Here is a 117,692-nt window from a genome sequence, read left to right as displayed (position 1 = left end):
GAGATAGACCAAATCTAACTCAAGACTTGGTCTAACTGTAGACTTTACCATTTACACACACTCTATTGCCTCTTTGGGTGTGTCAATTTCAAAAATGGAGTCGCCCATTTAGGTAACCCCATTTGAAATTTACACTCCCTGTGTCCATAGGTGTATGGAGTTTAATTGGAATAGCTTATTTTCAACTCACAGTGTATCTGGAAGTGGTTGTACATCAGGTAGCAAGAATTGCTCAAGCAAAATCGAGAACTAAATGGTATGCATACATGTATAATACCTGTAAACAAAAAATGCTTGGCAAACAAAAAGCTTTTTGAATTTGTTTCCTTTGGTAAGGAAGTAGTCATTATAATATTTATGGCAGGGGGGGATGGAGGAATGTCAAATATTTAAAAAAATATTTCATGTCCCTCTTCATGATTTAAAAAATTTCAGGTCCCCCTGATTACCAAATAATTTTTTTTTTGATATTTCCCCCTATTTTGTGGATATAAATTTTGCATGCCCCTCTGATATTCCCGAGTTTCCCCCCGACGTAAATAAGGACCACGGTTTTTTTCTTTTTAATGGTGAAATGTGTTGCAAATCAAGCACAGTCTGCTCAAGCAATCAGTGATATGTGGGGCCAGCCAGCCTTTTTCAATATTGTTATTTTGGTGGCACAAAGAAGCCTTGATTCTGTTCAGCATGTGGGTTAGTTGTAAACTGCTGCATTTAATTCCATTTTATGTACGTATTATGAATGTATGTATGATGTATTTTTAGCATTTTTCCTATTTGCATTACATATTGTAGAATTATATGATTCTCTTACGAAATCTCTCATATATTATGGACATTGTACATTTTCGGTGTTTGTTTCATTAAAAGTCTATTAAAAGTAAAAGATTGTGGCGTCTATGAAGTAATTCCTTTTTGTGTTTTGTGGAGAGTTGCCTATAAATGCCAAGAACCCAAAACAATCATACCAAGGTGCTTCACAATTTCTCTGTGTTATAAAATTTAAAATCTGTGTTACAAATTTGACTATTTCAATCAGTGATTTTCATTTTTCTGCTATAAACACGATAAAGCACTGAAAAGATAAAAACAAACATGTTTTAAAAGCTTAATTTGTCTTCCCTTTCCTGTAGTATGGCCAGAATCTTGCATCATTCGCTACTTGCACGGTTCCGCCATTATCACTATGTGCGGGGAGAGCCTCGAACTGGCAGGATACATGAAAGGAAGAATTATGTAACCTTACACAGAATGTTATATGACTAGTTCAATTCCCATTCATGTATGCTGCCAGTTCGAGGTTCTCCCCGCACATAGTGCATAATGGCGGAACCGTGCAAGTAGCGAATAGGCCTAGTAATGCCAGAATGGATTGTTTAATGGTTGGTTACTGCTAAATAATCAGTTTTTTGTTTTATTTTGCAAATCAACACAAAAGTTAGACATTTTACAGTTTTTCGCTATTTTGTGGCATTTTTAAATTTCCGTGAGCAAACCCCAAATTCTGTGAATCTGTTTTTCCGTATCATGGAGAAATCATGGCTTTACTTCATTTGTCCCCAGGTCATCCATGATTGACTAAATTTCAATGTCGTCATTTACCACATAGACACGAAACATTCCAAAATGTGTATGGGCTATGTAGCTTGAAGCACAAGTTTGTCCATCCTGTCAAGTTTGTTTCGATCTGAGCATACACATAAAGCCCTAACAGACCTGGCTCATTGCACACAGGTGAATTGGGTTGTGCTTCTGATCCCTGTTGGTATTTTCGTCTCAGGCTGGAATAGCTAATAAAAGATACGCAAACATTCCAAATGAAATCACGACAGACTTTTTTTCCAAAATACTTAATTTCACATTTAATGTGGCATAATTACATCTTCTTTATGTTTATGTATTACAAACAATTATCAACATTTAGTGTAACAGTTATTTGGTACCCAATATGAGGTGGTTTGTTTCCTGATCAGTCTCTAAGAACTATTTTGATTGGTTACAAAGAGAGCTATACCATGCACTGGGCCAATCAGAGATATGGTAAGTAGGGCTGAAGGGATTATTCAAAGATCTAAAAACTATATTTTGATTGGTTACTGAGTAATCATGTAATTAACCAATAAGATGCACTGTGAGAAAAGGACCTATAGTCCTTTTACCAAATCAGAATATTAAACATTAAATAAATGCTACCATTCTGCCAGTGCTGCTTTCATCCAGATATAACCAAAACAACTGAATTTTATATTTCACTGCTGTCTTAATCTGAGATGAATATAACTAAAGAGATACAACGCAATGCACAGCCCTATTTTTATCGTGTATCAATCGTATTCCAAGGTCTTCCACTGTAGCTTCAACACGGATCTGTCTCTTGACACTGTTGCCCTACTTCATGAAAAGGTAGTTAAATTTAACATGTTTTGATCATTTGATTTGTGTTTAGAAAATATCAATTATGTAACTTGTACTGCAGCTGATGACACGGCCGGCGAATACTGTAAACAAATACTGTAAACAACCCGGAAGTGAGCCAATGTAATTGATTTGAGCGTGCGCAGTAAGCAGGCAAGGGTAGAGCTAGCACAACCTGCATAACAATATATGTGGGAGACCTGGTTCGCTGCACAAGGTATGAATGAATGGGGCTTCATATCTCTTTAGTTATATTCGTCTCAGGTTTGAATATATGGTAAAAGTGGTAATTTTCGTGTCCGTAATGTGTCTGCTTTGTGAATTTGTAACTACTTTGCCCGATTTTAAATTTGTGATTTTTTGAATTTTCTTACATAGACCTGTACATAAATAACATTATGTGACCATCCACCAAGAATGGGCTGTAATGCCATTAGAGATATTACCCAACATTATGAACCACTAAAAAACAACAGAAAATAAATGTTCATTTTCCAACTCTTTTCTACCTTGCAAACAAGCACCATACAGTGTATACGACCATCCATCCATGTTGAACCCAGTGTAAAGTCGCAATTGTGAGTATCTCAGATTATTAATAAATTGAAATCTCCATAAAACAAAATAAAACGCAAATCATTTTTACTTTTGGAATTCCATATTTTCTATTGATTACTGTAATGCTTATTGGTCCACATATCTCTGAATATGGCAATGGCAACCTGACACTGGATTCGTGGTGGATGGTCACATATATTAAACTGTTATTCAGATTTCCTTTTACAAATTAAGCGGCCAGCGCGTATTATTTTGCACATGGTCCAATGCACACGCTTGACGTCGCGCATGTATACGCAATGGTTAATTTGTTAAAGGGAATCTGAATAATACTTTAATGTGAAGCTTATTTTGAGAAAAATTTGCTTGTCCAATATCTCAAAATGTGAAAATGCAGAATTTACAGTCCATTTTTGGTAGACGGTCACATATTTGCAGTTTTTATTTTTGCAGCAGGAGCGTTGAGCATGAAAGTTTTTCAAAACATTCCCACTTTTATAGTACAGTGCTACAAAATCCCTTTCTAGCGACTACCTCAATTTTTTTACTTTATGTCACAAAGAGGGCTATTCCAGTTGAAATCCATACATGTTCTATGGAAGACATGATCTTAACCCTAACCCTACCCGAGGTTTTTTGGCTATCGGAAGGGAAAGAAGGAACGAAAAAGGAGAGAAGATGAAGAAGAAAGTCACTTGGCACCCCCGGGAATTCGAACCTCGGACCCCTCGCATGCCACGCAGAAGATCCCCAGCATGTAGCTACACAGGTGACGTTGGCCCGCCAACGATTCCCTGGGTATATATGACTTGGTCTGATTAAGCGCCATCAAGTCCCGTGGAATCCGTGCACGCAGAGCGGTTTTAATAGTGAGCTTTAGTGAGTCCTAGTTCTGTTAGGGTTAATCTTAACAGAGAGTGTGAATTTCAAATGGGGTTACCTGAATGGGTGACTCCATTTAAAACCTATACCCCCTGTGACGGCATGTCTTCCATAGGTGGTGTATGGATTTCAAATAGAATAGCCCGTAGCATTCTCATTGTGGAATTTTATCCCTATATCATTACATACACACACAAATGTGAAGACAATTTAACAGTGATTTTGAATCGAGCTGAAACTTCCTTACACTGTCTTATATTGAATAAATATTTTCATTATGTTTTTGTTAAATTGCCAGATACATGGCAGTACTAAAAAAGTTGAGGTGTTTTGTTCGGAAAGCACAAAAGGCTTATTGTAAAAACAAAACTTCATATTTTACTACATTATTATACTTTGAAACAAGACTTGTTTTTGAAACAGCATAAAAGTACACTTCAATGTTGGGCAAGAAAACCTGCTAATTGTGGCCCTTGAACATGTTTAAAACAAAACTGCCAAGAGTTCACATAGGAGGTTTTGCTCTAAACATGTTCAGGGGCCAATGACACAGGAGGTTTTTCCTATCCAATGACAACTTTTTGATTTTCAAGATTATATACATAATACATGTATTGAACTGCATTAGGCTATTCCTGTTTAAATCCATACACCCCCTATGGAAGACATGACCTTAATATCCCACACAGGGGGTGTAGATTTCAAATGGAGTCACCCATTCAGGTAACCCCATTTGAAATTTACACTCCCTGTAAGGAACATTACGGCCATGTCTTCCATAGAAAAGTATAGATATCAACTGAATAGCCCATTTATCTACAGTATCAAAACATAATAATCCACATTCCCATAACTCATTTCATTTTGAAGAATAGTAAGAAAATTCATAAAAAAGCATGTGACCAGAGAAGATTTCTTACCTTTCCCAGAATTCTTTGCAACATGACAACATATTGCATCACCTCATTACATCAAATGACACTTCTATTACTTTGTACAGGTTCCCTTTGTTTTCATGTTGAAAATAGACTGGCTAAACATGGGTCGATACTAGTCAAGAAATTAACATATTTTGCAAGATCTAGATGTGCTCTGTTCATTGAGGTATGTTTTGTCACTGTCAACCCATGTTGCACTAGACAGCAAATCAGTACAGACAATTGAAATGGAAGAAATGCATTGTGGGCAGTGTAAGATGTTCTCTGTTTGAAGACACCTGTATAGTCAGTGGTATGTGAATGGGGACATATAATATGCTGTAATTCTGTCCCATTCACAAAGGTATCTTCAAACAAAGAACAGCACCTCAACAATTGGAAAATCTCGAAACTCCCAACTTGCAACTTATGCTCACTTCATGGGAGGTCACATACGATTCATGTGACATGCCAAAATGATTTTTCTCCAACCATCATAAATGCTTAATAAGCAGGGTTTCCATAAAACACAGTCATGCAAAAATTGTTACAACTCAAAATAGGCCATTCCAGTTGACATCCATACAACCCTATGGAAAACATCATCTCTAACACACACAGGGGTTTATTTTTCAAATGAGGTTACCTGAATAGGCGACTTCATTTGAAATCTACACCCCTTGTGTGGGAGATTAAGGTCATGTCTTCCATAGGGGATGTATTGATTTCAACTGGAATAGGCCTATCTTTGAAGAGATCTCATATGTAGACCAGCATTTCTTCCTTTTTTTACAAAACATATGAAACACTATATTGCTGCCACTTCTAAAATGTAATAGATACCCAATATACCCAAGTCTTTCCCCCTAGATACTATTAGTTATTATAGGCAAAATATCTAATTCACGATCATGAAAGCCAACTTGGGTATGCACAGGTATTTGCATCGAGCGCACTATGCAAAGCCTGGCGCTTATGGCACAAACACCGCTTTTGAGAAGTGACCAATCACCTGGTCGTTGCTAGGTAAGGTCAAGGTTCGGTCATGTAGATCACGCAATCGTGTTATTCTATGAAAAGTAGATTTTGTAAACTGACGTAGATGGTATATCCTCTCATGATCAAGAATTAATTATTTTGCTTATAGGTGAAGTGGAGGTATGGTACGGGAAATTATTGTGTGCGATGTTAACCCAGTACGACACTGAGCACACGATAATTTCCCTTACCATATTGATATTCAACCTAATAACGAATTTATCATACTACCAAGTCATTCTAAATATTGAAATAATTATGTTTTTAATTGTTGCAAAATAGGAAAAATAAAAAATTAGATGAATGTTCCGTGTATTACGTGCATTTTACATGCCCGGTTTACACAAATTGCCTTTATACTCGTACCTTGCTGTGCGCATTACGCTCTCATCGACTAGGTATAAAGCGTAAATACGCACTGACTGACTAGATAAGAAAATATAATCGGTTAGCTGTGTTCTTTGATGTTTCCCTTAGTGGTATGATAAAACTTCATACTAGAGCATATGTGACACGATCAAGGGAAATGAGTCGGATGTCGCTAATATTGATTTTGAGATATTGGCAGAGAAAGTGTTCAAATTCTTTTGTTTTATATTGTTTTCAGCGATTGATAAATTGACGTAACTTCACAAAGAAAAGTTGTATCAACATGGGGTTTTCAGTTTCTGAAAGCTCTAAATGTCCTCTTTAGAAACCGGTGTAAAACTCATTTTCGACCAGGGCCCGACATGTGACCCATTCCCCTTGATCATGTCACATATTTTCCTTAAATACAAAAGTCCCTACCCCATAAATGTAACATAGTATGAAGGTCCCCAAATGTTTGGAAAACACACATAACAAAAACATTTGAGTACATCTTGTTTTTAATATATATCCAAAGCATTTTTACTAACATTAATATATTAACCTTAGGTTCCTTCATTACATCACTTTCTGTAATACTTCATCAAAATACAGCCACAAGTTCTGAGCTCCCCCTTAAGATTTTTTAGATAAATCCAACAGTCTTTTTACCAAATTAACAGTTGTTTTACATCTGGTCCAATTGACAAAACCACACATTGTTGCGTTCGGTCAAAATAATGTAAGAAAAGATTAAGTTTTGAAAGTTGCACTTTGGTCCGTTCAACAACAATGACCTTTTCACATGTTGTTACCAAATGACATTCTGCATGCTTTGTGAGAGTTAATTGGACCAAAGTAGAGCAAAATAGGCTACCAACAACTTTAATAATTTTTATACTTTTGTAACAAGCTGTTCCAGTTATTCAAAAAAGTTTTACGAGGGATCTTAGAACTAATGGACCCTTTAAGTCGCAGCTGGGCATCGACTTGAGTGGGATGAACTGTCAACTCTTAGTTGTGTATATGTGACGTGTCATGTCAAAAGGAGACACTTTTGGGCAGGATTGTAAATGGAGAAACAGCCAAAAATCTACCTGGGGTGATTTTCTTCACAATTTGGGTTTGTTGCAAATTTGTGATGTTATTGATGTTTGGAATATTGTCTGATAGTTTCAGACCGGAATATAACTGGCATCTTGTATTTTTTGAGACATTTTTCAAGGTAATTCCTACTCTCAACATTGTCAATAATATTTGCAAAGGCCGGTATCGCAATTTCCAATTTTATAATACCATAACTTACAAACTCATATCTTCGCTTAGGAATGTCCGATTTCATTGGGGAAAACGGTGTTGTGGAGCAAAATATCTCTTTAATTAAGATATGTAAAAACCTCAAAATTGATAACCTGCCCAAAAGTGTCTCCTTTTGACATGACACGGCACATATGTATATATAAATCATGTCACAATCATTATCATAAGGCCAAGTAAGGTTTTTTAGTAAAATAAGCTATGCCAAACACATGATTTTTATTTCTTTTCCTTAGTTTGCAACTAAATTGAACCCCCCAAAACCCTGTATAAAATACCAATTTTTGCCATTCTTCATATGCTGCAAAAATGGAACCCATGAATTTGACTTATTTTTGTAGCCTGAATTTTATGACATGTAACATGAAGCAAAAGGGGCACTCATGATACCCCTTTCTTGTATCATCAATATCATCGGGCATGCTGTTTGTCTGTCAACACGGCGCCCTCAATAATTTCATTACTGACCATAAACTCATTGACCTTTGACCCCATAAAATGGAGGATTTGCGAACTGTCCAACAAATTACTATGCTTCACTAGTAAACATGGAGAACACAAATTGGGCCATTCCAGTTCAAATCCATACACACCCTATGGAAGACATGTTCCACAGAGGGAGTGTAGATTTCAAATGAAGCCACCCATTCAGGTAATCCCATTCACACTTCCATAGGGGATGTAATAGATTTCAACTGGAATAATTCATTTTGTCACTTGAAACTTGCAAGTACCACAACTGGCAATGCTACGGGACATCCATTTTAGCACTAAAAGGCTAGTTTTTTTTGTCCTGGTAAAGTCATTCTGGGGGCCGTTCAGAGAGATACGAGTCACAACTACTAGGTCCTCTATATGGCTCAATATTTTGTGTAAACTGCATTTGCTGTAGACCCACAGTGACAGAATGTCGAGCGTTAGAAAAAAAGCTCCACATAAGAGAGGAAAAATCTGAACGGAGAACAGAAAACACAGCGTTTGTGCACACACAAAATGTCAGACTACACACTGACCCTATCACCCAAATGGGCTATTCCAGTTGAAATCTACATACCCCCTATGACAGACATGACCTTAATCTTCCACACAGGGAGTATAAATTATAATTGGGGTCACCCCATTCAGATATTGGTAACCCCATTTGAAATTCACACTTCCTGTTTGTAAGATTAGTCATGTGTTCCATACAGGGCATATGGATTTCAACTAGAATAGCCCAATGACCCATCTCTGATGCCCAACTTTGACCGATGTACACACATATCACAAGTGTCCTAACGTTAAATACTGCCTAGCTTCCAATTAGCTTATCTCAACTTAGCGTTATCTTCCAGTCTTCACCCATGTTGACACCAGGCTTACGTATAACAAGTGACTGTGATTGAGGTGTGTAGGTGAAGTCTAATTTCTGGTAGTCAATCACTGGAAAAAAAATCAGAGACAAGGAAAATGTGAACTTTGACCCGCAGTTAGCTTGACCTTTGATATTTTGTTAATACTGAGCATATAGATAATGAAAATGCTCAGAATGCACAGAACTAATTCAAACACTATAGAAATTAGCATATGTCACAGGCATTAATAATAAATGATGGGTGGACAGGTGGCTAGCTAACACCATGCCCAACATTATCCGAGATTATAGCCATAGCAATACTTACATGTACCAGATAATTCCACTGCATTTGGTTTGGTTTTGAGGCCTACAATTACCACTCTTTCTAGCCACGATCTAGTTGTAAATTTAACATTGTAATCAATTGTTCTGTAAATAAAATGAAAGAAAAGAAAACATTTATCAGTTTTCTCAAAAATAGTCCCGTGATCAGATTAATTTTTTCCCTTAGGCTTAAAAAAATTGTTTGATTGGCATAACCCGACCTAGCCTAAAATTAGGCCAGACCCTAGACCATTTATTCAGGTGAACCAGGACTCACTTTTTCCCAAAACTGAGTCCAGCAGCAAAGGTGTTAAATTTCACCCTTGATTGGAGAGAGCATGGTTAGGGTACTTAGATCTTTGCTTCACTTCCTGGCAATGGCGACTGGCGACTTAATGGGTATCAAATGGAAGGGTTTGTAGACAGCCATTTGTTAATGATGACCTACTTTATATTTAAAGGCCCAAATTGGAAATGCTTGTTTTCCAGGAAAACAACAGACAGCAGGCCAGACCATGGCCAGATGGTAACATGAGTAGGTTTATTCACCTTGAAAGCATGGATAGTCTTGTAAATAGGGGCTAACTTTCCCCTGGGCCATCAAATGTGCCATGAACTAGTAGGACAACAATCTACTGGTCAGTTCATACTCTCATTTCCACATTTGTTGTTTCATTATGTGCCTTTAACTTTAGCATGTATAAGCTAAACCACACCCATATTGTTTATGAATATTACAATGGAATTTGAAACTACGATACAATGTATTTTGCACTTTCACAGTTATTGAGTGAACTCAGTTTGCTCTGAAAGAGCTCCTTTATTTGGCACTATACAATGGACTTTTCCAGTTGAAATCCATAAACCCCTGATAAAAGACATGACCTTTTGTCCTTATTCTTCCACACAAGGAGTGTGTATTTCAAATGGGGTTACTTAAATGGGTGACTCCATTTTGAAATTTACCTCCTGTGTGTGTGGGGGGGGGGGGGGGCTGGGGGAGGTTAATCCTTCCACAGGGGGTGTATGTATTTCAACTTGAATAGCCCAACAGGGCACCAATACTTACCTTGATTGTAGTACATTATTTAGGAAGTTGAAATTACGATATAGCATATTGCCTGCTTGATAGTCAAAGCTGTGGCCGTCATCTATAAATAGATTACCACGAGCTAAGCCCTGAAATACATAGAGCATGTAACGGAAATATGTCAATAACATGCCGGACAATGGTATTAGTGATAGAAAAGAACAAACAAGATTGACACTGTATAGTATACTTATAATTGATGTACATAATATTTTTATGCATATGAGCTTATACTTGTACTGAATGCAAATCTATTAAAACTATCAATTTGTAAGTATAAAAGGCCTTGTAGAATCCTCTGCCTGGCAGCCCAGGACAACCAAACTCCCTAGTTGCGCTACGCAAACCAATCAAGCACTGCACAGAATTTGATTGAGAGGGGCATCAGATGCAAAAATATCTCAAAGGCTGAGAATAAAATCATTTACTTGATTTTTGTTGTTGTGAGAGGTCTTCTTTTCCTTGATCTTTATCTTCAGATCCATTTCTTTCTTCTCTTGAAAACAATAGGCCAACATGTTTACATAGACTTTTTTCTTTTTAGCCTGACTTAAGATAGGTCCCATTAGGATCCAAGCATGCCTCCACACAAAGACGGAGCACATATTTAGATGATCAAACACGGTACCCTACCTGATTATCTAGAGCCACTGTTAGCGTGTACGGATCATCTAGTGTTAATGATGAGCTACGACGTACACGCTCTTTGCGTGGTATTATTGTTCCACCTCTTTGATACACTGGAATCTGGAAATAATTAATTTATCAATAAAATTATCAACAAACCAAGACCAATGTCGCTCATGATCACTTAATTGTACTATCTCTGGCATTTGCATGAAAAAATCATAGATATTAGACCCAAAACATGGGTTATTTCAGTTGAAATTCATGCAACCCTTATGGAAGACATGCCCTTAATCTCCCATGCAGGGAGTCTGAATTTCAAATGGGGTTACCTGGATGAGTGACTCCATTTGAAATCTACACCCCTGTGTGGGAGATTAAGTTCATGTCTCCCATAATGGGTGTATGAATATCCCAATCCTTCCTCAGAATTGCTGCGCATATTAAATGCTATGTTCAAATATTGGTTTGTCACACTTGCTCACCAAAATAGCACAGCTCCAGCATTTTTTTGTCAAAAGCTCGAAATCGAACAACAATTTGCGTCTTTAAGTTTGAGCGTTACAAAGGTTCATTTATTAATAAATCTAAATCAACCAATCAATTAATATATATATCAAGTGTATTAAAACCTGATCTTTACAAGCAATGAAACAATTTATCTGGTACCCCCACCCCACACATAGTGACATAACTTACTTGATCTAGTGCTGCAGTGGCTGTATGAGATGATGGCCCTTTCAATTTGTTATATGTGGCTAAATCATACCAAACCTGAAAAAAATCAAATGGGTAATATATAATAAAAGTTTCAAGGCATTACCCCAACCCCACCCAATCTGACACCCTGGATGCTTCCACTGGGATGAGACAGGGCCAGGTAACACAGGAAAAGTAAGGAGAGAGAGAGGGAGGTGCTTTTTGTTGTTGTTGCTAAATTGACATTGGTACAGCAGTTTTTACATAAAATTGACATTGCAGGCAGTTTGCAGCATCTTTGAGGAAAATGATGAAGCCCTTTATTATGATTATGCGAGGTTAGACTAAGACCTAAGAGTGCCACTACCACTTGAAAGTGATTCATGCGGACTAATTAACATTAATTTACAAAATTAAAAGACTTAAAGGGGGATCCAGTTGACCAGGCAAACTTTCAAGGACACCCCAATTAAGTAGGCTTAAAATATTATCAAGTCAATGTTCACCTCTATACCACCAACTTTGTACAGCTCCCAACTTAATGTGTTTTCCAGATATTTGTAGCGGCCTTTAAATGTAATATGAAAATGGAAATATAAAAATCCTAGAAACTGATCCCAGAAAGAGAGGAGGGAGTCGGACATGAAACAAATTATTTTTTATGTGGCCTTATGGTTATAACATGAGTTGTACTACTTGAAAATTTCAGAAGCAGAATGTGATTTTCAAACTTTTAGAGATAAAGTCACCAACATGTGCTTTATAATTAATGGTAGCTTTTAATTCATACCCTACTTTGAAAATGTCATATTTCACCAACATCTCAAATTGAGAAACAAAATGGGAATATTGCTTTTTGCCATTCTCAACCGTTGCCCAAGTCAAAACCAGTGAAAACTATAATATAATTAAATCCAAGAATGGTAATGATATAAGTTAACTTACATCTTCTCCTGGTAGGTATGTGGTCTGGTGTGTGGTCCCTGCAGTTGTCACAGGTTTAACTAATAATGCATCACCTGGACAAAAGAAATAGTTTGGTAAGATAGTACTTATGAGTAGTAGGCCTGATATTGTTTGCTTGTTACTTCTACTCTGACTATAGATGAATCAAATGAGCAAAATGATGGTCAGAGTTCAGTCGGTCATTACTGGGTCCCGTCTGCACCAAACTGATGTTGTTACTGCCCCATGGGGTGGATTAAATCAGCTTAAAAATCGATGTTGAATTGTATTGTTGTAAACTTTCATCATTCTTTTGTCTAGGTGTAACACGGGAGATGGAATGCAATTTAATATCCACACCAAGGCCACATCTTTTCACATAGGTGGATAGACCTAAGGGGGGGGACCCAGCTATGGCTGCCATTGAGGTGTAGGAATGTGTGAAATTAGAATCATCTATAGTATCACTGTTGCCCAATCCATAGTGATTAACAAAGCAAGGTATAAAGTAGTAACTCCATGCTAGACAAGGAAGCAGTACTCCAGCGGACATTCAACCATCTCATTGAGTGGATGCATTGACCAGCTCTTTGTTCGATATTGTCAAATCCAAATTATGAATTTTTTTTCCAATGCAGACAGGTAGCCCAATTGGGTGACTTTTGAAGTTTTTCCCCACAACTTTTGAAAATTTCCTATATCCCACAGAAGCCAATGGTTAAGAAAAAATTAGCAACTTTTCAACATTAGTTCCTGCGACTTCCGATAGTTTGCTGTCCCTTACAAAGCAATGGTTAAGAGAAAAATTGAGTGACTTTTCGATTATTTGACCCATGATTCGAGCTGAAATATTTGGGCAACCCTGCTGGCAGATTGACATAGACTTACCAATCATATATTGATCCTCCATATCAAAAGTTTTCTCATCGGATGGAAACTCTACCCACATTGGCCTATCAGAAAAAGAACACATTGTAATGATTCAGTATCAAAACCAGAAACAAAATCAATATTACCAACATCCGATTCATTTTCCTTTATCACATAACATATGCTGTTACAGGGGCGCCGGTATATTGGATTAGAACCCACAAACACACCGGAAGTGAGTAATACATTGTGATTTTGGTCCCGATTTTAAAGCTTTTTGCACTCAACGTGTAACACAAAGAATGCAAGCAACCACATACTTTGAATTCAATTAGCAGGGCACATGGAGAAATAATTTGCAGTGGCACTTTTTTTGCTCTCCATGAGTGAAACATGGCGGACTTGGTACCTTTTGGGTCAAATCTCTTGTGATATTCACACATTCGTATTTCTACATCATCGCTGGGCAGGAAAACATCCTGTGTCATTGGCCCCTGAACATGTTTAACCCTAACAGAACTAGGACTCACTAAAGCTCACTATTAAAACCACTCTGCGTGCATGCATTCCACGGAACTTGATGACGCAATCAGACCAAGTCATATATACCCAGGGAATCGTTGGCCGGGCCAACGTCACCTGTGTAGCTACATGCTGGGGTCTTCTGCGTGGCATCACGAGGGGTCCCAGGTTCGAATCCCGGGGTGCCAAGTGACTTTCTTCTTCATCTTCTCTCCTTTTTCGTTCCTTCTTTCCCTTCCGATAGCCAAAAAACCACGGGTAGGGTTAGGGTTAAAGCAAAACGTCCTATATAACAAGTTGGCAGTTTTGTTTTAAACATGTTCAGGGCCAAGAGCACATAGGAGGTTTTTCCTGCCCAACGGCAATTGTTGATAACTCACCGCATGACTGGTATTCCAGTTTTATGAGCCCTGTAGAATAGTGTATACCAATAGGGCAATAATGCATAACGTTCTCGGATCACTTTACGGATGGCCGCCATGTTGTTTGCAGGTAGTAACCATGGTTCCCTGCGTTTACTGTCCAGGTGGGCGTGTGCACGGAAGAATGGTTGGTATGCTCCAGCCTGAACACAACAAATCACATCATTTCATTATAATAAGATATTTTCATGCTGGTGTAGACACTTTAGTTTAAGAAACATCAGTGGTGTATCCATGTTTTTGGAATGGGGGCAGGGAGTTTGAATTTGTGGGGACAACAGTTCTCTATTCCCCTGTTTGCTCAAACTTTTTCCAACAGAAATAATTCTTGCCAAATTGTTGACCCCTAAATTGTTTTGGCCAAAAAAAAATTGAGGGCATCCTTCTCAGCAAATGTTACAATATTATTATAAGTATAACACCCCAAAATAGGAAATTGGCCATATTCAAACATTAAAAACAGCAGAAATAGGCATCATTTGGATCAGTGTATAGTCTGTATATCGTTCTTGAGTCAGTAATTAAAATATTGTTTCTATTGTATCTCTACTCCAAATGTAACAATGAGAAGATCAGAGATATGATGATGTTAGTGTTGCTCAGAACAATAAAATACAAGGAAGTTGAATATCTCAAAATCAATATTCCTGACATCTGACTCATTTTGCTTGGTCAAATCACATATTGTATAACCGGCTCAATGATGTAAGGAAACAGATCAAGCCTGTCACCTGTCTGTATAATGTGTAGTCACAATTTGAATTTTTATAATTATTTGAGCTGCCATTGCACTATGCAAAGATTACTTGATAAGAAAATGAACTACCGTATTCATTCCAATAAGCGCCCCACGGCCCGGCAATTCTTATATCGCCTTGATAAGAGTTCGAAGCCCTGTCATCAACAGAGGGCGGTAATCCCACGGTAAAGAATGTCCCAATGTCGTATGAACCGCACTAATGAGCTGGTCAGTAACCATAGAAAAAGCTTGTTTCCGGCAAAAATTGACAAGTAACTATCATAAATTTCTAGATACAGTTACTAGAAGGTCGTGCGATGAAATACAACCATTTGTTAATCATTTCTTAATTGAGGGAGCAATAATTATTCCTCATGAATAATAATGTCATGTTGATGACATCATAATTACTCAAATTTGGTTGATTTTGGCATTTTGAAACATTTAAAGCTCAAAAGACACATAAAATCAATCAGGAATATTTTCTTCATTTCACATGAGTCTCCATGCCGAAATTCTAGCATCAGAGTAATCTCCTTTTCAAGATACAGCTTTTATAAGTGTCATATGTCACCTCTATATAATTCGTAAATTTGTATTATGCACACAAATAGTGATGCCCATTTGTGCTGTATTTATGATAGTTTTTCATATCCGATTTTAACGATAAAACACATTCCCTACAGAGAAAACAAAAGAGCAAAACATACAACAGTTTGTAACATTCTCTATGAACTTGAACATCTATGTTTGGATTGTGATGTAATTAACGAGTGTAATGAGATTTTCTCTTTCTGAATCTGACTGGTAAAATATTATTTTTCATCACAATTTAAAGCATCAAATACATACATTTCTGGGTCAAAAGACATATAAAACATTTAGAAATATTGAAATATGGTGTATAAATAACGCTAATAAAATCATTTGAGTTGATCAAGTAATCGCCTTTTATGATTTTCAAGGCAATATGCATAAATGATGATTCTGCATGTACATAATATTTCACTTCAGTAAGCTCATCTTTTGACCAACGTTCATTATTGATCAATGTTTCTATTGTAAGCAGTAACATCAAAGAACCACAGGTGTATGAGCTTGTGCATTGAATTGGATTACATATGGGTTTTTCAGGTTATTGATCGCTGAATGGAAGCGAACATGATACATATTACGTAGTATTCCATGCCTGTCTTGGAGTTGAACCCTAGCGACCAGAACTATGAACACTTTGAAGTGTTAGCACTTTGCAGGGCCGTGGCCCAGGGCGCTTAACGAAGTCATTTTGGGTGGGCGCTTATTTTTTACCTGGTTTACCTAATTTTTTCGTAAGTGACATTTATTACAGACAAATTTACGTACGTTTAAAAGGGTCCCGAGACGTTCTAGTAGCCTTTCTGATGCAGAAAATGTATTGCAAGTTCACACAGGACTTGTAGTCCTCCAGCTATTTCACTGTATCGATGTCTATTTGTCACTTCAACATTAATGGTACCCTTTAGCAAATTGAAAATACCCTGGGTGGGCGCTTATTGGGGTGTGAGCGCTTATTGGAATGAATTGAAAATAGTCTAATGTATCGTCTATCTTTTATTGTCCTAATGTTGTGAGTTAATCCCCTACTTGTGCAACCCTGCATGGAGTTTCCTAAGTGGTCCTTGATATACCATTTTTCACCCTGATTTGGAAGTGACGTCAATGCGTTGAAACAGTTGTTTCACTCATGCATCTATGCGACGTATTTAAGCGCCGTATATCAGCGAATGCTAACGATTTGAGGTTGTGCCCAATGAAATGCACACTGACATAACTGCCACATCAGGGTGAAAAATAGTGTAGCAAGCAAACAAACCTACCTGATACCATCTGGTCAAAAGTTCAGAATCTGGATTACGGAAGAAACCACCTACATCAGCTGCAAGAAATACAAACAAATATTGGCATGTTCAGAACCTAATCTTTAGATTTTGAAACATGCATAAGTGCCGGTTCCCACAAAATTGATACATTACTCTGCTGTTGCTCTGTTTAATTCCTGGACACGACATGGTAAATTTAAAAGCAAAGAAGGGGAAGAAAGAATGTTACATAACTAATAAATGGTATTCCAGCTTAACTATAGATAACAACATAGGGATGCTGGCTTCTAGGAAGGTGTGCATAGGGGAGTAGTTGGGAAGTGGTGGAAAAAATGTTATAGACAACTTACCACCGATAAATGGTATTCCAGCTAAACTAATTGATAACAACATCGGGATGCTGGCTTTTAGATGGCTCCATTCTGCCATATTGTCACCAGTCCAAATAGCACCTGTTTAGAAATAATATAATGATATTAACAAAATATACTGTGAATAATGAAAATGACAAGGACAACATCAACTCTGCTGTGATGCTGGTACTTGTTTATTCAGAGGATAATGTTCAGATCCAGATATCTCAAGAGCATTATGTGGCGAGTCATATTGACTACTTCATTGATAGTGTTATTGATAAAAACCAGTAAGTGGCATATCATTGAAAGCATGGGTTTTGAATTTTTTACAATTGAAAATAATATGCAAATAAGCTCAAGAATAATTAATGAGGACACCAAAAATCACTACGAAATATTTTGATTGACATTTTTGGTGCATTTATTTTGCATTTTGATGTTGTTTTAAATAAAGTATGTAATGTGTTCCAACATGAAATAAAAAAAGAAAGAAAAAAGAACACTCGCTAACTCACCATATCGTTGTGATCCAGCAAAGAATGCTCTTGACAACACAAATGGTCTCTCTTTGCCATCTGATCTTTTGATCTGCCCATCAGCAGTGGCTTTATGCTGTCAATCAAACAAACATGCAAGCAAATACATAAGTTGAGATAACTCAGAGTGTTGAAATGTGGTATTGGTCGATCCATCATACATCGATGTGACACATTTTTGAAAATAAAGGTACTAGCATTATTGACTTGCACAGTGCCTAAGCTTACTGATGCTGAAATCCCTAAGTTGCTTGCATACTTGTTGCAAAGTTATGATCTTTTTATTATTTGGATTTTCTCACATTTATATTTGTTGTTGCTCCTTATTTTTGCCTATATCTCAATTTCATTATGGCCGACTTTGGTCTGGTTAGATCAGATTAGGTCACATATATTACCACACTCGTACACTTCTCTATGGCTGCTGTATACCAGGGTTCGGTTTTTGCCGGCTAAAACCTGTTTTTGCCTGGTTTAAACTGGCAAAAACTCACATATAGTCACTCAAAGAAAGCTCATAAACATTTAATGAATCATTCAACATAATTTTTTGTCTCATCAAGTCCTTAAAATGAAAAAGTTTTGAATCTGATATATGTCACATTTCAGTTAAATGCACTTGAGCAATGAAAACACATACCTTTAATTTCTTAAAGGGACCATTGAAAGAAAAACATATTTGGTATCAAAATAAAGCTAATAACATATAGAATCCATTTCTAAAATGATAAACGCAATTTTCCTTTATTTTACCCCCCAAATCAGCAAATAAAGACAAAGCGCCCAATGTCGCGTCGCTCCGCCCAATTCATATGTGCAGCGACACGTGGCAACCCCTGTGACGTCAAAGTGGTTATCCTTTCCGCTGCATGGCAACACTGCATAGTCCAGACTTGGTCCTAAACCAACGCATGAACGTGTTTACAGCAATGAACTTTTCTGTGCCTTTAGGCCTAACATGTATATTAAAAAGGATATTATAATATAAATTACAAAGCTACAATGACTTCTATCATAGGCCTATATATAAATTCTAGCTAGGCCTACAAAATTGGCCAACAACGGGGAAACATAAGTAAGTTAGGCTTAGGCCTTCATATTGACAAAGTCAAAGCTGTCAGTGCTAGCTGCTCGGCTTTTGCAAGAGACTCAGAGTATCATTTGTTTTTACTGAGGCAACTCTTTACTTATTTCCTCTGAAATATCTGGTGAGGATAGGAAAGAGAAGGCAATGATGTTTCGGGTTAATGACATGCGACTTAATTTCTTCAGGCCTATAGCCTACCTCCCGGCTTGCGGCCTATAGGTTAACCGCCGGGCCTAAAACGCATAAGCCGATCCTGACTCAAGTTTGGAAGCTGAATTGCGAGTGATTAAAGTGTGCTGGTTTGTTTCAAAAGCGGTCGCTCCGTGTTGAGACACACCGTGGAAATATTTCCATGGACAAACTTATCATGCTTATGGGGCGTGACCAGGTTCAAAACAAAAGTCAAGCTCGGGAGAGCGAGTTGGCGCTTGTTCTCGCCTTTGCACCACACTGAGGTCCCGGCTCAACTTCAAGCCCGGTGCGCGCCAAAAGACCCATGTGAACTTGGTTTATCCCGATCCCGGATCCATGCTCGCAGATTTTCTCCGGGATCTCCAGTTTCCTCCTGCTTCACAAAAATCGGTGATAATTAGTTGTTTGGTTATCAAAAACTTCCTTCACCCAATGAAATTTGGGGAGCTGAAAAGATAATTGGTGGATGTTACAATCCAAGTGCGGCTAGATTTGCGACATGTTCGGCAGCATCCAGCCTAGACGATGCGATCTGATTGTGGCAGTACCATGGCAGCGAAATTACAGCGCTTTGAACCCTCCGAGATCTGGAAGAAGGCGCTATTATATAAAAGCCGAAATTTATTTATATTTATTTTTTTTTTTTTTTTAATTCGAAGGTAAAGAACCACGAGAGGAACATATAAAGGCTACTCCAAACAACCATATGAACAATATTAACTGTCAGCCTTTAGTTTGCGCTTTTGAACTGCTTATAGGGCCTAGGCCTAATCCAATTTCAACTCCCACTGAAACTTGAATGTGCAAAGTCCGAGCGTTTTATCAAAGGTAGGCCTACAGTTACAAAGTTTATGTTGATTGGGTAAATCTTGTAAAATACAGCGCGCCTGGCTGGATATTTCGTTTTTAGAAATGACTGACATCAATTTCGCATAGCCTAGGCCTACCACGGGCCTTACCATCCATGGATTAAAATAAGTGTAGGCCTATAATAGTTCCCATTTGATGTTTGTAGCATATAGGCTTTTTTTGAAGGCCTATGTATGTTTGTAGGCGCTCCTCGTAATTTATTTCAAGAACAGCTTGCATGTTATGTTCTTCATCTGCGGTTCAGCTACTGCCCCAGTGCCAACGGCTCAAATAATATTGGCAAGTGTCCCGTATAACACATGGCATAAATTTGCAAAATAAAAGGGCCTAGGTCTACTTTGGCATGTTTGGGGTATGAAAATAAGCGCTTTTGAAAGTTAACTTATGGAAGAAAAGGCTTTTTTTAAACTAATTGTCATCTCTTGAATATTTTAAGGTATAGGTCCTATACGGAAAAAATACATATAGGCCTATAATAATAATACCCATGGGAGGTGTTCGCGCCGGCACATCCTCAGCAATTGATGGGTTGCGGCAAATCTTGGCGATATTCTCTTCGTCATAGGCCTAGTCCTATATCATAGGCCTAGGCCTACTCATAATTAGTTCTATGGTTTTATACATGCCATGTAGGGCCTACATAAAGTCATTGGAATCATATCTTGGTCATGTTGACCGGTGGTTGAATTCATGAATAAGTAAAATAGAAAGCTACATGCTTGATGATGAAAAAAATGACAATTGATCGTCCCCGCCTGCCCGCTTCCTTTCGCATGGCATTACCATTGAAGGAGTCTGAAATGTTTAATGCTATTTTCTTTATTATAAGGGAAAACTTTTTTTCAATGTTTCAGAAGTTAATAATATTGTCAATTGTTTAGATTTCCTTCTGTCTAATAAGCATTTCAATTTAGAGGCTTTGTTTTAATCATCCTCTCAGAGAACCATCAAATAGCAAGAGCCTCGATCCTATCATCCTCCTCTACAAGTTACACAACTAACAATGTCCAGGAATAATACATAGGCCTAAATCCATTTGCATTGTAAAAAAATAATAAATGATAAATAAAAAGGCCCTCCACTTCCTCTTTTTGATAACATGTGGACAATCAACTGGTTTACTTGACTTTTAAATAATTATATAAGTGGTTGTATTATCATGATTATTGCATCTGATATTTAGATCGCGATCGCTGTTGTCAAATTATCCCGGCAAAAATGTCAGCGCAACTCTAAACGCGTAACCACAATGATGTCATCCGGAAAGCGCCTAATTTTCTACTTTTGATAATGACGCCGATGTAGCGCCGGAAGGGGTAAATCGAGTACGTTGTTTTTATTGTATTTTTATTTCTAAAATGGTTAGTTCTTCAATTGTTTTAGATATTGATTCTATATTTTATGGGCTTTATTTTGATACCAAATAATATTTTCTTTCAATGGTCCCTTTAAAATGTTACTTATAATTACAAAATCTGGCCTTGTTACACTCAGGAAATGATTTTTGGAACGTAATAATTTGTTTTGAGATTAAAAAACTAAACTATAAATCACTAATTTAGTTTTTGCCATTTTTGCCGGCAAAAACTGGCATGGCAAAAATTGTTTTTGCCAAGCGGTTAAAACCGCATTTTTTCCACCTGCGGCAAAAACCTGCGAACCCTGCTGTATACTATTCATGTACATGGACATGCAAAGATTTTTTTTGTCCCAAACTTCTACAAAACTGAGAAACAGGTTGATATAGTCGTCTAAGCACTAGTCTCTCATCATTTTTTATGTTAAGGCATTAACAGCCGATATCTATTGCTAGGTATAGTCGATTTGGCTTCAAGACAGTAGTGCTGTCTGCTTGCAATACACATGTGATCAAAGGAGATGTATCTGTAGAACGTAGTCACTTAGCGTCGCATTCTGTGCTACAGATGCACTGCCTTTGATCTTGTGTGTATCACATACAAATGCTTCTGTCTCAATGAAGCCAAATACACTATAGTGCTGACGGATTGTTGCCAAGCTCTGTATATTGAGGGTCAGTTTAATTTCCAGTCTATGGCTGTTCTGTTTTTCTCCAGGTTCCCTGGTTTCCCTTTTGATAACTAATAGAATCGGAATTCGTCCTATATTCCTGACCAGTCTTATCTGGTTCCCCTTTGTTGTGTTATAGCTTCATTCAGGGTTCCTGCACCTGTAAGTTGAGGCCTTTTAAAATTCAAGGACTTTCAAGGTTCAAAAGTATGATTTTGACTTACCACAACACAAAAATCATGATGCGGCTCTCCATGCGGCACATATTAACGAAATTGACAGCTCCTTTCCACTCCCCAAATTTTATCAAAATTATACTTTGGGTAAAATTCCAATTTTCAAGGACTTTCAAGGACCTTGTGCAAATTTCTCGGACTTTCAAGGCCATGAAAAGGTGTTTTCAAATTCAAGGACTTTCAAGGACCATGGGAACCCTGTTCATTAGCTGCTTTACAGCAGTGCCTTTAGATCCATTTTGCAACAATCAGATACATGTTCTAAAATCCCAATTTGTATTTTAATAAACCCAATCCTTACCACATATAATCCAAAGATATTATGCACATCCCTGTGTTCCCATCCTCCTCCATGTATAGCATCTTTATGCATAGTAACCTCAGGTCCATTGAATACAGATGGCTCATTCATATCATTCCAGGTGAACAGGTCCATAGTGGTTCCTTCGTATTCGCTGGGTGACAGCATGTTGCCCCACCATTCACGTACCTCAGAACGGGTAAAGTCCAGATAGCTAGATGAGCCTGAATTAAGTGTCAAGTGTTGATATAGTGGAGTATATTAGATAGGGTTAGGTTTTGGGTAAGGATTTGACATTCCACTCATATCATTCCTCGTGAATAGGTGGTTGTTCCATGGTGGTTCCTTCATAATCGCTGGGCATATTGCTCCACAAATCAAGCACCTCGGTCCAGGGGAGCTTGGTGGGTACAATGTTCTCTAAAAAGCAGCATGCTTTCAAATTAAGGTCTGTGGACATAGACTAAAACCAAGGCACACAAACACAGAAGATATTCCAACCAAGGACCTTTAACTTGGACCTATCCAAACAAGGACATAAATATTACACCTGTAACAAACCTAGACCTACTTGAAGCTTTACAATCCAATTGAGACCTGGCCCATATTTTTTCATCATAAAGTAGTTATAGTCTTTGCCCTGTTGGTAAAGCTAATAACCACTGCCATGCTTATAAAGTGTGTATCTACAATGGTCACCACCTATAATACACTCCTCTCCCTACACAAACTCCCTCCCACACCCACACCCACACACCCACAATAACTTACCAGGCCAACACCAGCCTTCATATTCATTGCTATCTTTATTCTTCACAAAGTAATCATTATCTTTGCCCTGTTGGTAAAGCTTATAACCGCTATCACGCTTGGTGTGTGGATCCACAATGGTCACCATCTGAAGGGAATAGTAGATAACATAATAACTTGAATTAATACACTCCTCAAGTAGCAAATCAGATAAGATGTTAGAAAATACGCCAAGTGTCTTGAAAGTTCTTGAAGAGATGCGTCAGGTTTGTCGAATATCATATTTTGGAGTTTTTGTTTTACAAAAATACAAATTTTTGACACTGATCGGACAGAGTTGTATGCCTTGGTCATCATACTTCCTCAGCCAACTACGACATACAAAACTGTCAGGTCAGTGTCCAGAATTTGTTTTTGTTTAATGAATATTCTAAAATATGTATCAAAATTGCACTCCACATACTACATGTATGCCCTATGATTTGAACACATGTAATAGTACTAAACTCTATTTATTTAGGAAAATCTCATTTCAAAACTACATGTTGGGCACGCAGTACATGACAGAAGCAGATAGAGTGGCCTACCTTTCTTCCTTTAGCTGCAATATGGTCCAGCATTTCTATTGAGTTAGGAAACTTGTTTTTATCCCATGTCATGTACCTAAAAAGATTAAAAAGAAACCAAAGAAAATTTTGCATAAATTTTATCAGAGCAACACTAAATAAGTCCTATTTCCCCAACATTTTAACAGAACAGGGAGTATTAACTCTTTTAACCATACTATGGCCAATTAAAATGACACCCTATTAACATATGAGCTGGTCTCCACTATACTGAGAGCAGGTCACTTATATTATCCCTTGAGAAAGAAAAGTTTTGTCTTTTTGAAACGTCAGGTTTTTAACTTTGTTTATATGTCTTATGATGTTACTCCCCATTGGATGTTGTGTCATATTTTCCCTGTTTAACACCCTGACACGAAGAATTGGTAAACACTTTAAGGAAACCTGTAGTATGTGTATTTTAGATAGCAAAAACAATTATCCTTACCGTTTACCATCAGTGTGTTCAATATCCAGCCAAATCACATCATAGGGAATATCATGCTCATCAAAGTTCATATCCACACTAAAAAAATAAATAACACAACAAATATTATTTAAATCCGCTGGTAGGTTTCAATAAAACATTTCTCCTACTCAATCTTACCTGTTTTTGAATACTTTAAGAAAGTGATAAATGCAGGACACCATGAGACGCATCAAAATGCATATTTTCTTTATGTGAAACTTCTGTTAAACTAGCCTTAATGTATGATTTCCATCTAATTGTAATTTTTTTATTCTTTATTCAAAATGTTGAAATGATATTAGTAATAACTGCCGGGAAGGGTTGCTGTCCATTTTGAGTTAAAATAACAAGGTAAAATGAAAGAAACCCTATTGGTTATTTTGGCCATGTAACATGCAGTTCTATGGGAGGACATATTATCATAATTTTTTAAATTATGATAATATAATCATAATCTTTGCTCTGTTGACCTACAAAGACAACAAATTTGGCCGATTCCATTTAGGTGCAAGTTGGGACATGTGTAAACATTACAAATATGCAAAAAAAATCAGGTATGAAACAAATTAACCAATTTCATATGATAAGATCGTACATTATGGCTTTAAATGGTCACAAACTTTTTTGTTCGAAATTTCAAGTATTTATTATTCATAACATATATATCATATTGAAAAATTTAAAAACACATGACCTTAATTTCCCACACAGGGAGTGTGAATTTCAAATGGGGTTAACTGAATGAGCGACTTCATTTGAAATCTACACCCCATGGGGAGATTAAAGTTATGTCTCCAATACAGGGTATATGGATTTCAACTGGAATAGCCCAATTTAGAATACCTTAAATTTTCAAAATGTATTCATGACAAATATGTGCCCTTAAATTAAATTCATATCAAGATGAGCAATTTTTCAAATTTCGAAGGGATCCTCGTCTTTAAGACATGACCTTAATCTCCCATACATAGGGTGTAAATTTCAAATGGATTCACCCATTCAGGTAAGGCCATGTCTTCTATATAGTGAGTGCATGAATTTCAACTGGAATAGCCCAATTATTACAGATGCTACTTGTACTTACTTTTTGACATCTTGTTCATCATTATAATTCCATCTGCACTGATGATATGCGATTCCAAAGAGCTAAATGAAATAAACACAAAGATAATTAAGTCATACATCAACAAAGCTTCTGGCAATAGTTTGTTCACATTGTGTGTGAACTTCACTATCAGTGAGTCACTAACTCAGAAAATCTAACAAATCATCGAAAACCAGCTTTGTGCATGTTTGTAAAAAGTATAGGTATGCTAACATATCCCACAAGTGATAAGATTGAACACGACCTTGCTAATAAAGTGAAAAGATCACATTTTAGTCAATGATAGAGGAGTCTGTTCTAGACACTTGTAGCTTAACGCAACTGAATGGAGCTTGATATTTATCAAAACTGCCGTTTTCTTCCTGATAGGGTAAGTTCATACATAGGACTATATGTTTTGGTGATTAGTTTTAACTAAAACTTACCGGTGGCAAAGATGGGTTGCCAGTCAATGATGCATACTGGCTAAATACTTCATCAGAAGATGGGCCAAGTAGAAAGAACACATCAATAATTCCACTCTCTGAGAACCAATGGGTGTCCACTTGAGGTACCTCAGAGTCGCCCTTGACAAACTCTAGTACACGACCAAACATGGACTGTAATAGATGAAAGAAACCAATAGTGCTTAGTTACTGATGTTGTATGGATGTTGTGTAAAACAAGGTGGGTCCTCGGAAGGGGTATATTAATTTGATAATTCCCTATATTTTGGTATGGGAAAAAATAAGCACTTATGGAAGTTATGGAAGAGAAAGCCCTTGTACTCATTGAAACACATGTCAGTTATGGGAGTATAAACATCGTGTGAAAGTTAAGGTATAGAAAAAGTAAGCCCTTGTCTAAAAATATATATCCCTGGCGCTCGGACCAAAAGCCCATAGAAAATGATGAGGCCCTGTATTTTTCACACCTAGGGGCCCAAATGGCCCTTGAAAATGTTGGCTTATTCTTAGTCCAAGGGCTCTTGGAAATATTCTTCATTCCTAACACTGAGTATGGGGCAGGTGGTGCTCACTCAAAAGCTGCCATACACCATTTTTAGTGTATGTATTTTTTGTTGAATCACATAAATACTTCAATAGTTTTTGCAACCAGAGTACAATGTGGAGTCATTTTAATATTTGACCTTCTTAGAAGTTTTCATGATCTTTTCCCACTAAAAGTTAATACATACAAAATATTTTTTTTTATAACACACTTCTTACAGAGCGATCAGAGCGCACACAAAAAAAGAAACAAAAATAAAACAAAAAATATCAACATTCTGGATACAAATGACACTTAAGCATTTTTTTGAAAGAGTGAAGTGATGAAGCCTCCCTGATGTTACGTGGGAGGCTGTTCCACAATGAAGGTGCCGCAACACAAAACGATTTGTCACCGATGCATTTTTTACCAACACGAGTTCTTAGTAATGTGGTGTCTTTGGAAGATCTTGTCCTACAACCAGTTGAAGGTATTTCTCTATGAGAGCTATAGCTTCATTCTGGTGCAGAAATGTTACCAAAAGTAGTAGGAAAATGCATCGAAATGGCACACTTATTCTAGAAATGAGTGACTTCATGAACATCTCTATGTCTTATATATCCAACATGTTGAATTTGAGCATGCAAAAGATCTTAAAACACACTCAATATGAAAAAACTTGAGAGAGCAAAGTGAGAGCGACCTGACACAGGCGCTGCACTCATGAAGTATATTATAGTCAAGTAATTTCATGGATTTGAAAACTAAAATGACTTAAAATGTATCAGAAAAGTAATATGGCAGGCTTTTACCAGTGCATGTGTCAGCTTATAAACAAACAATTTTTTTCTTCAATTTTCACATTTCCCTACCTTGTCTGCTGTGTTAGAGCTGATATCAATCCAGGTTTCTGCAGCATTCAGCCAAAATAAACCAATAGTTTGAGCCGTACTGAAAGGAGACAGATAGTAATCTATTATACATGACCAACAACTGGGATATTCCCAGTTGGGATTTTGAAATGGGTGCTACATGAATGGTGACTCCATTTGACATCTAACCCCCCTGTGTGGGACATCTAACCCCCCTGTGTGGGACATCTAACCCCCCTGTGTGGGAGATTAAAGTCCTGTCTCCCATAGGCAGTGTAAGGATTTCAACTGGAATAGCCTTTTTTCCTAAACTACAAAATAAAAAACAACAACAAAAGCATGAAAGTGAGACTTGCAGTTTCAACATAAAATGGCACAGAAACACCCAGTGGAAATTTAACTACACTGATTATGAAATGCTTTCATCCAAATATGTAGCTGCATTTTTTTACACCATTGTGTTGTTAAGAACTCATTCAAAGAATTCAATTCAAATGCATATGTGCCCATCCACCACAAACTGGTCGTAAAGTCGGCATTTTCCATTTTGAGATACAATCAAAAACATTATTGGATTTCTATGTAAAGTACATTAGGAATTTGACCTTTGATGCACCATAACTTCACTTCCAAATGTCCGATGAAGCTGGTTGAGGTGTCATTTTAAAGCTAAAAGTGCATTCTTTCCCAATCTGCAAATGATCTAGATCCGACTTTACTACCACTTCGTGGTGGATGGTCACATATGAGATGCATGTTGAGGCCAAAAAAGTTATTAAGTTGTCCAAGAGTAAACCATGGAAGACAGGGTCGGTCGGTCGGAATTATTATTTATTTTTTACTTCTGAACAGGTAACTGCTAATGAAACTCGGCCAGCATTGCTCAAAATTGAGGGCGCTCATATTGGGCAAATCACATTATGGCTTTAACTGTGGTATTTAGCAAACATATTAGACATTTGAAAGTAATATTTCAAATATTTAGTTTCATGTGAACAACAGATAAAAATGCTGTTTGAGTTGAACATGATTATTAGGTGGTCAAACTCATCAGATTCAAACTTACTTGTGTGCAATCATGTAAGGTACTGAGCCGTATAATGCCATAGGGTTATCTAGCTCATACTCAAAGACATCCAGGTTGTATAGTCTGTATGGGTCTGTGTTTCTGTAATGGTGAAGAAAAAAACAAACATCAAAATTGAGAAACATGACTTGTCAAGGAAACATTCAGGGCCTAAATAAAGCCCTGGAGCAGTTAAGGGTATGTAGCAGGCATGAGAATAAACTATACTAAAAAAACTTGAACATTGTAAAAAAACCCTGAAAGGAAGCGTAAAAATGGCCAAAAAGATATAAAAACAAGTTAAAAATAAATAAAACAGCGTAAATTTGGTTAACAAAAAAAAAAGAACTATGGACAGGTCATGGAAATGAACCAGTCACATGCGTTCCGATCAAACTGCGCAATCGCAACATCCATTCGGTATATAAAACAAATATTGACTGCTTTATATTTGGGACATGGTTAAAATTATACGTCCGCGGTGATCTCCAAGCCATGCTATGTGCGCCACTGGGTCATGGTTTTGTGATCACCGCAGGCCTATAATCTTAACCATGCCCCTCATAGCAGTCAATATTTGTATACTATGAACTAAGGATCAATGACTTCCTGGTCACTTCCAGGCTTTGTGATTCTTCTACTGCATATCGTGGCAATTACTGATCGTGTGTGGACCATGGTAAGCTTAGTTGCATATATAAAAGCTTGGAAATTTCAGCATTGTATGGCCAATTTGATACAAATGACATTTTTTTTATGTATTTGATATACCAGTATCTAGAATACTATGGGGAGGACCTGTTACGTATGTATATGTACTTACACCGTGGTTTTCAAAGCCATTGTGTCTGCATGCTCTGGTATGCCATAAACATACTGATAACCAGGGAAGGAAAAGTCCATGCCAATTGATGTAGGACCTCTAAAAAAACAGAAGTTATTTCATTGTATAAATGATGACAGTTACCTTCTTTCAAGGGAATTAAAAGTTGACACCATTGTTAGTGTAAAACATTCATCAAGCAAAATAGAGCGAAAAAGCTGGCAAATGAGGACACATACTTGACATTTCACTTTTAAATAAAAAGGGAACTCTCTGCAAACTTCCGCAATTGCATGCATAATGCATTTGCGATGCATAATGCATTTGCGAGGTACATCTACATATATGTGAGATATAAAGTCCGCAGTTGCTGGGTAAAATTTCATATTTACACACGTATCAACAAGATTAGATTCCCGCATGTTTGTGTGTCGCGCATGGAGGACAAATATTCTATTCCTTTTGCACTGGCGCCTTCTTGTGATCATCAAGTAAAAAGAAAAAGCGATGCCTGCATCATGCGATGCTAAGCAGCTTGTTCGGTAAATGGTGCTAATATGATGACGACATGATTGAATAAGCCAATATCAGTACGAAGGGTCTTTGTAGAATACTGTAGTATACCATTGGATTATATTTTGCCATGCGTCAGGTTTAACTTTTGCTTTTAAATGATATTATGAATCTGGACCCTACGTGAAGTTTCTAACCATTTGGTTTTGAATTATAGTGGAACTTGAAGGTTTCTTCCCACATTCCTGGAAGATCTTCATCTTCCTTCATCTTTCTATTTACTCACCATCCTACTCGCCATCCTATGTATGTGGGAGTGGGGTGCTAGGAAGGGGATGTTTGTACACAAGTGTTTCTTACCATTTGGTTTAGAATCATGGTGAGACTTGAAGGTCTCTTCCCACATTCCTGGAAGATCCTCATCATCATCTTCCTTCACTTCATCCACTGGCTCCCCATCCTGAAATAAAAAACACACCAGATGATAGCATAAATATGCCAAGAGAAAAACCATAGACTCTCTGGACAATAAACCTGCAATCTTGTACAAAATTTGTTAGGACACTTGTGGTTTTAAGCCACATTCAATTCAGCACTCAACTTGAAGAGGACCAGGGAATGTGTGAATAACACAATAGTACATCAGACACACCAAATTGCATTCTAAATATGACGAATGTCCTTCTGATATCAAATAATTTTGATTGTTTGAAATGTGTGATATCATACAAATTTTAAGACAAATTATTAAATGCAATAACATCACAGTGCTTACCTGCTGTTCACCATTCTCATCCTTATCTTCTAACTTTTGAGCCCTGCAGATAGACAAAATATACAACAAAAATATATTTAGTTTCTGGACAGGATCTTTCTGTTAAGAGGGTGCTAATATATCAGGATGTAATTGTATATTGAGCAAGAATATTGATCCTAAAAAATAAACACATCTTAGTTATCTACATTGTACTATGCCAAGCCCACATGCCTTTGAGAAATGCAGTAATGATAATCCGTTTTTTTTCTGAAGCTCCAAAAAGTGAACATATGAAGATGTAATGCACAAAATATATGTCATAGCTGCCTTGTGATATTACTATTATTATTGAAAACATTATTGTACCTTATTTACTCTATTAGTCATCATCATCATCATCAGTCGGCTGCGGAGCAGGCGACTACAAGCTTTCTCCAACTAATGTGATCTTGGGCAAGCGAAACAATTTTGTTTGGCTGCAGTATCCCTTCAGTATCTCCCAGGAGGTGCTGGACATACTGTAAGTACAGTGTGCGCGGCCGTCCCGGTTTCCTCTTCCCATGTGGTGGGATATAAAGCGCATATTCTTTCACAGGCTCTCCATCTTCAAGACGCAGTATATGGCCGAGAAATTTGAGTTGATGAATCTTGACTCTGGCAACCAGTGGAGTGGTGTTGGTCAGGTTGTAGATGGTTTTATTTGGAATCCGATCCACACGTTTGATGTTTAACATGATTCTGTAGCAAGATGTTGCAAATGCATTGATCTTGTTTTCCATGTCCTTGGTAATTACCCATGACTCGCACCCGTACAGAAAGACAGTAACACACATTGTCTGAAGCGGCTTGATTTTTGTTCCGATTGGCAGGGATGGGCTTCTCCAAACGCGTTTCAGTTTCCAGAAAGCTGCCCAGGCTAGTGCCTTTCTTCTTTTAGGTCTCCAACACTAGAGCCCATCTTGGAACCCAAATACTTGAAGTCTGTGACATGGTTGATGGTACTACCATAGACTTCAAGTGCTGGTTGGGCATTACAGTTTGCAGTCATATATTCTGTCTTAGGTGCGCTGATGACAAGGCCTAGATCTGCTGCTGCAGTTGCAGTCCTAGCAAGCTGTGTCACTGGGCCCTCTAGTAACTCACTCTAATAAATACCCCACCATTTTTAAAACAAAATGTTTAAAAACTACTGAAATTTCAATGCTATCTTGTGTAACTAAGCTTACAATGGTCCATACACAATCGGTAATTGCCTAAAATGACATCGCAAAACCGGGAAGAACCAGAAGCCAATGATCCTAAGTTCACAGTTCGTCCTTTTGGCGTGTGGGGCAACCTTGATCATCAAGGAGGTTCCCCCAGGGCAAGGCCTTTCCATTGCACTTCGGTTGGGCTGACCCTGCGATTCCCCCAAACATGGGGAACTCGGGCATATAATTTATGGTAGTGGGGGACTGCGTACCTGACAAATTTTCGGGAAATATCATTGTAAAAAAGACCTGTAATATTAATAAACGCCCCTCTTTTAAAAATGATCATTTAATAGAGTAAATACGGTTCTTATTAAATGGATGCGAGCTTTTGATATCATATTCACTATGATAGTACCTACATTGTTTTGTACAATCTGATAGTGAATACAGAAGTATATCAGTTCATAAACAATAAACAACACAGTCTGTGGGTAAATTCATATTAATCTTGTAAATGATGCAGGTTACTTTTAGAAAATAACTTACATACACAATGACATCACACCTGTTTAAAAAAGTTCCATGTAACCCAATCTGATCCAATCAGACCAAAGTCAGCAATAATGAGATGAGATATGTGATGCGATCATGCAAAATGAGTCTGAGCTGATGTCGATCAAAATCAAAATTCAGATTTCAATCTCATTATACAAGAAATTTCAGAGCTTTATTTTGCTCAAACCCCCATCATAATTAGACTTATGGTTCCAAAAATATGACAATTTTAGTGTTGTTCAGAACAATAAAAATACAAAGGAAGTTGAATACTATTATTGATTATATCTCAAAATTAATATTTCCGACATCCGACTCATTTTGCTTGATCACATCACATATATGCAACAATAAGGAGCAAAAAACAATAAAAAACAGAGGAAAATTGAAATATTCTTAACTTTACAACCAAGTATGTCAGGGGCTTTGGGATTACAACATCAGTAAGCTTAGGTACTGAGCAAGTTAGTAATGGTAATAACTCAATTATCAAAATTCCCAACTTTGGTCTGAGTGGATCAGATCGTATCACATTTAGGAACTATACAATGTATATTAGTATGAATTGGTGGTTATGAATAATGCAACAACAAATGAATAATGCATGAGGGGTTTGAGAAGATGTTGGGTAATTATCACGAAGATCCTTTCACCAGCTGAAATTATGCAGAATAATATTTAGCTTGATTGCAATATAAGGTTTTAATTTTGGGTACTTAAAGTTTGTTCTGCTTATATTTAAGGCCCAGAAAAAATAACTCGTAACACCGTGTATTGGTATAGAATGGCATGTATCCAGCTGGGCGCAGTGCTTACGCTAGCTGTGTGTTGCGTAATACATGACTGACACACAAGAATGTAAATTTACGTGAGCAAGATTTGGGACTTTATTGACGCATGCAGTAACAGAAGCTGAATACATTTTGCCTTTAATATAAGCCAAACAAACTTTAATAGCATACAAATACATGCAAATGCTTGTCATTAAATGGGCTGTAAAATAGCTAGCAGTGCTTAAAGTTCTACCGTAAGGATTCACCTAATGGTGCACAAGTTTAGGCTTATTTTCCTTGGGGAAAATTTCATGTGCAAATAGAGAGCTCCTTCCTCTAATATCCAAATAAGAATTAAGGTTCTGTGTCCTTATTTACTGGTGGGAATTTTACGAGTGGGCACTTTTAGGTTGAGCCTAAAATTCCACATATGTCAAGGGAGCACATAGCGCCACCAGGCAAATCTTTACGGTATTACTTTTCGCTGAAAGTATCTTAATATTCGTATGTGCATTTCATGTTTTTTACTTCAATCTGAGTTTTGACCTCAAGTAGCTTCACATTACCAGATGAAATTTTCACTCTACTTATACTGTGTTTGATTACAATTAGAGAGTATGTAATACCCCATGATTGAACAGTACAACAAAGTTGTGGTAGAAAAACACAAAACAATACAATTTTTGGCTCTTGCATTTTCTTCAAGAAAATGACTTCCTGTCATATTTTCATAGCAAATAATTTCTGGATCAACATCAAGCAAGAAAATAAACTCATAAAAAAAAATCAAACTGCTTGAACAAAAAATAACAAAAACCCGAAATTGGTCTCAGAGGGGAAAAAATGGTCTAAAATTAAACAAAAGTTTGAAAACTATATAACAACTTAAATTCATCTAAACCTGAAAAATTAACTATTCCAGTTGAAATCCATATACTCCCCATGGAAGACATGACCTTAATCTCCCACACAGGGGTGCATATTTTCAAAATGGAGTCACCCATTCAGGTAGCCCAATTTAGAATTCACAATTAAGGTCATGTGTTCCTTAGGGGGGTGTAGGAAAAGGCAAATCTCATGCCTGCAATATACTCAAAACCATATTTGAGACTCCCAACAAAAACAACATCCAACTTCTCATACTAATTTAACCTAAAAATAGATTTTGTCCAATCTTGAGTGAGTAGCTTCCAAAAATAGTAAACAAAGACTTTCAAAAGTGCTCAGAACAAAATAATAAAATCAAATAATACAACAAAACAAAATAAAAAACAAGAATTTTTAACTAGTTTTTTCTTTCAAGTTGTAAATTTAAATATGATAAATTTCTTACTTTATATTTGGCCGATATGGATAGACATCAGCACACATTGAATCTCGAGACTCGAGTTTGGACGCATCGTATAGTCCTACCGCGGACATTGCCCAACATGTTAATTGTTTAGGCCAACTAGCTACAGAAGGCACCCTAACAAAGAACATAAAGAAAACAGAAAAGTGCACATAAGAATTCCTGCTTACGTAATGGCCTACGAAACGTATGTAGCAAGTAGCAGTAAATTTAGATGGGAGGTGAAAAACTACACACATGCAGCTGATTGCAGCACTTGAACTCACACATTAACCCCAATCAGTACCGTGCCTCAATGAAGGAATGGAATTATAGGAGTATGCACTTTCTGCATTAGCATTGGCCTATGAAATATGCAATTAGCTTGCATGGCCTTGGAATGAAGCACACTTCAAGAAGGGGATGCAATGGAAACACTTACAAATGTAGCTATAATAAATTGACATACAGCATTTTCTATCACGGTATTTTTCCGGCTGAGAAGCAAACATGAGGAGTTTTTCTATTGTGATAAAATATCAGGGTCTACTCGGCAGTACTTACTTCAATTGCATAATAAGAGAAAGATTACCTGTGAGTCTATAGCCATGCAACGTACATTCACCTGGATGTGCACTGATGCACAACCTTGCCAGCTTCTATTGGCGATAACCGGCTTTTTCCTCAAGCATTATTATACTACTTTTGAAGAATGCCACAGAAATACCAGTATGAAAATCAGCCTGGCAAATGCTGGAGGCCAGTTCTTTTACTGGCCTTTTTTTAATATGCTGTAAACCGGAATATCCTGGCTTGTTTACTCAAATAGAAAAAAACAAACCGCATCAGAAATGAAAGCAACAGCTTCCATAGCTGGGCAAGCGGCAGGTCTAGCCTAGATTCATGCAAACTTAATGTTCATAAAACCACATCTTTTTTGACATTACAGTCTACCGTGTGATAGACGACAAACGTCTACCATGTGATAGACGACAAACAGAAACCAATGAAAGCTGATTAGTTGACACCCAACATTTTCCCATTTGAAAAAGGTATGTGAAAAGGTTAGAAGTTAAATGTAGATGTTAGGCACAGGTCATGCTATGTATTTTCTTCAAGAAGATTATGGAAAGTCATATTAATCAGATGTGAATGAAACAATATAATATGAAGCAATGTTATAACCACAGACAAGGTCTTAGCCAGCCATGCGTCCACACGTCTTTAAGACGGCTTAATCTAAATTTAGACAGGTGGATTTAATGGATTTTACAGATGTGATAGCTCTAAAACAGATGATTTTAAGGTTATATGAACTTGAGACTAATTCAGAGTGACATGTAAAGTCCAAATCAGGACATATTTGACCCTAGACTTCTCCGTAGTCCACTTGCCAATTGTGCACTACTCTGGCTATTACATTTAAGCTTAAAACTCTGATTTAATTAATGAGTGCACAATTGATAGATTTTCACAACTGATCTTTTCAGTCACCGTCGCCTCTGTTTGTTAGCTTCCCAAGTGGACTACTGACTTTGCCTTGAGAGTTAGGCCAATTTCTGGCCTAACTAAAATTGGTGATGATGTAATGCATCTTTAAAAATGAATCTGGCTTGTGATTGGTCGCCCAGACCTCGTTATTGTTTAAATCCTCCCGACGCGTACTGGTACCATTATAACTATACATGGTACACAACTATCTAGGGAATGTGGCGCTTTTGTGCTGGTGGATGAACGTATGCATCTAGCGCGTATTGTACCACCATGCTTAGTCTTGTGGTTAGATTTTATTGATAAACAAGTATGATTGACAGTGTGTTAGTCGCGGGGTAAGGTTCTGCTTAAAAGTGAAAGTCCATAGTCGATAATAAACTGGCAGATTCTAAAATTAGAATTGTTCAGTATTGAAGTGTCATTATAATCACAGTTATAATTATGCCATTATGATATGTTGCATTCAATAATATAAGCCTACATAGGGCCTATACTTTACTGTCACAAATATAATTATCTAGGCTATAGCCTAAACTTTTTCATAACCATTTTATACTAGTATTTTGATGTAGGCCTACTAAATATCAGTATAATTTTGAGTTCAACTGAATGCGTTCATCATGATTAATAATATTTTTATTTATCAAAAATCGACTATGGCATAGTCTAATTTGACCCTAGTGACCCTTCCATGGGTATAGACAAGTTGTTTTATATTTGAGGATCAAATTTTGTTGTCTGCTTGGACGGGTGGTTTCTGATTTCTGGCTAAGACTCTGACCACAGACTAATTTTCAAATTCCTCCTGGTTTCTATGAAGCCATGGTTTTCTGTAATATAACCATGAGGATTAATTGCTTTACCCTTGTGTATAAAATATTATTATTTATATCAGACTTCCGTGTGATAAAATAAATCCGCATATTGCATGTCTTTGAAGTATGCACAGATGTGTGCACGGGTATGTTTGCTGATCGGCATCACACTCGTATTGAGTTCGGACAAATCACTCAAATTTAACTGATTTTTATTACTTTTAAAAGTCAGTCTGATATAAGTACCGTATTGGTCCGAGTATAGTCCCACGTTCGAGTATAGTCCCACCCCCCATTTTCGAAAAATTCCAGAAATTGTAAAAAAAAAAAAAAAATTTTATTTTTTTATTTTTTTGGTTTTTTAATTTAACTTCAACAAAAAATAAAAGATAAAAATATTTATGATTAAAAAAAAAAAAAAAAAAAAAAAAAAAATTTCAAGATGTTTTGTATTTTTAATACCAAAATTGATATTTTGTATTCATGTCATACTCTATTAATGATATCAAGATGCATTCAAATTCAATGCATTTTGATATCATTAATAGAGTATGACATGAATACAAAATATCAATTTTCATATTAAAAATACAAAACATCTTGAATTTTTTTTTTTTTTTTTTTTTTTTTTTTTTTTTTTTTTTATTTTTTTTTTTTTTAGGTCAACCATGAATGATCCTAGCATTTTTTTTTTTTTTGAAATTGAGTATAATCCCACCCCCAATTGTGAAAAAATTTCACCAAAAAAACGGGTGGGACTATACTCGGACCAATACGGTAATAAAATTGAAATGGCTTATTTTTTTCTGATAAAAGAACTTGTTAGAAAAACATTCTTGTGTCACACTCAAAGCCATTCAACATTAGCAGGCTGTATCAAGATGACTGGCACTCAACAATTTTGATATTTGTTAAAAAAACCGGTTTCTACTGACTAAACAGAATCCATATAAATGACAAAACTTTATAGCTTCTATGAGCTCCCATAACCATAATCTACCACTTATTGGGCTGTTAAAATTGAAGTTCATAAACCCCCAATGGAACACATGACCTCAATCTCACACACGGGGGGTGTAATTTCAAATGGATTCACACATTCAGGTAACCCCATTTGAAATTCACACTCCCTGTGTGGAGGACTAAGGTCATGTCTTCCATAGGTGGTATATGGATTTCAACTGGAATAGCCCAAATGGTTATGGGTAATGTGTGTCATTAATAGATAAAGAGGCACTTTTTGGTTTGTCCTCTTCCTACCACCACCTAGGTGTACATGTGTACCAGCTTTATTCAACGCCGGCAAGGTAACAAACTCACTGTGGAGGAGGCATAGTGATCACCCCACAGCAACATTTCATGGAGGAGTCTGGCCCAATGGCTTCAAAAGTGAGACAGGTGCTCCAACTTGTCCCCTTCACCAATTTTACCTACCAGTTCTTCGCTCTGACATGCTCAAAGTTCATCAATCCACGAGAGTTGACGCTGGTCACGACGTTGCCTTTCATAATGACGTCGACTCGGAATGGTTGGGATGACAATGCAATGGAGATATCTTTGGTCAGAGTAGCTTCCATGTTGTTGGTGTCTTGTTTGGTTACTGTCCAACTGATGGGGAAAAGAGCGAATATTCAATTAGGCTAAAAAAAACAACAGTCTGTTTCCTGTGGCCTGGAAACGTATGTCAAATTAATTTTTTATTTCATTTTTGGACTCAAAAAATACTTACACCGATTTTGCATCTGTACCCTTCATAATAAGAGAGAATAAGGGTGGTGCATGCCACTAAGATATAAACAACCTGCAACTGTGATTGCTTATGCTTAGTATAATCCGGACATTAGTGTTAATGATGTGACGTTCAGTTTTGCTGCATCTGTTTGAGTTTAAACCACCAAAATGTCTTATATTTTGGGCTAAAAATCCAAATTTTGGGCCTTTTTTGCAGCCAGTCCTGCCACTGGCTTCAAATCTACACTCCAAACATCTGTAAATATGTGCATTACTAACCTTTGTTTAGTTGGCTCAGCTATGAGTACATCAGGCACTTCATATCTAGGCTGGGCTGGGTTGATCTCATTAATCTTCATCCTGACCATGTTACCTAGCAACCCATGTAACTCCAACTGAAGCAGCACAGAGGTTTTGGTATTCATTACATCTACTTTCATAACACCACCTGAGACTTGAAATGTTTCCAGCATCGCTACAAAGGGTGATGATCCTTCTTCTAAAGCGCGGTTGCGTCTAAGTGGAAAGAAAATTTAAATTAACTTAATTGATTAAAATGTGCCTGTAGTAGAATGATTTAAAACTCATTACACCCATGGGCCACGTCTACAACTTGATGCATACACTGTGCATTTTGCCAAATCCATTTAGTGTACATTTTAAAGTAGTATCCGCATGATTTCATGCATATCGTGCATATGACCTTGTGCAAAAGAATGCTGGTTGGATGGTTATTAACACACTTAATTTGGACTTGGCAAAAAGATTGTACATTAATATACTACATACATTGTACCTGTGCTATTAGTGTAGGCTGTGATCCATATCATGATTACCAAGAACTTAATTTGCAGATCTCATCTACACAGGTTGCAGCATTTCTTTGTCCTTTGAGTCTTTCTTGAATTCACAAATTGTGTTTGGTGAAGAGATTATCTTTATCTACATTTTGTTCATTTGCTTGCTTATTTTTTGTATAAATATAATTATTGTATTTCTGTATTTTGAATCATGGTATTATAATTTTCTTGTAGTTGATGATACCATTATACTTATTTGTAATACTAGTATATTATGTATGCTATTTTTTGTAAATATTGTGTATCGTAATATATTTTGTTGCTATAACATGTATACAATGAGGGCCTGCTTGAAAAGCAGTGCTTGTCACTGAAGCAGTATTACCCTCAATAAAGAAAGAATAAATAAATAAATAAATAAATTAGATTTACATATACATATGCGATCAAGCAAATCAGTCGAAACTTGGAAATATTGATTTTGAGATATAGCCAAACAAAGGAAATATTTCCTTTTGTTTCCTGCTGTTTTGGAAACTCTTTGATTGCTTATATCTTTGGAACTGGTTGTTCAATTTCAATGGGGTTTTCTGCAAAATCCAGATTTGAAAATGCTTTTTACTATCCTATAAGAAACTGAAAATTTAATATTTCTGAGTTCCGACTGATTTTGCTTTCAGATCTGCAAAGCTCTGGATCCTAGCTCTGGAGATAATGCTGCTGTTGCAACAAATTTCCACCAGGAATGTAGCTGTACCACTTTGCATGCTGACACTGATATTCAAAAGTATCTCATTTTGGAAAATGGATCTCATATTTGTAATCGTCTCAAATTGAATAGATTTGAGAAGCAATTTGAGATCCAATATGAGATCCAATTTGAGTGACAAATTGAGATATAATCCACCCAATTAGGGTTTATTGGGTGCTAAGTTGCTAACTATTATAGTTGATGAAGTATGGTACTGTATGGAACCATAGATGGAACCAGTGTCTAGACTTCTCATGGTCAAGTATGGGTTTAATTGCTGTTCATGGTATACACAAGGTGACCATATGGTAAAGTTGATCTAAAAATGTTTTTCTTGTTCCTTTCCAAAGCAAAACAAAATCAAGAGAATGTTTTTCAAATTTAAACATCAGAATATCTCACAAACTTAAAATCTGAATACAATGTACTTGGAAAATTGCAAACTCAATCAGTAACAAGGTTTCAGGTTGTTTGCTACAAAAAATTAAAAAGAACAATTAACAGCTGTAAGTAATGTGGAAATAATTCATGCAGTGAAAACTGAAGCAAAACCCTTATACAGTATTTAAAGTGGGATTCATACATTTGAAGTATGTATCAATAATAAGATGTTTCATAGTAAATTGACCTTGTCTTCTTTGCAGAGAAACCTGATCTGCAAGTACAAAATTCCCAATACTATTTCAGCTATTAAATTGGAGTAATTAGGCCTTGCTCTGTCAAAAATACAATTTTGATGATCCCCAACTTCTTTGACCATGAAATGACAAACATTTGGTAGCACCAATGTATTAAGCACCAATTGGGTGATTATGGATCTCATATTGGTACTCAAATTCATTCTCAAATTGGGTCTCAATTCTATCCAATTTGAGATGATTTTCAAAATGAGATCCATTTTCCAAAATGAGATAGTTCTGCACAACAGTGTGATGTGGCAGTGAGTGACATCAGCACATTGACACACCTGGCTGCATGTGTATGCCGACACACTGAGCAAACGCTTGAGATTTGAAGCTACACCCAATGAAACATGCACTAATGTAACTGCCACATTAGGGTGAAAAATTGTATTTGTATATATCAATCAAACCTACTTGCAGAAGCTGCTTTGGTCACAGGTTTTGAAGTTACCCTTGTCAACTGCTTCCACGGTGGACAGAAATACTATGACGTGAAGCACGACCAGAAATAGCACCACAGACTTCATTCTGGACCTGAGTGAAATGACAGAACATACAATTGCATTAATCATTTTTGGGATATTGTTTAAAACATACAATTGCATTAATCATTTTTGGGATATTGTTTAAAAATAATGCTGCAACAATGATGACGATCATGCCCATGATGATGGGGGTGTAACACATAACACATTTTTTAAATTTAAGGTGGTACTACACCCCTTGATAAATTTGTGACTATATGCCCTACATGTGGGTTATTCCATTAATGTGGGGGCCAATGGGTAAATCATACAATTCTATATAGTTTATTATATAACACCTAAGTAGATCCTTGTCATTTGATTGGTTGATTGTTGGTCACATGTCATTCAATAAATAAACTATTTTACGGCCTACGTCACTACCGTGGAATTTGGTTATATCGCTACCGTGCATTTTCGTTATATGCACCGTGCATTTTTGTTATATTCCGTGACGTTCTATTGCACGGCTAGATTACATGGTGTGTTTTTTCCAGTCCGATCTGCGAACAGTATGCATAGCATAGGCCCTACCGTGTTACGGGATATTTAAAACAACAAACTTAATTTGCGGCAATTCTGGATGAATATTTTTGAAGAAATATAATCCACATCTACAAGGAAAGCCGCGAATATCCATATTCCGATTTTTTTTTCTTTTTGGGGAAAGAAAAGTAGAAAACAAGAAAAGTGAAAAGGTAAGCTTACAATACGCATTGGATAGGCCCGGTGGCTAGGTAAGCTTAAATTCTATTTTACTGCGTAACAAACGCCTGGTAAAAATAATAATAGACCCTTAAAATAATACTTTTGAATGGCTTTATTTTTGGGTGATACAAGAATGTATTGCTAAAAAAAAAAGCCATATTTGTCTACGATTCGTACAATATTTTAACTCCTGCAAAGCCATTACAATCAACAAATCAAATAACAAAGATCTATTTAGATGTTTTTAAAACAAATAATGAATGTTTTTTCATTCGTGCAATGGAAAGAATATTTTCATTCGTTGAAAAATGGAATGTTCCATTCAACTCAGCTTCGCTTCGCTGAATGGAACATTCCATTTTTCAACTCATGAAATTATTCTTTCTTTTGTACTCATAAACATTCATTATTTGTATAATGAGGATCATCCATGTTCATATAGGCTATATTTTACTTTTTATGTTTTGATTATTTCATCATCATTAGACAAAAAAAAAAAAAATTGTTGTGTTGCCCTCCCAAGCCTAAAATCTGGTAGTACAGCTGGCGGATTTTTTTTTTTTTTTTTTTTACCAACTCAACCATTTGATACCTACTATTTCACAGTAACATGAGTGAAGAGAGGCATACAGGCCATGCTTAATATTGGCTGTATTTTCTACCCAATGTTGAATATTTTATTGAAGTAAATATTAATATTAAGACCCTTCACAATTAATTCTTAGTTTACTATTTAAAGATTTTAAAAAGGCATGAGGTAACTTAATTATTAGTTATTTATTACTTATTATTTTCTTCATTTTGAAACAAGTGGTCACAGCCCAATATCAACATCTTGCATGGTACCATTTTGGCACTGCAGATCATATTGCAATTATGGTTGATTTTATACATTGATAATAATATACATGTGTTATTTGTTTGTTCAGGATTCATGATCAAAGTAAGAAAGTAGCAAATTAATGTAAGAAAAATGTCATTTAACAGAGAAAATGACAGATAAAAATCAAATAATTAAATATTTTGCAATTCTCAATTTTTGATGCGGGCAGGAAATATAGGAAACTCAAAATCAATTGTGAAGGGCCTAACATCCATGTTGTTGGGATTCAATGAGTAAGTCCTACTATCCAATTAAAGTGCTGGCTTGGGGCACAATCTTTTAAGTGAACGTCAGGGATCCGGGAATAGGATTGGGGGTACATGTATGATATGATATAAAAAACATTTGTTAAAAAAAAATTATTAAAAAAAAAATTAATTTTTTTTTTTTGAAATTAAAAAAAAAAAAAAAAAAAAAAAAAAAAAAAACCGGGCCAGATTTTCGCGATTTTGACCCGGCCGCGAGGGCAACACAACATTTTTTTTTTTTGGGGGGCCTTATTATGCACTAAATAAACAAATAAAATTGCACATCGTGAGAATGCAATGTTATTGACTTTGGCATAAAATGAGCAAAAATGACGACATTTACGCAGTTTTTTTGCGACATTAAAACCTAGCATCAACAATTAGATGTCCTTTACAATTTAAATGATTAAACTTACTCATTTGTAAACTTAAATGCAACTTCAGATGTCAAAAAAAAAAAGAAAACTTAAATTTAAAGAATAATTTAATATTTTCACCATGTGAGAGGTTTGGAAAAAATGAGTTCCCTGTGTAAAACTATGGTGTCCCCGAAAAGTGTTTACACACCCGGGAACCACATTGTTGACCATAGCATCCATACTAAGGATTACATCATGTCAATTTTAATTAGCATTTAATTAAGCAATTAATTAGTTACATCTTTTGTTACAGTTGATCTACAATGAGGTAGATCTACAGTCCAGGATGATATGCAATTTGTAGTCCACAATTTTCACAATTTTGTGTACAATCCTATGGGGCTCACCCGCCCCGGCCCCTCCATTGACACATATTGAAGTACACATATAACTCTCAAAGTTGTCCAATTGACTTGCATGAACACTACGATACCTTTTTTATTTTGTTTTTCTGGTGGGTTATGCCGCTCTTCTGATCACATCATCACAATACATATGTAAGGCTATGGAACTTCTCAAACTTCTTCATTAAAAAGTTATATCGTAACTGAGATTTTAGAAAATAAAAAGACAAATTTAAGAATCTTAAAAAAAGGACGCGGGAGGGACTCTAAACATGTTTCTTTTTTTTTCCTCAGCCTTATTCTTAATCTTGCCTTTACTAGTCCGAATGATCAGTCCCATGCCATGGACAAAATGGCCACGAATGGGACACTTAGAATTGTAATCAATGGAAGAAATCACAAAACATGTCATTTATAAAATAAATACCGTACCTCTCACATGCTCAGTGAAACAATTCAAAAAGTTTAATTTCTTGGGAATTGAAATAAACTCCTGGCCAAAAATTTAATTACCGGTACTAAAGGAAAAGTGAAAATAAACGAGTCCTGAATTAAATTTGATGATTGTTATTTTTGTCATTGTTTGTCGTGTACATGTAGTAACAAACTACATGTAACATAACATTTGATTTCTATCATGTGCAGTGAAGTTTGGGCCTGACAAGAATACGGTACCGTAATTAGATTATAACGCGGATGTCAGACCGACAGAATAGCATGAATAGGGATTTCGCCAGGGTGTCCCCTTTGACAGACACGAGAAATGGGGATGTGCACTGGATGAACAACCCCAACCGAGAGAATTTGAGCTGGCTGGCTTCCATTCACTCGGTCGGACATCCGGGAACATTGTCCCCTTCGTCCCCTTTGCACAAGCGCGCGCATAGCAACCAGCTCGAGAAAGGGGAACTGCACATGCGCATACTGGTTTTACAAGGCTATTTCCCCTTTGTGACGTCAGTCCGACCAAGAGAATACCTCATCACTTAGTCCTAGTAAGTCTAGGATAGGCATGTCCACATTGCTTATTATAGAGGGCGACATTCAATCCAAAAAGTTGCGACCACAGTAGCTCACAGTCAATGGCTTCACTGTGTAATCCCCATAGGGAAATACAAAAATTTGCAATTTGGACACCAGAAACTTGGAGACGTAGTCTAAAAAGTGCTGGTACTTATCCTTCATACAGAAGTCATCATGCAGCACTGATATATTCAAAAGTATCTCATTTTGGAAAATGGATCTCATATTTGTAATCGTCTCAAATTGAATAGATTTGAGAAGCAATTTGAGATCCAATATGAGATCCAATTTGAGTGACAAATTGAGATATAATCCACCCACTTAGGTTTTATTGGGTGCTAAGTTACTAACTATTATAGTTGGTGAAGTATGGTACTGTATGGAACCAGTGTCTAGCCTTCTCATGGTCAAGTATGGGTTTAATTGCTGTTCATGGTCTTTTGAGTATACACAAGGTGACCAGGGGTCGCGCTAACCTGCGTTTCTGCGCGTACAGCGCATATTTTGAAGTTTGAGCGCATATATTCATTTTTGCATACCAGTTCAGGGGTTTTCATGCGCGCAGAAAAATGAAAACATGTGAAAGAAAATAAAAGCTTCGATCTCCAATATTTACGGCCCGTCCAGAAATTATGTAACATAAAATGCAATGTAACATAAATGTTCAAGTGAAGTCGCCGTAGCATTGTAACATAAATTAAAAATAGAAATAAAATACACACCGCCGGCATATTTACACAGATTGCGATATTGTCTAGAATCACTGCTGATGAGTTATTGCAGTACTGAATGATGACACGTACGTGAGTTGGTAATTTCTAATTCTAGGGATCGGAAAGAAATGCTTGGCAGGTGGTGTGTAGAGATATGTCATCGGTGAAATACGACGCAATGATATCGGCCGTAGAAGAAAAAAAAAAAAAAAATTTGCCCTTGAATTATGTTTTATAGTCAAAATACTCCAGGAATTCAGTAAATATCATGATATTTGACCTAAACTTGAACTCATTTGCAATGAAATGTCATTTTTTATTGAGTAAAGCATAGCTTCCATGTGCTTGCAATGGTGTTGAATTCTGCACTTTGCCGACATGGCGAAGTTGAACTGCGTTTTATGGAATTCGGCGAACTTTTATGGCATAAAGCAACACTTTTATTAAAGTACACTGCTTGGGAACTTTCTTAAAAGTGCGATAGTTGGTTAATAGCGAGAATCGCGGCATGAAAAGCGTATGATTGTGTTTTTTTTGCTGGGCCTTGCTTAACTATGGTACAGGTAACACATCATTTTTCATTGTAACCAAAATCACAAAATCTGATACTGATATATTAAAACGGTACATTCAATACTTGACAGATTAGAGAACCCCTCATTTTAGGATTTGAGCGCATATTTTTAACACTTTCAGGGGGTTCAGGGGTTCTGAGAACCCCTGGTTTTAAAACCTAGTGCTACACCTGAAGGTGACCATATGGTAAAGTTGATCTAAAAATGTTTTTCTTGTTCCTTTCCAAAACAAAAAATCAAGAGAATGTTTTCAAATTATTTAAAGCATCAGATTATCTCACAAACTTAAAATCTGAATACTCATAAATTTGCCCCGGAAAAATGCAAACTCAATCACTAACAAAGGACTTATAAATTCCAGGAGGATAGTTGGTTTCAGGTTGTTTGCTACAAAAAATGAAAAGAACAACAACTAATGTGGAAATAGCAAAACCCTGATATTTAAATTGGGATACATAAATTTGAAGTATGTATCAACAATAAGATGTTTCATGGTATAATTGACCTTGTCTTCTTGGCAGAGAAATCTGATCTGCAAGCATAAAATTATTCCCCAGCTATTAAATTGGAGTAATTAGGCCTTGCTCTGTCAAAAAATACAATTTTGGTGATCCCCAACTTCTTTGACCATGAAATGACAAACATTTGGTAGCACCAATGTATTAAGCACCAATTGGGTGATTATGGATCTCATATTGGTACTCAAATTCATTCTCAAATTGGGTCTCAATTCTATCCAATTTGAGATGATTTTCAAAATGAGATCCATTTTCCAAAATGAGATAGTTGTGCATAACAGTGCAGTGAAAGTTAGATTTCATAAAATAAATTCGCCTTTGTGTAAAATGGATCATCGTTGTAAAAATGATGCATTACATGCTCTTTTGTACAGTATTAAATAAAGTCATTCAATGATGGCCGCAGAAAAGTGCAGTTTTTTAAAAACATACATTTGCCCATAAGGCCCTTCGCACTTGATTATTAGTTTCCTGTTAAAGATTTTGAAAAAGGGACGAGGTGACTTTTAATTATTGATTATTAATTATCTTTTATTTTCTTATTTAGTTTGTGCTGCACATAGGCAATGTAATGCCAATTCGGCACAAAGTATGAACTTTGACCTCTATTGAATTAGTGCGCCCACATGATCCCACTTTTTTTTACTTGTTATACATTAAGCCCCTTTATCCAATCATCCAAAAAGTAAGATGGGATCTTGTTGGCGCACATTTTTATTGCGGGTCAAACTTCCACTTTCGTGCTGCACATAGGCAAATATGCATCACTTTGGCACAAAGCGTGACCGTTGACCGCTTGTAGATTAGTGCGCCCACATGATCCCAATTAGCTGTAGCTTGTTTTTTGTCTACTGGTCGCCAAAGAAGCTAGACGATGAAAAATAAAATTGGGATCTTGTTGGCGCATCTTTTTGTGATGCAGTAAAAAGCCCACATTGTGCAGCGAGTGGGAAAAAGAGGTCAAATTGAACTCCAAATGAGGCTAAGTCCATTTTCAAAAAATCAGAAATATATGAAGATCAAGAGATCCCAAGCTAATTTTTTCAGTTCTTGCAGAGAATTACCTCTTCTTTGATGAAATCCTATTCGGAGAGTCGGGTGACGTTGGCGCGCAATAATACAGGCGTGCAAAAATGTGCGAAAATAGGAAATTTTGACCTTTGACCTCTGTTAACTCTGTGCGCCAACGAAATCCCCAAAAATTTTTGCTGAAAAATGAAACTTGTCATGGAGGTCTTTAATTTCAAACTTGTTCGGACTTGGGATCTTGATGGCGCAGCCCGTTATGAGGCTTTGAAGTTTGCACGAGGGCGCTTTTCATCAAATCATTGGATTTGCTGATTTTGTTGCCCATCAAGATCCCAATTTTTTTTCTTGGTTTTTGTAATGTAACCATTTGGTACTTAAAAAAAATGCAAAATGCAGGTTGGGATGATGATGGCGCACGATGTTAGGCGCGTGAAAGTCGATTCCGAGTTTATCGTCCCCCGTCCGCGTCACTTTTTGGAGACCAAAAATACCCGCGTCAAATTTTCAAAAATGCCAAAATAATTCATTATTTTCAAAGTATCAGTGTTTTTAGCAGTTTTAGCAATTGGAAACATATATTTTTGTTTGTAAAACATATAAATTCATAACTTGGAAGCAGACCCAGGCTCTTTTCTATTTTTTCTAGTCCCTACCTTTCGTGAAAATTTCTTTGTCGCATTTATTTCCATTTTGCTTTAAATCAACACACATTTTAGGTCAATAATGAAATCTGATGAAATAATGAAAAATGAAAAATGAAAAAGTCACCTCACCAACCTGGAAAAAAAAAGTGACGATAAACTCAGAATTGACTTTCATTGGCCTTATGCACCTCCAAAGTTTACCATAAACAAGTAAGGCTCAGAGAGGCTGAAATTTCAAGAATTTTTTCAAGCTGAACGAGGGCGCTGTGCACGCTCATATTTTACATGTGAGTTGTTGGTGCTAATATGTACCAAAATTATTTTTAGAGAAAATTCTATTTTTTTTTGTATCACAACCCCCCCTGATTTGGGTACATAAGGGAGACTGGCTCTTAATATGTTATAGATATTGTAAAACTGCAACATCTCATACCATTTTTACCTCAAAAATGTTTATCGTTTTGGCGTAATTGCCTAATACATAACTAATTAGCCCATAGGCCGCAATGTAAATCAAAATTTTCAAATGCATTTTTCTCAAATTGGACCTTATTCACATAAAATACCCCACAATGTCTGAAGTTGGATTTTGTCCAATGTTCCAGAATATGTTCACAACATAGTGATGCATCAGTCTCACCCTTCAAATTTTTTTTAATGTAATCGCGTTGACGATATACAGGGTGCGTCAAAAAAGTTGATATTTTTTAATTAAATTTTAATTAATCATTCATATTTTCCCAACACTACTTCCTACCATTTTCATAATGCAAAAATTAGTTTCCTTGTGCAATTTCCTTTCAGAAAATACACACATTTATCATGAATACAGTGAATATTAAAGGAGATATGGACCTTTGCAGTTTTTGCACGTGATTGGTTGCATTGACTTCTGTGCATTTAGAGGCAATCCGTGGTACAAAATGTAATGAGAAACTGATATGGAATATGAAATTGATCAATTTTGAAGTCAATCTGGTTTCTTTGATGAGTAATTGGCTCTAAAATGAGACATTGAAAAGCTCAATATGACAAGGAGTTATGAAGATACAATAATTTATTCAAACCAACACTATGGAAATCTTACATTTTCCTATGCTATTATTAATACATATTCCTCACCCATCTGCTCCTCACCCACCTGCGCTGCTCCTCCACCCCATCAATTTTCAATTCCAGCTGATGCCATTTATTTAGTTTGACTCACTTTTCAGTACTAGTTTACACAGTTTTAGCCCTGTTCTTTAGCTTTAAAATGAGACCCAAAGTAGCTCAATAGGACAAGGGGTTGGTTCAAAATGACATTTGTGACCCATCACATCGAAACAGACCACTTCACGGCTAGCTTCATTGGCAGATAACAATGAAAGAAGATGGAAAAATATAAAGAAACTAAAAAAAAAAATTCTGAGTTTGTTTTGCCTCATAAAACATTTTTACTGTATCTGATTTCAACAAGTAAGGTGTCAATTTCAAGGTAAAAAGCAGCAGTTTATCGTAGTGTTTAAATTTTCATTTTCATTTCTGCCACAAGGTGGTCTGTTTCGATGTGATGGGTCACATTTTTCATTCGCCTACATTCGAAAAATTGTAACACCTCCACCTTTTTTGGGGTACCAACTTGTGACATGCGACCATATCAGATAATACCCAATGTAAAAGTAAATGTCGTCACGTTCTCAGTTACTGGGACTACCTCATCACTGTGATCATGATGACTAAACAACATGAACAATGAATGAGAATTTTTTTTAAGCTTACTCATATCATATTCCGTCATAATGAATGATGCTCGTTATGCTGCGCCAATAAGCTTATAGAAGGTACAGCAAGTAACCTGATCAATCAATCATCATGCTAATAATATTTGAACTTGATCACATCAATCTTAATTAATTTACTACTTTGTTAAAAGAAACAATGGGACACTTACACTGTAGTACACGTTGACTTCGTGAAAGCTGCCATATTACTTATTGGAGAATGTGATAATCTAGAAACAATCAAACCTGTTTACTATCCCAAAAATGAGCTATTTTCTCATTCAATAGAGTTTTCAAACTTTTTAATTGACTAAAATAATAGAAATTTATAAATTAAAAAGATAATTAATATGATTGATAAATAAAGGTAGCAGCAAAAGTAAATCGAGCTTTAGTCTTTTAATTTAAACTTTGATCATATTAAAAACACCACAAAATCGATTCATCAAAAATCAATCAATTATCGCCATATTTCTAGTCCATTTTGTCATAGAAACGTGATGCTATAAAATCTCAGTGCATGAGTGGTATACAAATTGAACAGAAAGGATCATCAGACAGAGATGATGTGAAGAGCAAGTTGAAGCAAAAGTGAGCATTTGGACTGAGTCATGTTTTGTGGTGGATCAGATGCTGTCCTTGTGCACAGTGAGTAATTTAATATGCAGTAAGCTTAAATTGTTAATTAAAAGGGGGGGTAACCCTATTGGTTTTGGATATGGATTGTCTTTAAAATTACATATAATATCAAATATTGTCCCCTTTATGCAGCTTTGTGAAAAAAAAACGAGAGTATTTTCTACGTAAATGTGAATAAATAGCAAAATTTGCACCCCAATACTTGGTATGCGTGAATTGCATTCGGGTCTGCCATGTGCCGTAATTCCCATTCGTGATGTGCCATGCGTGCGTGGCGTGGTTGCACTGACACAAGCTCCACTGTACTATGTACACATTCAATACTACTACGGTGACATTTCCCCACAACCAGTCTTTTCGTGTTCGTCTGTATCGTTCATGATGATTTTTGTATGGCATAATATATTAGGTATGATCATCAAATTTTCAAGTATGATATTTCACATTGAAATTGTTTTGTTTAGAAAGGTGATTATTTAACTTAAAAAAGAGGGGTCAACCTGTCTGTAGGACAAAAATCAGCGAAGTTATGGGCAAATGTATTTTTCCAAGTTCTGTGACCATCATTGACGGTACCTTACAATGAATTACTGTACAAACAAGCAAGTACATGCAACATCTGTCAGTACGGCGATCCATTTTACAGAAAAGCGATTTTATTTGAAAAAAATTACTAACACTGTATGATAACTTCTGTATCAAGGTATACCAATTGACACTTTTTATCTTTCTACGTAAGGTTTCTGGCGTCTAAATTTCACATTTTTGTTTTTTCCTATGGGGATTACACAGTTAAGCCATTTCTGTGGTCACAAACTTTGTAGGAGTTGAATGAGGCCCTCTGTAATAAGCAATGTGGGCATACCTAGCATAATGGCAATAACTAGGTAACCTAGGCAAACCTTAGTTAACACATTTACTAGTCAGCTGAATTCGCGAGACCGGGCCCCAACACAATGCATATTTACATAGAAATTTGAATTTTTTCGAGAATAGGTGGGTGAAGGAAACCTACATAAATATGTTTTCTATACTTCACTTGACCCAAATATATGATTTTTTATGGTGATAATCAAGTCGCATATGGAATTTTAGAGGATTTTGATAGCAGTTCCATTAAAAAAAGCTGCCATCGCCATGAGACTAAGATCTAGAAACACCCCGAAATGCCGTTTTGGGGAATTTTGCTAGCTGAAACTTTTTTTTTTTTTTTTTTTTTTTATATGATGTAACTTTGCTACGGAAGGTGCTATGAAAAAAAGGTTTTCAGTTTTAGCTTAGTTTACTCAAGGGCTTTAATTTGATATATAAAACGATGCAATTTGATGGCAAATTTGAATTCACCTAGCATACCTACAATAACAAAGCAAAACAGAAATGCCCGACGACAATGCTGGAAATGCCCGTAGGGGCCTACTATTAACCATGGAGCTATTATAAGATGGAGAGGAAATAGATTACGTAACGCATTGAAACCTTGTGCCGATTTGAAATCTGACAAGCTATTCATCGAAAGGTACCTTTTGTTTGGGACAAAGGGCTTCCACCATTAAATCGGTAAGCTGACCCGACAGTGTATTAACGCTTTACCTAGGAGGCTACTGTCAATAAGTGATCAAATGCAAGTCGCGTGACAGCGCTTAACGGAATGAAAAGTACCTATTGTTATACATAAACCCAAGGGTGTGATTGAGTAGCCGTAAGCACAAAAGGCACACATTAGCCGAGCTGCATAGTTCGTTGTCACCCCACTGACATTAGGTGCTTCATTTAAATTAATTGAATGCGCCTGCTGAATGATTACACATCATGGCTGCCATGTCTATAATGGTATTAAATAGCTACGTCCCGGGAGCTACGATACATGTAACATATAATAAGTATACCGGTATAGGCCTATATAAAAGTTGTTTTACAAATTGAGATTTTATTTTATTTTATTTTAAGAAGGATAATGTCATAATCAGTGGCGTACTGAAGGGGGGCAGCTCTTCTGTGAGAGGTCTTGGGAGGGGATGAGGTTGAAGGAGGGGATATGGGTGTTTATATAAATATGGAGGCCAGAGTGTGACATTGGGACCAAATTTTCAAATTGGGTTCATGAGAATTTTGTTTTCATTATTTTACACCCTGAGACCCATATTTCACAAAAAAATAATCCGCTTTAATGAAACATAATCCCTATTTGGACAGCAACACAATAAAGTGAGACATAAGACACAAATTAACACCTGTACAATGACACCAAATTGTTTATTTGTCTTGGAGCTGTAACAAATGTATAGTTGAGGTATGATAATGATTTGCTGGTTTTTAACAAATGTTATCGACATCTTTACTTTGGAAAAAAAAAGATCCTTAATCCTTTGACAATACTTGTGAAAAATGAGAACTTAATGTCCCAATATTTTGTCAAATTACGACCGATTCGGGCAATTATGTTTCAAAATTACTGTAATGTATACCAAAGTATTATCCTTGCTTTGAAAAGAAGTTTAAAAATCAAGGATGCATTCATTAGTGATTGGCAAGATTCAAAAATACTACTACAATGTCATAAATATATCCAATGCTCAATGTTAAAAACATTAACACCTGTAACGCTGACACTGGTGTCACTGTTACAGAGTGACATCATGAACTACAAAAGCTATCTATCTACACTACCTATTATAATAGCAAGTCCGAACTAAGTAATATTATGTGAGAAATGTGTAACTAAACAATATTATATTAGTTAACATGCTCAATAATGTAAAATACAAACAAAGTGGCCAGAACTTCTACCTGGGGATGATATAAGTTTCCAAATATTTATTCTAGTTTCCAAATATTTATTCTACAGATCGATGTACATTGCACTATTTAACTTTGATTAAATTTCAGAATAGTTGAATACTTCAAAGATTTATTTTCCTCATTAATAAATGTAGTTATTTTGCTCAGTTTGACTATGGTTCCTCTCAGCAAGCCAAGCTATGACATCTTGTGTTATCTTTAATCACACCTGTAACGCTGACACCAAAGTAGTACCGCTGACATTAAAGTACAATGTAGTACCACAGAATGCAAGGAAATGCGTAACCACATCAGGGAATTATTTTCACAAGACTATTTTCTGACTGAGCAACATTATACATAATTTTAACTATTGTATGGTTACTTATCATTTCGCATGTAACACTGACACCAAGCCTTAAATTTAGTGAGGGTTGGCTTGATGCGTCAAAGTTGAAAGACATTTAGAGAAGTTAAAATGTTACAGCATCATGTTACTCAAGATATTATTCAAAGTAGAACTGAATCATTCAGGTGGTTAATAAACTTAATTTTGCTGTTTTCTGCAAGTGACATATCTTGTAGCTTCTTATTTACATTGTAATGTTGATGTAGAAACTTAAATAAAAACAACAGTTTGCTTTATTATACTAATAAAACACCACATTTGGGTTAGGCCTATCTATAATAACTTGTATGAAATATTTCAACACTTGTTTCAAAATAATCATTAACATGGAAAGATAAAATCCACCTAAAACTATACTTATACCTTCTGCAGGTATTGTAATTTTGGCTTCAAAGAAGAAAAAACCCAAATTTTGCCCAACCGACCCTACTTGAAGTTGAAAGGTCCGCCCGCCCATAAAAGTAAAACAGGGTGTTTTTTTTCGTTGCATTTATCATATTTGTCTAATTAATTAAATAGCTATCAATGTAGCACAATATTGTGCAGTTGTTTACTACCAAAAGTGCAACTTTCCACCATGGTGAACACTGAACAGGTATGCAAAGAAAACTAATGGATTTGGAAAGTTGAATTGTCATGAAGCTAAAGGGGGGGACAAAATGTTAGAAGTTCAAATTGGATTAAAAGAAAAGCAAATATTCTTATTTGAACATAAACATGATAAGTAATAAATATAATAAATAAATAATATCAATAATTATCAATGCTTTGTAAAAAAAAGTGCAGTTTCTATGCACGCAAAACAATTTACCCATCCTATCGCCATGTTTTGACAACAAACACACCCCTCTGCTATCAAATGGTCGAGGTTACGGCGTGATAAATAAACTCTGTATTTGTTGAAACTTGGGCATTTGGCCAACAGTAAGACAGAAATACATTACCCATTTCATTCAATATTAATAAAAATAGAACGAGAAAGCATTGATACACAAATACAAATATTTATCTCTACAAAACCACTGTAAAATAGCTCATATCGAACACGCCGTAACTATGAGATTTGTGTTATGCCAATTTCAGTTACGGATGAAGTTTTCTGTTACCAACTAGTCCGTATTCGGCGATGATCTTTCGTACTAAAATGGTGTTTCACAGAAATATTCTGCGAGTCGAATCGCATGAGTTATTCGATCATTATAAAAACAATTATGGAGGGAAATTTCCAAGATTTTTGTCAAGGATAGCCGAGAAAAATTCAGAATAGCCACACCGTAACACTGACACCAAGTCCGTGTGTTGGAATGTGACATCTTTCTGCGATTTTTCTCGAGTAATTCTTACTTCCAATGCACTACAACGTTTTGTTTAAAGTCTTGGAACTAATTAAATTCAAATTTATCACTAGAAACGTCACAAAACAATAAACACACGTTAAATGTTGTACACCCCCGTAACACAAACACACCCGTAACGCTTTTCGACCACGAAGGCAATAAGCGCGTGAAAAAAAAAATTGTCTCCACGTGGGTATTTTTGCACACGGTCGTCAGAGGTCATCATCCGGGCCTGTGTATCATGTGACTTTCATTCATAAAGACACAATGTTTACATTTCTACATCGCAAGAAAATCTCACTCCGTAACGAAAGTGAGTGACACCAAAGTTATTAAAATCTCAATTTATCATTGAATATTTATTTGATTTGGATTACAGGCACATTCCATATGTTTTTTAAGTTAAGGTACTGTCATATTTGTTTCAAAACTCAACTTTCACAATACAGAAAGCTTACGTTTTAAACTGGTGACCGATTGAAAAACTCTTTCACACCCGTAACATTGCTGACACGAAATGTTACGGAGTGGTGTGAAAATCGGCAAAAACAAAAACACAAACTCGGCAACATTTGATAAAATCTTGTTGACAATCATAAAAAATGGACCTCTGTTCATGTTTCCATAGCAAACAAGGTAAGGTTTTAATTATTATATGGGGGAAATGTGGAATTTAAAAATGTCTCTTTTCATGTAACAATGTTTTAAAAAAAAAAATGATGAATCCATTACTTTTCGCCAGTAAAATTCTAATAAATAAAAAAAAAGTAAAAAAAAAAAAGTCTTGATTTATTGTATAAATATATATTAGTTAAATGCAATGAAAAAAAATTAGCAGGCTTTTACATTTTTTCTACAATCTTGAGAAATGCAAAACAAGGCCCATGTTTTACTACTGGCCTCCATATTTATATAAACACCCATATGAAGAATGAGAGGGGACTGGAGGAAGAGAGAAAGAGGAAGAAATAAAGAGAAATAAATAAATAGACGTAAATAAATAAAAAGGTAAGGAAAATGATAGGAATGAGAGGGGACAAAACGTAAGAGGGGATGGAGAAGGGAAGGGAGATAAGAAGAGGGAGTGATACTTTAGCAAGTACAGAGAAAGGAAAAGAAATGAATGACAAATAAATGTAGGCCTTATAATAATTATTATAGAAACTAAACACAGCCCCCTACCCCACACACCCCCACACACACACACACCCGGCCTAACACTAACAGCACTATAGGCAGCCATTCGATGATGCCAATGCCTTTTATGCGTTACGTATTTAAAACGCCCAGTCAGATGTATTTTACACCTGCCAAGCACAAGTCACCCAATTTCGAAAATTGGACGTTGAATGTACACTCTCATGAATATTGATTGGCAACATTTTCCAATATGTCAGCGCTCAAATCGGACACAATAGAACAATAGACCATTCAGTGCGTTGCTATTAACAGTGAACGGAAAATTTAGATGTTTAAAAACTCTTTTTCATACCGATTCAGAAAAAAAAAAGAAACCAAATGTATTTCCCTTTGCAATATGTACATTTCAAATGAATGTAAATAATTTTGGGTTTAAAAAATGGAGCAGAAAAAAAAACTATCACTACCGGATTTGAACCGGGACCTCTGGTTCAAAACACGATGCTCTAACCAACTGCTCCACGCTGGCAGCTTCTAATTTCGTAAGGAAGTTTTTAAAATTAAAATACCTTTATAGTAAAGTCTCTTCAGCAGTTATTGCGGTTCGCTCTTTTCATACAATGTGAATGATGCGAAACCAAACTAGCTGTTGAGGAATGAGGAGACTATAATTATCTACGATATGCCTGTCCATAATTCAAGAAATTGGTAGCCAGGAAGGAAGCTAATTTTGTGTGAATTCTCCGATTTCTCCGAAATACATCGACTTGGAGCGTCAAATTTCAGGATAGTAATGAGAAAATAGTATCTATTATGTGATACCAAAACCTCAAAAACAATGACAAAAATGGGGGGGATGATGTTGTCGATCGGGTTACGGACCTTTAAGTGCATGCAGTGCATGATCATTTAGTAACAACAATTCATACGGTACCTAGAATATTTTCTGAATTTGAATTTTATCCTTATATAAAAATCATCATATAGATCCCTGTACTACATGATCATGATGGTATTCATCATGATGATGACTGATAAGTAAAAATAAACTAGGAGTACTAAGTAAAGTATGGTATGCAATAAATTACTGTTACACATTTTCTGCGCACCATGATAATGTCAAAAGGAATTAACACACTATACATGCACACATTGCACACAAATGCATGAGCGTTGTGTCTTAATACACGCCGCATGATACGCTAAACACAAAGTGTGTGTACCTGTAATGTATACTATAAAAAATTCCTTAAAGGCTTAATTACGATTTCCTTCAAATTTTAAATTTGTCATTATCTATAATAAATTACTGAGTTTGGCGAATTGGTAAGGCTAAAAACTTCTACGTTTTACATTATTTCGGAAAACAGATTTTTGCGTTGCGTAGAGTAAAGTTGTCCGCACCCCAATAAAACGTCCAATTTTGTTTTTGTTTACGTTAAGGGTGTCAAATTATGTTAATTAGTTTCAAAGGCAGGGCAAAGGCAGTGGCAGCGCACCTGCATGCTACAACTTTTCACACCAACACAACTAATGTTGACATAGCCTGAATTAGGCCTTCTATCCTGTCATCGGTGTGAGGATATTATGCCTGTAGTCTCAACTATTACATGACACAGTAGAAGCAACTAGTATTACATGACACAGTAGAAACTCAATTAACATCTATTGTTTATTCAACTAATTGATCAACATTTGCATGTATTCTGTGTTTTTATGGAGAACCTATAGTTAAAGTGAAACTTTTGAAGGACAAATTAATCAGGTTACCATGAATAGTCCTACTCTGCTCTGTGGTAGTGCTATGTTTAATGTTATCAGCATAATGTATGATCAGGTATGATCATAACTTTATATGAAATAGAGTGTAAGGAAATGTGAATAAAATTGTTTCAGCTGCACAGTGGTGTAGCCAGGACTTTTCAGAGAGAGAGAGAGGGGGGGGGGCCGAGGCAAATTTCATGGGGGGGGGCGGGGATTGGCACAAATGGGCTAAAGAGTACGACAAATTTATCCAAAATGGGCTAACAAATGAAAAGTACAACAAATGCATAGAAATCTAAAATATCAGATCAGCCAGCAGGCCACAGGGGCCAAGAGGGATGTGAATAAAATTGTGTTCATCTGCTCAGTGATGTAGCCAGGACTTTTGCAGGAGGCGGGGGCAGCAAGGTACATTTCAAGGTGGGGGACAAACTTGGATGAAAATTATAAAAAATGAGCTAAAAGGTACAACAAATTTGTCCAAAATGGGCTGAAAAGTACTGTAGAAACAAATGCATAAAAATCTTAAATATCAGAGCGACCAGCATCCCACAGGGCAAGACATGATATAATTGCAATTTCAAGCCATTGATTTATATGGAAAAGATACTAAATATTATACTTCTAAAGTTCTAAATGATCATCTCCTCTCATACCATTAATCACATTAAATAAAACATTTACATGTACACAAAATGTACAAAATTTACCAACCGCAAAAGACCCTGACCGCGAAAGACGGGTGACTACTAGTATACTCAAAATGCTGAAATAAAACTAGTAATAATGATCGGGAATGGTTTCTGTCCATTTTGAGCTGCAATAACGAGGTAACGTGAGAGAAACACTGCTTGTTATTTTGGCCGTTTTATGCTGGTTTCATACTACCCTGCCGCTTGCCGCTGAGCGGGGTGGCGCACACGCATTGCAGACAAACGGACACAATAAAGGCTTGTCATTGGCATTGGCAGGAAAGTATGCTGGGGGCTTAACATGCAGTTCTGGGCAGACATAAAGTCTTAATTTCTTGAATTTAATATGACTTTATGTCGAACTTTGCTCTGTTTACCTACAAACACAACAAATTTGGCTTATTCCATTTAGGTGCAAGTTGGGACATGTGTAAACATTACAAATATGCAAAAAAAATCAGGTTTGAAAAAAATTAACCAAATTCATATTATAAGATCGTATAGTACATTATGACTTTAATTCGTGTATATCGTGGAACATACTCTGACTTTGCATGGCTGTGCGTAGTAAGCTGTTGTACGCAGATAACCTCGCAATGGACGCGTAGAGTAGCGCTGTACGCTCATGTATTAGCATGATTAGTCGCTGAGTATCAAGTATAGTTGAATGTTCCACGATGTACACAAATTTAATAATTTTCCTATTTGTATGAAAGGTGAATTCAAATTTGCCATCAAACCACATAATTTTTTATCAAATTAAAGCCCTTGAGTAAAGAAAGCCAAAACTGAAACCATTTTGTCATGTAGCAAAGTTACATCTTGTCAAAAAGGTTGACTTTGACAATAGTCTCATGATAGCATCAAGGAATTTTCAATGGGGGGGCTCCACACAAAGTCAGACGCCGCTCTGCAAAAATTAGAGGGGGCGCGTGCCCCCCTCTAAATCCGCCCCTGGAACTGCTACCAAAATCCCTCTAAAATTCCATGTCAATTATCTCATCACAAAAATAAATCATATAAAGTATAGACAACATATTTATGTAGGTTTCCTTGAAAAATCTGTTCTTTTAATTTTCTATGTATTATGAAATATGTATTGGCCCATTCCATGTGAACTCCAGGGATGTGCACCGCAGCACCTCTTCAATTTTTTTCCTTTTCTGTGTGGTGGTAGATATTGATGAGAAAGTAAAATCCTGAAAATTTGAGCTTCATACTCCATTTCGTTTTCCCGTGGCATCAATTTGAAATTTAGGGGGTCAGCGTAAAAAATGTGTCGCAACGCGAGACGACATTTGGAGGTCCATAAATGTATAAAGGGAACCCTTTAAAACTTTGAAAAGTTTGATATGCTTAATGAGTTGGATAAAGGTAATGCAATCATGTTGGTTCTTTTAGACCTCTCCTCTGCATTTGATACAATTGACCATAATATCCTTGTCCAGCGAATGCAGAGGGAGTTTGGTATTACAGGGTTTGCTCAAGATTGGCTTGAAAGCTACCTTAAAGATCGTTGTAGCAAAGTATGTGTCCTTGGTGAGTATTCTAATAAATGTCCAATGCAATATGGTGTTCCACAGGGTCGGTTGCAGGTCCACCGATTTTCACGGCATATGCTCAGCCAGTTTCTGAAATCATCAGGCTCCATCAGGTTATGTTTCATATCTACGCTGATGATACTCAGCTTTATGTTAGTTTTAATCCAAAATCACAGGAGGAAATAGCGGCTGCACAACTTAGGCTCACTAAATGCATCGCTGAGTTACGATCGTGGATGCTTGAAAACAAGTTAAAGCTGAACGACTCGAAAACCGAGCTTTTCTTGATTTCCTCTCCAAGATGTGCAGCTGCTATATCCCACCTTGAATTGAAAATCGGTGGATCTGTAATCTCACCCTCTGCCTCAATTAAAAACTTAGGTGTCATTTTTGATCGTAGTCTTACCATGGATGAGCAAGTCAGCGCCCTGTGTCGTAGTATTAATTTCCACCTGCGTAATCTTACAAGAATACGCCGTTATATTGACCAAACAACTTGTGCACATGCAGTAAGATCTTTGATCCTTTCTCGGCTGGATTATGGCAACTCTCTGTTAGGTGGCCTTTCAAACCGTGGCATGCAACGTCTCCAAAAGCTTCAAAATCGCTGCGCGGCGCGTCTCATTTTCCGAGTTAACAAGCGCACTAGTGCTGCGCCTCTGTTGCGAGAGTTGCATTGGTTGCCTGTCCAGCAGAGAATCGATTTCAAGATTTTGGTGCATGTGTACAATTGTTTTCACGGTTCATCGCCAAAATATTTGCAGAACCTTCTTCACAAGTACAGTTGTAACCGTGGTGGGCTTAGGTCCATGCAAGATGTCACTCGTCTGGCAATCCCCAAAACTAAAAGATCTTATGGGGATAAATCTTTTTCTGTTCAAGGACCTAGGTTATGGAACAATTTGCCTTCCAATTTGCGCGAGGCTCCAAATGTGCAATCCTTTAAGAAACTTTTAAAAACCCACCTGTTTCCAAAATATTAGGCCTTTTTTATGTATTTTCATAGACCTGTTTGCAGGTATTCACTCCCGATGTGTACAAGTTGTACTTTTTAACATTGCTGTTTGATAATAATATGTTTTTTATAATGACATATGTCCCTATTTGGGTTCAAGTGTATTTTTAATTATTTTAATTATGGTTCAGATTGCTGCGCATATCTGTTTTATTCAAATTTTTGATGTAATTAGGAGTATATTTTACCACGTTGTGATATATTGTTGTTCTTAATGCCATGCTGTGTATTTTTGATGTATTTTTTATTTTTCTTTGTACAGCGCATTGGTCCATGGGAAATGCGCTTTATAAGTTCTTTGAATAATAATAATAAAGTATGTATCCTGGGGTACTTTTTGGTGTAGAATTCAAATCTGCTATCAGAAAACTTGTAACTCCTTTACTTTAAAAGATATAGGGCCCTCAAAATGCAACTTCGTCCAACCAGGACCAACTTTGGGGGTCAGAACTCCAAAAGTAAAAAATAATTTTAGCGTCAATTTTTTTTGCCAGTCAGAGCCCTTTGGTAGGACATTACTCTTATCCAATATTGAGCATATTAGAATACATTTAGCTGAGATATTACCCATGCAAAACCACTTATTTTTACATTTTGACCCCCCTGAAAACCAATGTCAGACAATTTGCCCCACCATCAACTTCAGGTATGTTGAAGATATGTTCTTGGACAACATTTCTGAGATATTGGCTTAGAAATCTTGATGTTCAACACATCAGTTAGGTTTGCCTACTCCATAGAGTTGTACACATTTTGATTTTGCATGTATAATGATTTAATGTACAACTCTTGGAGGGGTCAAAATGTAAAAAAGTGGTTTTGCAAAAAAGTGGGTTTGCATAATATCTCAGCTAAATGTAGGGTGGTCACATGAAAATTTCAAACCCACCCCTGGAATTACTTTTTCTGTCAGGATTGTTCCTTCTACAAAATGATTTAAAAAACCTTTTGAATCAACTCAATCGGACAATCCGTTGCGAAGATACAGCCTTTTAAAGATTCACAAAATTGGCCATTTTACCCCATTTTTAGGAAAATCCTGATTTTGTCATAAATTTGCATATTCATGAAGCGATAATTGTGGGAATAAAGCCAAAGAAGGCATGAGATGTATTGTTTTTGTTTATTTAATGTTCATTTATGGACAATTCCATGCCAAAAGTGCCTTTTGTAACGTCCGTAACAAAATTTTGGAGCATTATTGCTCAAAACAGGAGCATTTATTTCAAATTTGCTAATCATGCTTCCATAGATTGATGTCAGACCTACTTCAAGATAGTAAAGAAAAAAATCTGAGGAAGCACCTTGACAGTTTTTTTTCATTACGAAAAACGTTACGGACGTTACATTTGAGATAAAATGTAACGTCCGTAACACTTAATCAACAGTGTAGGACGATACAGGAGTATTAATTTCAAACTTGCTTTTCATGTTTACATAGAATAGAGTCAAGGCTTGCTCAATATAGTTAACAGAAAAAAATAAATCACAGAACTGAATGGAGATTTAAGGATATGTACCATCTGTCAAAAAGGCAGGCACTTTCGCGTAACGTCCGTAACGCTCGTTTCTAATTTCTGTAGCTAATTAACTAAGAAAGCCAAAACAAAATTGCTTCATTATATTGAACATTAGAGTGTATACTAATAGCATACTAAGAGATAAAGTGTTATCCTAACAGCAAACATGTGTGCTATTCACTTAAAAGTTGCAAGTTGCATGTATCTGTAACGTCCGTAACGGTGGAATTGGCCTTATGCAAATATTAAAAATCCAGGGTCATAATTGCTATATTTGCTTCTTTACAACATTTTTAAAATGGCTGAAATCACAAAAATAACTCTTTTGCCAGGACTTTTTAAGGTAAATATGTGTGATTTTCACCATTGAGGGCGCTATTATGTGCCAATTATGACCTTCAAAGGCCTGTATTCCTAAACTACACAACCAAATTGTCTGATTTTTGCACAGGATTTTGCTCTGAGGGTCTAGATTGTAAAACTGAATATAGCATAATTGTACATCTTTGGGAAAATAGTTTTATTTGATGACAAACATTTATTTTGTGCGTAACTTTTTTATGCGTGCCCGTACAAAAATGCTATATTCACCTTCATGACGGGCAGAAAATTGTCTATCTAATTAGGTAGTCGGGTTTGCACAGAAGTTACTAGGAGACAAATTATATGGAATTCAAAATGCCCAAAAGTTTTCCAACTGCTGCAGAATCTGTTACAATTTCCACCATACATTTGTGTATGTAGGCAGGGGTACACACAATAGCTAGCATTGTGGCCACCCTACTAAATGTATTCTAATATGCTCAATATTGGATAAGAGTAATGTCCTACCAAAGGGCTCTGACTTGCAAAAAAATGGACAAAAATATTATTTTTACTTTTGGAGTTCTGACCCCCCAAAGTTGGTCCTGGTTGGACGAAGTTGCATTTTGAGGGCCCTATATCTTTTAAAGTAAAGAAGTTACAAGTTTTCTGATAGCAGATTTGAATTCTACACCAAAAAGTACCCCAGGATACATACTTTTCAAAGTTTTAAAGGGTTCCCTATATACATTTATGGACCTCCAAACATCGTCTTTCGCGTTGCGACACATTTTTACGCTGACCCCCTAAATTTCAAATTGATGCCACGGGAAAGCGAAATGGAGTATGAAGCTCAAATTTTCAGGATTTTACTTTCTCATCAATATCTACCACCACACAGAAAAAGAAAAAAAAAATTGAAGAGGTGCTGCGGTGCACATCCCTGGAGTTGACATGGAATGGGCCTATTGTGTTTGGGCCCCAGTTTGGGCCAATTTGGCTGACTAGCAAATGTGTTAACTGAGGTTTGCCTTTCATACCTATACAATGTCATTGTGTACTTTGTACTTCGTACTGCAGTACAAAGTGGACAAACTGAACCATAAGCCCCGGGACCATAGCATAGTATCATGACTATGAGTCTATGTCATGATGTAGGTACAAAAGGTGAATTCAAATTTGTTATATCAAACCACATCATTTTGTACAGTAGTAAAGAAAGCCAAAACTGAAAACCATTTTGTTATAGCGCTTTCCGTAGCAAAAACCCTTACCAAACACAACTGCCTAATAGACAGTTAATAGGCAGTTCATAGGCAGTTGAAGACAAATGACTGCCTAATCAAACTATCAACAAGAAGTTGCTGGAAAATTAGGCAGTTGAAGGCCTGTGACTTAGGCAGTCAAAGAGCTTGACAGATATGAATGTCTATAATAGGCAGTCACTGTATGAAGCTCTAATACTTTGATTTTTTTATCTAATCAAAATGAAGCTCTAATACTTATGATTTTTTCATCATCAAAATGAAGCTCTAAATGAAGCTCTAATAGGCAGTCAGACCTAATAGACAGTCAGAAGCTAATTTGCATAAGTCATGACCCGGTCACATGATCACCAACTGCCATTTCAAATTTGCTGTTGGATTCAACAAGCTGTTCTCTAGATGGTGGTGTTTTATGGTCTCTTCACACAAATCATTCATTCTTTATGGGGAATTTTATACTACAGATGACTATACACCTGTTGATGCACAGGTAAATTAAAGGTTTGCAGGGTTGCATTGCAAGCTAGCAGTATAAAAGTTGTAAGCTTATCAACTGCAAGTACATATAATGTGTGCACAGGCTGCTGAATTTTGCAGTATGCACTTGCATGTATCCAAAATTAGTTTTCTGTGATAACCTTGCTTTCTAGCAACTGCAAATTGGATTCATATCATTGGCAATAACTGATACATCTAAAAGGTTGGGGATCGGAGGTAAAGTGGTACAATATGCCGCAAAGTATAGCATGTGGTGTACTGATGGGCCCGGGTTGGCACCTAGGAATCGGGCTAGGAATCTGAAACTTTAATTATTAAACAAAATTGTCCAGGCCTTGGATTTTAGTTTTGCATTTTACTTTGTGTTATCATATCATTATATGGTGTACAATTTATGCTTGGGACTCAAAATCATTTAGTGTTTAATCAGGAACAGGGCTGTCAACTCTCACACCTATACTCGTAGCGCAGTCTAAACGAGGATCGAAAAGCATAGTGTGTGAAGTGTATTAAACTGTGCACACTTTACATACAAAACGAGCAGTTTTGAGGCTTCATTGAAAGAAATTATGGCATGATTGTCAGCTGAGGGCATGCTACAATCAAACATTCCCCAATAATTAATAACCAAAATGGAAAGTAAGTACTTCGATTCATGAAAACAAGTTTCCACAGCAAATCGGGAGACGTCCAGCGATCTTCCTGTATTTATTTGAGGCAGTTGACGACTGCAAGGACTGTCTTTTTGGAATTGCAGGAGAACGTTTTAGGTCTGATGGAGCCTTCAAGGAGAGCTGTTTTATAGTGCATTTACAATAGAATGTAAGGAGAAAATGGTAAACTAAGGAGAGCTAAAATCACTCTCCTATATCGGATTTAAGGAGAGCAGCTAGAGTGATTGCTCTCACTCTCCTCAAAAGGCATGTCCCTGCATGCAACTGCTTGGATTAGAGCTTCATCTGAGGCAGTCAACTGCCTAATTTAGAGCTTCATTTGACTGCCTAAATTAGAGCTTCATTAGAGACTGTCGACTGCCTAAATTAGAGCTTCATTTTAGGCAGTCAACTGCCTAAATTAGTGCTTCTTTTGAGGTCGACGACTGCCTAAATTAGAGCTTCATTTGAGGTGAACTGCCTAAATTAGAGCTGAAGGTGAAGGTCTCTGAACTGCCTATAGTGCTTCATTTTGCCCATTTTACATGTCTAGGTACTGCCTATGTGCTTTCAGGTCTATATAGAGCTTCATATATCAACAGCTTCAAGTGACTGCCTGTATTAACTGCTTAACAGACTGCCTAATAACTGCCTAATGAAGGCTTTCATTTCGGTAAGGGAAGTTACATCTTGTCAAAGATTGTTAAAAATGTTGTTCAGCAAACATTTATTGCATCAACTGCAAAACAAAACTGCATGGTCTCATGATAGAGCAGCTTTTCTATCTGGAACTGCTTTGAAAATGTCTCTAAAATTTCATGTGCGATTCTCTCATCACAAAAATAAAATATATGGGTCGAGTGAAGTATAGACAACATTATGTAGGCTTTCCTTGACCTATCTTTCCTATAATTTTTATGTAAAATTTATATTGTGTTTGGGCCAATTTGGGGGCCAATTTGGCTAACTATCAAATATGTGTTAAAACTAACTTGCCTTTTGTACCTGTAATATGGCATGCGATCGCCGATCATTCACCATCATTACCCAAACCACGGAAGTATGGTACCAGGTACTAAAAAATCTGCTTTACACCCACCCTCTAGGATTTCGCTCTGTTTTGGCTCAAATGTACCTTTTTTGTATCCCTTAGCCAGGTGATGTCACAAGAACAAAATTCAAATTGCATGTCGTTTGCGAATGGCAGCTGTCAAAGTTTTTGGCGACCATGAGCAAAAGTGGAGATTTTAATTGGTCCAAATGACAAAGTGCTCTCTTTGAGGGACAATTTCTTCTGAATTGAACCATGCATATTTAGAACTCCATGTTAAACAACCAAAATAATAAGTGGGTTTCTTTTAGTGCTGTGGTCGACATGCCTTATGTCGACATTAATGTCGACGTCGGCACGTATCCCAACATGTCGACATCAAAAAAAAATTATTAAAAAAAAAAAAAAAATTTTAATTTTCAAAAAATATTTTTGGCCAGAAAAGCAAGTTATAGCCCCAAAATTACTTGTTATTCAAGGTTGGAAACCAGAGAAATACTGCTACTAAAAAAAAAAAATGCCAAATTTTTTTTACAAAGTTGGATAAATTTGTATATTTTGATTACCTTTGCTTCTATTGAACAGTCAGGGACACATTGAATTAGTATGCATTGCTAGCTGTTCAATAGAAGCAAAAGTAATTACAATATACAACTGTATCCAACTTTGTAAAAAAAAATTGGCATTTTTTTTTTTATTAGCAGCATTTCTCTGGTTTCCAACCTTGAATAACAAGTCATTTTGGGCCTATAACTTGTTTTTCTGGCCAAAAATATTTTTTGAAAATTAAAAAAAAAATATTTTTTTATTTTTTTTTTAAAGAATTTTTTTTTATTTTGACATACTGTCGACGTCGGTATACTAATTATATCGACATGTCGACATTAAAAAACGGTGCCGACCACAGCACTAGTTTCTTTCACTTCACCTCGTTAGTAAAATGGACAGAACCCCTTCCTGAAGGCCCATTCAGTGATTTGTGCACAAAGTATAGGCCATGTTGGTAAAAAGTGGGTGTGTAAAACACTCCCTACACGGCTGGCTGCCTAAGCCTTGGCCCATTCAGTGATTTGCTCATCCGAACAATCGTAAAAATCATCAAAATTCAGATTTTGGTACCTTTGTCATATCATAGATGTGCTAACATAGCCTGCTATAGTGGTTCAGCCGAAAGCCATGTATGTAGGACAAAATAAGGCATTTGTAATCTTTAATTTAAAGTCAGTATATAAATTAGCTTCATGTATTTGAATGGGGGCTTCAACTTCATCAATACTGCTGTTTCCTTTGTTTCTTGCCAAATTTTTCATTTCAAAAATACCAAATGACAATTTAAATGACTTATACTTTGAACACTTTCAAGCAATTTATAAATAATCTTAATTTTTTCCCCACATTTGCGCCGGGATCACTGAATCGGTCTATTTATGATTATAATATTTTGGCTAAAGAATAATCAAAATTCAAAGAGAAATCGTAGTAAAGTATGTATTTCTGCTAACTCAAAATTCTATTTGATTTCTTTACACAGATACATCAGGGTCTTTGAGAGAGGGTAGCCTACAACGATATGGTAAGCTATGTACAGACCATCTGCACCATAAGCTCAAAAATCAATCACTTTTGTGGCGAAGCAAAACTCATATGAGTTGGTTTATTTTTAAATAATGTGAAATGATTTTTTTTAAAATCAGCTAATGAATGAAGTTTTCATTTATTATTTCACAATTCAAAGCTGTAAATTAATATTGGTAATCATCTACTTAAGATCTTTGAAGTTCTTTATGATTTTTGAATTTACCTTTAAGTGCCATATTCTTATTTGTTTTTATACCTGTTAGGATATTAGTTATTTGAAATCACCTTGATTTACTTCTATTTGCACATAATTTATTTATAATATTATCATTAATATTTCTAAATGGAGGACTTACAACATCTGACCACTTTCCAGGAGAACTAGTTTCCTCTTCAAGATACCTTTTTTCCAGTTTTTAAAACGGGATCATAATATACACATGCCTCAACTAAGTACTTTCTTCCTGGGTCACCTTCTCAGTTTCAAAGAGTGGAAAAGAGACTATACACGTGTGGAAGCCAGTTTTGTCACAGAGAAATGTTGTTTGATAATGATATAGAGATTATTAGACCCAAAGAGTCCCATGGAGGACATATTGCACCATGCGCCTGGTAAGCTTCCATTTACAGTGCATGCTTGTTTAGAGGAAGCATGGTTGACCAGGCCAACTCTGTGGCCAACAGTTGTTTTTGTGCAGTAACTATTACCAGTAATCATTAAATGTTTATACTAGGATTTGGGTAAGTGACCTTGTCCTTACATATCACAATGTTCTTTTACACTGGTCTGGACTGTGACATGGATTAGTAGTTGAGCTTGTTGTACACTTTATGAATAAGTCCAGATGTGTTGTTGCCTCTTAAGTTTGATGTGTATGCGCAAATCTTTGTAACACTCAAACTTATGATACAAATTATCATTCGATGTTGGGGTCTTTCCAATAAACATCGGACAAAATGAACCAACATGGTAGATTTACCTTAGCAATTGTGAGACGGTATTCTTTGCTTTATTTTCATTTTAGGTGGATTCTTTGGTGGATGGAAGAAAGCATACTTCAAAGTGTACAAGGATGGCCAGCTCACCTGGTCAAAGTTTTCCAGCACCAAACCAGAAGGACACTTCAACGTGAAAAATGACTGTGATATGCTGCGTGTGGGCAGACAGTGTACAAAGGGTGCACCTAAGTTACCACCTGGTGCCCGGCTGGATAACATGTTTTGTTTGGAGGTGAAAGGAAAATCACATTACATTGTGGCATCAAGTCAGCAGGAACTTATGTAAGAATTGGGTTTGTTTGTTTGTTTATCATCTAGACTGAGATCAGTGAGGTAGAACCAAATACCGTCTCCACCATGTTTGCATGGCGCTCATGAACGGCAAATACTGTACCTCTGGATAATTTTGCTATGCGCATTGTAAATGTCAAATAAAAGTGTGTTATTGCTTGTATTCTGTGTATACCGCATTGTGCCCAAATGTGTGATAGGCACGGAGTGTGCAAACCTTTTGTAGCATTCAAGCTTAAATACACAAATTATTCATTGTACAACTTCAGACTCTTGCTGAAAATGACGGAGGTACACTATTTGCCCTCCATGAGCGATAAATCCAAATGGCGTATTGACCAAAGCGTTACACACAGGCTAATTTTAGTTTGTACTCTTTAGGTATAATATCTTTGACTGAAATTGGAAATGTGTTTTAGGGACCTATGGAACGAATTAACCCCTGAGAACTACTGGCTTTCTTACTGTGTTTCTGATTGGTTAATTCAATGTAAGATGGTATATTGATCCAGGGGTAGAAATAAGGGACCATTTCCTGATAGCCATCCGGGCTATCAAGCCATTTTTTCTGATAGCCCTGAAGGAAATTCAATAGCCCTGAAAAAAGACATTGTTTTTGCACAATTCAAACCAATTGTTTGTTCAAATATTCAGTTATTAGTGAGTAACCCTTACCCCCCATAATCAGGGGTAGCACTAGGTTTTCTCAGAACCCTGAACCCCTGAAAGTTAAAAATATGCGATCAAATCCTAAAATGAAGGGTTCTTAATCTCGAATCTGTCAAGTATTGAATGTACCGTTTGAATTAATTGGTATCAGATTTTGTGATTTTGGTTACAATGATGTGTTACCGGTATAGATTCATGGTATAAATAGTTAAAGCCCGGCAAAAAATGTGATCTCGCTTCTCACGCCACGATTCTCGCCTGTAACCAACTATCTCGCTTTTTAAGAAAGTTCCCAAGCAGTTTACTTGCTATAAAAGTGTTCTTTATGCCATAAAAGTTCGCGAATTCCACAAAATGCAGTAAACTTGACAAAGTGCAGAATTCAACACCATTGGCACCACATGGAACCCATGCATTTCTCAATAAAAATGACATTTCATTGCAAATGAGTTCAAGTTTAGGCCAAATATTATGATATTTATTGAATTACTGGAGTATGATGACTATAAAACATAATTCAAGGGCAACTTTTTGTCATTTTTTTCTTCTACGGCCGATCATTGTGTCGTATTTCACCGATGTCATATCTCTACACACCACCCACAAAGCATTTCTTTCCGATCCCTAGAATTAGAAAATTTTCCAACTCATGTACGTGTCATCATTCAGCACTGCAATAACTTAGCAGCAGTGGTTCTAGACAATATCGCAATCTGTGTAATTATGCGGTGGAGTGTATTTTATTTCTATTTTTAAATTATGTTACAATGCTACGGTGACTTCACTTCAACAAATGTTGTTACATTGCATTTTATGTTACATAATTTTTGGACAGGCCGTAAATATTGGAGATCGAAGCTTTTATTTTTCTTTCACATGTTTTCATTTTTCTGCGCATGAAAACCCCTGTAGCCCGACGGGCTACATGGAGATAAAACCCAATAGCCCGACAGAAAACCTAATAGCCATGGCTATCGGGCTATCGCTTATTTCGACCCCTGTTGATCTGAGTGACCCAATAAAAATACAGCTTATAAATATTTAAGCTCAATCTCATCTTTAGCCCTAATATTCTTACCATGTTGCCGATTGGCTCAATGAATTATAATATTCTTCTTGTAGTCAATCAGCAGGTAGTATTCATGGGGTTTTAAATGAAATACAATACTTTTTTTTTATCTTTGCAAATGAAATACAATACTTAGTATTTGGTTATGTGATATAGTAATTATATTATACAAACTTAAAATGAAAGATGAATTGTTCAATTTCACCAACCTCTTAACAAGTAAGATGAACTATTGATGTCATTTTGTCCTTACAGGCAATGGCTACAAGCATTAGGTCAAGCTAAGGGACTCCCACCGCCACCACAAGGTGGTCCTAACCCACAGCAACAAGCAGGTGTACAACCAGGGGCACCTCCACCACAGGGTGGTTACCCTCCAGGCCAACCACCCCCTCCTGGATTTCAACCTGGTGTTACACAAGGTATGTGGCCATTACATTATTGTTGCACAACTTAAATTAGGCTGTTTCAGTATATGACTAGTTTACCATTTTTTGTCTTTGGGAGGCAGAGTGACACATTGAGGCAGCTGTTTCACACACGGATCTATGTGGCATCTTAATATGTGCTTGTGTAAGTTTGATTTGAGTGAACGCTCACGATTTGAAGCTGCATGCGTGTACATGTAATGATATGGTCACTGTTGCTTCTAAATAATCCTTGCTGTGAGGGTGCAATGTTGGATGTTTAGGATGTGCGCTTCTTAGCCCTTCAAGAAGCCCCTATAATTTACAAACATCATATGTGACACTATCTGGTCCACGGAGGCCAAAGGAAGCATTTTTAACTATTATTTTTACCTTATATACAAACATTAGGCTATCATAATTCATATACTGAAAACACCAAAGATCGAACATACTTGGTTATAAAGTTACAAAGTTTGGTGATGTCTATTTTCTTAATGCATTTTATTGTTTTTTGCTCCATATTTTTGCCTTTATCTCCATTTTAATTTTGCCACCTTTGGTCTCCATGGACCAGATCATGTCACATATGGGTAATTTTGTGTGCAACAATTAGAGAATAAAAGTATTGTTTTGTGACCCAGCCATGTCTCTAGCATTATATTTGCATGGAACAGCTCAGCATGCTGCCTTGTTGTTATCTTCCATGTTATATCAGGTGATAAGAGACATGGCTGAGTTTGGTATCAAATTAAAGCTTATCACGTGTAGAATATTATTCTTTTAACAGAATATATTGGTGACCATCTACTTTTTTTGCTATTTGGCAGCAAAGAAAAAAGGTGCAAATTTAACCCTAAAATATCACTCAATTTTTGAAACCGGACGTTGTTCAAATTCGCGCCAAAACTTCACCTCTGAAACAAAATATTGGGATTTTTTCTCATATTCTTTCATGCAGACACTTGTCGGAAGCAAATGAGCTGAAAACAAGCGAATTTTGACAATATCTATAGAAAATAGAGCCGCAACAAGCTGAAATAAGCGGTGGACTATTTTAACCGAATTTCACTGGTACATAAATCGTGGAGTGATTTGGTGGTGCGCCCTCTCACCTGCAAAATCATGGTTGCATGTAATTTGCAGCCATTCACTCTTTATGGCCCTTTTTTCATCAAGTTCAACCAGTCACTCCTGTGCAAAATGGCGAATCCATTGAGTCCTTCACATGCACCATGCTGATATTGTGCATTGCACAGTGCAAACAATACATGCATCCGCTCAGTTCAGTACGCACCCAGGTGTTTAAGAATAACATTATGTTGTATCAAATGAAAGGGAAGTATGATGCCTATTGCCTATCATTATATTACTAGGCGGTTACCCGTATGTGGCGGTTCTCGGCTGTCGTGATTACATGGCTGATGGTGACTGTACTCACCAACTTTTATGCCCATAGGACAGTTTTTACTAATTTGACCTCAGATGACCCCTTGTGACCTCGAAATGATCTTCCAAAATTTGGCTCTAAATGTTGACTGTACCCACCACGTTTCATGCCCATAGGGCAGATCTCGTAATTTGACTTTGGATGACCTCAAAATGACCGTCCAAAAATTTGATTCTAAAAGTTGACTGTACCCACCAAGTTTCATGCCCATATGACATTTTTTACTAATTTGACCTCAGATGACCCCTGGGTGACCCCGGATGACCCCAAAATGACCGTCCAAAAATTTGACTCTAAAAGTTGACTGGACCCAACAAGTTTCATGCCCATACGACAGTTTTTTACTAATTTTATCTCAGATGACCCCTGGATAACCTCGGGTGATCTTGGCCCACTAACCGAAACAAACTTGTTCTGTCTGAGGTCCAGATGCACCCACCCACCAAGTTTTTTAAGAACGTGGGACCCCTAGTTTCCGAGAAAATAGGCGCAAAACAGTTTTTACTAATTTGACCTCAGATGACCCCTGGCTGACCTTGACCTACTAACCAATACAAACTTGTTCCATCTTATGTCAAGGGGGCGCAGCACTAATTCAGCGCCCCATAGGATAACGTGTGATTTCGGCCTACTTCAGCGCCATTTCTGGCGTCCCTGCAATACTTGGCAAAATAAATTTGGTATCAAATTAAAGCTCTGTTTCTCTAGATTCCAAAACTTTTGTCGGCATATATCGATGACCATTGACTTTTTTTCGCTATTTTGCGGTGCAAAAAAAGAGGAAAAAATATACTAAACTCACCACTCACATTTCAAAATCGGGTTTTCTCTTAATCCGCCACAGAGAATTGCTTTTGAGATCAATTGTCCAGTTTTTTTCTGCATGTTATCATTATAAAGACACTTGTCGAATTCATATGAGCCGATATTGAGTGATTTAAAGTGAACATGTCGGTAGATATGGTCGCTACAATCTCATATCCACTATGGACTATATTAGCGAATTTCGTTGTTACATAAAATGCGGAGTGATTTAGTGTTGCGCCCTCTTATAAGGTGTTAAAAGTTTTCAAAATCCACATTTATTACTCATTAAGTAAACTAGAGAAAATTTGAAGCTCAACACCGAAGATTTCATGTCTCTGCGACATTCCGTTCAAGAGAAATGATGTTTTAAAGATCAGTGCCGAAATGCCGAAAATCAAATATTTCGACTTTTCCTCCAATATGCGAAAGTTTATACAGAACTCACAAAATTAGTGACAGACGACAATTTGAGCACGTCTTTGAACCAAGATTAATTTCTTTTCTAGATTATCAGTGTTGCCATTTTCTTTTGGAAATCATTTATTACTGAGTCTCAAGTATAAATACCCCCCGTTCCAGTAGTAACAATTGCGATATTTTTGAGTAGGCCTACTGAATATTCAGCAAAACGGCTTCATGCAGATTAACAATGTCTATTAACCTTAAAATCCATTTATGAGCCTTTTTGAGGATTTTTTTTTTTTTTCTTGACTTTGAAGGCGCCTACTCGGCCAATAAAGTGTTTTTTCCAATAATTTTTCATGAGGATGACTTTTTGTATTCTTTGTTTATCATCATGATGGAAATAGAACACATTTTGTGAAGCGTGTTTCTTATTTTGCGCGAAGAATGTAAAAGGAACACGTTCATAATGACGGCCGTTACAAGGGGGCGCAGCACTAATTCAGCGCCCCATAGGATAACGTGTGATTTCGCCTACTTCAAGCGCCATTTCTGGCGTCCCTGCAATACTTGGCAAAATAAATTTGGTATCAAATTAAAGCTCTGTTTCTCTAGATTCCAAAACTTTTGTCGGCATATATCGATGACCATTGACTTTTTTTTTTTTTTTTTCTTGCAAAAAAAGAGGAAAAAATATACTAAACTCACCACTCACATTTCAAAATCGGGTTTTCTCTTAATCCGCCACAGAGAATTGCTTTTGAGATCAATTGTCCAGTTTTTTTCTGCATGTTATCATTAAAGACACTTGTCGAATTCATATGAGCCGATATTGAGTGATTTAAAGTGAACATGTCGGTAGATATGGTCGCTACAATCTCATATCCACTATGGACTATATTAGCCGAATTTCGTTGTTACATAAAATGCGGAGTGATTTAGTGTTGCGCCCTCTCAAGATGCACCTACCCACTAAGTTGCATGCCCATATGACAATTTTTACTAATTTAACCCCTAGATGACCTCTGGTGACCTTGACCCACTAACCAATACAAACTTGTTCTGTCCCGGGTCAAGACGCATGCACCCGTCAAGTTTGAGGAACGTGCGACCTCCAGTCTCAGAGAAAAACAGTTTTTACTAATTTGACCCCTGGATGACCTTGGGTGACCTTGACCCACTAACCAATACAAACTTGTTCTGTATGGGGTCAAGGTGCACCCACCCACCAAGTTTGAAGAATGTGTGACCCCTAGTCTCAGAGAAAATAGGCGGACAGACAGACAGACAGAGTCACAGACAGACAGTGTCACAGACTACCAGTATTATTATATAGATTATTATCTTTTTAAAGTAAAATTGAATAACATTGAGTGTGAATAGAATATCTGGGATTTTCACCAAATTCTTTTTACAACCTTGCTTCACTTGTAAATACAAAAATCATTATTGGGTCTAAATTTAAACATTCACTAGAAGGTTGAAATTATATAAAACTATATTTATAAGAATATAAGCATCTATAAGGCAATAGAAACAAATTGGTTCAATCTTTTGATCGACCATCGATGCTTGGTCAATCCTTATTATTTAGTAAATCAATTAATTGTGATAACATGTCAATCTTTTACTGTATCGATATTGAAAATTATGAATTTAGCATTAATTCTGATTAATTAGTTGTTATTTCATAAATAACAAGCATCGACGGTCGATCCAAAGATCGCACAAATTTGATTCTGGTGCCTAATGCTTATAATCTACTCTGGGGTAATCTCGCCAAAGTCCTGACCCTGCTAATGACATTTGTTTCCATTTTTTCCTAACCAATTATAGGAGTACCTCCACCACCGTATCAAGCCCATCAACCTAACCAGGGGTACCCACAACAGCAAGCAGCATCAAGGGGTTACCCTGTACAACAAGGGGGTGCAAGACCCCAACCCAGACAACAAGGGAACACCCGTCAACAAGGAGGGCAAACTGTCATAGTGAACCAACAAGGGGGAGGGGGATATGGAAATGATGGCTTCGCAACTGGCATGCTGACAGGTTATGCACTAAGTGGTGGTGGGTATGGAGGGTGGGGGTATGGGGGTTATGGGTGGGGAGGGGTTGGGGCCATCACCACCACGGAGGCATGCATGTGCATGAAACTCATACTCACTTTCATGACCATGATCATTATGAGAATCAGGGTGATGGGGGTGGGGCGGATGGGGGTGGGGCGGATGGGGGTGGGGCAGATCAGGGAGGAGAATATGACCAAGGAGGAGGTTATGAGGATGATGCGGGTGGGGGTTATGACCAAGGGGGTTATGATCAAGGGGGCTATGATGATGGTGGTGGGGGATTTGATGATGGAGGGGGGTATGATGATGGTGGATTTGGTGGTGATGATTTTGGAGGAGATGATTTTGGAGGAGATTTTGGTGGTGATGATTTTGGAGGTGACTTTTAAAGTACACATGGAATTTGATTTTTTATTAGTTTTTGATTATTTATACACACTTTTAATGTCTGGCAAGGTTCAAAAAATTTCGATACAGTATTGTATTTATTGATGAAGGAAATTAATATGTTACATTGATACTAAATAATTGTTACTGGAATGACTTATGTTGTTATTTTTGTGTGGACTTTATTTTCGCAAATGAAAATGGAAACACAAAGATAACAACACACAAAAATATGTTACAGAGTAACATTAAATTTCATGTAATTTCTGCAAAATTACAACAGTTCTCCAAATTGTGAAAAATGCTGTACAAAAATAACAGTGTATACAATACAGTAGTTTACATATAGGCTGAATATTTGTAGTTTGACTTCAACCTGCTGCACACCTTTCATTTAATTATAATTTGGTAAATTGATTAATTATTGATTGTGTAGGGTAAGCCACTTTTGATGCTAATTAAGTGCACATATTTTGTGCTCATTAAATTTTGAGCTTAAATTTTCACCAATTTTAAAGTTACCTTTAAATTTCAATACATTGTGCACAAATATTTTTAATTACATTTGTTAGATGTGGCAGGATACATGTACAAATTTGTTATATGATTTTTTCCCTAAAAGTATATACATATCAAAAAAAGTAACTACCCCACTTTATTATGAGGCAATAACTCAAAATATATGCATCAATTTAAGAAACTGAAATAACAAAGACAACCTCAGTTTAGTTCTGTACAATTAGATACCTTATTTGTCTGGATAGCGCACAATGCTCAATATTTAAAGCCATGATGACTCCTTGAATGATAAAAGATGCATTTTCAAAAGCTGCACTAAAACGCTTCTCAAGTCAGTGTACCATTACATTCTCTACATGACTGGTCAAGGATGACCCGCGTCTTTGACCAGATGATCAGGCACTCTATGGGTTTAGGTGCAACTTTTGAATGAAATCTTTTTCATTCAAAGTGTCACCATGGCAACAAATTATGGGATTTTAAGATAAACAAGGCCTCAAAATTTGCAGAGCAAAACTGGGTTCTTTTTGTTATTTCAGTTTAAACATTGGATGCATAGATTTTGAGTTGTTATCTCATAATGATAGGGGTAATTACTCTATAAAATTTGCAGGCTGTAAATACTCAATAACACAACAAATGTCTACTTGGGCAAGTGAATAGACGTGTTTAATGAAGTATAACTTAATTTAGTAAATAATTTTGTACACACATTTTGCACTCATTCAAATTTTCACCAATGGCTTACCAATGGCTTTCAAGTTTAAATATATAATGCAAAACTATTCTTAATTGCAATTAAATTTGTGCCCAGATAGAATACACATTTTTTGTACATCCATATCAAAGGGATGCACTTGTCAGCTGGTACATGTGTCTCATTTCACATAATAGCCAGTAGCAAATACCAGACTCATCTCAAGTGGAGGTTACTTCAAATCATCCCCAAGTCACATGGTTAAGGAATGCTCTCTGTATTCCTAAACCATGTGACTTGAGGATGATTTGAAGTGACCTCCACTTGATGAGCTTGGTATTCCTAGCTATTATGTGAAATGAGGCACATATAGCAGCCGACAAGTGCATTTTTTTGATATGGATGAACACATTTGTTAAATTAAAAACAAGGATATTTTTAATTTGAATATTTCAAGCTGTGAATCATCAGTATCACAAAAATTTCTGTTGAATATATGGATATGTGTTTAATCAAGTATGAATTTTGTACTACATAATTTGTGTAAACAAGCACAATGTACATATCATATATTACTGCTAATTTAGACTGTGTGTATATTTTGTTGAATTTATCTATACTATAGTGCAATTTTATAATTTGACAACTTTGTGTAGTTTTTATGTTATATTTAAGAAATAGCATACATATAGAAGTTTATTTTTTCATCAGTGTGAAGCTACCTTGTGTGAAATTGTGCTATTCGGTTTGCAATCCATATACACAACCCAGCATGGGCAGTATCAGTATATGTCTGTTTTTGTGCAAGAGCTCTTCATTTATATTTTGAAAAAAAAGCAAACAAACAACTCTTCCGTATTCTCTCTAATAAATGCCACCCCCCCATTTTAAACCAAACTGTTAAAAAAAAAAAGCCAAAATGTCCATGCTATATGATCCACACACAATCGGTAATTGCTGAAAGTGATATCGCGAATAAGTGCACTGGAAGTCATTGATCCTCAGTTATTAGTTCAGTAGTATACTATACAGCCCTTTTTAAATCCCCCGGGTTTAAACAAAAGAGAAGAGAATTTGGAGAAAAAGAGAAGAGAAATGCATGTTTGCATGTAATTTTAACGAAATTAATCCCATATTGACCATTTCAGCTTTAAAAAAAATAAATAATTAGGCGCGCTTTGCTCGAATTTGTTCAATTTAAGACTCTCTATGTTATATTTACACATTTCATGATCCTTTTTTAGCTCACCAAGAAATTTGTGCCCCCCCTCGGTTGCTAAAGTTCTATATACCCACCTGTAGTTCGTCTATTTGGCCTGATTATTAAGCTCCTAACTTCCAGTGGCGTAGATTTCTTTTTGACATTGGGGGGGATGGTGTTGAAAAAAATTCTTGAAGAATAGTGAATGCAGCACCTTTTGGCGACAGAATAAGATGATGTTACAAATGCGCACGAAAAATTTGCTATTTTGAAGCTAAACTGATTAAATATGGTGCAAAAGTTGAATAAATGCGCGCGAAGCGCGCAAAAATTTGCACTTTTGGGGCTAAAATGGGCAAATGTGAGATAAATTTGGTCAGAAACCTATATTCAGGCGTCAACATGGGGGGATGATTGTATGGAGCATCCCCCCCTGGCAAAATATTGGGGGGGATAAATCCCCCCCATCCCCCCCGGATCTACGCCTATGCTAACTTCCCTATGAATTATCGCTGTTGAAAAGACCTCTAATAAAAACAAAATTTTATGCCCGTGAAGTCATTAATTTTTGAGAATATGATCAATTTGCTTTACGAAATTAAACTATCAGTTGTTAGATATTATCCCTGATTGTAAATTACAAAGGTTTAAACAATTTTAATATAATAATTTCAGTACTCTGAAACCTGTGCAATCAGTTTACATTAGTTTGTGTGTGATTTTGTTAAACTTTATTGTCAGGGATATATAGTGATAACAAAAGTTCTTGTTGATAGTACTCAGAGTACAGGTTGATAGTACTCAGTGGCTTATAGACAAGTTGACATGTGTTTACATTTGGTACAACCTTTGTTCATTTCAGATTTATAAAAATAAAAGAAATGGTAGTTTTTTATTAACCCTTCATAAACATTGCTGTCACCTTATACAACAGCAAGCAGACACCTTACAGATGTCAATTTACATATACACCAGGCAAAAAAAGAAACCTGTCAGTTATAGTCATTCTTGCTGTTAATTTACAACAACCTGATAATTTTGGATTATTCTGAAATATACGTTTTGTTAATTAGACTTTGCTTTCTCATTTGACACTCTGTTCGAGAAAATCATACAAGAATTGACCAAGATATATATGCGCCTCCAAACCCCAAAATCGAAAGTTGCAATTTCAACGATTTTCAATGGGAATGTATCGTTGTATTGCACACAAGCACCATGGGCCAATCAATAAAGCACGCAATGTAACAGGCACAATTGAATCATTAAACTTGCAACTTTTGATTTTGGGGTTTGATGGTTTGGAGGTGCATCTTAGTCAATTCTTGCTCGATTTTCACGAACAGGGTGTCAAATGAGAATGATAAAGCAAAGTCCAATTAACAAAATGTATATTTCAGAATAATCCAAAATTACTAGGTTGTACAGCAAGGATGACTATAACTGATGAGTTTCTTTTTGTGCCTGGTGTATATCAAGAATATGGCATTTTGTATTAATTAATATAGGGTGTTTTTGAAAGCTTGGTACCGGAGCTAGTTTGGGTTCCTTTGCTTACTTGCAAAAATAGATATATCCAAATTGAAACTGGGGAGAAACACAAAGTATATTACCAATAGTTTTACCAATAGTATTCTTTTTAAATCATTGAATGTTGCTTTAAAACATTAGCAATTTTTACCAACATTTATCTACGGATGATAATAACCGGTACACATATACTATGTGCATGTGTGACATTAATTATATAATGTTTGTGCAAGTGGCACATATTGGTTTTTTGTACTTTAATAGGTTATTCTAACACAATATACATATACTGGTACTGTAATAATATTATTTTACATATTTATACTGTGTCTCTGAAAGAGCTGTGTTGGAAAATGTCGTCTTTCAATTTATTAGAACTGAATAATTTGTTATTAATTAGTAAGAAAACACTATCACACATATTTTATCAAGCATTGAATCATTCAAATGAGGGCTTTAAAACCTACATTTCAAGAACAGCGTGGTCAATTTTCAAAATTCATAGTAAATGGAAGCTGTCTTTGTATGCAAATGCATAAAGTATTCATTCAAGTACCAGTTTATGAATAAAGTGATGCTAATTTCCAACTGAATACAGTTGCTTCAGAGACACCTTGTATGATTTAAGTGTGTGCAATGTTGTATGTGTGAAGTAAACTGTCCTCAACTTTCACCTTGAGAAATTAAGAATAAATATTTTAACTTGAAACTAAATATTAAGGTATTGTTGTAGTTTGTTGGATTTGAGACTTCAATGCTCCAATCATAGATACCTCCAGACAGGCAGGCAGGGAGGGGGGGTAAGGCATACAAATGTGTTGATACACTAGGGCTGTCAACAAGGCTGTTCCAAATTCCTACAATTTTCTATGTTCAACATAGTACAAAAATATTAACATTACCTCTTGCTTGGTGGTACATGAAGATCTTCCTAACTTTACATTACGTCTTGGTGGTACATGAAGATCTGCCTAACTTTACATTACGTCTTGGTGGTACATGAAGGTCTGCCTAACTTTACATTACCTCTTCACTTGGTGGTACATGAAGATCTGCCTAACTTTACATTACCTCTTGCTTGATGGTACATGAAGATCTGCCTAACTTAACATTACCTCTTGCTTGTTGGTACATGAAGATCTGCCTAACTTTACATTACCTCTTGCTTGGTGGTACGTGACGGTCTTACTAACTTCACATTACCTCTCCGCTTGGTGGTACGTGAGATCTGCCTAACTTTACATTACCCCTTGCTTGATGGTACGTGAAATCTGCCTAACTTTATATTACCTCTTGCTTGATGGTATATGAAGATCTGCCTAACTTAACATGACCTCTTGCTTGGTGGTACATGAAGATCTGCCTAACTTTATATTACCTCTTCACTTGGTGGTACATGAAGACCTGCCTAACGTTACATTACGTCTTGATGGTACATGAAGATTTGCCTAACTTTACATTACCTCTTGCTTGGTGGTACATGAAGATCTGCCTATCTGCCTAACTTTACATTACCTCTTGCTTGGTGGTACATGAAGATCTGATTAACTTTACATTACCTCTTGCTTAATGGTACATGAAGATCTGCCTAACTTTACATTACCTCTTGCTTGATGGTACATGAAGATCTGTCTAACTTAACATTACCTCTTGCTTGGTGGTACATGAAGATCTGCCTAATTTTACATTACCTCTTGCTTGGTGGTATATGAAGATCTGCCTAACTTTACATTACCTCTTGCTTGGTGGTACATGAAGATATGTCTAACTTTACATTACATCTTGCTTGGTGGTATATGAAGATCTGCCTATCTGCCTAACTTTACATTACCTCTTGCTTGGTGGTACATGAAGATCTGTCTAACTTTACATTACATCTTGCTTGGTGGTACATGAATATCTGCCTATCTGCCTAACTTTACATTACCTCTTGCTTGATGGTACATGAAGATCTGCCTAACTTTACATTACCTCTTGCTTGGTGGTACATGAAGATCTGCCTAACTTTACATTACCTCTTCCTTGGTGGTACATGAAGATCTGCCTATCTGCCTAACTTTACATTACCTCTTGCTTGATGGTACATGAAGATCGTCCTAACTTTACATTACGTCTTGCTTGGTGGTACATGAAGATCTGCCTAACTTTACATTACATCTTGCTTGGTGGTATATGAAGATCTGCCTAAATTTACATTACATCTTGCTGGATGGTACATGAAGATCTGCCTAACTTTACATTACCTCTTCCTTGGTGGTACATGAAGATCTGCCTATCTGCCTAACTTTACATTACCTCTTGCTTGATGGTACATGAAGATCTGCCTAACTTTACATTACCTCTTGTTTGATGGTACACGAAGATCTGCCTAAATTTACATTACATCTTGCTGGATGGTACGTGAGATCTGCCTAACCTAACATTACCTCTTGCTTGGTGGTATATGAAGATCTGCCTAACTTTCCATTACCTCTTGCTTGATGGTACATGAAGATCTGCTTAAATTTACATTACATCTTGCTGGATGGTACGTGCGATCTGCCTAACTTAACATTTCCTCTTGCTTGGTGGTATATGAAGATCTGCCTAACTTTACATTACCTCTTGCTTGGTGGTACATGAAGATCTGCCTATCTGCCTAACTTTACATTACCTCTTGCTTGGTGGTACATGAAGATCTGTCTAACTTTACATTACATCTTGCTTGGTGGTACATGAATATCTGCCTATCTGCCTAACTTTACATTACCTCTTGCTTGATGGTACATGAAGATCTGCCTAACTTTACATTACCTCTTGCTTGGTGGTACATGAAGATCTGCCTAACTTTACATTACCTCTTCCTTGGTGGTACATGAAGATCTGCCTATCTGCCTAACTTTACATTACCTCTTGCTTGATGGTACATGAAGATCTGCCTAACTTTACATTACCTCTTGCTTGGTGGTACATGAAGATCTGCCTAACTTTACATTACCTCTTGCTTGGTGGTACATGAAGATCTGCCTTACTTTACATTACCTCTTGCTTGGTGGTACATGAAGATCTGCCTATCTGCCTAACTTTACATTACCTCTTGCTTGATGGTACATGAAGATCTGCCTAAATTTACATTACATCTTGCTTGATGGTACGTGAGATCTGCCTAACTTAACATTACCTCTTGCTTGGTGGTACATGAAGATCTGCCTAACTTAACATTACCTCTTGCTTGGTGGTACATGAAGATTTGCCTAACTTTACATTACCTCTTGCTTGGTGGTACATGAAGATCTGCCTTACTTTACATTACCTCTTGCTTGGTGGTACATGAAGATCTGCCTATCTGCCTAACTTTACATTACCTCTTGCTTGATGGTACATGAAGATCTGATTAACTTTCCATTACCTCTTGCTTGATGATACATGAAGATCTGCCTAAATTTACATTACATCTTGCTTGATGGTACGTGAGATCTGCCTAACTTAACATTACCTCTTGCTTGGTGGTACATGAAGATCTGCCTAACTTAACATTACCTCTTGCTTGGTGGTACATGAAGATCTGCCTAACTTTACATTACCTCTTGCTTGGTGGTACATGAAGATCTGCCTAACTTAACATTACCTCTTGCTTGATGGTACATGAAGATCTGCCTAAATTTACATTACATCTTGCTGGATGGTACGTGAGATCTGCCTAACCTAACATTACCTCTTGCTTGGTGGTATATGAAGATCTGCCTAACTTTCCATTACCTCTTGCTTGATGGTACATGAAGATCTGCTTAAATTTACATTACATCTTGCTGGATGGTACGTGCGATCTGCCTAACTTAACATTTCCTCTTGCTTGGTGGTATATGAAGATCTGCCTAACTTTACATTACCTCTTGCTTGGTGGTACATGAAGATCTGCCTATCTGCCTAACTTTACATTACCTCTTGCTTGGTGGTACATGAAGATCTGTCTAACTTTACATTACATCTTGCTTGGTGGTACATGAATATCTGCCTATCTGCCTAACTTTACATTACCTCTTGCTTGATGGTACATGAAGATCTGCCTAACTTTACATTACCTCTTGCTTGGTGGTACATGAAGATCTGCCTAACTTTACATTACCTCTTCCTTGGTGGTACATGAAGATCTGCCTATCTGCCTAACTTTACATTACCTCTTGCTTGATGGTACATGAAGATCTGCCTAACTTTACATTACCTCTTGCTTGGTGGTACATGAAGATCTGCCTAACTTTACATTACCTCTTGCTTGGTGGTACATGAAGATCGACCTTACTTTACATTACCTCTTGCTTGGTGGTACATGAAGATCTGCCTATCTGCCTAACTTTACATTACCTCTTGCTTGATGGTACATGAAGATCTGCCTAAATTTACATTACATCTTGCTTGATGGTACGTGAGATCTGCCTAACTTAACATTACCTCTTGCTTGGTGGTACATGAAGATCTGCCTAACTTAACATTACCTCTTGCTTGGTGGTACATGAAGATTTGCCTAACTTTACATTACCTCTTGCTTGGTGGTACATGAAGATCTGCCTTACTTTACATTACCTCTTGCTTGGTGGTACATGAAGATCTGCCTATCTGCCTAACTTTACATTACCTCTTGCTTGATGGTACATGAAGATCTGATTAACTTTCCATTACCTCTTGCTTGATGATACATGAAGATCTGCCTAAATTTACATTACATCTTGCTTGATGGTACGTGAGATCTGCCTAACTTAACATTACCTCTTGCTTGGTGGTACATGAAGATCTGCCTAACTTAACATTACCTCTTGCTTGGTGGTACATGAAGATCTGCCTAACTTTACATTACCTCTTGCTTGGTGGTACATGAAGATCTGCCTAACTTAACATTACCTCTTGCTTGATGGTACATGAAGATCTGCCTAAATTTACATTACATCTTGCTGGATGGTACGTGAGATCTGCCTAACCTAACATTACCTCTTGCTTGGTGGTATATGAAGATCTGCCTAACTTTCCATTACCTCTTGCTTGATGGTACATGAAGATCTGCTTAAATTTACATTACATCTTGCTGGATGGTACGTGCGATCTGCCTAACTTAACATTTCCTCTTGCTTGGTGGTATATGAAGATCTGCCTAACTTTACATTACCTCTTGCTTGGTGGTACATGAAGATCTGCCTATCTGCCTAACTTTACATTACATCTTGCTGGATGGTACATGAAGATCTGCCTAACTTTACATTACCTCTTGCTTGGTGGTACATGAAGATCGTCCTAACTTTACATTACGTCTTGCTTGGTGGTACATGAAGATCTGCCTAACTTTACATTACATCTTGCTTGGTGGTATATGAAGATCTGCCTAAATTTACATTACATCTTGCTGGATGGTACATGAAGATCTGCCTAACTTTACCTTACCTCTTCCTTGGTGGTACATGAAGATCGTCCTAACTTTACATTACCTCTTGTTTGATGGTACACGAAGATCTGCCTAACTTTACATTACCTCTTGCTTGATGGTACATGAAGATCTGCCTAACTTAACATTACCTCTTGCTTGGTGGTATATGAAGATCTGCCTAACTTTACATTACATCTTGCTGGATGGTACATGAAGATCTGTCTAACTTAACATTTGGTTGGTGGTATATGAAGATCTGCCTAACTTTACATTACCTCTTGCTTGGTGGTATATGAAGATCTGCCTAACTTAACATTACCTCTTGCTTGATGGTACATGAAGATCTGTCTAACTTAACATTTGGTTGGTGGTACATGAAGATCTGCCTAACTTTACATTACCTCTTGCTTGGTGGTATATGAAGATCTACCTAACTTTACATTACCTCTTGCTTGATGGTACATGAAGATCTGTCTAACTTAACATTTGGTTGGTGGTACATGATGATCTGCCTAACTTTACATTACATCTTGCTGGATGGTACATGAAGATCTGCCTAACTTTACATTACCTCTTGCTTGGTGGTACATGAAGATCTGCCTATCTGCCTAACTTTACATTACCTCTTGCTTGATGGTACATGAAAATCTGCCTAACTTAACATTACCTCTTGCTTGGTGGTACATGAAGATCTGCCTAAATTTACATTACTTCTTGCTTGATCGTACATGAAGATCTGCCTAACTTAACATTACCTCTTGCTTGGTGGTATATGAAGATCTGCCTAACTTTACATTACCTCTTGCTTGGTGGTACATGAAGATCTGCCTAAATTTACATTACTTCTTGCTTGATCGTACATGAAGATCTGCCTAACTTAACATTACCTCTTGCTTGGTGGTATATGAAGATCTGCCTAACTTTACATTACCTCTTGCTTGGTGGTACATGAAGATCTGCCTAAATTTACATTACTTCTTGCTTGATCGTACATGAAGATCTGCCTAACTTAACATTACCTCTTGCTTGGTGGTATATGAAGATCTGCCTAACTTTACATTACCTCTTGCTTGATGGTACATGAAGATCTGCCTAACTTTACATTACCTCTTGCTTGATGGTACATGAAGATCTGCCTAACTTTACATTACGTCTTGATGGTACACGAAGATCTGCCTAACTTTACATTACCTCTTGCTTGATGGTACATGAAGATCTGCCTAACTTTACGTTACCTCTTGCTTGATGGTACATGAAGATCGTCCTAACTTTACATTACGTCTTGATGGTACACGAAGATCTGCCTAACGTTACATTACCTCTTGCTTGATGGTACATGAAGATCTGCTTAACTTTACATTACCTCTTGCTTGATGGTACATGAAGATCTGCCTAACTTTACATTACCTCTTGCTTGGTGGTACATGAAGATTTGCCTAACTTTATTTATTATTATTATTATTATTAACAAATACTTCTACGGCGCTCTACAGCGATCACAGCGCCTTACAATAATACAAAATTACAAACAAACCAAGAAGCAAAAATCAAAAAGAAGCACATAACAAACAAATCCCTAAACTTTAGGGAATAAATGGGTTTTCAGATGGCGTTTGAAGATTTGGACGGACGCCGTCTCTCTGATGCCAACAGGAAGCTGGTTCCAAAGACAGGGGCCAACCACGTAAAATGCTTTGTCACCAGCCGTACGCCTGGTAACATCAGAGGAAGAACGGAGTCGACGCCTACAGTCACCATTGCCATCTGAAACATTGTACAAAACAAGATCATTGGTAAGATAGCTAGGAGCTAGATCATGAAGACATTTATAGATATATAACAGAATCTTGTACTTAATTCTGTCCTTAACCGGAAGCCAGTGAAGAGTACACATAAGCTGTGACGAACTTTGGTCCCGTCCACAAGCAAATACCAACCGCGCAGCCTTATTCTGCAGGCGCTGAATACGTTTGAGGTCGACTTCCTTGGCGCCAAAAAGTAACGAATTGGCATAGTCTATTCGGGACAGGACCAAAGATCGTACAGCGTGATGACAGGCTTCTTGTGTAATAAACCTTCTTATTCTCCATAAATTACGAATATGATAATTTACGCTCTTACACAGACCACTGATCTGGTCGGACATATTCATGGCGGAATCAAATCAAATATGACGCCTAGATTTTTGTGTCAGTTCCTGCAGAACTGACACCTTTAGTACAGGTTTGACGATCACGTGACAAATCGAATCTGTGACGTCAATATTAATATCGATATCAATTTAAGGCTGTTCTAGTTAAATTACATACCCATTGGAATTTTGGCTGTTCCATTTAATTTACATACTCAACATTTCCCTGTGCACTTAGTCCATAAATTGATCCTGATTTGCATTGTCGTATAGAGTTATATTTTTGTACACAACAGGGATGTTACTATTGTTTTAACTAAATGAAGCATACTGTTGCTTTTATCTTTCTTTGTCCTTTATTAATTATAAATTCGGTGATTCAATTAATATAATTCTTTGTTTCAGCGACCCTGGGGTAAACAGACAAACAAAAACATAGGTCAAAATCCTTCAATTTCTGTGAAAATTGAACAAAAAGTACCCAAATCCCTTCATTTTATATCTCCCTGTGTTATAGACAAATTTTATACGTCACATTTAAAATCATTTAAAATGACTTATAAATTGCCTCATGCTATAATGGGGTCTTATACATTTGTATTGTGTGAACTTTGTTTTTAAATGCCTTTGGCTTCCAGGTTAGTTTCTCGGAGCTGGCGGGTGAGGTGTGTCTGGGTGTAACTTGGTAGGGTGGTGGTAAGTGGCTGCCCTAAGACTTGATGCAATTTTTTGGGCGCAAATTAGGTAGCTAATTTGCATATTAAACTTAAAATTGGGTTTTTTTTGGTTCTTTTGCCATTTCGAAGAACTGGTGAGGCGTATAGGGATGTAACTTGATGAGGTTGTGGTAAGCGGCAGTTTCTCGGAGCTGGTGAGGTGTATCGGGGTATAACTTGGTAGGGTGGTGGTAAGTGGCTGCCCTAAGACTTGATGCAATTTTGGGCGCAAATTAGGTAGCTAATTTGCATATTCAACTTAAAAATTGTTTTTGGGTGGTTATTTTTGCCATTTCGAAGAACTGGTGAGGCGTATAGGGATGTAACTTGATAAGGTTGTGGTAAGCGGCAGTCGTAAGATCCGATGCAATTTTTGTCGCAAGATATGCAAATTAGTAATCACATTTGCCTACTTTTTTATTTGTCGAATTGCTTTTGGCCATTTTTCGGAACTATATAGAAATGTAATTTGGTGGGGTGATGGTTAAGAGCAGTCTTAAGATCAGATGCTATTTTTGTCACAAAATATGCATATCAGCCACCTCATTTCCCTTTTTTTCTATTTAAAAAAAACGCTTTTTGCCATTTTTCGGAACTGGTAGGGGGTATATAGATGTAACTTGGTATGGTGGTGGTAAGGGGCTGTCTTTTGATCCCTTTTTATTTTTGTCGGAAAATTTGCAAGTTAGCTACCTCATTTGCATATTTTTTTTATTTTTAAAACGTTTTTAGCTAGAATAGAAGGCTCACGCTGCGCCAAAACGCGTATGTAAGTGTATAATTATTTAATGATAAATGAACTACCACTAGATGTTCCTGTCAGTGCTGCAGTGCAAAACTTCTCATGCAATTCCATCTTTAACATTACATTCAAATAATAATTACATTGTAAATTGGAACTGACACCAATTTTTTTCAGGAATTCTTGTTTACAGAGGAGGTAGTTTGAATGGTTATGTTACCGAGCTCCATTTGAATAACTGGCAATGTACTCAATATTCTTGGTGTGGCGATTACCATAAACTCACTTTTGGCTTGATTAAGTTGCAGCTTGTTTTGATACATCCAGGCGTAAATCTCCAGGAACCTTAGGGTCAAACTCACAAAATAATTGTGTATCATCAGCATACGAGTGAAATTTGACATTATGCTCCCTAATTATGTCACCAACAGGATGTACATACATGATAAAACACTGTGGTCCTACAATGGAGCCCTGTGGAACAGAATAATTGAAAACATGCTGATCTGACATAACACTGTTATTCATCACTCTTGCTCTACGATCTTCAAGGTACGATTTGAACCAATCTAAGGCAGGCCCGGTGATACCAAAACGACCTTCGAATCTATTTAACAAAATTGCATGGTCGATAGTGTCGAAGGCCGCCGACATGTCAAGCAATACAAGTAGAATAGCCTTGTTGGCATCCATTGACTGAAGGATGTCACTTCTAACATGGAGAAGAGCGGTCTCAGTGGAGTGATGAGCTTTATAAGCAGATTGGAAAGTCTCTCCAAGTTTGTTATGGCCAACATACTCAATTACTTGACACGACGCGGCCTTCTCAATAACTTTGGCAATACACTTGATGTTTGCTACCGGACGATAACTCTTCAGGGCATTTGGGTCCATATTGGTCTTTTTCAGGACAGGGGTGATTATAGAGTGTTTTAGTGTCTCTGGGAAAACACATGACACAAGAGATGCGTTAACAATTCTTGTGATGATGGGTAACAAGTGTGGTAATTTTTGTTTTATAAGCCACGATGGAAGCGTGTCCAAAGAGCATGATTTGTTAGACGTTTGACATATAATTTCAGAAATGCTAGAAGTTAAAAGTGATTCAAAACCAGACATATTACTTTCACAAACTTTGTTAACCACAACACTCTCGGTTGTGGCAGTGTTGTTAGATCTAATTGTTTCAACTTTTTCAACAAAGAATGACAAAAAGTCATTAGCAAGATCAGTGTTAGAGTCTGCATTCGGCAAGACACGAGAGGATGTGTTTAAAAGACCATTCAATGTCTTGAACATGTCTTTAGTATTTGAACTAAGAAACTTTTCAGTGAAGAATTGCTGCTTAGATTGAACAATGAGTTTATTAACTTTGTCTTTCTAATCGATTTTTACATTACCTCTTGCTTGGTGGTACATGACGATCTACCTTACTTTACATTACCACTTGCTTGGTGGTACATGAAGATCTGCCTAACTTAACATTACCTCTTGCTTGATGGTACATGAAGATCTGCCTAACTTTACATTATCTCTTGCTTGGTGGTATATGAAGATCTGCCTAACTTTACATTACCTCTTGCTTGATGGTACATGAATATCTGTCTAACTTAACATTACCTCTTGCTTGGTGGTACATGAAGATCTGCCTAACTTTACATTACCTCTTGCTTGATGGTACATGAAGATCTGCCTAACTTAACATTACCTCTTGCTTGGTGGTACATGAAGATCTGCCTAACTTTACATTACCTCTTGCTTGGTGGTACATGAAGATCTGCCTAACTTTTCATTACCTCTTGCTTGATGGTACATGAAGATCTGCCTGACTTTACATTACGTCTTGATGGTACATGAAGATATGCCTAACTTAACATTACCTCTTGCTTGGTGGTACATGAAGATCTGCCTGACTTTACATTACCTCTTGCTTGATGGTATATGAAGATCTGCCTAACTTTACATTACCTCTTGCTTGATGGTACATGAAGATCTGCCTAAATTTACATTACATCTTTCTGGATGGTACGTGAGATCTGCCTAACTTAACATTACCTCTTGCTTGGTGGTATATGAAGATCTGCCTAACTTTACATTACCTCTTGCTTGGTGGTATATGAAGATCTGCCTAACTTAACATTACCTCTTGCTTGGTGGTCATGAAGAGCTGCCTAACTTTACATTACATCTTGCTTGGTGGTATATGAAGATCTGCCTAACTTTACATTACCTCTTGCTTGGTGGTATATGAAGATCTGCCTAACTTTACATTACCTCTTGCTTGGTGGTATATGAAGATCTGCCTAACTTTACATTACCTCTTGCTTGGTGGTATATGAAGATCTGCCTAACTTTACATTACCTTTGCTTGATGGTACATGAAGATCTGTCTAACTTAACATTACCCCTTGCTTGGTGGTACATGAAGATCTGCCTAACTTAACATTACCTCTTGCTTGGTGGTATATGAAGATCTACCTAACTTTAGATTACCTCTTGCTTGATGGTACATCTGTCTAACTTAACACATTACCTCTTGCTTGGTGGTACATGAAGATCTGCCTGACTTTACATTACGTCTTGATGGTACACGAAGATCTGCCTAACTTTACATTACCTCTTGCTTGATGGTACATGAAGATCTGCCTAACTTTACATTACCTCTTGCTTGGTGGTACATGAAGATCTGCCTAACTTTACATTACCTCTTGCTTGATGGTACATGAAGATCTGCCTAACTTTACATTACCTCTTGCTTGGTGGTACATGAAGATCTGCCTAACTTTACATTACCTCTTGCTTGGTGGTACATGAAGATCTGCCTAACTTTACATTACCTCTTGCTTGGTGGTATATGAAGATCTGCCTAACTTTACATTACCTCTTGCTTGGTGGTATATGAAGATCTGCCTAACTTTACATTACCTCTTGCTTGGTGGTATATGAAGATCTGCCTAACTTAACATTACCTCTTGCTTGGTGGTCATGAAGATCTGCCTAACTTTACATTACATCTTGCTTGGTGGTATATGAAGATCTGCCTAGCTTTACATTACCTCTTGCTTGGTGGTATATGAAGATCTGCCTAACTTTACATTACCTCTTGCTTGGTGGTATATGAAGATCTGCCTAACTTTACATTACCTCTTGCTTGATGGTACATGAAGATCTGTCTAACTTAACATTACCTCTTGCTTGATGGTATATGAAGATCTGCCTAACTTTACATTACCTCTTGCTTGATGGTACATGAAGATCTGCCTAAATTTACATTACATCTTTCTGGATGGTACGTGAGATCTGCCTAACTTAACATTACCTCTTGCTTGGTGGTATATGAAGATCTGCCTAACTTTACATTACCTCTTGCTTGGTGGTATATGAAGATCTGCCTAACTTAACATTACCTCTTGCTTGGTGGTCATGAAGAGCTGCCTAACTTTACATTACATCTTGCTTGGTGGTATATGAAGATCTGCCTAACTTTACATTACCTCTTGCTTGGTGGTATATGAAGATCTGCCTAACTTTACATTACCTCTTGCTTGGTGGTATATGAAGATCTGCCTAACTTTACATTACCTTTGCTTGATGGTACATGAAGATCTGTCTAACTTAACATTACCTCTTGCTTGGTGGTACATGAAGATCTGCCTAACTTAACATTACCTCTTGCTTGGTGGTATATGAAGATCTACCTAACTTTAGATTACCTCTTGCTTGATGGTACATCTGTCTAACTTAACACATTACCTCTTGCTTGGTGGTACATGAAGATCTGCCTGACTTTACATTACGTCTTGATGGTACACGAAGATCTGCCTAACTTTACATTACCTCTTGCTTGATGGTACATGAAGATCTGCCTAACTTTACATTACCTCTTGCTTGGTGGTACATGAAGATCTGCCTAACTTTACATTACCTCTTGCTTGATGGTACATGAAGATCTGCCTAACTTTACATTACCTCTTGCTTGGTGGTACATGAAGATCTGCCTAACTTTACATTACCTCTTGCTTGGTGGTATATGAAGATCTGCCTAACTTTACATTACCTCTTGCTTGGTGGTATATGAAGATCTGCCTAACTTTACATTACCTCTTGCTTGGTGGTATATGAAGATCTGCCTAACTTAACATTACCTCTTGCTTGGTGGTCATGAAGATCTGCCTAACTTTACATTACATCTTGCTTGGTGGTATATGAAGATCTGCCTAACTTTACATTACCTCTTGCTTGGTGGTATATGAAGATCTGCCTAACTTTACATTACCTCTTGCTTGGTGGTATATGAAGATCTGCCTAACTTTACATTACCTCTTGCTTGATGGTACATGAAGATCTGTCTAACTTAACATTACCTCTTGCTTGGTGGTACATGAAGATCTGCCTAACTTAACATTACCTCTTGCTTGGTGGTATATGAAGATCTACCTAACTTTAGATTACCTCTTGCTTGATGGTACATCTGTCTAACTTAACACATTACCTCTTGCTTGGTGGTACATGAAGATCTGCCTAACTTTACATTACATCTTGCTTGGTGGTACATGAAGATCTGCCTGACTTTACATTACGTCTTGATGGTACATGAAGATCTGCCTAACCTTACATTACCTCTTGCTTGATGGTACATGAAGATATGCCGAACTTAACATTACCTCTTTCTTGATGGTCTGTCTAACTTAACATTACCTCTTGCTTGGTGGTACATGAAGATCTGCCTAACTTTACATTACCTCTTGCTTGGTGGTATATGAAGATCTGCCTAACTTTACATTACCTCTTGCTTGGTGGTACATGAAGATCTGCCTAAATTTACATTACATCTTGCTGGATGGTACGTGAGATCTGCCTAACTTTAGATTACCTCTTGCTTGGTGGTACATGAAGATCTGTATAATTTAACATTACCTCTTGCTTGGTGGTACATGAATATCTGCCTAACTTTACTTTACCTCTTGCTTGGTGGTATATGAAGATCTGCCTAACTTTACATTACCTCTTGCTTGATGGTATATGTAGATCTGTCTAACTTAACATTACCTCTTGCCTGGTGGTACATGAAGATCTGCCTAAATTTACATTACATCTTGCTTGGTGGTATATGAAGATCTTCCTAACTTAACATTACCTCTTGCCTGGTGGTACATGAAGATCTGCCTAAATTTACATTACATCTTTCTGGATGGTACTTGAGATCTGCCTAACTTAACTGTGACATAGGATGATCCCTAATTGAGGGATATTAAATAACAATTTGCCATTCATATTTGCTCACTAATTATGTTCATATTTACAGATATTGTTTCGATTATAAATGTATACTAAACAGTATACAGATTGATAAAACCACATATATTAGTATAGCTTTAGCATTCAAAGAGAAAGTTAAAAAGCCCACCCTTGTACAGAGTTGAAATTCTGGGGTGAGAAAGTGGAACTTCTCACACATTAAGTTGAGGAGATGCATTCCTAATTTAATGACCATGTCCGCCACGACAGATGGTATGTTCAAAAGCAATGGTCACTTCAATCCTGATTCCTGACTAATCTGACCAAATAATCATCGATGTGGTTTTGGCCAAGGAAATAACATGTCAGAATATTATTAATTTATCTTCTTATAGGCCAAACCACCCCTTTTCCTAGATTTAGACCATCTCAAGGGACACCACCCACTTTGTTGGTGATCTGAATGATACCAGTCCTGTGATTGGTCTAAAGTTAAATGCAAGTTGGTATCTAAAGCTACTTGGAAGTTTGTGATTGGTCAGGAAAGCTTAGTGCCAATTACTGTTACAAAGCTTAATTATGATTCCTTCAATAATTGTATGTATATGGAGAGACTTCCTCTCCATCTTTAGTCTACTTTTACATCTTGACTCATGCAGAGACCACCTGACTGAGGTGGTCGATTAAGAAATAAAGCCATCGAAATGTATAAAGCCGATATGAAGAAATAAATGAGTTACGCTTAATGATTGAACTACATCAAATGAGTGTACTTTTGTGTTATTGCCATGCCACCACTTCGTTACATTAACATTACCTCTTGCTTGGTGGTATATGAAGATCTGCCTAACTTAACATTACCTCTTGCTTGGTGGTATATGAAGATCTGCCTGACTTAACATTACCTCTTGCTTGGTGGTATATGAAGATCTGCCTAACTTAACATTACCTCTTGCTTGGTGGTATATGAAGATCTGCCTAACTTTACATTACCTCTTGCTTGGTGGTATATGAAGATCTGCCTAACTTTACATTACCTCTTGCTTGTTGGTACATGAAGATCTGTCTAAATTTACATTACCTCTTGCTTGATGGTACATGAAGATCTTTCTAACTTTACATTACGTCTTGGTGGTATTTATTTATTTATTTATACTTTCTTTAAGCAGGGTAATCCCATCAATGAAAACACTGATCTTCCTGGGGGCCCTGCAAGAGCCGTACATTAACAAATTAAAAATACAACTTATATAGATAGTAGCCATACATTTACAAATTAAAATACAACTTCAATAGTATTCATACTGAGTACATGAGGAAAAATATACATACTTGAACATGAAATAATTATGTTTACATTATAAACTTATGCTGATGAATTAAATAGTCTTGGTTGAGGTGTGCAAAGTAGCATTCTTTAGCATTGAGAGACTCATTGTATTGAAGTTACTACGAATGTTAGATGGAAGATTATTCCATATTTTAACAGCTCTAACATTAAAAGTACGTTTACCAGAATTTGAGTTCCATTTTGGTAGATAAAGCATATTAGAAATTTGGCCTCTGGTTTCAATATTATGTACAGAATGTGTAAATGTAAGGTTTGATGATAAGTATGAAGGCGCTTGATCTTTAATACATTTTAAAACAATAACTAACAAATGATTATACCACCTTTTGTCAAGCTTAATCCAATTTAACTTATCCATCATTTCATCTGTTGGAGTTCTAATGTCAGCTGACAAAATAATTCTTGCAAGTCTGTTCTGAAGGATTTGGAGAGAGTTTGCAAGTTCCCAGAACAATTTGACCATACAGGGCTACAATAATCAAAATGAGGTAAAGCAAGAGCATTTGCCAGCATGGTCAAAGTCGACTGTGGAAGATAATACTTAATACGATTTATGACACCACATCTTTTAGAAATATTTTTAGAAACATAGTTGATATGGTTAGACCATGTTAAGTTTGAATCAAATATAACACCAAGGTATTTAAACTGGTCAACCTTTTCAATGGTTTGATCACAATAACTTAACTTAATATCATCAAATTTAGAAAGAACATGCCATGTACCAAATATCATAAATTTAGTCTTTTTGATATTCAAAGTTAAGTGGTTTTTTTGAAACCAATCAGCGATATTATTCAAATTATTTTCAAGATCAGTTTGAAGTTGGGATGGAGTTTCTGAAGAACAAAGAAGGGTGGTATCATCAGCATACATGACAGATTTACATGATACACTTTGTGGTAAAGTATTTACAAAAATTATGAAGAGAAGTGGTCCTAAGATAGACCCTTGAGGTATACCTATGTTAACAGGTTTAAAGTCAGAAAGAACCGAGTTAATATTTACACACTGATTTCTATTACTCAGATACGATTTGAACCATTTAAGTTCATACCCGTTAACACCATACATACTTAGTCTATTCAAAAGTAGATTATGATTTACAGTGTCAAAGGCTTTCTTCAAGTCAAGAAAAATAGCACCTATGGCACGACGATTGTTAATATTTTTCAAAATATAATCTTGAACATCAAGTAAAGTAGTGGCACAAGAATGATTAGGACGAAAACCAGATTGACTTGGGGAAAGAATGCCTTTGATACTGAGATAGTCATAAAGTTGATTATGAATTGCACGTTCAATAATTTTTGAAATAATAGGTAGAACTGATATAGGGCGATAATTGCCAACATCACCTTTATCACCATCTTTGTAGATTGGTGTTACCTTGGCTCTCTTCCAATCAGATGGAAATGTTGATGAATAAAGTGAGAGGTTACAAATATAAGCAATAGATTCACAAATAATAGGAGATGCTAACTTGAGAAGTTTGATATGAAAACCATCAAGACCTGTTGCTTTATCATTTGAAAACTTACAAATTTGTTCATGAACAAAGTCGGAGGTAATTGTACTGAAATTGAAATTAACCTCAGAAGACGAGCATGATTCACCTTTGTCCTCATTAATTTCATCAAAACTACTTGCAAGAGTAGTGCCAACTGATGTGAAATAAGTGTTAAATTCATTAGCAGTATCTGTAGCATTTAAACTTGTCCCATTCTTATGTATATTAGTGACATTTACTTTGACTTTACTTGGAACAACTTTCTTAATTGCTTGCCATAACTTTTTGGGATCATTTATATTATCATTAATGGCATCAGTACAATGTTTCTTTTTAAGATATCTGTTACGAATATTACATTTATTACGAAGTGCTTTTGCTGTTTCCCAATCACCAGGGTCATTAGTTTTGTGAGCTTTCTTAAAATAATAATCTCTATCCTTACTTAATTTTATAAAATCATCAGTTATCCAATCAGGCTTATGACTCTTAATTTTTTTGTCTTGAATTGGTGCATGAGTATTACAAACTTGATCAAATAGAGATTTCCAAACATCCCATGCAACATCAACATTTTCATAATTTTCAATAACACTCCAGTTTATATTTTTGACATCAGAAATAAAATTGTTTTCATCAAAGTTCCTAAAAGACCTAGCTTTAATTATTTTTGGAGCATGTTTGATCTTTTTCTGTTTTCTAACTAAGTAGATAAGATTATGATCACTGATGCCAAGACTATGCACACCAGATGAAATTATTTTATCAGATTGTGAAACAAAAGCTAGATCAATAATAGTCTTACTTTTGTCAGTTATTCTAGTATACTCCTTTATCAATTGCTTAAGTTGAGAATGGTTGGCAAGTTTAGTTATCTTCTTAGATTCACTTGACTTTGAGATATCAATATTGAAATCACCTACAATAATGACTTCATCATACATTGAAACACATTTTTGGAAAACCTGATCTAGTTTATCAATGTATTCAGCCTTAGCATCAGGCTTTCGATACACTGTTCCAAGAATGATTGGTTTAGTGTGAGGTAAATTGAGTTCAACCCAAAGTGCTTCAATATCATTATCATTGAGAATATCATTGTTTTTAAAGTTAATACATTCTTTTACATAACATACAATCCCACCATGTCCCATAAAAGTTCTATCAATACGACTTAAATTGTAACCAGAAATATTGATTTCATTGTCATCAATGTCACTTGTTAACCATGTCTCAGTGAGACACAAAATATCAATATTATTTGAATTAAGTAATAAGTTGATGTGATCAACTTTGTATCTCAGACTTCGCACATTGAGATGAGCTATCTTTAATCCATTCTTAATTTTTAAACCATTCTTAAGAGCACACTCAAAATCAATACAAAAATCACTAAATGGAAGTTCAGTAAAACAGGCCCTTGTGAAGCATGAGTCACACCACCAATTATCCAGTCTACTACATGGCATCACATTGGCACAGTTTGAATGGAATTTCAAATCACATTTAGAACAAGTTACACTTACACATGCATGAGATAAAGATGGCTTAATTTTGCATAAACAAGTACCACACATTTCATAATTTTTCTTATTACGGTTTTTCTTAAATGTACCCTTACCATTACTTGTACAAATAGTATTTTCTGCATTTTGTAAATCAAACTTTTTTTCACAAGAATTTGGATTGTTTGTTGTTATTTGTTTATCACATGAAATGTTTACATTATTATTTACAATATTGTCACTGTTAAAGATTTCTGAATCTTGACTAACAATATCTATATTGTTACCAACGGAAATGACCTTGCTCTGATAAACACTATTAATTTCTTTATAATTCCGCCGGGAATTCCGCTCGCTCTCTGGCTGTGCGATATTATAAGAAGAGTCTAAGTCTTTGGAAAGTGAGGGTTCCAATGAGGAAAAACAGAAGTGATAGCCCTACGTAGGTTAATTACAAGTCTACCTAGTCCCTTGTTATTCAGATGTACATCATCCCAGTATAAGTCCTGTAGTATATCTCCTGATGGGTTCACGAAAGATGTGGCATTGTCCACAAATGAGATGTTGGGAGTGCTTTGAGAGTTCCTAGAAAACATATTGTTAAGTGCATATGCAACACGATTTGGCATATTATTCCTATGTAAGGGAACCAGTCTTGGCAGAACTCCTGATATTATCACATGAGCCGAGGGGAATTTCTCCATAGTGGCGTGGATAAGTTCTGTTGCATGTTTGTGGCATTCTTCAGGGGATTGTCGTGAAGTGTTATTCGTCCAAGCTTGCAGGATGACGATTTGAGGGTTTGTTTCTGTGGAGTTCACTACTAAATTTTTGATTTCCTCTATACGAGCACCACTTTTGGGATACACTTTTGTGGTTTTTCCTCGGTAGAAGCGTCGCTCATCAATTCTTTTGCACATAGAGTTGCTGAAAATCACAATGTCATGAGTGTTGGTTGTGGTCTCAGTTGGGGGCGTATTGAGTTCTTGACGTGTATGTGACTCTAGGGTGGGTTTGGGGGACTTGCGATGAGGTTGCGCTGATGTCTGATGTCTGGGTGGTGTCATAAGTGACATGTTTGGAGCACTTGGCACTGTTGGGACTTGTTCTGAAGTGGGCATTTCATCCACAAGAATGTTGAAGGGATTTGATGTAGATATAGCTGCTGGAGCTGTTATAGTAGGGGCAGCGTTTGTAGATTTCTTTGTTACTCTTGGAGTCTCAAAGGCATGTGCATCTTGTGACTTTAGGCTGAAGACCTCTGCTTCCAGCGTACAGTTTCTGTCACTCAGCTCGCGGAATGCAGAAGAAAGATGTGCAAAGTTATTGCGAACCTCTTGAAACTGAGCAAGTTGAATTTGAAAGTCATCAACTTTGGCTTTGAGGGAAGAGATAATGTCTTTCAATTTTGGTGTTTCATCTGGTTGTACAATTGTTTGTATAGAAGCATCACACATTGATGGATATACTTGGGTTGAAGCATTAGCAAGTTGTGCCTTTGATCCATGGCAAGTTGATGGGGACTTGTGCACAGGTGTTGAAGACAGCGTAGGAACAGATGGTGGTTCCAAGTTGAAGGAAAGGGACATTTCCTGTGATGTATCCTGAGGTGAAAGTTTCTCACAAAGGGAGTTGACTTTCTGTTCAATCAAGTCCAGAGTAGTGTCTATCCAGATTTGATGTAGACATCCTTGTATATGGAGTAAGTTTGAGGAGGAGTAACTTGTAATAGTTATAACAGCTGGGATTTCATCATCATGTTGCATATGGCATCTATATATCAATCCATGTCTTCCTTTGTTCACTGGAGATCCATATAGTGATGTTAGTTCTGCTGTCACAAGATGAAATTTCTCAGGGTTTACATATACAGTTGTTGATTGTGAGTTCACCTTAATTTTCCATAACTGAGAACCAAAAACTTCATCATTGGTGAAACCAGTAAAGTTGTATTTCTCCATTAGGCTTGTGCTTAATGTTGTCCATGCATTACTCATAGCTCCCATTGTACTGTTCAATATCTCCATTGTTATCTATTGATGTTGCACAGCAGGAAGTTCAAGTGGCAGGAAGATGCTTGAAGATGTAAATACACAGTCAGCATAGATAGTAACAGAATATTTTGATTAAACTTTCAATAATATTGCAGCAAATATGTAGAATTTGTGAAAACAAACTATATCTGCTAAATCCTGGTGTAAATCCCTTTCAGATGATATAAAATTCAATGATGATTGAAGGCAAAAAACTGATGAATGTAAAAACTGGAGACTACTGAGAGCACCTCTTCACATGTGAACAGCTCACACCCATGCTGGTACATGAAGATCTGCCTAACTTTACATTACCTCTTGCTGGATGGTACATGAAGATCTTTCTAACTTTACATTACGTCTTGGTGGTACATGAAGATCTGCCTAACTTTACATTACCTCTTGCTGGATGGTACGTGAGATCTGCCTAACTTTACATTACCTCTTGTTTGGTGGTACATGAGATCTGCCTGACTTTACATTACATCTTGATGGTACATGAAGATCTGCCTAACTTAACATTACCTCTTACTTGGTGGTACATGAAGATCTGCCTGACTTTACATTACCTCTTGCTTGATGGTACATGAAGATCTGCCTAACTTTACATTACCTCTTGCTGGATGGTACGTGAGATCTGCCTAACTTAAAATTACCTCTTGTTTGGTGGTACATGAAGATCTCCCTGACTTTACATTACGTCTTGATGGTACATGAAGATCTGCCTAACTTTACATTACATCTTGCTCGATGGTACGTGAGATCTGCCTAACTTTACATTACCTCTTCACTTGGTGGTACATGAAGATCTGCCTGACTTTACATTACCTCTTGCTTGATGGTACGTGAGATCTGCCTAACTTTACATTACCTCTTGCTTGATGGTACGTGAGATCTGCCTAACTTTACATTACCTCTTGCTTGATGGTACGTGAAGATCTGTCTAACTTAACATTACCTCTTGCTTGATGGTACGTGAATATCTGCCTAACTTTACATTACTTCTTGCTTGGTGGTACATGAAGATCTGCCTAACTTTACATTACTTCTTGCTTGGTGGTATATGAAGATCTGTCTAACTTAACATTACCTCTTGCTTGGTGGTACATGAAGATCTGCCTAACTTAACATGACCTCTTGCTTGGTGGTACATGAAGATCTGCCTAACTTTACATTACCTCTTGCTTGGTGGTACATGAAGATCTGATTAACTTTACATTACCTCTTGCTTGATGGTACATGAAGATCTGCCTAACTTTACATTACCTCTTGCTTGATGGTACATGAAGATCTGTCTAACTTTAGATTACCTCTTGGTTGGTGGTATATGAAGATCTGCCTAACTTTATATTAACTCTTGGTTGGTGGTATATGAAGATCTGCCAAACTTTACATTACCTCTTGCTTGGTGGTACATAAAGATCTGCCTAACTTTACATTACCTCTTGCTTGGTGGTACATGAAGATCTGCCTAACTTTACATTACCTCTTGCTTGGTGGTATATGAAGATCTGCCTAACTTTATATTAACTCTTGGTTGGTGGTATATGAAGATCTGCCAAACTTTACATTACCTCTTGCTTGGTGGTACATAAAGATCTGCCTAACTTTACATTACCTCTTGCTTGGTGGTACATGAAGATCTGCCTAACTTTACATTACCTCTTGCTTGATGGTACATGAAGATCTGTCTAACTTTACATTACCTCTTGCTTGGTGGTATATGAAGATCTGCCTAACTTTATATTAACTCTTGGTTGGTGGTATATGAAGATCTGCCTAACTTTACATTACCTCTTGCTTGGTGGTACATAAAGATCTGCCTAACTTTACATTACCTCTTGCTTGGTGGTACATGAAGACCTGATTAACTTTACATTACCTCTTGCTTGATGGTACATGAAGATCTGTCTAACTTTACATTACCTCTTGCTTGGTGGTATATGAAGATCTGCCTAACTTTATATTAACTCTTGGTTGGTGGTACATGAATATCTGCCTAACTTAACATTACCTCTTGCTTGATGGGACATGAAGATCTACCTAACTTTACATTACCTCTTGCTTGGTGGTACATGAAGATCTGCCTAACTTTACATTACCTCTTGCTTGATGGTACATGAAGATCTGCCTAAATTTACATTACTTCTTGCTTGTTGGTACATGAAGATCTGACTAACTTTACATTACCTCTTGCTTAATGGTACGTGAAGATCTGCCTAACTTAACATTACCTCTTGCTTGATGGTACATAAAGATTTGCCTAACTTAACATTACCTCTTGCTTGATGGTACATGAAGATCTGCCTAACTTTACATTACCTCTTGCTTAATGGTACGTGAAGATCTGCCTAACTTTACATTACATCTTGCTTGATGGTACATAAAGATTTGCCTAACTTAACATTACCTCTTGCTTGATGGTACACGATGATCTGCCTAACTTTACATTACCTCTTGCTTAATGGTACGTAAAGATCTGCCTAACTTTACATTACCTCTTGCTTGATGGTACATGAAGATCTGCCTAACTTTACATTACATCTTGCTTGATGGTACATAAAGATTTGCCTAACTTAACATTACCTCTTGCTTGATGGTACACGATGATCTGCCTAACTTTACATTACCTCTTGCTTAATGGTACGTAAAGATCTGCCTAACTTTACATTACCTCTTGCTTGATGGTACGTGAAGATCTGCCTAACTTTACATTACCTCTTGCTTAATGGTACTTGAAGATCTGCCTAACTTTACATTACATCTTGCTTGATGGTACATAAAGATTTGCCTAACTTAACATTACCTCTTGCTTGATGGTACACGAAGATCTGCCTAACTTTACATTACCTCTTGCTTAAAGGCCCATTCAGTGATTTGCTCATCCGGACGATCGTAAAAATCATCAAAATTCAGATTTTGGTACCTTTGTAATTGGCATAGATGTGCTAACATAGCCTGCTAGTGGTTCGGTCGAAAGCCGTGTATTTTAGACAAAATAAAGCATTTGCATGATTCTGGACTTTTGATACTGACAGTACAAACAGTCCGACTCGAGATCGAAAGAAGCTCACTCTCCACGTACCAACACGCGTTGCGTATTGTTTCTACTACTTATTACATCAGTAGCTACTATTTTAAACAAAATACACAATTTTAACTGTTTTTTTTTTTTTTTTTGACCGTTAGTTTGCCTCGGTGATCTTTAATTGCTTATTTTGTTTTCTACTACAAAATTGTAGCTTAAAAGCGTCTGTTTTAAATCAATTTAGACTCTACTTCCCCGTGTTAGAAACACTGGACTAGGAAGTTTTCCCAGTCGATTGGTGGCGCACTGTACGAAAATCTCGATTTTCTCAGAGTTGAAGTAGAAAACCTTTCTAAAACTTCTGTTTTTTTGACTAATTTGTCGATGTATTCAGGGAAAAGTGGTTTAATGAAATTCTGTAGACTTATTCTTTATTTCTAAGCAACTCTGACAAATTTCCATTTTTTTAATGTTCCTGTGAAATCACTGAAAGGGCCTTTAATGGTACGTAAAGATCTGCCTAACTTTACATTACCTCTTGCTTGATGGTACATGAAGATCTGCCTAACTTTACATTACCTCTTGCTTGGTGGTACATGTGAAGATCTTCCTAACTTTACATTACATATTGGTGGTACATGAAGATCTGCTTAACTTTACATTACCTCTTGCTTGATGGTACATGAAGATCTGCCTAACTTTACATTACCTCTTGCTTGAGGGTACATGAAGATCTGCCTAACTTTACATTACCTCTTGCTTGGTGGTACATAAAGATCTGCCTAACTTTACATTACCTCTTGCTTGAGGGTACATGAAGATCTGCCTAACTTTACATTACCTCTTGCTTGATGGTACATGAAGATCTGCCTAACTTTACATTACCTCTTGCTTGATGGTATAATGAAGATCTGTCTAACTTAACATTACCTCTTGCTTGATGGTATATGAAGATCTGTCCAACTTTACATTACCTCTTGCTTGATGGTATAATGAAGATCTGTCTAACTTAACATGACCTCTTGCTTGGTGGTACATGAAGATCTGCCTAACTTTACATTATTTATATTATGGGTGATTTTAACATCGATTTACTTAAAGTAGACATCTTACTGGATGGTACGTGAGAGCTGCCTAACTTTACATTACCTCTTCACTTGGTGGTACATGAAGATCTGCTTAACTTAACATTACCTCTTGCTTGATGGTACATGAAGATCTGCCTAACTTTACCTCTTGCTTGGTGGTATATGAAGATCTACCTAACTTTACATTACCTCTTGCTTGATGGTACATGAAGATCTGTCTAACTTAACATTACCTCTTGCTTGGTGGTACATGAAGATCTGCCTAACTTTACATTACCTCTTGCTTGGTGGTATATAAAGATATGCCTAACTTTACATTACCTCTTGCTTGGTGGTACATGAAGATCTGCCTAAATTTACATTACATCTTGCTGGATGGTACGTGATATCTGCCTAACTTAACATTACCTCTTGCTTGGTGGTATATGAAGATCTGTCTAACTTTACATTACCTCTTGCTTGATGGTATAATGAAGATCTGTCTAACTTAACATGACCTCTTGCTTGGTGGTACATGAAGATCTGCCTAACTTTACATTATTTATATTATGGGTGATTTTAACATCGATTTACTTAAAGTAGACAGCGACAGACATACTCATGATTACCTTGAACTTCTTTACTCCTATTCATTAATACCTACTATTTATAAACCGACAAGAATCACAGAATCTACTGCTACAATTATTGATAATATCCTTACAAATAATGACAATATTATCAAATCAACAATTATGATTACTGACATAAGTGACCACTTTCCAACTACTTTATCAACCAACTCGAAGTAGAAAATCAAATGTGTAAAGCGAAAGACGTTATATATAAAAGAAATCATAATAGTAAGAATATTGATAAATTTAAAACAAAACTATCCGACGTTAAATGCGGTGAAATTCTTGATAATATTGATGCAAATGATGACTATAATAAATTCGTTGACACCTTTAATACGCTTTACGATGAATGTATTCCGTTAAAGAAATGTACTGGTAATAGAAGAAAAGAACCAATAGCGCCATGGATTACGAAGGGATTGTTAAAAAGTATTAACAAAAAGAATATGTTATATTAACAATACGGTACATTCAATCACCAAACGACAACAAATTTCAAATATTCAAAACGTATAAATTCGACATAAATAAAGGTGGAGGCCATGACAATATTGGTAATCTAATTATTAAAAAAGTGTGCAATGAAATTGCTAAACCTCTTAATATGATATTTAATTTGTCTATATCTACTGGGATTGTTCCTGATAAATTAAAAATAGCAAAGGTCATACTATACCATTATACAAAAAAAAGAAGATGCTGAGGTATTCTCAAACTATCGTCCAGTTTCTCTCTCCTACCGTGTTTTTCAAAAATTCTTGAAAAATTAATCTTTAACAGATGTACGGATTACATTGAAAATAAGCAAATCCTTAACACCAAACAATTTGGCTTTCGGTCAAAACATTAAACCTTTATGGCTATAGAGCAAATGGTAGGCAAAGTTATTGCAGCAGTTAAAAGAAATGAAACGACTATTGGAATATTTCTGGACTTGTCAAAAGCCTTTGATACAATCGATCATAACACACTCTTACATAAATTAGAACACTATGGCTTTCGTGGTATTGTGTTAGAATGGTTCAGAAACGATCTAAGTAACAGAAAGCAATATGTTTATTCTAATTCTTATAAATCAGAATCACGCAATATTATATGTGGTGTTCCGCAAGGATCAATCCTGGGTCCACTTCTATCTTTACTCTATATCAATGATATAACTAATGCTTCCAAAGTACTCGAATTCGTCCTTTTTGCTGATGATACCACTATTTTGTACTCACATAAAAACGTAGAACGCCAGATAAACATTGTTAATGAAGAATTAAAGGAAGTAAGCAATTGGTTTAAAGCTAATAAATTGTCAATAAATGCCACCAAAACAAATTACATGATACTTGGCACACCCAAAATGACATCGTTGAATCAAAACTTGCAAATCACACTAGATCATACGATTTTAGAAAGAGTGCATCAAACAAAATTCCTTAGTGTACTAATAGACGAATGTCTCACTTGGAAATGTCACATTGATTGTGTATCTAAAACTATATCAAGAAATGTCGGTAGGCCTATCATGAATAAATTGAAACTTTTTGTTCCAAATCGTATTTTATATACACTTTATTGTACATTAATATTGCCTTACTTGAATTATGAAATACTTTTGGAAATACATGTAAAGCTTACTTAAATAAAATTGTAAAAATTCAAAAATGGGCTATAAGAATTGTGGCAAACGGTCACTAGAGAAATCACACAACGCCATTGTTTGCTAATTATAACGCATTAAAGGTTGAAGATATGTACACACTGGAATTAGGTACACAGTTTAGTTTAGTTTAGTTAGTTTAGTTTAATCTTTATTAACGTCACACTCTCACATAGAGACCAGCCAATTCTGGCTTATGAGTGACAAAACAATAATATACAATATAAAAATATAGCACATAATAATACATATAAATAGCACATAATACTATATATAAATATAGTCAAGGTTTTTTAAAAACAACAACATGCATATACATTTTTTTTAAATAAACACAAGGAAATGTTAGCTGAAACCTCATCAAACGCCCATCATGCTATAGGCCTAGACCAAAAGAACCAAATAAGCAAGCCGCAAATGCGCAATATGGCAGAAGCAAGCATGATGTTGACGTGTACATGAGGAGACAGCTAAATAATAATTACAATTTATCCCTTAGTGTACACAATAGATTGACGAAGTGTGAGAATTTCATTTGCAAATTTTGCTACCCTGCAACAATGGTTGCCATCTGACATTACAAAAATAAATTTATTGTAATCTGAAAGATTTGAGAAACTTGGGTTAAATTTAACCATGTCATTAAAGAAATTGGATCTGATATCATTATACGTTGAACAAATTATAAAACAGTGGAACTCATCTTCAATACAATTCATATTACAAATATTACAAATTCGGTTCTGTACCTGAGTGTTGTTATAACGACCCGTTTCAATGGCAATTGGAGCGCATCCACACCTGAAGAGGGCTAAAGCCCGCCTATTACACTTCTTCATAATGGTGTTTACATACTCAGCAGTGCAATAAGTGGATTTAAAGGTGCGATACGTACGAAGTTTATTGCGAGCATTTGGGTTCTTTTTTTCCTCTTTCCAACGATTTTCTACAAACAATTTAGCAGCATCGGATATATGATTAACTAAGTTTCGAGTACCGATCTGTTCAGAAATACTCAAAATTAGATCACAATTCAACTTAGAACATAACGATCTTACTTTGTAACACCAGTTCTTAATACCTTTACCTGCTAAATGTTGTGACCATTGAAAAACTTTACTTGGGTAACGGTTGCTGTCTAGTTTTGAAAGACGACTCCACAATCTAGCCACTGACTGCATTTGACGCTCAAAAGGGGAAACCCATCCCAAGTCACCAAGCATGGCGTCATTTGGAACATATTTCCCAACACCAAGGAAAAATCGGCAAGCGCGGTAGAACACAGAATTAATCGAGGAAAACTCATCAATACCCCAGACCCCACTGCCGTAGTCTAAAATTGGACCAACGAAAGAGTCATAAAGCTTGGTGAAAGAATTGAAATTGATACCACCCAGGGCTTTGACTTTACTGATGACCATTCCCAGAGCTCTGGGTGCAGAAGCAGCTAGATTTCGGGTAGACACATGAAAATCAAGATATTCGTCAAACCAAATGCCTAAATATTTATAACCACTTACTGTAGAGATGTTAGTATCACAGCATGTAAATTGTACATTAGATTTATCACGGCTTTTAGTGCGAAAATGAACTACCTGAGTCTTTGTGTCATTTAAACTTATACGCCATCTTTTAGTCCAATTTGATACACAGTCTAACATTCTTTGAAGTGAACTTTCACTTTCAGCAACAAGTACAATATCATCTGCATACATTAGCAGATCAATTTTTGTATCAAGCACAGGAACACCACAGTTTAATTCTTGTATTTCATTCACAATACTATTCAAATAAATGTTAAAGAGCACGGGAGAAAGTAAACAACCTTGTTTCACACCGATTTCAACATCAAACCAATTTGTCATAAAGTTATTAACCCTTACCGAACATTTCACATCTTCATAAAGACTTTTAATACAGTTATAAAAGTTACCATTAATACCTATACTTCTAAGTTTATACCATAAACAATCACGAATGACACGGTCAAATGCCTTCTTGGCATCAATAAAACAAGCAAATGTGTCTTTTTTACAAAGATTTCGATTCTGTACAATAGATGAAAATGTGTATAAATGATCAAGACAACCACGGTTCTTTCTAAAACCATTCTGCTCTTCATTGATAATGTTATTTTCTTCAAGCCAATCTGTGAGCCTTTTACGGATCACATCACAATATATTTTACATACCACTGAAATCAGCGTTATACCTCTGTAACTCATCGGATCTCTAGGATCATTATTACCAGATTTAGGTATTGGGTTTATTAAACCAAATCTCCATTTGGAGGGACAAATACCACATGTAAAACAACGGCTAAAGAGAGCATGGAGGACAACTGTCATAGTTTTGTTCTTAAGTAATTCTGTTACAATACCATCAACACCAGCAGCTTTATTCAATTTAGCTCTATTAATTGCACCAATAACTTCATCAAGCTCAAGAGGTTTATTGAGATTAACTGCAGTATAATCTTTTTCAGACGAACTAGCTTCAAGATCTTTCAATTTTGTCTTTATATGTGACAAAACTCGTCATCAAAATTATTTGCGTCAGCTTTGAAAAGCGATTCAAATTCATTACACCATTTGTTTAAAACATGGTCAGTATTATCTGTAGTTTCACCAGTATCTGTTATTACCTCCATTGGTATACTACTACTTTGTTTACAACTGTTAACACCAATTTTACCGATCTCTTTCCAAAACATAGATTGGTCACCATTCAACATATCATCAATATCTTTGATCTTACTGTATTGAAATTGTCGTTTAGCTTTCTTCACAGCTTTATCAAATTATCTATGAGCTGATTTATATTGCACAAATAAGGTATTACGCATGTTTGGTATTTTACATCTTAGCCAAGATTTTTGTTTACAACACACCTCATCCCAAATCAATTGAAGTGATTCGTTCCACCATGGTTTAGGAGTATGTCTCATACCCTTATTGTGTTTACCACGCTTATTGTTCTTTTTCTTAAAGTTCTTTTCAACTGCAGACTTAATGTAAGTTTCAAACTTGTCATAAACACTGTCAACCTCACTCTGATTGCCTTGGTTGGTATCTATTTCAGCAATCAATTCATTTGCTTTTGACACACTAGACTCATCCATAAGAAAAGTGGAAGGTATTTCACGCAAATCATACAATTTAGCCAGACTTTTCAAGTCGACATTTGACTTATTCACAGATTTTTCATAACAAGAGAAAACATTAGTTTTGAACACCCATGATAACAATGAATGATCAGGTATAGTACTACACACAGGCACACTATACTTTTCAATAAGATCTTGAACAAGTGACACTTCGAACTGCGCAAAGTTCATGTATCCATCATATGGAACGAGACAGTAATCAACAACTGATTTACCTTTTGTTGAAACACAAGTAAAATTATCTATTACATCATCATTTCTACCGTTTAGACAACACATATTAGCACTTATACAAAAGTCAATGAATGGTTTACCTTGTGAGTTCGTACTAAAATCAATGACTTTACGAGTTTTAACTTCATCAACACCTTCAATATAATCTACACTGTCACCAATTCTGGCATTAAAATCACCACATATTTGCAACGAACCAGTATCTTGAAATTTGTAAATATCAGAAATTAATGCATCAAAAAACTCTTCAGCGTGACCACCGCGACTTGAATTTTCGGGTGGTAAATAACAACAGCAAACATTAAAATTTTCCTTGGCACTTTTGTTAGTAAATTTCAACCACAATATACCATCATGCGTTTTTTCCACAGTTTTGATTGTGAAAGATTTAAGAATACGTTTATGTACAAGAATACCAACACCACCTGAACCTTTTCTTGCTTTACAATGGAGAACGGATCTATTATGACCAAACCACATATAGTTGGGAACATTTATAACATCATTTTCTTTCATATGAGTTTCTACAAGACACATAATATCAAAATCACACTTAGCAATAATATTTTTACGCAATTCACAGTTTTCTAAGTACCAACCCCAATGCTCCAGCATCCAATTCGTAATGAATGATGACAGCCATCTCTGTCCTAGTCCGAATGATCGTGATGAGAACCCGTGTTCTCTTGAGAACCCGTATTCTCAGCGTTGTCACTTGATTCTTTGTACAGTTTATTATCTATGAACAGTTTACCGCGTTTGAAAACTGTTTTCTTGCCAGCTTTATACGCGGTCTCCGCAACTGATTTCAGTCTGAACCGTTCCTTTCTGTCTGACTCGATTTCGTCGGTCTTGATGTAATATGAGGCCTTTTTAAGTTCCTTCTTTGCTGTGATAATGGAATCTTTATCGATTAGCGAAAGTACTTTAAAAATGATTGGCCTATGACGATTCTTGTCTTGACTCTGTCTACCCGTCCGATGGGCAACCTCTACCGTAATGTTCAGCCCAAGATCTTTTTTCAGAACTCTGTTTACGATATCTGCGGGGACCTCATCTTTCTTCTCAGGACCATAGTTGCATAACAACAAGTTATGACGCCGTGAATGCCTTTCTAGATTATCACTTGATTCACGTAATTTCTTCACATCACTTTTGTGTTGATCTATTTGGTGTATCAGCTTAGAATTTTGTTGTTTTAAAGCTGAGACCTGTTTTTCTATGTCTGATGTACGGGATGATTGAAATTCAATCGATTCATCAAAATTCTGTTCGTTTTCTTTAACCATAGCTTCCAGTTTGTCTTGACGTTTTTGGAGGCTTGTAATTGACTCACGTAAGGAAGTTTGACCATCAATTATCGTTCTTAGGGAGCTTCTGACAAAGGTTTCGAAGTCAGGCTCTGTTTGAGGTTGAATATCAGTACTCACATCATCATCTTTCACGGGTTTAACTTTCCCACTCCTACCTCTCAGTTCCATTGTTGGTGTTGGTGGACCCATTCCGGACACAAAAAGTCACTTAAATATCGTTGAAAGTAACAAAACCAGTCAAATATGGTCCAAGTATGATCCACAGGATACAAATAGTAGGTGATGATGAAAATAGAAGATTGATGGCAAAACCAAATGGTGATATTTGATGATTATTTTGAGTCAATACACACGATTAAAATTATCTGTACACATGTACAGGTACTCCATAAATGAGCTGCCCTGTTCATTTGATAATTATTTTACTAAACGCTCTGACATACATGACTACAAGACAAAACCTAAATTTAACCAAAAATAAGAAAGTGTTTTCTGATCATGCCATACGTACAAGAGGCCCCATTCTTTGGAATTCATTAGATACAAATCTGAAAGCTTCAAAATCTGTCAAACATTTCCGCAATGAATTAAAAAAAAAACCAACTTATTTTTTAATATAATTAATCTTTTCCGTGAGCACGTCCCGTCCCTTGTCTTGTCTTTTGGTTATGTTTAGTAAAGTTGCTTTTTATTTTTTGTGCTAATTTCATTTGATTTTAGGGAAAGGCTAACTTTCAGGCCTTTTTGGTCTTCCAGCCTTTTCCTCCATTATGTATCGTGTTTGTATATTTTTTGATGCAATGTAATGTAATGTAATGTAATGTAATGTAATGTAATGTAATGTAATGTAATGTAATGTAATGTAATGTAATGTAATGATTTTATGGAAATAAAATATGAATGAATGAATGAATGAATTACATCTTGCTTGATGGTACATGAAGGTCTGCCTAACTTTACATTACCTCTTGCTTGATGGTACATGAAGATCTGCCTAACTTCACATTACCTCTTGCTTGATGGTACATGAAGATCTGCCTAACTTAACATTACCTCTTCACTTGGTGGCACATGAAGATCTGCCTAACTTGTCATTACATCTTGCTTGATGGTATATGAAGATCTACCTAACTTTACATTACCTCTTGCTTGGTGGTACATGAAGATCTGCCTAACTTTATATTAACTCTTGGTTGGTGGTACATGAAGATCTGCCTAACTTTACATTACCTCTTGCTTGATGGTATATGAAGATCTGCCTAACTTTACATTACGTCTTGGTGGTACATGAAGATCTGTCTAACTTTACATTACCTCTTGTTTGATGGTACATGAAGATCTGCCTAACTTTACATTACCTCTTGCTTGGTGGTACACGAAGATCTTACTTACTTCACATTGCCTCTTGCTTGGTGGTACGTGAAGATCTGTCTTACTTTACATTACATCTTGGTGGTACATGAAGATATGCCTAACTTAACATTACCTCTTCGCTTGGTGGTACATGAAGATCTGTCTAACTTAACATTACCTCTTCGCTTGGTGGTATATGAAGATCTGCCTAACTTTACATTACATCTTGCTTGATGGTACATGAAGATATGCCTAACTTTACATTACCTCTTGCTTGGTGGTACGTGAAGATCTGCCTAACTTTACATTACCTCTTGCTTGGTGGTACGTGAAGATCTGCCTAACTTTACATTACCTCTTGCTTGATGGTACATGAAGATCTGCCTAACTTAACATTACCTCTTGCTTGGTGGTACGTGAAGATCTGCCTAACTTTACATTACCTCTTGCTTGGTGGTATATGAAGATCTGTCTAACTTTACATTACCTCTTGCTTGATGGTACATGAAGATCTGCCTAACTTTACATTACCTCTTGCTTGATGGTACATGAAGATCTGCCTAACTTTAGATTACCTCTTGCTTGGTGGTATATGAAGATCTGTCTAACTTAACATGACCTCTTGCTTGATGGTACATGAAGATCTGCCTAACTTTACATTACCTCTTGCTTGGTGGTATATGAAGATCTGTCTAACTTTACATTACCTCTTGCTTGATGGTACATGAAGATCTGCCTAACTTAACATGACCTCTTGCGTGATGGTATATGAAGATCTGCCTAACTTAACATGACCTCTTGCTTGATGGTATATGAAGATATGCCTAACTTAACATGACCTCTTGCTTGATGGTATATGAAGATCTGCCTAACTTTACATTACCTCTTGCTTGATGGTACATGAAGATCTGCCTAACTTTACATTACCTCTTCACTTGGTGGTACATGAAGATCTGCCTAACTTTATATTATTTATATTATGGGTGATTTTGTTTGGCTTTAATTTAAAACAAAAGGAACAAAAGAAAATTGAAACAAAAGAACTGACAAATAAAATGAAAGTTATGAAAAGTACAGAGAAGTAAAAACTGAAATAAAAACTGCTTTAGAAAACGCTTCATTGAAGAAACTGTGTTGTCTCTTTTTTGCGCTTGTTGGAATCGTTTTGCGCCTTGTATAGGCCAGTTTGTCACTTTTAAAACTGGACCTTCATCTATTCAATTGCTTGTAACATTACTTCTTGAGGTCACATTGGATTCAATGTTGTGTCATAATGTGCAGGATTAGATAGTGCATCTATTAAAAAAACAAATTTACCTCAATATTGCTCAGTTGTGAAATTGTGATTATTTTTCCAAGTGTAAGGATACTTTATTGGTGCAGTATAGTTGGCTTGTGTGTAATTTTGTATAGACATAGAATTTAATATCATTTTATGCTTAATACAAAAAAGAATGTTATCATGAATGCTAAAATTATTGCGTACAAATATAATATCTTTATATGATTAGGATGATATACATGTATCCAGCTCAAAGGTCACCATGCACCAGGCTCACTGCTGTATCCTGGTACAGGGTGAGTCTGGAAGAATTGCATGAAAACATAAATTGGAATTTACTACTAGCGCCAATGCGTGTTACTCCGGCGGTTATAATACGGTACGATCCTTTGATATGTGTGTCCCGCACGCCGTGTACGTACTGTGTTATGAACATGGCCTACATGTTCGACTGATATTTCCATCGTAATAATAAATTAAGACGGGTTATTCAAAATCTCGGATTTTGACAAAACTACAGCACCTATTGTCTTGATTTTTGCAGGGTATCTTTGTTTAATATCGTGTAAAAACCAGAATTTAAACATTTTTTTGAGTGCGTCCTCTAATCTTCAACCAATTTACAATATGGCTTTAAGATCCGGGATACTGGCTATTCAGATCCGGGATACTGGCTATTCAGGGGTAAATGTTTTAAAAGACATGTCCGCAATATGCGTTAGTGAGAAGAAGAAAAGGTGAAATTTGGAAAATAAAACATGTTATTAAATCTTTGATTTGTATGTATTCAGCATTCAGCGTCAAAAATAGGGGTCTAATGGCTTTTATGTATCCTGAAACATACGAATTGAAAGGAAATTGAACAGCTACCTTCGATTATATTTATAAATACGTACTTATGAATACGCATGTAACCCACGAGCACGGCATACCAAGACCAGCAAACGTGAACAAACCCTCATGCCATTGAAAAGAATAGGAATTCTTTAGATAAATGTCATCAAATTCAAGTATTAATTGAATAGCAATCGAAAACAAAGTATTTGCCAACGGAAACAAATATTTATCGACGGAAACGTTTACAATATAATTACAAAGTTGAACAAAATAAACAATTTTGCTGCACAATCTCGCGTTGTTTACCGCCTTTGCATTTAAAGACCACCCGCTATGTAGAAGGCCGCTTCGAGACTTACTGTCTACAAGCTGTTATGGCAGCGCGGAGGTAATCACGTGCGTATTTATAAATACGTATTTATAAATATATAGGCCTAGTCGAAGCATACTGTTGAAAGCCAGCAGGTCATATGCCGAGGTGGTCATATCGAGTACATGTCAACTATTATTTAAATAAGTTTTTATGACAGGACAAACAATGCTATATAAATCAATTCTCATAAATATCAGAGCATTTGTGAAATTCGACCTGTAGAGCCCAAGTTTCAACCCTGTTGCTCATCACTCCCTAGTGATATAAATATGTATGACCAGAAGAATAATTTAGTATAGGAAAATATGAGCAGGTTTGAATTTGACCCTCTATAAACATTAACCTGATAGTCTTGAATTGCGCCTCTCTCTCTGGGTCAGATGGCGCATGATTGCGCTGCTGTCGTGTTCTTCCCATGCAAGAGCACGCCATCTACTTCTATCAGACGCCAGGCGTGTTGACCATACATTCCGTGTGATGAAACGTTCTTCACATAGTTTGTGCAAGATGTTGATGGACGTTCCCTTCCTCGATGGCCTTCCACGGCTGCCTGAAGAATCTGCTCCTCAACTCCATCATCCTTTCTGACAATGTGGTCAAAGACGCGCAATTTACTCTCAATGGCGGACTCTTTGATGTTTAAGTCCGTGCCAATCTGATCCAGGACCCAGATGTCTGTCTTGTCTTTCCAAGACTCTCAGCATATCAAATGCATCTATCTTCTTCTTGACACCCCAAGGCCACATGTAGCCAAGACTGTGCATGAAGTAACAGTGCATTGAGGTTCAAAAGGGCCAGCAGTTCTCCTCTACCGGTCTATAATTAGGGTGGTATCACCAGCATAGCGTAGATTTGTGATACTGCTGCCGCCATTGAGTAAACCCGTCCAAGGCTTCTCTCAAATTAACTGTAGATGACAAAATTAACCATCTTAACCTGCTCTCCAGCTATGCTGAAATTCCATGAATCAAAAGAGGATTAGTAGACATTTGTTGGAGAAATTTTGGAATTAAAATTTAAAGAGAAAACAGGTAAACTTTGTATTTTATTGGATAATGAGGCCATGAAATAAATTGAATATTGTAACGTTTAGTTTCGAAAGATAATTCTTTCAGACTCACCCTGTATACAACCGCGTGATCAACCCCTGAATCACGCAATCACCAGCACAAAATGTCATTAGTTATTGCGACGACACACCGCCATGTCAAGTTCATAATTAAATGCACTCGGTGTTGTTACCTCTACATCGTGAAATGATTCTAGATGTTTCCGTCTACCATGTCTACAAGCCACACCTACACTGAGGTATTGGTGCCATGCCAGTCAATGTCTTTCGACTTGGTCCAATGGACACCTTGGTGCGCGTATACCAACGGTTTCGTATGGAGAAAGCACATGGGCTCCCAACAAAATGCGCGTCGGTTTCAATTCCACTATTTTTTTGCTCAAATCTCTTCAAGAGGGGTGGGGCATAGCGGTTTCGAAAA

General features: G+C 36.5%; 3 protein-coding genes and 1 pseudogene across 4 annotated transcripts in view; 3 read left to right on the top strand and 1 right to left on the bottom strand.

Annotated features, from left to right (window-relative positions):
• Positions 1-4,625: 4,625 nt before the first annotated feature.
• On the bottom strand, positions 4,626-50,187 carry LOC140145784 (neutral alpha-glucosidase AB-like). 2 transcript variants are annotated; one of them, XM_072167462.1, is made up of 27 exons: positions 50,130-50,187; positions 40,983-41,102; positions 38,614-38,850; positions 38,038-38,211; positions 34,298-34,432; positions 30,462-30,504; positions 30,047-30,146; positions 29,174-29,270; positions 28,351-28,452; positions 27,285-27,363; positions 25,869-26,042; positions 25,423-25,484; positions 24,318-24,395; positions 23,852-23,927; positions 23,286-23,412; positions 22,515-22,738; positions 17,780-17,876; positions 17,259-17,360; positions 16,906-16,964; positions 14,269-14,453; positions 13,385-13,449; positions 12,497-12,570; positions 11,552-11,626; positions 10,859-10,972; positions 10,205-10,314; positions 9,137-9,240; positions 4,626-8,897 (listed from the first exon to the last, which is right to left on the bottom strand). In XM_072167462.1, exons 1-27 carry the CDS (start codon positions 50,162-50,164, stop codon positions 8,788-8,790), a joined length of 2,958 nt encoding a protein of 985 aa, XP_072023563.1. In that variant the 5' UTR covers positions 50,165-50,187; the 3' UTR covers positions 4,626-8,787. The 2 variants fall into 2 exon arrangements, with proteins under 2 accessions (XP_072023563.1, XP_072023564.1); XM_072167463.1 differs by lacking the exon at positions 34,298-34,432.
• LOC140146906 (U1 spliceosomal RNA) lies at positions 31,757-31,910 on the top strand (annotated as a pseudogene).
• Positions 50,188-50,414: 227 nt separating the features above from the next.
• Positions 50,415-76,697, top strand: LOC140172499 (uncharacterized). Its single transcript, XM_072195645.1, has 6 exons — positions 50,415-50,607; positions 68,096-68,137; positions 69,168-69,423; positions 71,426-71,592; positions 76,073-76,350; positions 76,434-76,697. The coding sequence occupies exons 1-6, from the start codon at positions 50,571-50,573 to the stop codon at positions 76,695-76,697; spliced, it is 1,044 nt and encodes a 347-aa protein (XP_072051746.1). The 5' UTR covers positions 50,415-50,570.
• Positions 76,698-117,387: 40,690 nt separating this feature from the next.
• The window catches only part of LOC140145776 (zygote arrest protein 1-like), a 7,131-nt gene continuing 6,826 nt past the window's right edge, over positions 117,388-117,692 (top strand). The window contains exon 1 of the mRNA XM_072167461.1: positions 117,388-117,692. This exon is cut by the window's right edge and continues 406 nt beyond it. The gene's annotated coding sequence lies outside the window, so the exon portion shown is untranslated.

The sequence above is a fragment of the Amphiura filiformis genome, chromosome 2, assembly GCF_039555335.1.
Source record: "Amphiura filiformis chromosome 2, Afil_fr2py, whole genome shotgun sequence".
Taxonomy (NCBI): domain Eukaryota; kingdom Metazoa; phylum Echinodermata; class Ophiuroidea; order Amphilepidida; family Amphiuridae; genus Amphiura; species Amphiura filiformis.
The sequence above is the reverse complement of the archived record's forward strand: the minus strand, read 5'-3'. Positions and strand labels throughout refer to the sequence as shown.

What these genes read in the sequence shown, in the direction of transcription:
- LOC140145784 (XM_072167462.1), bottom strand. Translation starts at nt 50,164, where the DNA reads ATGGCAGCTTTCACGAAGTCAACGTGTACTACAGT. An exon ending in GGAGGATCAATATATGATTG is followed by an intron (nt 12,571 to 13,384) that starts GTAAGTCTATGT and finishes TCTTTTGTCCAG; the next exon opens with GTGATGCATTATTAGTTAAA. An exon ending in CATACCTACCAGGAGAAGAT is followed by an intron (nt 11,627 to 12,496) that starts GTAAGTTAACTT and finishes GATTTTTTTCAG; the next exon opens with GTTTGGTATGATTTAGCCAC.
- LOC140172499 (XM_072195645.1), top strand. Translation starts at nt 50,571, where the DNA reads ATGTTTTGTGGTGGATCAGATGCTGTCCTTGTGCACA. An exon ending in AGATGCTGTCCTTGTGCACA is followed by an intron (nt 50,608 to 68,095) that starts GTGAGTAATTTA and finishes TTCTTTACACAG; the next exon opens with ATACATCAGGGTCTTTGAGA. An exon ending in GGGGTTATGGGTGGGGAGGG is followed by an intron (nt 76,351 to 76,433) that starts GTTGGGGCCATC and finishes TATGAGAATCAG; the next exon opens with GGTGATGGGGGTGGGGCGGA.